This window comes from Salvelinus alpinus, chromosome 27 (assembly GCF_045679555.1).
Source record: "Salvelinus alpinus chromosome 27, SLU_Salpinus.1, whole genome shotgun sequence".
NCBI classification, from domain to species: Eukaryota; Metazoa; Chordata; class Actinopteri; order Salmoniformes; family Salmonidae; genus Salvelinus; species Salvelinus alpinus.
The window spans coordinates 8,022,868-8,167,046 of NC_092112.1; the positions used below are offsets into that span (position 1 = coordinate 8,022,868).

Consider the following 144,179-nt stretch of genomic DNA (forward strand, 5'->3'; position numbering starts at 1 on the left):
TAGGCTGGGATCCATACTATGCAGCTGTTATTCTATAGGCTGGGATCCACACTATGCAGCTGTTATTCTATAGGCTGGGATCCACACTATGCAGCTGTTATTCTATAGGCTGGGATCCAGACTATGCAGCTGTTATTCTATAGGCTGGGATCCAGACTATGCAGCTGTTATTCTATAGGCTGGGATCCAGACTATGCAGCTGTTATTCTATAGGCTGGGATCCAGACTATGCAGCTGTTATTCTATAGGCTGGGATCCAGACTATGCAGCTGTTATTCTATAGGCTGGGATCCAGACTATGCAGCTGTTATTCTATAGGCTGGGATCCAGACTATGCAGCTGTTATTCTATAGGCTGGGATCCAGACTATGCAGCTGTTATTCTATAGGCTGGGATCCAGACTATGCAGCTGTTATTCTATAGGCTGGGATCCATACTATGCAGCTGTTATTCTATAGGCTGGGATCCACACTATGCAGCTGTTATTCTATAGGCTGGGATCCACACTATGCAGCTGTTATTCTATAGGCTGGGATCCACACTATGCAGCTGTTATTCTATAGGCTGGGATCCACACTATGCAGCTGTTATTCTATAGGCTGGGATCCACACTATGCAGCTGTTATTCTATAGGCTGGGATCCACACTATGCAGCTGTTATTCTATAGGCTGGGATCCACACTATGCAGCTGTTATTCTATAGGCTGGGATCCAGACTATGCAGCTGTTATTCTATAGGCTGGGATCCAGACTATGCAGCTGTTATTCTATAGGCTGGGATCCAGACTATGCAGCTGTTATTCTATAGGCTGGGATCCAGACTATGCAGCTGTTATTCTATAGGCTGGGATCCAGACTATGCAGCTGTTATTCTATAGGCTGGGATCCATACTATGCAGCTGTTATTCTATAGGCTGGGATCCACACTATGCAGCTGTTATTCTATAGGCTGGGATCCACACTATGCAGCTGTTATTCTATAGGCTGGGATCCACACTATGCAGCTGTTATTCTATAGGCTGGGATCCAGACTATGCAGCTGTTATTCTATAGGCTGGGATCCAGACTATGCAGCTGTTATTCTATAGGCTGGGATCCAGACTATGCAGCTGTTATTCTATAGGCTGGGATCCAGACTATGCAGCTGTTATTCTATAGGCTGGGATCCAGACTATGCAGCTGTTATTCTATAGGCTGGGATCCATACTATGCAGCTGTTATTCTATAGGCTGGGATCCACACTATGCAGCTGTTATTCTATAGGCTGGGATCCACACTATGCAGCTGTTATTCTATAGGCTGGGATCCAGACTATGCAGCTGTTATTCTATAGGCTGGGATCCAGACTATGCAGCTGTTATTCTATAGGCTGGGATCCAGACTATGCAGCTGTTATTCTATAGGCTGGGATCCAGACTATGCAGCTGTTATTCTATAGGCTGGGATCCAGACTATGCAGCTGTTATTCTATAGGCTGGGATCCATACTATGCAGCTGTTATTCTATAGGCTGGGATCCACACTATGCAGCTGTTATTCTATAGGCTGGGATCCACACTATGCAGCTGTTATTCTATAGGCTGGGATCCACACTATGCAGCTGTTATTCTATAGGCTGGGATCCACACTATGCAGCTGTTATTCTATAGGCTGGGATCCAGACTATGCAGCTGTTATTCTATAGGCTGGGATCCAGACTATGCAGCTGTTATTCTATAGGCTGGGATCCATACTATGCAGCTGTTATTCTATAGGCTGGGATCCACACTATGCAGCTGTTATTCTATAGGCTGGGATCCACACTATGCAGCTGTTATTCTATAGGCTGGGATCCACACTATGCAGCTGTTATTCTATAGGCTGGGATCCACACTATGCAGCTGTTATTCTATAGGCTGGGATCCAGACTATGCAGCTGTTATTCTATAGGCTGGGATCCAGACTATGCAGCTGTTATTCTATAGGCTGGGATCCAGACTATGCAGCTGTTATTCTATAGGCTGGGATCCAGACTATGCAGCTGTTATTCTATAGGCTGGGATCCAGACTATGCAGCTGTTATTCTATAGGCTGGGATCCAGACTATGCAGCTGTTATTCTATAGGCTGGGATCCATACTATGCAGCTGTTATTCTATAGGCTGGGATCCACACTATGCAGCTGTTATTCTATAGGCTGGGATCCACACTATGCAGCTGTTATTCTATAGGCTGGGATCCACACTATGCAGCTGTTATTCTATAGGCTGGGATCCACACTATGCAGCTGTTATTCTATAGGCTGGGATCCAGACTATGCAGCTGTTATTCTATAGGCTGGGATCCAGACTATGCAGCTGTTATTCTATAGGCTGGGATCCAGACTATGCAGCTGTTATTCTATAGGCTGGGATCCAGACTATGCAGCTGTTATTCTATAGGCTGGGATCCAGACTATGCAGCTGTTATTCTATAGGCTGGGATCCATACTATGCAGCTGTTATTCTATAGGCTGGGATCCACACTATGCAGCTGTTATTCTATAGGCTGGGATCCACACTATGCAGCTGTTATTCTATAGGCTGGGATCCACACTATGCAGCTGTTATTCTATAGGCTGGGATCCACACTATGCAGCTGTTATTCTATAGGCTGGGATCCACACTATGCAGCTGTTATTCTATAGGCTGGGATCCACACTATGCAGCTGTTATTCTATAGGCTGGGATCCACACTATGCAGCTGTTATTCTATAGGCTGGGATCCAGACTATGCAGCTGTTATTCTATAGGCTGGGATCCAGACTATGCAGCTGTTATTCTATAGGCTGGGATCCAGACTATGCAGCTGTTATTCTATAGGCTGGGATCCAGACTATGCAGCTGTTATTCTATAGGCTGGGATCCAGACTATGCAGCTGTTATTCTATAGGCTGGGATCCATACTATGCAGCTGTTATTCTATAGGCTGGGATCCACACTATGCAGCTGTTATTCTATAGGCTGGGATCCACACTATGCAGCTGTTATTCTATAGGCTGGGATCCACACTATGCAGCTGTTATTCTATAGGCTGGGATCCAGACTATGCAGCTGTTATTCTATAGGCTGGGATCCAGACTATGCAGCTGTTATTCTATAGGCTGGGATCCAGACTATGCAGCTGTTATTCTATAGGCTGGGATCCAGACTATGCAGCTGTTATTCTATAGGCTGGGATCCAGACTATGCAGCTGTTATTCTATAGGCTGGGATCCATACTATGCAGCTGTTATTCTATAGGCTGGGATCCACACTATGCAGCTGTTATTCTATAGGCTGGGATCCACACTATGCAGCTGTTATTCTATAGGCTGGGATCCAGACTATGCAGCTGTTATTCTATAGGCTGGGATCCAGACTATGCAGCTGTTATTCTATAGGCTGGGATCCAGACTATGCAGCTGTTATTCTATAGGCTGGGATCCAGACTATGCAGCTGTTATTCTATAGGCTGGGATCCAGACTATGCAGCTGTTATTCTATAGGCTGGGATCCATACTATGCAGCTGTTATTCTATAGGCTGGGATCCACACTATGCAGCTGTTATTCTATAGGCTGGGATCCACACTATGCAGCTGTTATTCTATAGGCTGGGATCCACACTATGCAGCTGTTATTCTATAGGCTGGGATCCACACTATGCAGCTGTTATTCTATAGGCTGGGATCCAGACTATGCAGCTGTTATTCTATAGGCTGGGATCCAGACTATGCAGCTGTTATTCTATAGGCTGGGATCCATACTATGCAGCTGTTATTCTATAGGCTGGGATCCACACTATGCAGCTGTTATTCTATAGGCTGGGATCCACACTATGCAGCTGTTATTCTATAGGCTGGGATCCACACTATGCAGCTGTTATTCTATAGGCTGGGATCCACACTATGCAGCTGTTATTCTATAGGCTGGGATCCAGACTATGCAGCTGTTATTCTATAGGCTGGGATCCAGACTATGCAGCTGTTATTCTATAGGCTGGGATCCAGACTATGCAGCTGTTATTCTATAGGCTGGGATCCAGACTATGCAGCTGTTATTCTATAGGCTGGGATCCAGACTATGCAGCTGTTATTCTATAGGCTGGGATCCATACTATGCAGCTGTTATTCTATAGGCTGGGATCCACACTATGCAGCTGTTATTCTATAGGCTGGGATCCACACTATGCAGCTGTTATTCTATAGGCTGGGATCCACACTATGCAGCTGTTATTCTATAGGCTGGGATCCACACTATGCAGCTGTTATTCTATAGGCTGGGATCCACACTATGCAGCTGTTATTCTATAGGCTGGGATCCACACTATGCAGCTGTTATTCTATAGGCTGGGATCCACACTATGCAGCTGTTATTCTATAGGCTGGGATCCAGACTATGCAGCTGTTATTCTATAGGCTGGGATCCAGACTATGCAGCTGTTATTCTATAGGCTGGGATCCAGACTATGCAGCTGTTATTCTATAGGCTGGGATCCAGACTATGCAGCTGTTATTCTATAGGCTGGGATCCAGACTATGCAGCTGTTATTCTATAGGCTGGGATCCATACTATGCAGCTGTTATTCTATAGGCTGGGATCCACACTATGCAGCTGTTATTCTATAGGCTGGGATCCACACTATGCAGCTGTTATTCTATAGGCTGGGATCCACACTATGCAGCTGTTATTCTATAGGCTGGGATCCAGACTATGCAGCTGTTATTCTATAGGCTGGGATCCAGACTATGCAGCTGTTATTCTATAGGCTGGGATCCAGACTATGCAGCTGTTATTCTATAGGCTGGGATCCAGACTATGCAGCTGTTATTCTATAGGCTGGGATCCAGACTATGCAGCTGTTATTCTATAGGCTGGGATCCATACTATGCAGCTGTTATTCTATAGGCTGGGATCCACACTATGCAGCTGTTATTCTATAGGCTGGGATCCACACTATGCAGCTGTTATTCTATAGGCTGGGATCCACACTATGCAGCTGTTATTCTATAGGCTGGGATCCACACTATGCAGCTGTTATTCTATAGGCTGGGATCCAGACTATGCAGCTGTTATTCTATAGGCTGGGATCCAGACTATGCAGCTGTTATTCTATAGGCTGGGATCCATACTATGCAGCTGTTATTCTATAGGCTGGGATCCACACTATGCAGCTGTTATTCTATAGGCTGGGATCCACACTATGCAGCTGTTATTCTATAGGCTGGGATCCACACTATGCAGCTGTTATTCTATAGGCTGGGATCCACACTATGCAGCTGTTATTCTATAGGCTGGGATCCAGACTATGCAGCTGTTATTCTATAGGCTGGGATCCAGACTATGCAGCTGTTATTCTATAGGCTGGGATCCAGACTATGCAGCTGTTATTCTATAGGCTGGGATCCAGACTATGCAGCTGTTATTCTATAGGCTGGGATCCAGACTATGCAGCTGTTATTCTATAGGCTGGGATCCATACTATGCAGCTGTTATTCTATAGGCTGGGATCCACACTATGCAGCTGTTATTCTATAGGCTGGGATCCACACTATGCAGCTGTTATTCTATAGGCTGGGATCCACACTATGCAGCTGTTATTCTATAGGCTGGGATCCACACTATGCAGCTGTTATTCTATAGGCTGGGATCCACACTATGCAGCTGTTATTCTATAGGCTGGGATCCACACTATGCAGCTGTTATTCTATAGGCTGGGATCCACACTATGCAGCTGTTATTCTATAGGCTGGGATCCAGACTATGCAGCTGTTATTCTATAGGCTGGGATCCAGACTATGCAGCTGTTATTCTATAGGCTGGGATCCAGACTATGCAGCTGTTATTCTATAGGCTGGGATCCAGACTATGCAGCTGTTATTCTATAGGCTGGGATCCAGACTATGCAGCTGTTATTCTATAGGCTGGGATCCATACTATGCAGCTGTTATTCTATAGGCTGGGATCCACACTATGCAGCTGTTATTCTATAGGCTGGGATCCACACTATGCAGCTGTTATTCTATAGGCTGGGATCCACACTATGCAGCTGTTATTCTATAGGCTGGGATCCACACTATGCAGCTGTTATTCTATAGGCTGGGATCCATACTATGCAGCTGTTATTCTATAGGCTGGGATCCACACTATGCAGCTGTTATTCTATAGGCTGGGATCCACACTATGCAGCTGTTATTCTATAGGCTGGGATCCACACTATGCAGCTGTTATTCTATAGGCTGGGATCCACACTATGCAGCTGTTATTCTATAGGCTGGGATCCACACTATGCAGCTGTTATTCTATAGGCTGGGATCCACACTATGCAGCTGTTATTCTATAGGCTGGGATCCAGACTATGCAGCTGTTATTCTATAGGCTGGGATCCAGACTATGCAGCTGTTATTCTATAGGCTGGGATCCAGACTATGCAGCTGTTATTCTATAGGCTGGGATCCAGACTATGCAGCTGTTATTCTATAGGCTGGGATCCAGACTATGCAGCTGTTATTCTATAGGCTGGGATCCATACTATGCAGCTGTTATTCTATAGGCTGGGATCCACACTATGCAGCTGTTATTCTATAGGCTGGGATCCACACTATGCAGCTGTTATTCTATAGGCTGGGATCCACACTATGCAGCTGTTATTCTATAGGCTGGGATCCACACTATGCAGCTGTTATTCTATAGGCTGGGATCCACACTATGCAGCTGTTATTCTATAGGCTGGGATCCACACTATGCAGCTGTTATTCTATAGGCTGGGATCCTCACTATGCAGCTGTTATTCTATAGGCTGGGATCCACACTATGCAGCTGTTATTCTATAGGCTGGGATCCACACTATGCAGCTGTTATTCTATAGGCTGGGATCCACACTATGCAGCTGTTATTCTATAGGCTGGGATCCACACTATGCAGCTGTTATTCTATAGGCTGGGATCCACACTATGCAGCTGTTATTCTATAGGCTGGGATCCACACTATGCAGCTGTTATTCTATAGGCTGGGATCCACACTATGCAGCTGTTATTCTATAGGCTGGGATCCACACTATGCAGCTGTTATTCTATAGGCTGGGATCCACACTATGCAGCTGTTATTCTATAGGCTGGGATCCTCACTATGCAGCTGTTATTCTATAGGCTGGGATCCACACTATGCAGCTGTTATTCTATAGGCTGGGATCCATACTATGCAGCTGTTATTCTATAGGCTGGGATCCACACTATGCAGCTGTTATTCTATAGGCTGGGATCCTCACTATGCAGCTGTTATTCTATAGGCTGGGATCCACACTATGCAGCTGTTATTCTATAGGCTGGGATCCACACTATGCAGTTGTTATTCTATAGGCTGGGATCCACACTATGCAGCTGTTATTCTATAGGCTGGGATCCATACTATGCAGCTGTTATTCTATAGGCTGGGATCCACACTATGCAGCTGTTATTCTATAGGCTGGGATCCATACTATGCAGCTGTTATTCTATAGGCTGGGATCCACACTATGCAGCTGTTATTCTATAGGCTGGGATCCAGACTATGCAGCTGTTATTCTATAGGCTGGGATCCAGACTATGCAGCTGTTATTCTATAGGCTGGGATCCAGACTATGCAGCTGTTATTCTATAGGCTGGGATCCATACTATGCAGCTGTTATTCTATAGGCTGGGATCCACACTATGCAGCTGTTATTCTATAGGCTGGGATCCACACTATGCAGCTGTTATTCTATAGGCTGGGATCCACACTATGCAGCTGTTATTCTATAGGCTGGGATCCACACTATGCAGCTGTTATTCTATAGGCTGGGATCCATACTATGCAGCTGTTATTCTATAGGCTGGGATCCACACTATGCAGCTGTTATTCTATAGGCTGGGATCCACACTATGCAGCTGTTATTCTATAGGCTGGGATCCACACTATGCAGCTGTTATTCTATAGGCTGGGATCCACACTATGCAGCTGTTATTCTATAGGCTGGGATCCACACTATGCAGCTGTTATTCTATAGGCTGGGATCCACACTATGCAGCTGTTATTCTATAGGCTGGGATCCAGACTATGCAGCTGTTATTCTATAGGCTGGGATCCAGACTATGCAGCTGTTATTCTATAGGCTGGGATCCAGACTATGCAGCTGTTATTCTATAGGCTGGGATCCAGACTATGCAGCTGTTATTCTATAGGCTGGGATCCAGACTATGCAGCTGTTATTCTATAGGCTGGGATCCATACTATGCAGCTGTTATTCTATAGGCTGGGATCCACACTATGCAGCTGTTATTCTATAGGCTGGGATCCACACTATGCAGCTGTTATTCTATAGGCTGGGATCCACACTATGCAGCTGTTATTCTATAGGCTGGGATCCACACTATGCAGCTGTTATTCTATAGGCTGGGATCCACACTATGCAGCTGTTATTCTATAGGCTGGGATCCACACTATGCAGCTGTTATTCTATAGGCTGGGATCCTCACTATGCAGCTGTTATTCTATAGGCTGGGATCCACACTATGCAGCTGTTATTCTATAGGCTGGGATCCACACTATGCAGCTGTTATTCTATAGGCTGGGATCCACACTATGCAGCTGTTATTCTATAGGCTGGGATCCACACTATGCAGCTGTTATTCTATAGGCTGGGATCCACACTATGCAGCTGTTATTCTATAGGCTGGGATCCACACTATGCAGCTGTTATTCTATAGGCTGGGATCCACACTATGCAGCTGTTATTCTATAGGCTGGGATCCACACTATGCAGCTGTTATTCTATAGGCTGGGATCCACACTATGCAGCTGTTATTCTATAGGCTGGGATCCTCACTATGCAGCTGTTATTCTATAGGCTGGGATCCACACTATGCAGCTGTTATTCTATAGGCTGGGATCCATACTATGCAGCTGTTATTCTATAGGCTGGGATCCACACTATGCAGCTGTTATTCTATAGGCTGGGATCCTCACTATGCAGCTGTTATTCTATAGGCTGGGATCCACACTATGCAGCTGTTATTCTATAGGCTGGGATCCACACTATGCAGTTGTTATTCTATAGGCTGGGATCCACACTATGCAGCTGTTATTCTATAGGCTGGGATCCATACTATGCAGCTGTTATTCTATAGGCTGGGATCCACACTATGCAGCTGTTATTCTATAGGCTGGGATCCATACTATGCAGCTGTTATTCTATAGGCTGGGATCCACACTATGCAGCTGTTATTCTATAGGCTGGGATCCACACTATGCAGCTGTTATTCTATAGGCTGGGATCCACACTATGCAGCTGTTATTCTATAGGCTGGGATCCACACTATGCAGTTGTTATTCTATAGGCTGGGATCCACACTGTGCAGCTGTTATTCTATAGGCTGGGATCCACACTGTGCAGCTGTTATTCTATAGGCTGGGATCCACACTATGCAGCTGTTATTCTATAGGCTGGGATCCACACTATGCAGCTGTTATTCTATAGGCTGGGATCCACACTATGCAGCTGTTATTCCATAGGCTGGGATCCACACTATGCAGCTGTTATTCTATAGGCTGGGATCCACACAATGCAGCTGTTATTCTATAGGCTGGGATCCATACTATGCAGCTGTTATTCTATAGGCTGGGATCCAGACTATGCAGCTGTTATTCTATAGGCTGGGATCCAGACTATGCAGCTGTTATTCTATAGGCTGGGATCCAGACTATGCAGCTGTTATTCTATAGGCTGGGATCCATACTATGCAGCTGTTATTCTATAGGCTGGGATCCACACTATGCAGCTGTTATTCTATAGGCTGGGATCCACACTATGCAGCTGTTATTCTATAGGCTGGGATCCACACTATGCAGCTGTTATTCTATAGGCTGGGATCCACACTATGCAGCTGTTATTCTAAATGCTGGGATCCAGACTATGCAGCTGTTATTCTATAGGCTGGGATCCAGACTATGCAGCTGTTATTCTATAGGCTGGGATCCAGACTATGCAGCTGTTATTCTATAGGCTGGGATCCAGACTATGCAGCTGTTATTCTATAGGCTGGGATCCAGACTATGCAGCTGTTATTCTATAGGCTGGGATCCACACTATGCAGCTGTTATTCTATAGGCTGGGATCCACACTATGCAGCTGTTATTCTATAGGCTGGGATCCACACTATGCAGCTGTTATTCTATAGGCTGGGATCCTCACTATGCAGCTGTTATTCTATAGGCTGGGATCCACACTATGCAGCTGTTATTCTATAGGCTGGGATCCACACTATGCAGCTGTTATTCTATAGGCTGGGATCCACACTATGCAGCTGTTATTCTATAGGCTGGGATCCACACTATGCAGCTGTTATTCTATAGGCTGGGATCCACACTATGCAGCTGTTATTCTATAGGCTGGGATCCACACTATGCAGCTGTTATTCTATAGGCTGGGATCCTCACTATGCAGCTGTTATTCTATAGGCTGGGATCCACACTATGCAGCTGTTATTCTATAGGCTGGGATCCACACTATGCAGCTGTTATTCCATAGGCTGGGATCCACACTATGCAGCTGTTATTCTATAGGCTGGGATCCACACAATGCAGCTGTTATTCTATAGGCTGGGATCCATACTATGCAGCTGTTATTCTATAGGCTGGGATCCAGACTATGCAGCTGTTATTCTATAGGCTGGGATCCAGACTATGCAGCTGTTATTCTATAGGCTGGGATCCAGACTATGCAGCTGTTATTCTATAGGCTGGGATCCATACTATGCAGCTGTTATTCTATAGGCTGGGATCCACACTATGCAGCTGTTATTCTATAGGCTGGGATCCACACTATGCAGCTGTTATTCTATAGGCTGGGATCCACACTATGCAGCTGTTATTCTATAGGCTGGGATCCACACTATGCAGCTGTTATTCTATAGGCTGGGATCCAGACTATGCAGCTGTTATTCTATAGGCTGGGATCCAGACTATGCAGCTGTTATTCTATAGGCTGGGATCCAGACTATGCAGCTGTTATTCTATAGGCTGGGATCCAGACTATGCAGCTGTTATTCTTTAGGCTGGGATCCAGACTATGCAGCTGTTATTCTATAGGCTGGGATCCACACTATGCAGCTGTTATTCTATAGGCTGGGATCCACACTATGCAGCTGTTATTCTATAGGCTGGGATCCACACTATGCAGCTGTTATTCTATAGGCTGGGATCCTCACTATGCAGCTGTTATTCTATAGGCTGGGATCCACACTATGCAGCTGTTATTCTATAGGCTGGGATCCACACTATGCAGCTGTTATTCTATAGGCTGGGATCCACACTATGCAGCTGTTATTCTATAGGCTGGGATCCACACTATGCAGCTGTTATTCTATAGGCTGGGATCCACACTATGCAGCTGTTATTCTATAGGCTGGGATCCACACTATGCAGCTGTTATTCTATAGGCTGGGATCCTCACTATGCAGCTGTTATTCTATAGGCTGGGATCCACACTATGCAGCTGTTATTCTATAGGCTGGGATCCACACTATGCAGCTGTTATTCTATAGGCTGGGATCCACACTATGCAGCTGTTATTCTATAGGCTGGGATCCACACTATGCAGCTGTTATTCTATAGGCTGGGATCCATACTATGCAGCTGTTATTCTATAGGCTGGGATCCACACTATGCAGTTGTTATTCTATAGGCTGGGATCCACACTGTGCAGCTGTTATTCTATAGGCTGGGATCCACACTGTGCAGCTGTTATTCTATAGGCTGGGATCCACACTATGCAGCTGTTATTCTATAGGCTGGGATCCACACTATGCAGCTGTTATTCTATAGGCTGGGATCCACACTATGCAGCTGTTATTCCATAGGCTGGGATCCAGACTATGCAGCTGTTATTCTATAGGCTGGGATCCAGACTATGCAGCTGTTATTCTATAGGCTGGGATCCAGACTATGCAGCTGTTATTCTATAGGCTGGGATCCATACTATGCAGCTGTTATTCTATAGGCTGGGATCCACACTATGCAGCTGTTATTCTATAGGCTGGGATCCACACTATGCAGCTGTTATTCTATAGGCTGGGATCCACACTATGCAGCTGTTATTCTATAGGCTGGGATCCACACTATGCAGCTGTTATTCTATAGGCTGGGATCCAGACTATGCAGCTGTTATTCTATAGGCTGGGATCCAGACTATGCAGCTGTTATTCTATAGGCTGGGATCCAGACTATGCAGCTGTTATTCTATAGGCTGGGATCCAGACTATGCAGCTGTTATTCTATAGGCTGGGATCCAGACTATGCAGCTGTTATTCTATAGGCTGGGATCCAGACTATGCAGCTGTTATTCTATAGGCTGGGATCCACACTATGCAGCTGTTATTCTATAGGCTGGGATCCACACTATGCAGCTGTTATTCTATAGGCTGGGATCCACACTATGCAGCTGTTATTCTATAGGCTGGGATCCACACTATGCAGCTGTTATTCTATAGGCTGGGATCCACACTATGCAGCTGTTATTCTATAGGCTGGGATCCACACTATGCAGCTGTTATTCTATAGGCTGGGATCCACACTATGCAGCTGTTATTCTATAGGCTGGGATCCACACTATGCAGCTGTTATTCTATAGGCTGGGATCCTCACTATGCAGCTGTTATTCTATAGGCTGGGATCCACACTATGCAGCTGTTATTCTATAGGCTGGGATCCACACTATGCAGCTGTTATTCTATAGGCTGGGATCCACACTATGCAGCTGTTATTCTATAGGCTGGGATCCACACTATGCAGCTGTTATTCTATAGGCTGGGATCCACACTATGCAGCTGTTATTCTATAGGCTGGGATCCATACTATGCAGATGTTATTCTATAGGCTGGGATCCACACTATACAGCTGTTATTCTATAGGCTGGGATCCATACTATGCAGCTGTTATTCTATAGGCTGGGATCCACACTATGCAGCTGTTATTCTATAGGCTGGGATCCATACTATGCAGCTGTTATTCTATAGGCTGGGATCCACACTATGCAGTTGTTATTCTATAGGCTGGGATCCACACTGTGCAGCTGTTATTCTATAGGCTGGGATCCACACTGTGCAGCTGTTATTCTATAGGCTGGGATCCACACTGTGCAGCTGTTATTCTATAGGCTGGGATCCATACTATGCAGCTGTTGTTCTATAGACTGGGATCCACACTGTGCAGCTGTTATTCTATAGGCTGGGATCCACACTATGCAGCTGTTATTCTATAGGCTGGGATCCACACTATGCAGCTGTTATTCTATAGGCTGGGATCCACACTATGCAGCTGTTATTCCATAGGCTGGGATCCACACTATGCAGCTGTTATTCTATAGGCTGGGATCCACACAATGCAGCTGTTATTCTATAGGCTGGGATCCATACTATGCAGCTGTTATTCTATAGGCTGGGATCCAGACTATGCAGCTGTTATTCTATAGGCTGGGATCCAGACTATGCAGCTGTTATTCTATAGGCTGGGATCCAGACTATGCAGCTGTTATTCTATAGGCTGGGATCCATACTATGCAGCTGTTATTCTATAGGCTGGGATCCACACTATGCAGCTGTTATTCTATAGGCTGGGATCCACACTATGCAGCTGTTATTCTATAGGCTGGGATCCACACTATGCAGCTGTTATTCTATAGGCTGGGATCCACACTATGCAGCTGTTATTCTATAGGCTGGGATCCAGACTATGCAGCTGTTATTCTATAGGCTGGGATCCAGACTATGCAGCTGTTATTCTATAGGCTGGGATCCAGACTATGCAGCTGTTATTCTATAGGCTGGGATCCAGACTATGCAGCTGTTATTCTATAGGCTGGGATCCAGACTATGCAGCTGTTATTCTATAGGCTGGGATCCAGACTATGCAGCTGTTATTCTATAGGCTGGGATCCAGACTATGCAGCTGTTATTCTATAGGCTGGGATCCATACTATGCAGCTGTTATTCTATAGGCTGGGATCCACACTATGCAGCTGTTATTCTATAGGCTGGGATCCACACTATGCAGCTGTTATTCTATAGGCTGGGATCCACACTATGCAGCTGTTATTCTATAGGCTGGGATCCACACTATGCAGCTGTTATTCTATAGGCTGGGATCCACACTATGCAGCTGTTATTCTATAGGCTGGGATCCACACTATGCAGCTGTTATTCTATAGGCTGGGATCCTCACTATGCAGCTGTTATTCTATAGGCTGGGATCCACACTATGCAGCTGTTATTCTATAGGCTGGGATCCACACTATGCAGCTGTTATTCTATAGGCTGGGATCCACACTATGCAGCTGTTATTCTATAGGCTGGGATCCACACTATGCAGCTGTTATTCTATAGGCTGGGATCCACACTATGCAGCTGTTATTCTATAGGCTGGGATCCACACTATGCAGCTGTTATTCTATAGGCTGGGATCCTCACTATGCAGCTGTTATTCTATAGGCTGGGATCCACACTATGCAGCTGTTATTCTATAGGCTGGGATCCACACTATGCAGCTGTTATTCTATAGGCTGGGATCCACACTATGCAGCTGTTATTCTATAGGCTGGGATCCACACTATGCAGCTGTTATTCTATAGGCTGGGATCCTCACTATGCAGCTGTTATTCTATAGGCTGGGATCCACACTATGCAGCTGTTATTCTATAGGCTGGGATCCATACTATGCAGCTGTTATTCTATAGGCTGGGATCCACACTATGCAGCTGTTATTCTATAGGCTGGGATCCTCACTATGCAGCTGTTATTCTATAGGCTGGGATCCACACTATGCAGCTGTTATTCTATAGGCTGGGATCCACACTATGCAGCTGTTATTCTATAGGCTGGGATCCACACTATGCAGCTGTTATTCTATAGGCTGGGATCCACACTATGCAGCTGTTATTCTATAGGCTGGGATCCTCACTATGCAGCTGTTATTCCATAGGCTGGGATCCACACTATGCAGCTGTTATTCCATAGGCTGGGATCCACACCATGCAGCTGTTATTCTATAGGCTGGGATCCACACCATGCAGCTGTTATTCTATAGGCTGGGATCCACACTATGCAGCTGTTATTCTATAGGCTGGGATCCACACTATGCAGCTGTTATTCTATAGGCTGGGATCCATACTATGCAGCTGTTATTCTATAGGCTGGGATCCATACTATGCAGCTGTTATTCTATAGGCTGGGATCCACACTATGCAGCTGTTATTCTATAGGCTGGGATCCACACTATGCAGCTGTTATTCTATAGGCTGGGATCCACACTATGCAGCTGTTATTCTATAGGCTGGGATCCACACTATGCAGCTGTTATTCTATAGGCTGGGATCCTCACTATGCAGCTGTTATTCTATAGGCTGGGATCCACACTATGCAGCTGTTATTCTATAGGCTGGGATCCATACTATGCAGCTGTTATTCTATAGGCTGGGATCCACACTATGCAGCTGTTATTCTATAGGCTGGGATCCTCACTATGCAGCTGTTATTCTATAGGCTGGGATCCACACTATGCAGCTGTTATTCTATAGGCTGGGATCCACACTATGCAGCTGTTATTCTATAGGCTGGGATCCTCACTATGCAGCTGTTATTCCATAGGCTGGGATCCACACTATGCAGCTGTTATTCCATAGGCTGGGATCCACACCATGCAGCTGTTATTCTATAGGCTGGGATCCACACCATGCAGCTGTTATTCTATAGGCTGGGATCCACACTATGCAGCTGTTATTCTATAGGCTGGGATCCACACTATGCAGCTGTTATTCTATAGGCTGGGATCCATACTATGCAGCTGTTATTCTATAGGCTGGGATCCACACTATGCAGCTGTTATTCTATAGGCTGGGATCCACACTATACAGCTGTTGTTCTATAGGCTGGGATCCACACTATGCAGCTGTTATTCTATAGGCTGGGATCCACACTATGCAGCTGTTATTCTATAGGCTGGGATCCACACTATGCAGCTGTTATTCTATAGGCTGGGATCCATACTATGCAGCTGTTATTCTATAGGCTGGGATCCACACTATACAGCTGTTATTCTATAGGCTGGGATCCATACTATGCAGCTGTTATTCTATAGGCTGGGATCCACACTATGCAGCTGTTATTCTATAGGCTGGGATCCATACTATGCAGCTGTTATTCTATAGGCTGGGATCCACACTATGCAGTTGTTATTCTATAGGCTGGGATCCACACTGTGCAGCTGTTATTCTATAGGCTGGGATCCACACTGTGCAGCTGTTATTCTATAGGCTGGGATCCACACTATGCAGCTGTTATTCTATAGGCTGGGATCCACACTATGCAGCTGTTATTCTATAGGCTGGGATCCACACTATGCAGCTGTTATTCCATAGGCTGGGATCCACACTATGCAGCTGTTATTCTATAGGCTGGGATCCACACAATGCAGCTGTTATTCTATAGGCTGGGATCCATACTATGCAGCTGTTATTCTATAGGCTGGGATCCAGACTATGCAGCTGTTATTCTATAGGCTGGGATCCAGACTATGCAGCTGTTATTCTATAGGCTGGGATCCAGACTATGCAGCTGTTATTCTATAGGCTGGGATCCATACTATGCAGCTGTTATTCTATAGGCTGGGATCCACACTATGCAGCTGTTATTCTATAGGCTGGGATCCACACTATGCAGCTGTTATTCTATAGGCTGGGATCCACAGTATGCAGCTGTTATTCTATAGGCTGGGATCCACACTATGCAGCTGTTATTCTATAGGCTGGGATCCAGACTATGCAGCTGTTATTCTATAGGCTGGGATCCAGACTATGCAGCTGTTATTCTATAGGCTGGGATCCAGACTATGCAGCTGTTATTCTATAGGCTGGGATCCAGACTATGCAGCTGTTATTCTATAGGCTGGGATCCATACTATGCAGCTGTTATTCTATAGGCTGGGATCCACACTATGCAGCTGTTATTCTATAGGCTGGGATCCACACTATGCAGCTGTTATTCTATAGGCTGGGATCCACACTATGCAGCTGTTATTCTATAGGCTGGGATCCACACTATGCAGCTGTTATTCTATAGGCTGGGATCCACACTATGCAGCTGTTATTCTATAGGCTGGGATCCACACTATGCAGCTGTTATTCTATAGGCTGGGATCCTCACTATGCAGCTGTTATTCTATAGGCTGGGATCCACACTATGCAGCTGTTATTCTATAGGCTGGGATCCACACTATGCAGCTGTTATTCTATAGGCTGGGATCCACACTATGCAGCTGTTATTCTATAGGCTGGGATCCACACTATGCAGCTGTTATTCTATAGGCTGGGATCCACACTATGCAGCTGTTATTCTATAGGCTGGGATCCACACTATGCAGCTGTTATTCTATAGGCTGGGATCCTCACTATGCAGCTGTTATTCTATAGGCTGGGATCCACACTATGCAGCTGTTATTCTATAGGCTGGGATCCACACTATGCAGCTGTTATTCTATAGGCTGGGATCCACACTATGCAGCTGTTATTCTATAGGCTGGGATCCACACTATGCAGCTGTTATTCTATAGGCTGGGATCCTCACTATGCAGCTGTTATTCTATAGGCTGGGATCCACACTATGCAGCTGTTATTCTATAGGCTGGGATCCATACTATGCAGCTGTTATTCTATAGGCTGGGATCCACACTATGCAGCTGTTATTCTATAGGCTGGGATCCTCACTATGCAGCTGTTATTCTATAGGCTGGGATCCACACTATGCAGCTGTTATTCTATAGGCTGGGATCCTCACTATGCAGCTGTTATTCTATAGGCTGGGATCCACACTATGCAGCTGTTATTCTATAGGCTGGGATCCATACTATGCAGCTGTTATTCTATAGGCTGGGATCCACACTATGCAGCTGTTATTCTATAGGCTGGGATCCTCACTATGCAGCTGTTATTCTATAGGCTGGGATCCACACTATGCAGCTGTTATTCTATAGGCTGGGATCCACACTATGCAGCTGTTATTCTATAGGCTGGGATCCACACTATGCAGTTGTTATTCTATAGGCTGGGATCCACACTATGCAGCTGTTATTCTATAGGCTGGGATCCACACTATGCAGCTGTTATTCTATAGGCTGGGATCCACACTATGCAGCTGTTATTCCATAGGCTGGGATCCACACTATGCAGCTGTTATTCTATAGGCTGGGATCCACACAATGCAGCTGTTATTCTATAGGCTGGGATCCATACTATGCAGCTGTTATTCTATAGGCTGGGATCCAGACTATGCAGCTGTTATTCTATAGGCTGGGATCCAGACTATGCAGCTGTTATTCTATAGGCTGGGATCCAGACTATGCAGCTGTTATTCTATAGGCTGGGATCCATACTATGCAGCTGTTATTCTATAGGCTGGGATCCACACTATGCAGCTGTTATTCTATAGGCTGGGATCCACACTATGCAGCTGTTATTCTATAGGCTGGGATCCACACTATGCAGCTGTTATTCTATAGGCTGGGATCCACACTATGCAGCTGTTATTCTATAGGCTGGGATCCAGACTATGCAGCTGTTATTCTATAGGCTGGGATCCAGACTATGCAGCTGTTATTCTATAGGCTGGGATCCAGACTATGCAGCTGTTATTCTATAGGCTGGGATCCAGACTATGCAGCTGTTATTCTATAGGCTGGGATCCAGACTATGCAGCTGTTATTCTATAGGCTGGGATCCATACTATGCAGCTGTTATTCTATAGGCTGGGATCCACACTATGCAGCTGTTATTCTATAGGCTGGGATCCACACTATGCAGCTGTTATTCTATAGGCTGGGATCCACACTATGCAGCTGTTATTCTATAGGCTGGGATCCACACTATGCAGCTGTTATTCTATAGGCTGGGATCCACACTATGCAGCTGTTATTCTATAGGCTGGGATCCACACTATGCAGCTGTTATTCTATAGGCTGGGATCCTCACTATGCAGCTGTTATTCTATAGGCTGGGATCCACACTATGCAGCTGTTATTCTATAGGCTGGGATCCACACTATGCAGCTGTTATTCTATAGGCTGGGATCCACACTATGCAGCTGTTATTCTATAGGCTGGGATCCACACTATGCAGCTGTTATTCTATAGGCTGGGATCCACACTATGCAGCTGTTATTCTATAGGCTGGGATCCACACTATGCAGCTGTTATTCTATAGGCTGGGATCCTCACTATGCAGCTGTTATTCTATAGGCTGGGATCCACACTATGCAGCTGTTATTCTATAGGCTGGGATCCACACTATGCAGCTGTTATTCTATAGGCTGGGATCCACACTATGCAGCTGTTATTCTATAGGCTGGGATCCACACTATGCAGCTGTTATTCTATAGGCTGGGATCCTCACTATGCAGCTGTTATTCTATAGGCTGGGATCCACACTATGCAGCTGTTATTCTATAGGCTGGGATCCATACTATGCAGCTGTTATTCTATAGGCTGGGATCCACACTATGCAGCTGTTATTCTATAGGCTGGGATCCCCACTATGCAGCTGTTATTCTATAGGCTGGGATCCACACTATGCAGCTGTTATTCTATAGGCTGGGATCCACACTATGCAGCTGTTATTCTATAGGCTGGGATCCACACTATGCAGCTGTTATTCTATAGGCTGGGATCCTCACTATGCAGCTGTTATTCTATAGGCTGGGATCCACACTATGCAGCTGTTATTCTATAGGCTGGGATCCATACTATGCAGCTGTTATTCTATAGGCTGGGATCCACACTATACAGCTGTTGTTCTATAGGCTGGGATCCACACTATGCAGCTGTTATTCTATAGGCTGGGATCCACACTATGCAGCTGTTATTCTATAGACTGGGATCCACACTATGCAGCTGTTATTCTATAGGCTGGGATCCACACTATGCAGCTGTTATTCTATAGGCTGGGATCCACACTATGCAGCTGTTATTCTATAGGCTGGGATCCATACTATGCAGCTGTTATTCTATAGGCTGGGATCCACACTATGCAGCTGTTATTCTATAGGCTGGGATCCACACTATGCAGCTGTTATTCTATAGACTGGGATCCATACTATGCAGCTGTTATTCTATAGGCTGGGATCCACACTATGCAGCTGTTATTCTATAGGCTGGGATCCACACTATGCAGCTGTTATTCTATAGGCTGGGATCCTCACTATGCAGCTGTTATTCTATAGGCTGGGATCCTCACTATGCAGCTGTTATTCTATAGGCTGGGATCCTCACTATGCAGCTGTTATTCTATAGGCTGGGATCCAGACTATGCAGCTGTTATTCTATAGGCTGGGATCCACACTATGCAGCTGTTATTCTATAGGCTGGGATCCACACTATGCAGCTGTTATTCTATAGGCTGGGATCCACACTATGCAGCTGTTATTCTATAGGCTGGGATCCTCACTATGCAGCTGTTATTCTATAGGCTGGGATCCACACTATGCAGCTGTTATTCTATAGGCTGGGATCCAGACTATGCAGCTGTTATTCTATAGGCTGGGATCCAGACTATGCAGCTGTTATTCTATAGGCTGGGATCCAGACTATGCAGCTGTTATTCTATAGGCTGGGATCCACACTATGCAGCTGTTATTCTATAGACTGGGATCCACACTATGCAGCTGTTATTCTATAGGCTGGGATCCACACTATGCAGCTGTTATTCTATAGGCTGGGATCCATACTATGCAGCTGTTATTCTATAGGCTGGGATCCACACTATGCAGCTGTTATTCTATAGGCTGGGATCCACACTATGCAGCTGTTATTCTATAGACTGGGATCCATACTATGCAGCTGTTATTCTATAGGCTGGGATCCACACTATGCAGCTGTTATTCTATAGGCTGGGATCCACACTATGCAGCTGTTATTCTATAGGCTGGGATCCTCACTATGCAGCTGTTATTCTATAGGCTGGGATCCTCACTATGCAGCTGTTATTCTATAGGCTGGGATCCAGACTATGCAGCTGTTATTCTATAGGCTGGGATCCACACTATGCAGCTGTTATTCTATAGGCTGGGATCCACACTATGCAGCTGTTATTCTATAGGCTGGGATCCACACTATGCAGCTGTTATTCTATAGGCTGGGATTCTCACTATGCAGCTGTTATTCTATAGGCTGGGATCCACACTATGCAGCTGTTGCAAGAGCACATTTTTTTCACTGGCTGTCCACTGGTCACCATAGCGGGAAGTAAGGTGCTTCAATGTAGTTATCAATAATAATAGTTAAATGAGAGAGCAGCAGTGTGATTCACATCAATGTAGTTATCAATAATAATAGTTAAATGAGAGAGCAGCTGTGTGATTCACATCAATGTAGTTATCAATAATAATAGTTAAATGAGAGAGCAGCAGTGTGATTCACATCAATGTAGTTATCAATAATAATAGTTAAATGAGAGAGCAGCTGTGTGATTCACATCAATGTAGTTATCAATAATAATAGTTAAATGAGAGAGCAGCTGTGTGATTCACATCAATGTAGTTATCAGTAATAATAGTTAAATGAGAGAGCAGCAGTGTGATTCACATCAATGTAGTTATCAGTAATAATAGTTAAATGAGAGAGCAGCAGTGTGATTCACATTGACGCTCTATGTAGATATCAATAATAAGTCAAATCAAATGATGAAATCAAATAAAGATTTGATTTGTCAGCAGGTCTGGACTAACAGGGAAGTGCTTACTTACGGGCCCTTCCCAACCACGCAGAGAGAAAGAACAGAGAAATAATATAAAAGTAAAACACGTAATAATAAATACACAAAGAGTAATGATAACTTGGCTCTATACACTGGGTACCAGTACTGAGTCAATGTACGAGGTAGTGGAGGTAGATATGTACATATGACTAGGAATAAAATGACAGATAATAAACAGTAGCTGCAACGTATGTGATGAGTCAAAAGAGTGCAGAAAGGATCAATGCAGATAGTCTGGGTAGCTATTGATTAACTATTGGTCTCCCTGGTCTTCCTGTCTGGGTTGGCGCCCCCCCTTGGGTTGTGCCGTGGCGGAGATCTTTGTGGGCTATACTCAGCCTTGTCTCAGGATGGTAAGTTGGTGGTTGAAGATATCCCTCTAGTGGTGTGGGGGCTGTGCTTTGGCAAAGTGGGTGGGGTTATATCCTGCCTGTTTGGCCCTGTCCCCTAAGCATACTGCTAAAGCAACACTTGAGTGGTTAGGGTCATTGTCCTGCTGGAAGGTGAACCTCCGTCCCAGTTTCAAATCTCTGGAAGACTGAAACAGGTTTCCCTCAAGAATTTCCCTGTATTTAGCGCCATCCATTATTCCTTCAATTATGACCAGTTTCCCAGTCCCTGCCGATGAAAAACATCCCCACAGCATGATGCTGCCACCACCATGCTTCACTGTGGGAATGGTGTTCTCGGGGTGATGAGAGGTGTTGGGTTTGCACCAGACATAGCGTTTTCCTTGATGATCAAAAAGCTCAATTTTAGTTTCATCTGAAGAGAGTACCTTCTTCCATATGTTTGAGGAGTCTCCCACATGCCTTCTGGCAAACACCAAACATGTTTGCTTATTCTTTTCTTTAAGCAATGGCTTTTTTTCTGGCCACTCTTCCATAAAGCCCAGCTCCGTGGAGTGTACGGCTTAAAGTGATCCTATGGACAGACACTCCAATCTCCGCTGTGGAGCTTTGCAGCTCCTTCAGGGTTATCTTTGGTCTCTTTGTTGCCTCTCTGATTAATGTCCTCCTTGCCTGGTCCGTGAGCTTTGGTGGGCGGCCCTCTCTTGGCAGGTTTGTTGTTGTGCCATATTCTTTCAATTTTTTAATAATGGATTTAATGGTGCTCCGTGGGATGTTCAAAGTTTTGGATATTATTTTATAACCCAACCTTGACCTGTTTGCAGAGCTCCTTGGTCTTCATGGTGCCACTTGCTTGGTGGTGCCCATTGCTTAGTGGTGTTGCAGACTCTGGGTCCCTTCAGAATAGGTCTATATACTGAGATCATGTGACAGATCATGTGACACTTAGATTGCACACAGGTGGACTTTATTTAACTAATTATGTGACTTCTGAACGTAATTGGTTGCACTAGATCTTATTTGGGGGCTTCATAGCAAAGGGGGTGAATAGATATGCACGCACCACTTTTCTGTTTTTTATAATTTATTGAAACACGTTTTTTTTTCTTCATTTCACTTCACCAATTTGGACTATTTTGATTATGTCCATTACATGAAATCCAAATAAAAATCAATTTAAATTACAGGTTGTAATGCAACAAAATAGGAAAAACGCCAAGGGGGAAGAATACTTTCGCAAGGCACTGTAGCTTGGGTAAGGATGGGAGGTTGTGACAAGCTTAGTTTGGGTGGGGAAAAGGGGGTAGAAGTGGAAAGGTTTGGCTTTTGAGAGAGAGAGAGAGAGAGAGAGGTTATTATAGTATATACGTTGTTATAGTATATAAGTTAACGTGATACCATCAACAAGACCGTTAGAGATGTACTGAGAGATAAAGGTTGAACAACAGCTCCTTCCTCTTTCTGGCTGCTTTTGGAACTGTTTGTGGAGGCTTGGACCCAATGGTAATGCCATAAACTCATCATTACTAGGATCCTCCTTTTAACACGTGTATTGTGGCATAATGAAGTAGAGGGAAGTCTGATTAGATTGCTCTCATATCCCAACATCAGCAAAAATGGGCTAACTTTAATGAGGATATTGAGTTCTGACGATGGGCTACCCCCTTTTTGGTTAGGCTAATGTAGATGAAACAAATGTATTAAATGTGTTATTTAGTGTATTTTCCAAATTGTATTTAACTAGGCAAGTCCGTTAAGAACAAATTCTTATATATAATGACGGCCAAGGAACAGTGGGTTAACTGCCTTGTTCAGGGGCAGAATGACAGTTTACCTTGTCAGCTCAGGGATTCAATCCACCAATGCTCTAACCACTAGGCTACCTGCCACCCTGTTTTTATAGGGGATCCAGGTAACGGTTTTGGCATTTTCAAAATATAAACAAGCTATTAAGGACACATTTCTGTAACTTAATTTTTTTGTTGTTGACATAGTTGTTTAATTTTCAAATTCTTTCTTTGAAGCACAGAAAGTGTGTTCAATCTGTGATGTCTTTGTCTATTTCGCCCTATTTGTAAGTGTTCCCCTTTGTAAAAACAGTATTGTTTCTGTTGTTGAATAAAATTAAACAAAATAATCAATATCTTTTGCTTTTGTCACAGTTGCTTCAGCGTTGGCCCAACGCAGCCGGAGGGCACGCGAGGTAACGGTCTCCATGGCGCCCTGTTCACTAGTCCTATAGGCCCGGGTCAAAAGCAGTGCACTATAAAGGGAATATGGCGCCGTTTGGGAGATCCACAGGCCGAGACTTGACTGGCATTCCCGAGGCGTCTCCTGGCAACCTCGGTCTCCTGACTCAACTGTTTTTGGCCCTCCTCTGCTCCCCAACTAGTGACGGGCATTCCGATTATTTCTGGTGAGTCGGCTCATTTGGCTCGGTTCACGTAAAGTAGCCGGCTCATTTGGCTCCCAAACCGTTCCACGTTCAAAATGCTTAATGGACCTAGAACCATAAAAAAATTGCAAATCTCCAATGTAAAGACCAAAAGTTAGACTACCATTATGTCAGATGGCCAGCAAAATAACAATAGTTTTTTTTACGCACTGGAAAATCAGCGTGGACCAGATTGACACGCTTTCCCACTACGTATTGTTTCTACAGTGAGGAATCACCCTCTTTACATAATTATTTTGTAAATTATCTGCAGAAAAACGTTGTTTTGATTTTAAAAAGCAGTAGCAGTATGCAAATCAGGGAGCCAAATAAACGGTTCTTTCACCGATGCGATTCGGTTCCCGAAGTTCAACAAAAAGATTCATTCAAAAAGAGCCGTTCGTTCGTGAACGACCCATCACCATCCCTTACATTCACTAAACAAGTGGACTGAATTTGGACTGAAAGAACTGTTACTTATATCACTGATAGCGGGTGTACTGAAGCCTCTCTTCAACGAATTACCGTTAATCAGGGATGGACAGGATTTAATCCGATCGCGTAAATCGGTTACGGGAACGATCCAGGTAAATGTGCGCCATGCATGCGTCTGATTTTCTTTGGTAATAGCGGATTCCAACACTGCTTTAAATTATATTATAAATCAGGCCTACATAAGAGAAACATACTTGATCATGATGTATTTTAGCCGTAGAAAAGGCTATACGGCGATAGAACAGCGCAACATGTACCATCATTGGTTTATCCAATGAATTGGAATATCACATTGCGCAGTTCAATAAATGTATCGTCTTCAATCATTCAGTCATTCAAACGTCATAATATACTACTGCGTAACGCAGCACAGTGATGTAGGGCTAATCTGTGTAACGCAGCACAGTGCTGTAGGGCTAATCTGGGTAACGCAGCACAGTGATGTAGGGCTAATCTGTGTAACGCAGCACAGTGATGTAGGGCTAATCTGTGTAACGCAGCACAGTGCTGTAGGGCTAATCTGGGTAACGCAGCACAGTGCTGTAGGGCTAATCTGTGTAACGCAGCACAGTGATGTAGGGCTAATCTAAAAATATTTTTATAAAGGTTTTCCCCCGAAAAAGGAAATGCCAGAAACTGCCATGAGAATTTCGACGCGGTTGAAATATTAAGTCCGACTGCATGCGTAGCCTAATGTCTGGCCTTTTCTCACGGTAGCTCTGATGTTGGCTAAAAGCTTTGTAGATACAGTTTACATATTCTGAACATGCTTCAATCTTACTGCAATGTTATTGCAAAAAGGGGTTACAGCCTATAAATTGAGTGCACAGTATTTATTTAGCGCGTATTTATTTAGCGCACATGATTTTATCACAGTTCCTTGTTGATCAATAAAATATCTCTATAGCCTTCTGTATGATCAATAGTGATCTGTGTGTGTGTGTGTGTGTGTGTGTGTGTGTGACACAATGCCCATGTTTTCTGAACAACAGTCAAGACATTCCATGCAGCGGGTAGTCATGACTACAAGAGTGAACATTAAAAGTTCAGCAATATCTCGATTTAAGATTTTTGTCAACAAAAGAGTCAGATCTGAATAAAGATGAGAAGAAGAAGAAAAGACATGCATTCTATGGATTGAGGATGCGATCACATCACCTCTAGCGACCGTGACTGAAGAGAGGAGAGAGATTGTAACAAAGTCAAGAGGTTATGCTTGCTTCCCAAGTGGCACCCTAGTCCCTATATAGGGCATTAGGGCTCTGGCCTTAGTAGTGCACTATATAGGGACTAGGGTGCCAATTTTGGATGTACACCAAGCTCGGATCTTCCTTTAATTCACACAAGCAGACTGTATTTTTGTGATGATTTAGGGAGACACACAGTAGCCTAGCTAGCCTACAAAATGGACGTGTTTACTGTGTAGACATTGGTGATGCCCAAGTGACATACTATTTAATATAAACAGGGTGTCATTTAAAAAACATGTCCCTGATGGAAATATAACCAGACATGTTAGCTACTGGCCAGACCACAGTTTGGCATGTCATGTTACTGGACTGGACTAAATCACCATCCACTAAATGTCATGTTACTGGACTGGACTAAATCACCACCCACTAAATGTCATGTTACTGGACTGGACTAAATCACCACCCACTAAATGTCATGTTACTGGACTGGACTAAATCACCATCCACTAAATGTCATGTTACTGGACTGGACTAAATCACCACCCACTGAATGTCATGTTACTGGACTAAATCACCACCCACTAAATGTCATGTTACTAGACTGGACTAAATCACCATCCACTAAATGTCATGTTACTGGACTGGACTAAATCACCATCCACTAAATGTCATGTTACTGGACTAAATCACCACCCACTAAATGTCATGTTACTGGACTGGACTAAATCACCATCCACTAAATGTCATGTTACTGGACTGGACTAAATCACCACCCACTTAATGTCATGTTAATGGACTAAATCACCACCCACTAAATGTCATGTTACTGGACTGGACTAAATCACCACCCACTAAATGTCATGTTACTGGACTGGACTAAATAACCACCCACTAAATGTCATGTTAATGGACTAAATCACCATCCACTAAATGTCATGTTACTGGACTAAATCACCATCCACTAAATGTCATGTTACTGGACTAAATAACCACCCACTAAATGTCATGTTACTGGACTGGACTAAATCACCACCCACTAAATGTCATGTTACTGGACTGGACTAAATCACCACCCACTAAATGTCATGTTACTGGACTAAATTACCACCCACTAAATGTCATGTTACTGGACTGGACTAAATCACCACCCACTAAATGTCATGTTACTGGACTGGACTAAAACACCACCCACTAAATGTCATGTTACTGGACTAAATCACCATCCACTAAATGTCATGTTAACTGGACTGGACTAAATCACCACCCACTAAATGTCATGTTACTGGACTGGACTAAATCACCACCCACTAAATGTCATGTTACTGGACTAAATCACCACCCACTAAATGTCATGTTAATGGACTAAATCACCACCCACTAAATGTCATGTTAACTGGACTGGACTAAATCACCATCCACTAAATGTCATGTTAACTGGACTGGACTAAATCACCACCCACTAAATGTCATGTTACTGGACTGGACTAAATAACCACCCACTAAATGTCATGTTACTGGACTAAATCACCACCCACTAAATGTCATGTTACTGGACTGGACTAAATCACCACCCACTAAATGTCATGTTACTGGACTAAATCACCACCCACTAAATGTCATGTTACTGGACTAAATCACCACCCACTAAATGTCATGTTACTGGACTAAATCACCACCCACTAAATGTCATGTTACTGGACTGGACTAAATAACCACCCACTAAATGTCATGTTACTGGACTAAATCACCACCCACTAAATGTCATGTTACTGGACTGGACTAAATCACCACCCACTAAATGTTATGTTACTGGACTAAATCACCACCCACTAAATGTCATGTTACTGGACTAAATCACCATCCACTAAATGTCATGTTACTGGACTGGACTAAATAACCACCCACTAAATGTCATGTTACTGGACTGGACTAAATCACCATCCACTAAATGTCATGTTACTGGACTGGACTAAATAACCACCCACTAAATGTCATGTTATTGGACTAAATCACCATCCACTAAATGTCATGTTACTGGACTGGACTAAATCACCATCCACTAAATGTCATGTTACTGGACTGGACTAAATAACCACCCACTAAATGTCATGTTATTGGACTAAATCACCATCCACTAAATGTCATGTTACTAGACTGGACTAAATCACCACCCACTAAATGTCATGTTACTGGACTGGACTAAATCACCATCCACTAAATGTCATGTTACTGGACTGGACTAAATCACCATCCACTAAATGTCATGTTACTGGACTGGACTAAATAACCACCCACTAAATGTCATGTTACTAGACTGGACTAAATCACCATCCACTAAATGTCATGTTACTGGACTAAATCACCACCCACTAAATGTCATGTTACTGGACTAAATCACCATCCACTAAATGTCATGTTAATGGACTAATTCACCACCCACTAAATGTCATGTTAATGGACTAATTCACCACCCACTAAATGTCATGTTAATGGACTAATTCACCACCCACTAAATGTCATGTTAATGGACTAATTCACCACCCACTAAATGTCATGTTACTGGACTAATTCACCACCCACTAAATGTCATGTTACTGGACTAATTCACCACCCACTAAATGTCATGTTAATGGACTAATTCACCACCCACTAAATGTCATGTTAATGGACTGGACTAAATCACCACCCACTAAATGTCATGTTACTGGACTAAATCACCACCCACTAAATGTCATGTTAATGGACTAATTCACCACCCACTAAATGTCATGTTAATGGACTGGACTAAATCACCACCCACTAAATGTCATGTTACTGTACTAAATCACCACCCACTAAATGTCATGTTACTGGACTAAATCACCACCCACTAAATGTCATGTTACTGGACTAAATCACCACCCACTACATGTCATGTTACTGGACTGGACTAAATCACCACCCACTAAATGTCATGTTACTAGACTGGACTAAATCACCATCCACTAAATGTCATGTTACTGGACTAAATCACCACCCACTAAATGTCATGTTACTGGACTAAATCACCATCCACTAAATGTCATGTTAATGGACTAATTCACCACCCACTAAATGTCATGTTAATGGACTAATTCACCACCCACTAAATGTCATGTTAATGGACTAATTCACCACCCACTAAATGTCATGTTAATGGACTAATTCACCACCCACTAAATGTCATGTTACTGGACTAATTCACCACCCACTAAATGTCATGTTACTGGACTAATTCACCACCCACTAAATGTCATGTTAATGGACTAATTCACCACCCACTAAATGTCATGTTAATGGACTGGACTAAATCACCACCCACTAAATGTCATGTTACTGGACTAAATCACCACCCACTAAATGTAATGTTAATGGACTAATTCACCACCCACTAAATGTCATGTTAATGGACTGGACTAAATCACCACCCACTAAATGTCATGTTACTGGACTAAATCACCATCCACTAAATGTCATGTTACTGGACTGGACTAAATCACCATCCACTAAATGTCATGTTACTGGACTGGACTAAATCACCATCCACTAAATGTCATGTTACTGGACTAATTCACCACCCACTAAATGTCATGTTACTGGACTGGACTAAATCACCACCCACTAAATGTCATGTTACTGGACTAATTCACCACCCACTAAATGTCATGTTAATGGACTAATTCACCACCCACTAAATGTCATGTTACTGGACTGGACTAAATCACCATCCACTAAATGTCATGTTACTGGACTAATTCACCACCCACTAAATGTCATGTTAATGGACTAAATCACCACCCACTATATGTCATGTTACTGGACTAATTCACCACCCACTAAATGTCATGTTAATGGACTAATTCACCACCCACTAAATGTCATGTTACTGGACTGGACTAAATCACCATCCACTAAATGTCATGTTACTGGACTGGACTAAATCACCACCCACTAAATGTCATGTTACTGGACTAAATCACCATCCACTAAATGTCATGTTACTGGACTGGACTAAATCACCATCCACTAAATGTCATGTTACTGGACTGGACTAAATCACCATCCACTAAATGTCATGTTACTGGACTGGACTAAATCACCATCCACTAAATGTCATGTTACTGGACTAAATCACCACCCACTAAATGTCATGTTAATGGACTGGACTAAATCACCATCCACTAAATGTCATGTTACTGGACTGGACTAAATCACCACCCACTAAATGTCATGTTACTGGACTAAATCACCATCCACTAAATGTCATGTTACTGGACTGGACTAAATCACCATCCACTAAATGTCATGTTAATGGACTAAATCACCATCCACTAAATGTCATGTTACTGGACTAAATCACCATCCACTAAATGTCATGTTAATGGACTAAATCACCACCCACTAAATGTCATGTTAATGGACTGGACTAAATCACCACCCACTAAATGTCATGTTACTGGACTGGACTAAATCACCATCCACTAAATGTCATGTTACTGGACTAAATCACCATCCACTAAATGTCATGTTAATGGACTAAATCACCACCCACTAAATGTCATGTTAATGGACTGGACTAAATCACCACCCACTAAATGTCATGTTACTGGACTGGACTAAATCACCACCCACTAAATGTCATGTTAATGGACTGGACTAAATCACCACCCACTAAATGTCATGTTACTGGACTGGACTAAATCACCATCCACTAAATGTCATGTTACTGGACTAAATCACCACCCACTAAATGTCATGTTAATGGACTGGACTAAATCACCACCCACTAAATGTCATGTTACTGGACTAAATCACCATCCACTAAATGTCATGTTACTGGACTAAATCACCACCCACTAAATGTCATGTTACTAGACTGGACTAAATCACCACCCACTAAATGTCATGTTACTGGATTGGACTAAATCACCATCCACTAAATGTCATGTTACTGGACTAAATCACCATCCACTAAATGTCATGTTACTGGACTAAATCACCACCCACTAAATGTCATGTTAATGGACTGGACTAAATCACCACCCACTAAATGTCATGTTACTGGACTAAATCACCATCCACTAAATGTCATGTTACTGGACTAAATCACCACCCACTAAATGTCATGTTAATGGACTGGACTAAATCACCACCCACTAAATGTCATGTTACTGGACTAAATCACCATCCACTAAATGTCATGTTACTGGACTGGACTAAATCACCACCCACTAAATGTCATGTTACTGGACTAAATCACCACCCACTAAATGTCATGTTACTAGACTGGACTAAATCACCACCCACTAAATGTCATGTTACTGGACTGGACTAAATCACCATCCACTAAATGTCATGTTACTGGACTAAATCACCATCCACTAAATGTCATGTTACTGGACTAAATCACCACCCACTAAATGTCATGTTACTGGACTGGACTAAATCACCACCCACTAAATGTCATGTTACTGGACTAAATCACCATCCACTAAATGTCATGTTACTGGACTAAATCACCACCCACTAAATGTCATGTTAATGGACTGGACTAAATCACCACCCACTAAATGTCATGTTACTGGACTGGACTAAATCACCACCCACTAAATGTCATGTTACTGGACTAAATCACCACCCACTAAATGTCATGTTACTGGACTGGACTAAATCACCACCCACTAAATGTCATGTTACTGGACTAAATCACCATCCACTAAATGTCATGTTACTGGACTAAATCACCACCCACTAAATGTCATGTTAATGGACTGGACTAAATCACCACCCACTAAATGTCATGTTACTGGACTGGACTAAATCACCATCCACTAAATGTCATGTTACTGGACTAAATCACCACCCACTAAATGTCATGTTAATGGACTAAATCACCACCCACTAAATGTCATGTTAACTGGACTGGACTAAATCACCATCCACTAAATGTCATGTTACTGGACTGGACTAAATCACCACCCACTAAATGTCATGTTACTGGACTGGACTAAATCACCATCCACTAAATGTCATGTTACTGGACTAAATCACCATCCACTAAATGTCATGTTACTGGACTGGACTAAATCACCATCCACTAAATGTCATGTTACTGGACTTGACTAAATCACCATCCACTAAATGTCATGTTAATGGACTGGACTAAATCACCACCCACTAAATGTCATGTTACTGGACTGGACTAAATCACCATCCACTAAATGTCATATTACTGGACTGGACTAAATCACCACCCACTAAATGTCATGTTACTGGACTAAATCACCATCCACTAAATGTCATGTTACTGGACTGGACTAAATCACCATCCACTAAATGTCATGTTACTGGACTGGACTAAATCACCATCCACTAAATGTCATGTTACTGGACTGGACTAAATCACCATCCACTAAATGTCATGTTAATGGACTAAATCACCATCCACTAAATGTCATGTTACTGGACTAAATCACCATCCACTAAATGTCATGTTACTGGACTGGACTAAATCACCATCCACTAAATGTCATGTTAATGGACTGGACAAAAGCTGAATAATTTTAGTCAAGTCATTTCTGATTTGGTCAGTCCAGAGAAACTTCAATCTGCTTTACTCAGCAAGTGTGGGGGGGGGGGAAAGCATTATATTTGACATCATTGTTTTCTCTGTTCGTGTCTTTGATTCGTAGACACAAGAGGACGTCTCATCCTCATCTCAGACTGGAAACACCAAGGATACACAGAGGAAGCTTTGACGAGGGAGCTCTCAATGAAGGAGGCTTTTCAAAGTGCCTTAAATCCTAATCTGGATTACCTCTGTTTTTGTGCTTTCCTCATAAAGAAACCATCAGACTTAAATCCGAATCTGGATTACCTCTGTCTTTGTGCTGTCATAAAGAAACTATCAGAACCAGTCAGAATGATGATGCAAGATCTAGAACTTCCTTCTCACACCCACAGAGAAGGATCTATTACATTTAATTAAACCACAACCCAAAGGGACATAACCACCATTTTACAGCGTAGAGCTACAACAATCTAGAACACAGGTAGAACAAAGAATTGTTCTAATCTATTCTCACAAGATCTACAACCACCCGCTCACAAACACAAGTCAGAGCGACGGAGGCCCCGGTGAAGAGTACATCAGACTGCGACCAACTTCTCTTGACTACTACCGCTAGTTTGATTCTGGTAGCCAGGTGTGGTTCTTATTCCCGGGGTTGTCATGGAAGCAGGCTCCACCCCCAGGATCAAGGTGTATAGTGCCTGGGACCAGGTGGAGGAGACAGACCAGGTGAGAAACAATCTGTCCCTAATGACCACACCCGGTATACAGCCAAAAGAGAATGGGCCTCCATCTGAGCCTGTTTCCTCTCTAGGTTTCTTCCTTCTAGGGAGTTTTTCCCCAATAGCCTCGCGAGCCACACTGATCGTCTAGGGAGTTTTCCCCAATAGCCTCGCGAGCCACACCGATCTTCTAGGGAGTTTTTCCCAATAGCCTCGCGAGCCACACTGATCGTCTAGGGAGTTTTTCCCAATAGCCTCGCGAGCCACACCGATCGTCTAGGGAGTTTTTCCCAATAGCCTCGCGAGCCACACCGATCTTCTAGAGAGTTTTTCCCCAATAGCCTCGCGAGCCACACTGATCGTCTAGGGAGTTTTTCCCAATAGCCTCGCGAGCCACACTGATCGTCTAGGGAGTTTTCCCCAATAGCCTCGCGAGCCACACCGATCTTCTAGGGAGTTTTTCCCAATAGCCTCGCGAGCCACACTGATCTTCTAGGGATTTTTTCCCCAATAGCCTCGCGAGCCACACCGATTTTCTAGGGAGTTTTTCCCCAATAGCCTCGCGAGCCACACTGATCTTCTAGGGAGTTTTTCCCCAATAGCCTCGCGAGCCACACTGATCGTCTAGGGAGTTTTCCCCAATAGCCTCGCGAGCCACACCGATCTTCTAGGGAGTTTTTCCCCAATAGCCACGCGAGCCACACTGATCTTCTAGGGAGTTTTTCCCCAATAGCCTCGCGAGCCACACTGATCGTCTAGGGAGTTTTCCCCAATAGCCTCGCGAGCCACACTGATCTTCTAGGGATTTTTTCCCTAATAGCCTCGCGAGCCACACCAATCGTCTAGGGAGTTTTTCCCCAATAGCCTCGCGAGCCACACCGATCTTGCGAGCTTCATACATGTAACACATATTTATGTCAGCTCGCAACATTAGTGGCTCGCGAGGCTAGTTTTTCCACTGTGCTTCTGCTTTGGGGTTCTAGGCCGGGTTACTGTAAAGCACAATTTTCTGAATTAAAAACAGGCTTAATAAATGAATAAAACCCATTTGTTTGATTGATTGACCAGGTGGAGGAGAAGGTGGGTTCGGCTTCAGAAGACCATCTGATCACCCTCAAGGCCCTGGTGCAGAAGCTGAGGCTGGAAACACGGAGGCTGTCCTACCTCGAGTGGAAGGCCCGTTTAGAGGCCCATAGCACCAAAGTCCTGATCATACCACAGCAGAGCACCAGGGACCTAGTGGGGCCAGAAGAGCAACGGCTAGTGTCCCAGAGTGAGGGCAGGTTAGACAGTCAGAGCACCAAATGTCTGGCTGAACCACAGCTACAGCAGGAGCTCCATGCAGAGCAACAAGAGGAGCAGGAGAAGGCCAAACGACAGCCGGGGGAGCCCAGAGAGAGCCTCCTGACCTCGGGTTTGATCTGGCAGCACAGCCTGCCCTCTGGAGTGCTGAGGAGATTTAAGAACATCGATGAGGCTGTGGGGTGGCTCAGGAAAGAACTGGTGAGAACAACAGAAGTATTGGTGACTGTTTCTTGGTTTAGTGCTGCACCTCCAATACAAATGAATTCAAGTGAGATGGGCTTCCTGTCAATGCTAGGGAGAGGGGCTTCCTGTCAATGCTAGGGAGAGGGGCTTCCTGTCAACGCTAGGGAGAGGGGCTTCCTGTCAATGCTAGGGAGAGCGGCTTCCTGTCAATGCTAGGGAGAGGGGCTTCCTGTCAATGCTAGGGAGACGGGCTTCCTGTCAATGCTAGGGAGAGGGGCTTCCTGTCAATGCTAGGGAGAGCGGCTTCCTGTCAAAGCTAGGGAGAGCGGCTTCCTGTCAACGCTAGGGAGAGCGGCTTCCTGTCAACGCTAGGGAGAGGGGCTTCCTGTCAACGCTAGGGAGAGGGGCTTCCTGTCAACGCTAGGGAGAGGGGCTTCCTGTCAATGCTAGGGAGAGGGGCTTCCTGTCAACGCTAGGGAGAGGGGCTTCCTGTCAATGCTAGGGAGAGGGGCTTCCTGTCAATGCTAGGGAGATGGGCTTCCTGTCAACGCTAGGGAGAGGGGCTTCCTGTCAATGCTAGGGAGAGGGGCTTCCTGTCAACACTAGGGAGAGGGGCTTCCTGTCAATGCTAGGGAGAGGGGCTTCCTGTCAATGCTAGGGAGATGGGCTTCCTGTCAACGCTAGGGAGAGGGGCTTCCTGTCAATGAGAGATTAATATCAGGAGGTAAACATACATCATAATATATCTATATACAGTGGGGAGAACAAGTATTTGATACACTGCCGATTTTGCAGGTTTTCCTACTTACAAAGCATGTAGAGGTCTGTCATTTTTATCATAGGTACACTTCAACTGTGAGAGACGGAATCTAAAACAAAAATCCAGAAAATCACATTGTATGATTTTTAAATAATTAATTTGCATTTTATTGCATGACATAAGTGTTTGATCACCTACCAACCAGTAAGAATTCCGGCTCTCACAGACCTGTTAGTTTTTCTTTAAGAAGCCCTCCTGTTCTCCACTCATTACCTGTATTAACTGCACCTGTTTGAACTCGTTACCTGTATAAAAGACACCTGTCCACACACTCAATCAAACAGATTCCAACCTCTCCACAATGGCCAAGACCAGAGAGCTGTGTAAGGACATCAGGGATAAAATTGTAGACCTGCACAAGGCTGGGATGGGCTACAGGACAATAGGCAAGCAGCTTGGTGAGAAGGAAACAACTGTTGGCGCAATTATTAGAAAATGGAAGAAGTTCAAGATGACGGTCAATCACCCTCGGTCTGGGGCTCCATGCAAGATTTCACCTCGTGGGGCATCAATGATCATGAGGAAGGTGAGGGATCAGCCCAGAACTACACGGCAGGACCTGGTCAATGACCTGAAGAGAGCTGGGACCACAGTCTCAAAGAAAACCATTAGTAACACACTACGCCGTCATGGATTAAAATCCTGCAGCGCACGCAAGGTCCCCCTGCTTAAGCCAGTGCATGTCCAGGCCCGTCTGAAGTTTGCCAATGACCATCTGGATGATCCAGAGGAGGAATGGGAGAAGGTTATGTGGTCTGATGAGACAAAAATAGAGCTTTTTGGTCTAACTCCACTCGCCGTGTTTGGAGGAAGAAGAAGTATGAGTACAACCCCAAGAACACCATCCCAACCGTGAAGCATGGAGGTGGAAACATCATTCTTTGGGGATGCTTTTCTGCAAAGGGGACAGGACGACTGCACCGTATTGAGGGGAGGATGGATGGGGCCATGTATCGCGAGATCTTGGCCAACAACCTCCTTCCCTCAGTAAGAGCATTGAAGATGGGTCGTGGCTGGGTCTTCCAGCATGACAACGACACGAAGCACACAGCCATGGCAACTAAGGAGTGGCTCCGTAAGAAGCATCTCAAGGTCCTGGAGTGGCCTAGCCAGTCTCCAGACCTGAACCCAATAGAAAATCTTTGGAGGGAGCTGAAAGTCCGTATTGCCCAGCGACAGCCCCGAAACCTGAAGGATCTGGAGAAGATCTGTAGGGAGGAGTGGGCCAAAATCCCTGCTGCAGTGTGTGCAAACCTAGTCAAGAACTACAGGAAACGTATGATCTCTGTAATTGCAAACAAAGGTTTCTGTACCAAATATTAAGTTCTGCTTTTCTGATGTATCAAATACTTATGTCATGCAATAAAATGCAAATTAATTACTTAAAAATCATACAATGTGATTTTCTGGATTTTTGTTTTAGATTCCGTCTCTCATAGTTGAAGTGTACCTATGATAAAAATGACAGACCTCTACATGCTTTGTAAGTAGGAAAACCTGCAAAATCGGCAGTGTATCAAATACTTGTTCTCCCCACTGTATATACAATATCGGGAGGTAATAAGCAGCATGAAATCCAGAATCCTCCAACCAGGATTTCTGGAAAAGATGGGAATTTTGGGAAATTTTCCCAGAATTTGGTGACGCTATTAGAGTTCGTTGACACATCAACGTTCCGCAGCATCGTCTACTACACCCTCTGTTGTTAAGGTGAGACTACACCCTCTGTTGTTAAGGCCAGACTACACCCTCTGTTGTTAAGGTCAGACTACACCCTCTGTTGTTAAGGCCAGACTACACCCTCTGTTGTTAAGGCCAGACTACACCCTCTGTTGTTAAGGCCAGACTACACCCTCTGTTGTTAAGGCCAGACTACACCCTCTGTTGTTGAGGCCAGACCACACCCTCTGTTGTTGAGGCCAGACCACACCCTCTGTTGTTGAGGCCAGACCACACCCTCTGTTGTTGAGGCCAGACCACACCCTCTGTTGTTGAGGCCAGACCACACCCTCTGTTGTTGAGGCCAGACCACACCCTCTGTTGTTGAGGCCAGACCACACCCTCTGTTGTTGAGGCCAGACCACACCCTCTGTTGTTGAGGCCAGACCACACCCTCTGTTGTTGAGGTCAGACCACACCCTCTGTTGTTGAGGCCAGACCACACCCTCTGTTGTTGAGGCCAGACCACACCCTCTGTTGTTGAGGCCAGACCACACCCTCTGTTGTTGAGGCCAGACCACACCCTCTGTTGTTGAGGCCAGACCACACCCTCTGTTGTTGAGGCCAGACCACACCCTCTGTTGTTGAGGCCAGACCACACCCTCTGTTGTTGAGGCCAGACCACACCCTCTGTTGTTGAGGCCAGACCACACCCTCTGTTGTTGAGGCCAGACCACACCCTCTGTTGTTGAGGCCAGACCACACCCTCTGTTGTTGAGGCCAGACCACACCCTCTGTTGTTGAGGCCAGACCACACCCTCTGTTGTTGAGGCCAGACCACACCCTCTGTTGTTGAGGCCAGACCACACCCTCTGTTGTTGAGGCCAGACCACACCCTCTGTTGTTGAGGCCAGACCACACCCTCTGTTGTTGAGGCCAGACCACACCCTCTGTTGTTGAGGCCAGACCACACCCTCTGTTGTTAAGGCCAGACCACACCCTCTGTTGTTAAGGCCAGACCACACCCTCTGTTGTTAAGGCCAGACCACACCCTCTGTTGTTAAGGCCAGACCACACCCTCTGTTGTTGAGGCCAGACCACACCCCCTGTTGTTAAGGCCAGACCACACCCTCTGTTGTTAAGGCCAGACCACACCCTCTGTTGTTAAGGCCAGACCACACCCTCTGTTGTTAAGGCCAGACCACACCCCCTGTTGTTAAGGCCAGACTACACTTGTGACCATATTACCGACACACTGTTATTACCATCTACTGTCAACATTAGAAACAAACTATTCAATCCGATCACTCCTTTTAAAGGCAATGTTTCTATGTTCTCTGCCGGTAAACGGCTCAATCGGAAATTAACGTTAAATGTCATTAGCGTTACAACGCAGATCTTCCGTGGTCCGGTTTGAATCTAGGCCTAAATCTCTACCCTCCCTCCCTCCCCTCCCTCCCTCCAGAAGGAAATGCCTCTCCAGGACCAGCAGTTGGCCCATCAGCTGATGCGTCTCCATGGCGACATCAACAAACTGAAGATCGAGCAGACGTGTCACCAGCACCGCCGCATGCTCAACGATGCCACCTACGGGCTGGAGGAGAGAGATGAGTTGAGCGACCTGCTCTTTGACTTCCCCGTCACTCCCGGGTTCGGACTCTCCACCCCGCTGAGACTCATAGGGGTCACCAAGATGAACATAAACTCTCGACGCTTTTCCCTCTGCTAGCAGTAGAGAGAGAGAGAGAACTCTGCTAGCAGTAGAGAGAGAGAGAGAGCTCTGCTAGCAGTAGAGAGAGAGAGAGAACTCTGCTAGCAGTAGAGAGAGAGAGAGAACTCTGCTAGCAGTAGAGAGAGAGAGAGAGCTCTGCTAGCAGTAGAGAGAGAGAGAGCTCTGCTAGCAGTAGAGAGAGAGAGAGCTCTGCTAGCAGTAGAGAGAGAGAGAGCTCTGCTAGCAGTAGAGAGAGCGAGACCTCTGCTAGCAGTAGAGAGAGAGAGAGCTCTGCTAGCAGTAGAGAGAGAGAGAGAGCTCTGCTAGCAGTAGAGAGAGAGAGAGAGCTCTGCTAGCAGTAGAGAGAGAGCTCTGCTAGCAGTAGAGAGAGAGAGAGAGAGAGCTCTGCTAGCAGTAGAGAAAGAGAGAGAGAGAGCTCTGCTAGCAGTAGAGAAAGAGAGAGAGAGAGCTCTGCTAGCAGTAGAGAAAGAGAGAGAGAGAGCTCTGCTAGCAGTAGAGAAAGAGAGAGAGAGAGCTCAGCTAGCAGTAGAGAGAGAGAGAGAGCTCAGCTAGCAGTAGAGAGAGAGAGAGAGAGCTCTGCTAGCAGTAGAGAAAGAGAGAGAGAGCTCTGCTAGCAGTAGAGAAAGAGAGAGAGAGCTCAGCTAGCAGTAGAGAGAGAGAGAGAGCTCTGCTAGCAGTAGAGAGAGAGAGAGCTCAGCTAGCAGTAGAGAGAGAGAGAGAGAGCTCTGCTAGCAGTAGAGAAAGAGAGAGAGAGCTCTGCTAGCAGTAGAGAAAGAGAGAGAGAGCTCAGCTAGCAGTAGAGAGAGAGAGAGAGCTCTGCTAGCAGTAGAGAGAGAGAGAGCTCTGCTAGCAGTAGAGAAAGAGAGAGAGAGCTCTGCTAGCAGTAGAGAAAGAGAGAGAGAGCTCTGCTAGCAGTAGAGAAAGAGAGAGAGAGCTCAGCTAGCAGTAGAGAGAGAGAGAGAGCTCTGCTAGCAGTAGAGAGAGAGAGAGCTCTGCTAGCAGTAGAGAAAGAGAGAGAGAGAGAGCTCTGCTAGCAGTAGAGAAAGAGAGAGAGAGAGAGCTCTGCTAGCAGTAGAGAGAGAGAGAGAGAGCTCTGCTAGCAGTAGAGAGAGAGAGAGAGAGAGCTCTGCTAGCAGTAGAGAGAGAGAGAGCAAGAGAGAGAGCTCTGCTAGCAGTAGAGAGAGAGAGAGAGAGAGCTCTGCTAGCAGTAGAGAGAGAGAGAGAGAGAGCTCTGCTAGCAGTAGAGAGAGAGCGAGAGAGAGAACTCTGCTAGCAGTAGAGAGAGAGAGAGAGCTCTGCTAGCAGTAGAGAGAGAGAGAGAGAGAGAGCTCTGCTAGCAGTAGAGAGAGAGCGAGAGAGAGAGAGCTCTGCTAGCAGTAGAGAGAGAGAGAGATGTATGTATGACCAATGTATGACCATATTAGAGAGACATATTTCCCTCAGATTACACAGATCCACAAAGAATTTGAAAACAAATCCAATTTTGATAAACTCCCATATCTACTGGGTGAAATTCCACAGTGTGCCATCACAGCAGCAAGATTTGTGACCTGTTGCCACAAGAAAAGGGCAACCAGTGAAGAACAAACACCATTGTAAATACAACCCATATTTATGCTTATTTATTTTAACTTGTGTGCTTTAACCATTTGTACATTGTTACAACACTGTATATATATAATATGACATTTGTAATGTCTTTCTTGTTTTGAAACTTCTGTATGTGTAATGTTTACTGTTAATTTGTATTGTTTATTTCACTTTTGTGTATTATCTACCTCACTTGCTTTGGCAATGTTAACACATGTTTCCCATGCCAATAAAGCCCCTTGAATTGAATTGAGAGAGAGCTCTGCTAGCAGTAGAGAGAGAGAGCTCTGCTAGCAGTAGAGAGAGAGAGAGAGCGAGAGAGAGCTCTGCTAGCAGTAGAGAGAGAGAGAGAGCTCTGCTAGCAGTAGAGAGAGAGAGAGAGCTCTGCTAGCAGTAGAGAGAGAGAGAGAGCTCTGCTAGCAGTAGAGAGAGAGAGAGCGAGAGAGAGCTCTGCTAGCAGTAGAGAGAGAGAGCTCTGCTAGCAGTAGAGAGAGAGAGAGCTCTGCTAGCAGTAGAGAGAGAGAGAGCTCTGCTAGCAGTAGAGAGAGAGAGAGCTCTGCTAGCAGTAGAGAGAGAGAGAGCTCTGCTAGCAGTAGAGAGAGAGAGAGCTCTGCTAGCAGTAGAGAGAGAGAGAGCTCTGCTAGCAGTAGAGAGAGAGAGAGCTCTGCTAGCAGTAGAGAGAGAGAGAGCTCTGCTAGCAGTAGAGAGAGAGTGAGCTCTGCTAGCAGTAGAGAGAGAGAGAGCTCTGCTAGCAGTAAAGAGAGAGAGAGAGAGCTCTGCTAGCAGTAGAGAGAGAGAGAGCTCTGCTAGCAGTAGAGAGAGAGAGAGCTCTGCTAGCAGTAGAGAAAGAGAGAGCTCTGCTAGCAGTAGAGAGAGAGAGAGAGAGCTCTGCTAGCAGTCGAGAGAGAGAGAGAGAGCTCTGCTAGCAGTAGAGAGAGAGAGCTCTGCTAGCAGTGGAAAGAGAGAGAGCTCTGCTAGCAGTAGAGAAAGAGAGAGCTCTGCTAGCAGTAGAGAGAGAGAGAGAGAGCTCTGCTAGCAGTAGAGAGAGAGAGAGAGAGCTCTGCTAGCAGTAGAGAGAGAGAGAGAGAGCTCTGCTAGCAGTAGAGAGAGAGTTCTGAAACTTTCCTAACATTTTGGGAAATCCTGGCTGGAGGTTTCTCCGATTTCCTGTTTATTTTCTTCTGATACTGGGAATCTACAAACCAGGACTGTTTTCTATGTCATTGGGAGGAGCATCTAGTTTGTTTTCTATGTCAGTGGGAGGAGCATATAGTTTGTTTTCTATGTCAGTGGGAGGAGCATCTAGTTTGTTTTCTATGTCAGTGGGAGGAGCATCTAGTTTGTTTTCTATGTCAGTGGGAGGAGCATCTAGTTGCCACACAACAATGAAGCAGCTACAGATACTCCTCTTAACATCTCTGAAGGCTTTTCCTGAAACTGAACCTCACTACTCGATACGATGGCACTTTTAAAACATTCTGATCCGTTCCTAGACCGGGATTACACATTCTGATCCGTTCCTAGACCGGGATTACACATTCTGATCCGTTCCTAGACCGGGATTACACATTCTGATCCGGTCCTAGACCGGGCTTCCACATTCTGATCCGGTCCTAGACCGGGCTTCCACATTCTGATCCGGTCCTAGACCGGGCTTCCACATTCTGATCCGGTCCTAGACCGGGCTTCCACATTCTGATCCGGTCCTAGACCGGGCTTCCACATTCTGATCCGGTCCTAGACCGGGATTCCACATTCTGATCCGGTCCTGGACCGGGATTCCACATTCTGATCCGGTCCTGGACCGGGATTCCACATTCTGATCCGGTCCTAGACCGGGCTTCCACATTCTGATCCGGTCCTAGACCGGGGTTCCACATTCTGATCCGGTCCTAGACCGGGGTTCGACATTCTGATCCGGTCCTGGACCGGGATTCCACATTCTGATCCGGTCCTAGACCGGGGTTCGACATTCTGATCCAGTCCTGGGCTGGGATTCCACATTCTGATCTGGTCCTAGACCGGGGTTCGACATTCTGATCCGGTCCTAGACCAGGGTTCCACATTCTGATCCGGTCCTAGACCGGGGTTCCACATTCTGATCCGGTCCTAGACCGGGGTTCGACATTCTGATCCGGTCCTAAACCGGGATTCCACATTCTGATCAGGTTTTAGGTCGGGGTTCCACATTCTGATCCAGTCCTAGACCGGGGTTCCACATTCTGATCAGGTTTTAGACCGGGGTTCCACATTCTGATCCAGTCCTAGACCGGGGTTCCACATTCTGATCCAGTCCTAGACCGGGGTTCGACATTCTGATCCGGTAACTATACACCTCTGTCCCCGTTGTCTTCTGCTTCCAGCTCAATGACTGTAACCTTTTCCCCCTTCCTGAAGTGAAATCTACATGTCTGTTCTGTACATGTACAATAATGCCTTAATATTGTTTCTTACAAAAAAGTGTGTGTCTATTTAACATGGATAATAACTAAATAATGACAATGAATAAAAGTAGTGATGCCTTCTGTTATATTTGTTTTGTACTGTTATATTATATTTGTATTGTACTGTTATATATGGACCAGGGGTGTCAAACATACAGCCCGCGGGGGGTTTGAGTAAAAATCTTTATAAAAGTTTGAAATAAAAAATAAAAAATTGGGTGGGGGGGACTCGATACACTTTAAAATGACTAAAACCAAATCCAAACTGTGTAGAAACTATAATGGACCTACATCCAAGGTATGTCCAGCTCGCTAATAGTCACCTAAATGAAAGCTAGACAGTCGGGGAGTATCGTAAATTCCAAAAACGACGGATTGAGGAAAATGTTTTGCAAAATTTGACGGCGAGGAAATATCACCAATTTTCAGTGCGGCCCTTCAGACTCCGTTGAAGATAGAATGCAGCCTCCGTGGCAAAGTGAGTTTCACACCCCTGATATAGACTACAAATAAAATATGGTAAGCAGTGTTGTGCTTCATGTAGGTGTTTATCTCTCAGTTGTGAATGGTTAACCAAGCCGTAGCCAGGTCTAGGAGGTCCTAGTACAGAAGATAGACGAGATACTCGGGAGGTAGACGAGCTACTCGGGAGGTAGACGAGCTACTCGGAAGGTAGACGAGATACTCGGGAGGTAGACGAGCTACTCGGGAGGTAGACGAGCTACTCGGAAGGTAGACGAGATACTCGGAAGGTAGACGAGATACTCGGAAGGTAGACGAGATACTCGGAAGGTAGAAGAGACACTCAGTCTGAGGTGTAGATGACTGGACAGAACAGGCCCGATGCTCCGGCCTTTGATCAAAAGGAATGTCGGCACACAGCATAGTGTTTTATCTACCAGGTTAAAGGGGGGCTCAACCCCAAGGAATGGGAATAACTAACATGACAACAGTCCCACTGTAACAGGGTCATTCTTGGGCTGCGGTAATATATATTTTTTTAAATAAACTTTATTTAATTTTTATTTAGCTAATGTCCAAACAAATTAAATTATTATAAATATAAAATCTCAGAATTTTTGCTATATTGTGTGCGTCAGCGGGCTCATCGTTTAAATTTAAAAACAAAGCTTTCATTTCAGCATTTTAACGTAAATCTAATCTCCTTGAGACTGTCGTTAACATGTCAGACTGAGCTCAGGAAACATAACATTCATATTTATTTATTTTTCGCCATTTTAATGAACAAATATTGTCACGTGACAGGGTTGACTAGTGTAACGGAGTAGACGAGAAATATTGGCTTTCATATAAACTAGTTTACTATCAAAATCCCTCCAGGATTTACCCCAAAACATTGCATTTCATTGTATGCAACCATGTCATAAGGACATTAGATATATATTTTGAATAATCTGGGTTTTATGAACCAAACTACAGTAAATATCAAAACAAATTAAAATACACATCAGGCATTAGGTTAATTAATAACGCTCAACAGGGTTTCATGAGAAAAGTTCAACGTGTCGTCAAACTGTAGGAACATTTTTCCAAGAGCATTTAGAATGCTAGATCAGCTGTTAACTACAGCGCTAGTGTCGGCATGACGATCCTTCTTCTCAGGAGCACCATATTCATTCACGGGTTCCTTCCTGAGAGTCTGGCCCACACATCTCTCTCAACCTCTACGTGGTCGGGATGTCACACGCTGTGGGGGTTTGGAATCGTTTCAAGGACTTCATCAACTGGATACCAGGGGATGTCGTCTCCGGAAGGTTTGGTCCTACACGATGCATACATTTCACTTGTACACTCATTTCATCCGTGCCGAAGGATGATGGTCTGGATATAGGATCCGTGCCGAAGGATGATGGTCTGGATATAGGATCCGTGCCGAAGGATGATGGTCTGGATATAGGATCCGTGCTGAAGGATGATGGTCTGGATATAGGATCCGTGCTGAAGGATGATGGTCTGGATATAGGATCCGTGCCGAAGGATGATGGTCTGGATATAGGATCCGTGCTGAAGGATGATGGTCTGGATATAGGATCCGTGCTGAAGGATGATGGTCTGGATATAGGTCATCATCATATTCCACTACCCAAGAACACCTGGATTTTCCCCACTGGATTTTGTCCACAGATTGTGGATTTCTCTCAATAGCTGGCTGTTCTGGAGCAAGGCTGTAATGTAACAAAATGTGGAAAAGGTGAAGGGGTTTGAACATTTTCCAAATGCTCTGTATATGTACGCACACATACATCACAACAACATTCAACATTAGGTATTTTTAAGAAAGCGTACAGTATATTGTGACTATGTCCTGGAGCCTTGGAGCCTTGGAGCCCTGGAGCCCTGGAGCCCTGGAGCCTTGGAGCCCTGGAGCCTAGGAGCCCTGGAGCCTAGGAGCCTAGGAGCCTTGGAGCCTTGGAGCCTTGGAGCCTTGGAGCCCTGGAGTCCTGGAGCCTTGGAGTCCTGGAGTCCTGGAGCCTTGGAGCCCTGGAGCCTTGGGGCCCTGGGGCCTTGGAACCCTGGAGTCTTGGAGCCCTGGAGCCTTGGAATACACAACAAAGACCTTTCTGCCTGTCAGTCATCCTCCATCTTATTACCCTCCTATTGCAGAACACTTGAGTGTCTAACTTGTTCACAACAAGTCAGTCAGTCATACCAACAATACTCCCACAGGCAGCTCACCTCCAGTCCCAGACACCACAGAGACAAAGGAGGAAGGTAGACTATGTTCCACCTAGCCTGTCTGTGTCTAACTTCGTCCCAAATGGTGCCCTAATCCCTATGTAGTGCACTACTTCTAACCAATGCTTGGCTCTTGTCAAAAGTAGCGCATTATATAGGGAATAGGATGCAATTTTGACCAGAGGCCAGTTCTGGCCAAAAGTAGTGCACTACATAGGTTACATAGATTAGGGTGCCATTTTGGACTCAGTTACTGACTTTTGTTTGCGCTGCTCTCTGCTTTAGGATCATCGCTGTCAGTTTGATCTAGATCATATTTAATCTCCCTGTGATGGCATGGTATTGGGGCCACAGAGTTACTAACTCCTCTCTCCCCTCCTCTACCAGGGGGCCACAGAGTTACTAACTCCTCTCTCCCCTCCTCTAACAGGGGGCCACAGAGTTACTAACTCCTCTCTCCTCTCCTCTACCAGGGGGCCACAGAGTTACTAACTCCTCTCTCCCCTCTACCAGGGGGCCACAGAGTTACTAACTCCTCTACCAGGGGGCCACAGAGTTACTAACTCCTCTCTCCCCTCTACCAGGGGGCCACAGAGTTACTAACTCCTCTACCAGGGGGCCACAGAGTTACTAACTCCTTTCTCCCCTCCTGTTTCTCTCCACATCACCCCAACCCTCCGTCACGTGCCCCAGCGCCCGACCCCCACGTCACGTGCCCCAGCGCCCGACCCCCCCCCACGTACTGATCCTCACATGTTGGCTGTCCCAAATGGCACCCTATGTGGCTGGGTAAAAAACAGTGCACTACATAGGAAATAGGGAGCCAATGTTATTGAACCGCCCCTCTGTATAACCTGGGAAGACATACATGTTATGATGACCTGTGGTATGCTGGGCTGGCAAACGTGGCATGTTATGAATGACTTGTGTTTCTGCTGGGCTGTTCATGGTTGAGCAGAGGCGTTGTGTGAGTTCATCGGAGCAGAAACAAGACCTTTGATCAACAGAGAAGGAATGAAGACATCACACAGATCTCTGGAGAGAAAGTCACTGGTTTGGCCGGGAGTCAGTGACTGACTGGGTAATTCGAGATCATTTTTTTGAAGACGTTGACTAACATTCGTCACCGCCTTTCAAAGTGTGTTGCATTATGGGTATAACACTTGTCGATTGCATGAACTTTAAAAATAATAATGTGAAGAAAAGGTCATGCAGGTTCTGATGAAGTCTCCTTCAGGTCTCTGCAGTAGATACTCACCCACTGTACCATGCCGTCCTCTGCTGCATTGTGGGAGGAACTATGTATCAACCAATCATTAGGGTGTTTTTGTTTGACCCACGCAAACGTGGCCAAAGAAGTGACTGAAACAGGAACCGACTTTTCCTCAATTCTAAAGTTACAGGTGATACAATTTAAGTTGAGATTCTCTCTAACCAATTCATTGTACACATTCTACGTTTTCAGTTTGTGAGTGTGTGATACGGGGGGGGGGGTATAGAAAAGTTTAATTACCACATTTATACAGAAAACCGTTTATAGCAACAGCAGCTATATAGACACTGCCATGATGATCTGAGCTGTTGGAAAACCCCCAGTGTCCGTCTTTTGGCTGTTGCACATGCACCTCCCCCGACTTCACTTCCGACTGTGGACTACAGTCGGATTCGTTAGGCTTACCGCTCGAACACACCCACTGACACCGTTTGGACTGACTGCTTGTGAGGCGCCGACTGACTGCTTGTGAGGCGCCGACTGACTGCTTGTGAGGCGCCGACTGACTGCTTGTGAGGCGCCGTTGCCATGGGGAGGAAGGAGATTGTGAATAGTAAAATCTGGTATAAGAAAAACAACCAAGCAGTCCCTTGCTGTAGTAAACAGCTAACTGAGGGTTGGGACTGGAGAAATTCACATTCATAGATCGGAAGGACGGACAGAAGGATGGCTAGACAGCAAGCCAGTCAGAGGATATTGCGGTTATATCAACCCTCTGGATCAGATATCCATTCACAGTCGATGCTTCTTCAGCTCCATACCAGACACCAACGTACAGCAGGCTACTGCAACAGAATATAGTGTCAACATTATACTGTGTCGTGGCAATTTCCTGTATTACCAAATGAGTTACAAACCACACACCAGTCAGAGTTATACTTAAACTTCATCTTTAATAATATGGGCTTTACCATAGCCCTTGGACTTTCAACAATTCACTATCTATAATGAATTGTTGAGAGTTCCAACATAATGTCAACTGAGATCTTTTATAGCAAAGATACACCCCTCTCAACTTACATGACGAACCACAGATCTTAGGAACTCTTCACAAAGGGCCTTTTACTTGAGAAAGGAGTATCCCTTAGCCAGATTGCATTCGCTATAAATTATAGCTCAGTTTGGTCTCTAAAACGAAGTTCTAATCTCGTTCCTGGTACTTCATAGTACAAAAACATTACCTTTACTATCTGGAATACTCTTCAGGATTTATTGGCCAAAAACATCGTAAAAGACAAGCCTGACCTCTCCCCTCTCTGGGCCCCAAGTGACTGAGCCCTAGCTGAGGAGGGAAAACTGCAACTGCCAACAGTATAGTCCAAAGGGATACATTCTAATGACAAGTATATCACATCAGCATATTATATAAATAAAACATCTTATTTATCTATGTTACCCAACTAATTCTGATTCATCCGCCACAACTGTCGAGCAAACGAGTCTATTCGTCAAGCAAGCATACAGGAGGTACTCGTTAGACAGACAGTTGGTCAGTGAACTGAAACCGTGGGCAAATATAATATTATTCAGTTGTCTGAAATCAAAAATGTACAAAATGTTTGGTCCTTGTAAAGACTTGGAATATAACCTGAACTGAGTATCAGAATGGTAGCATATTCCCTATACACTGAGTATATTATATATATATATATATGAGTATATATATATATATACATTAACGACCATGTTGACTCGAACGCTTCCCGCAAGTTGGCTGGATCCTGGGAATAAATAAAAAAAAATAAAAAAAGGTGTCTTTGTACGCTGACCATTCATGTTTTCTTTTAAATCTGCAATCTGGAACCTTCCACATCCTCATAGAGGATCTAGTTAAAAATGTTTAACCTCTCTGGTTTATAACTGAATTATATGTGCACCATATTACGTATTGGCCCCAAAGAAATACAACTTTTACATTACCGTGTACTGTAGTTTAACAATAAAAATGGTCCTACTCTGTACTCATATCCTGAAAGAAATTCTCACTACAATACATGTTAATAGAAAGTTAGCAAAAACAGAGGATCCTGCTGCCATTGAAAGGACAACACCTGTCTATTTGTGGGAAAGTCACCCTGATTAACTCTTAAGTAAAATAATAATGATAATAAAAATAATAATCTAATTAAGTAAATAGACTAATGACCGTAACTACAACTAATAACTTCTATTTTCAAATTATATGAGCAAAAAATATTCCACTTTATTCTGGGATGGCAAACCAGACCAGATTAAATAGGCCTATTTACAGAGCATTCAGAAAGTATTCAGACCCCTTGACTTTTTCCACATTTTATTACGTTAAAGCCTTATTCTAAAATTGATTCAATAGTTTTTTTTCCATCATCAATTTTCCTCAAAGTCAAAGGGTCTGAATACTTTACGAATGCACTGTACATAATGAATATGAATTTGGAGGGCAGAAATTATTAAATATTAACGCATTAGACCTCTCACTAAAGGTTTCAGGAATAAAAAAAACGATACTTAAATTCAAACTGGTCCACTAGCAGATTAGTAAGCATTTCTCACCCCGTGTTGGGCTTCTTTTCCCCTTTATTCAGATTACAACCTCTAAATTTCAGTTATTTGAAAAATGTATTTAAAAAAATATCTTTTTGTTTTTTTAAAGGCATAGAAAGTTGGTTTCAATTTCAGTTTAATACACCAGAAAAGACAGAACAAATATACAGATTGATAAAAACATTTTCTGGGGGAATAAAAAAATTATACCTCTAAAAGAAAAATCTTTGTAAATATAAATAGGACTGGTGGAGTTGTCACACATATGGAAATGTCTGCTCTAAAATTACAACTTGCAGCAAAAAAATGGAGAAGACAAGTAGAAGGGGGAGAAGGTAAGGAACTTGCCCGTCGGCCCTACATTAAAAGACCAAGATTGGTTAACACATTTTTTGGGGGTGGGGATAAATAAAGTATACTGGTTACACTACTGTTCAAAAGTTTGGGGTCACTTAGAAATGTCCTTGTTTTTGAAAGAAAAGCTTTTTTTTTGTCCATTAAAATAACATCAAATTGATCAGAAATACAGTGTAGACATTGTTAATGTTGTAAATGACTATAGCTTCTTTAAATCAGAACAACAGTTTTCAGCTGTGCTAACATAATAGCAAAAGGGTTTTCTAATGATCAATTAGCCTTTTAAAATGATAAACTTGGATTAGCTAACACAACGTGCCATTGGAGCACATGAGTGGTGGTTGCTGATAATGGGCCTCTGTACGTGCTTCTACACCTGCATTGCAGGGGGGGTTTGGGGGGTTTTAGGCTGGGTTTCTGTACAGCACTTTGAGATATCAGCTGATGTAAGAAGGCCTTTATAAATACATTTGATTTGTACGCCTACGTAGATATTCCATTAAAAAATCTGCCAACTGTCTCTATTATTTTATGGGAGACCAGCTAGATCTTCTGCCTTTTTATATAATATGACAGACCAGCTAGATCTACTGTCTCTATTATATAATGACAGACCAGCTAGATCTACTGTCTCTATTATATTATGACAGACCAGCTAGATCTACTGTCTCTATTATATTATGACAGACCAGCTAGATCTACTGTCTCTATTATATTATGACAGACCAGCTAGATCTACTGTCTCTATATTACGACAGACCAGCTAGATCTAATGTCTCTATTATATTATGACAGACCAGCTAGATCTAATGTCTCTATTATATTATGCCTGACCAGCTAGATCTAGCTGGTCTGTCGTAATATATTAGAGACAGTAGATCTAGCTGGTCTGTCATATTATATAAAAAAGGCAGAAGTTTTAGCTGGTCATTTAGTCATTTACAACATTAACAATGTCTACACTGCATTTTTGATCAATTTGATGTTATTTTAAAATGGACAACATTTTTTGCTTTTCTTTCAAAAACAAGGACATTTCTAAGTGCCTCCAAACTTTTGAACGGTAGTGTACATTTAGGAATTTAAAAAAAGACAGCTGCCCCACATGGTTTAAGATACTGATACACAAAACACCTGATTCAAAAAATTTAAATTATATTTAAATTATACAAAATTCTTGCAAACAATAGAATGTTATGTATATTGGGGGATACAACCATCCCAGCGACAAAATCATTAGATCACTTGTTGTGATTTTACTGAGTTACAGTTCATTAGGAAATCAGTCAATTGGAATAAATTCATTAGACCCTAATCTATGGATTTCACATGACTGGGAGTACAGATATGCATCTGTTGGTCACAGATCATAAATAAAAAAATAGGCCTCCGAATCTCATCACGGTATTTATGTGCAATCAAATTGCCATCGATAAAATGCAATTGTGTTTGTTATCAGTATGCCTGCCTATACCATAACCCCACCGTCACCACGAGGCCCTCTGTTCACAACGTTGACATCAGCAAACCGCTCGCCCCCACATGACGCCATACACCTGGTCTGCGGTTGTGTGGCCGGTTGGACGTAAGACAACTTATGGTCGAAAAATCAACAGTCTACCCTGTGGATTTAACAAGTGACATCAATAAGGGATCATAGCTTTTCACCAGGTCAGTCATGGAAAGAGCAAGTGTTCTTAATGTTTTGTACACTCGGTTTATAGTTCTATTTTTGGGGGTAAAACATGTTTTAAAAACTCTTGTGTTTCCAACCTCATCTGCACACCTTTCTGCGTTGTTTTTTTAACGGAACTGTTTGTCTTTCACTTGTCTTGTTTATGTTAATACACCAAACTAGTGTAAGATTTTCAAGTTGTTCCCATGCCAGTCTCCAGTCCTCTGTCCCCATGCCAGTCTCCTGTCCTCTGTCCGCCATGCCAGTCTCCTGGCCTCTGTCCGCCATGCCAGTCTCCTGGCCTCTGTCCCCATGCCAGTCTCCTGGCCTCTGTCCGCCATGCCAGTCTCCTGGCCTCTGTCCCCATGCCAGTCTCCAGTCCCCTGTCCCCATGCCAGTCTCCTGTCCCCTGTCCCCATGCCAGTCTCCTGTCCCCTGTCCCCATGCCAGTCTCCTGTCCTCTGTCCCCATGCCAGTCTCCTGTCCTCTGTCCCCATGCCAGTCTCCTGTCCTCTGTCCCCATGCCAGTCTCCTGTCCTCTGTCCCCATGCCAGTCTCCTGTCCTCTGTCCCCATGCCAGTCTCCTGTCCTCTGTCCCCATGCCAGTCTCCTGTCCTCTGTCCCCATGCCAGTCTCCTGTCCTCTGTCCCCATGCCAGTCTCCTGTTCTCTGTCCCCATGCCAGTCTCCTGTCCTCTGTCCCCATGCCAGTCTCCTGTCCTCTGTCCCCATGCCAGTCTCCTGTCCTCTGTCCCCATGCCAGTCTCCTGTCCTCATGCCAGTCTCCTGTCCTCATGCCAGTCTCCTGTCCTCATGCCAGTCTCCTGTCCTCTGTCCCCATGCCAGTCTCCTGTCCTCTGTCCCCATGCCAGTCTCCTGTCCTCTGTTCCCATGCCAGTCTCCTGTCCTCTGTCCCCATAACATTATAATCTGGACCTCCAAGCCAGTCTCCTGTCCTCTGTCCCCATGCCAGTCTCCTGTCCTCTGTCCCCATGCCAGTCTCCTGTCCTCTGTCCCCATGCCAGTCTCCTGTCCTCTGTCCCCATGCCAGTCTCCTGTCCTCTGTCCCCATGCCAGTCTCCTGTCCTCTGTCCCCATGCCAGTCTCCTGTCCTCTGTCCCCATGCCAGTCTCCTGTCCTCTGTCCCCATGCCAGTCTCCTGTCCTCTGTCCCCATGCCAGTCTCCTGTCCTCTGTCCCCATGCCAGTCTCCTGTCCTCCGTCCCCATGCCAGTCTCCTGTCCTCTGTCCCCATAACATTATAATCTGAACCTCCAAGCCAGTCTCCTGTCCTCTGTCCCCATTACATTATAATCTGGACCTCCAAGCCAGGTCAATAGCTTTTTATTGAACTTGATTCTTTCCCTTTAAAATCAGTGCCTGAAAAGCAGCAGTAGTCTGGATCTCGTAGGCGTAGTGTAAGATTTAAATCCCCCTGCAATACACTGGGGGAGAATCACACTGCCTCACTGTGAATGGTAAGACCAACAGGGAGCAACTGTACAGGCCACTCAATCCTCCTGTTGGTTAGAACCTTAATATTGACAAAGTGTAGAGAGGATCACATGAGTAATAGCCAAAGCCAACTCTTGTATGTTAAAGGACATGCTATTTAATAACACAACAGCTGTACAATACAGTTCAGAATGACATCATCATAATGGGACAGAGACTGGGCAGTAGTAGCTACTGTATGTCTATGTCCCAAAATGGCACCCTATTCTCTATATAGTATACTACTTTATACCAGGGCCCATAGGGGTTGGTATATAGTTTACTACTTTAGACCAGGACCCATAGGGGTTGGTATATAGTATACTACTTTAGACCAGGACCCATAGGGGTTGGTATATAGTATACTACTTTAGACCAGGGCCCATAGTGGTTGGTATATAGTATACTACTTTAGACCATGACCCTGAGGGGTTGGTATATAGTATACTACTTTAGACCAGAACCCATAGGGGTTGGTATATAGTATACTACTTTAGACCAGGGCCCATAGTGGTTGGTATATAGTATACTACTTTAGACCAGGACCCATAGGGGTTGGTATATAGTATACTACTTTAGACCAGGACCCATAGGGGTTGGTATATAGTATACTACTTTAGACCAGGACCCTTAGGGGTTGGTATATAGTATACTACTTTAGACCAGGACCCTTAGGGGTTAGTATATAGCAGAGGTGGACAATTGCACTCGGTCTGGGTTCTATCTAGACCTCGAAACATTTCTCATTAATAATTGTTAAATTAAATACCGATGAAGCAACCCTTTTTTCCCAATGTACTCACATTGCGCTGGCTCAGCTGGGAAGGTCCCAGACAGCGTCCCATACTACTGTGTTGTCCAATCACGTGCGTTATTTAAATCACTTCACGAAACTCAGCCAATCAAAGCGAATGTTTACAATGCATGTTAGGAGACGTTGGAGACGTTAGGAGATGTTGTCAGAGAGAGAGAGACAGCGAGAGAAGAAATTATAGAATGGCGTGCCCAAAAAGTCAGGAAAGTCGATACAGAAAATCAACCTTTCAAAGAGGAGTAGGGCAGACAAATATGCATTTATCCTTCCCGCAGCGAGTGTCAAACCGGATATGTTCAGAGACCGTGGCTCTAATAAAAAAAGAGCCAACGTGAAGCGCCACTACGAGACAAAGCACAGATCTTTTGAGCAAACATATCCACATCAGTCTGAGGTGAGGACACACATATCCACATCAGTCTGAGGTGAGGACACACACATATCCACAGGAGTCTGAGGTGAGGACACACACATATCCACAGCAGTCTGAGGTGAGGACACAAACATATCCACATCAGTCTGAGGTGAGGACACACATATCCACATCAGTCTGAGGTGAGGACACACATATCCACATCAGTCTGAGGTGAGGACACACACATATCCACAGGAGTCTGAGGTGAGGACACACACATATCCACAGGAGTCTGAGGTGAGGACACACACATATCCACAGGAGTCTGAGGTGAGGACACACATATCCACATCAGTCTGAGGTGAGGACACACATATCCACATCAGTCTGAGGTGAGGACACACATATCCACATCAGTCTGAGGTGAGGACACACACATATCCACAGGAGTCTGAGGTGAGGACACACACATATCCACAGGAGTCTGAGGTGAGGACACAAACATATCCACAGGAGTCTGAGGTGAGGACACAAACATATCCACAGGAGTCTGAGGTGAGGACACAAACATATCCACAGCAGTCTGAGGTGAGGACAAACATATCCACAGCAGTCTGAGGTGAGGACACAAACATATCCACATCAGTCTGAGGTGAAGACAAACATATCCACAGGAGTCTGAGGTGAGGACACAAACATATCCACAGCAGTCTGAGGTGAGGACAAACATATCCACAGCAGTCTGAGGTGAGGACACAAACATATCCACATCAGTCTGAGGTGAAGACAAACATATCCACAGCAGTCTGAGGTGAGGACACAAACTAATCCACAGCAGTCTGAGGTGAGGACACAAACATATCCACAGCAGTCTGAGGTGAGGACACAAACATATCCACAGGAGTCTGAGGTGAGGACAAACATATCCACAGCAGTCTGAGGTGAGGACACAAACTAATCCACAGCAGTCTGAGGTGAGGACAAACATATCCACAGCAGTCTGAGGTGAGGACACACACATATCCACAGGAGTCTGAGGTGAGGACACAAACATATCCACAGCAGTCTGAGGTGAGGACACAAACATATCCACAGGAGTCTGAGGTGAGGACAAACATATCCACATCAGTCTGAGGTGAGGACAAACATATCCACATCAGTCTGAGGTGAGGACACAAACATATCCACAGCAGTCTGAGGTGAGGACACAAACATATCCACAGGAGTCTGAGGTGAGGACACAAACATATCCACAGCAGTCTGAGGTGAGGACACAAACATATCCACAGCAGTCTGAGGTGAGGACACAAACATATCCACAGCAGTCTGAGGTGAGGACACAAACATATCCACAGCAGTCTGAGGTGAGGACACACATATCCACAGCAGTCTGAGGTGAGGACACACATATCCACATCAGTCTGAGGTGAGGACACAAACTAATCCACATCAGTCTGAGGTGAGGACACGCAAAATAAACTAACTCAAAGCCCAGTATGATCGGTCCACCAGAGTCCTCTCCCATGTAATTCACTGCCCAACAACGTGCAAACGAATGTTCACTAAACATAGCTTGGATTTTTGGGTCAACACCAAAAGCCATTTTACTGACGGTGGGAGTGGGGATGGAGTGCATGAATGCTGTGGCTGAAACTTTACTGGTAAACAAAAAGACGAGCGGTGTGAAAAGATCAAGCAAATCCCAATGTCAAGTACATCAACAGCAAGAAAGAGTGAAATATTTAACACAGTGTGATGAAGCTATAGGGAGTGCACCGTGCATAGCATTATGCTGTCGATGAATCTACTGATGGGAGTGATACTGCCCAGCTATAGGGAGTGCACCGTGCATAGCATTATGCTGTCGATGAATCTACTGATGGGAGTGATACTGCCCAGCTATAGGGAGTGCACCGTGCATAGCATTATGCTGTCGATGAATCTACTGATGCGAGTGATACTGCCCAGCTTCTGGTGTATGTTAGATTTTACCACACAGAGAAGAAGGAATTCTGTGAAGACATGTTAGGGGGGTAACACCACTCGAGACACATACAAGATGAAAAGGATATATACATAGAGGAGATGCTGAGAAAGAGAGGGGATAGACCTAAAACAACAGGAAATGACATGTACATAAAGGAGATGCTGAGAAAGAGAGGGGATAGACTTAAAACAACAGGAAATGACATGTACATAAAGGAGATGCTGAGAAAGAGAGGGGATAGACTTAAAACAACAGGAAATGACATGTACATAAAGGAGATGCTGAGAAAGAGAGGGGATAGACCTAAAACAACAGGAAATGACATGTACATAAAGGAGATGCTGAGAAAGAGAGGGGATAGACCTAAAACAACAGGAAATGACATGTACATAAAGGAGATGCTGAGAAAGAGAGGGATAGACCTAAAACAACAGGAAATGACATGTACATAAAGGAGATGCTGAGAAAGAGGGGGAATAGACCTAAAACAACAGGAAATGACATGTACATAAAGGAGATGCTGAGAAAGAGGGGATAGACCTAAAACAACAGGAAATGACATGTACATAAAGGAGATGCTGAGAAAGAGAGGGATAGACCTAAAACAACAGGAAATGACATGTACATAAAGGAGATGCTGAGAAAGAGGGGGGATAGACCTGAAACAAGTGGCCTCTTATCACCTCAGACGGGGCCCCTGCCATGACAGGAAGAGAGAGAGGAGCTGTGGCACGACTGAACGAGGAAAACCCTGATCTCACAGCTTACCACTGTGATCATTCATCAGTCTGTCCTCTGCGCCAATCTGTCAGAAGAGTATGCTGAAGTGATGAATACAATGACGAAACTCATCCACTTCCTCTGGGCATCCCTCATCCTCATCCTCATCGTCCTGCTGAGAGAATTCCTGAAAGAAGTCGAGGCAAATGCAAAATGACCTACTGCTGCACAACGTGAGATTGGCTCAGCAAAGGCTTGGAACGCTTTTGGTCCATTCGAAAGGAATGAACAGCTTTCCTAGTACAGCTCAAGAGGAACAGCTTTCCTAGTACAGCTCAAGAGGAACAGCTTTCCTAGTACAGCTCAAGAGGAACAGCTTTCCTAGTACAGCTCAAGAGGAACAGCTTTCCTAGTACAGCTCAAGAGGAACAGCTTTCCTAGTACAGCTCAAGAGGAACAGCTTTCCTAGTACAGCTCAAGAGGAACAGCTTTCCTAGTACAGCTCAAGAGGAACAGCTTTCCTAGTACAGCTCAAGAGGAACAGCTTTCCTAGTACAGCTCAAGAGGAACAGCTTTCCTAGTACAGCTCAAGAGTCAGAAGGCAACAGAGGTTTACACTTTTTTTTTTTTTTTGCAAGACGAGAGCAAAATGGATATTGTTGCATTTTTGGTCGACATCACACCTTAATGAGCTCGACGTGAAACTACAGGGCAAGAACAATTCATCTGTCCGCTCCTTCCAGAGGAAACTGGAAGTGTTCAAGGAAGATCTTCAAGGAGACGGAGCACACTTCCTGAAAGCGCAGGAACAGATTCAGGGTGAGAGAGATGTTTCTCCTCGTGTTGAATTCATAGATGAGCTGATTGGAAACTTCAGAAAATCGCTTTGACAGATTCAGCCTTGGACAGATTCAGCCTTGGACAGATTCAGCCTTGGACAGATTCAGCCTTGGACAGATTCAGCCTTGGACAGACTCAGCCTTGGACAGGAGCTCCTTCTTCTAATTTGAGAATCCATTCCTCATCACAGATGTCAGAGGATTTTCTAAAAGGAGGTGACACAGACCTTCAAGTGGGGACATGGTGGATCTCTACAGATGGAACTGATTGATCTGCAAGCTAATGCTGCACTGAGAGAGCACTTTCAACTAACTGATCATGACCCTTTCTGGCTGCAGGCTGTGTCTGAGACTGTGTTCCCTGGTCTAACCAACTAACTGATCATGATCCTATCTGGCTGTGTCAGACTGTGTTCCCTGGTCTAACCAACTAACTGATCATGATCCTATCAGGCTGTGTCTGAGAATGTGTTCTCCTGGTCTAACCAAAGTAGCACTAAACACCTTGACCATGTTTGGCTCCACATACAGCTGTGAGTCTTCTCTCCACTATGAACATCATTAACAATAAGTACCGTTCTAGACTCACCAATGAGCACCTAGAGATGTGCATGAGAATGACTACAGCCAAGGTTCAAATGACTGGCAGGACAAGAAACAGCCCTTTTCTCTCACTAAAGAAGAGCGCTGGAGAAGTGGGAGAGGGAAATATTAAACATGTGGTTTCTTATTTGTTCAAAAAGCAAAGCACTTTTTTCAGAAACAGGCAACTTTTGTTATTTTTCTTTGTGACGACGCAGTCTCGTCGCGTAAAGACGCAGTAAAGACGCAGTCGCGTAAAGACGCAGTCTCGTCGCGTGACGACGCAGACTCGTCGCGTGACGTCGGAGTCTCGTCGCGTGACGACGCAGTCTCGTCGGAGTCTCGTCGCGTGACGACGCAGTCTCGCCGTGTGACGACGCAGTCTCGCCGTGTGACGACGCAGTCTCGCCGTGTGACGACGCAGTCTCGCCGTGTGACGACGCAGTCTCGACGTGTGACGACGCAGTCTCGCCGTGTGACGACGCAATCTCGCCGTGTGACGACGCAATCTCGTCGTGTGACGACGCAGTCTCGTTTTGCTTGAAATGAGAACATTTGAGACTGGCCTACTTTTACTTATGATTAGGCTGCATATTTATTATGTTTAATGTGTCTGCATTGAAAATGTGCAATACATATTGTTGAAATGTAGTACTTTGTTTATTAGCTATGCATATACAAGAACTACATATGACCCCAAATCATAGCGCACGTTAGACATTTTAATGGATTGGACCTTTGGGGGGGGGGAAAAACCTGAGCCACTGGACCTCTTTGGATTCTAACTGTGCACCCCTGATATATAGAATACTACTTTAGACCAGGACCCTTAGGGGTTGGTATATAATATACTACTTTAGACCAGGGCCCATAGGGGTTGGTATATAGTATACTACTTTAGACCAGGACCCATAGGGGTTGGTATACAGTATACTACTTTAGACAAGGACCCGTAGGGGTTGGTATATAGTATACTACTTTAGACCAGGGCCCATAAGGGTTGGTATATAGTATACTACTTTAGACCAGGACCCATAGTGGTTGGTATATAGTATACTACTTTAGACCAATACCCATAGGGGTTGGTATATAGTATACTACTTTAGACCAGGACCCGTAGGGGTTGGTATATAGTATACTACTTTAGACCAGGGCCCATAGGGGTTGGTATATAGTATACTACTTTAGACAAGGACCCATAGGGGTTGGTATACAGTATACTACTTTAGACCAGGACCCATAGGGGTTGGTATATAGTATACTACTTTAGACCAGGACCCATAGGGGTTAGTATATAGTATACTACTTTAGACCAGGACCCATAGGGGTTGGTATATAGTATACTACTTTAGACCAGGACCCTTAGGGGTTGGTATATAGTATACTACTTTAGACCAGGACCCATAGGGGTTGGTATATAGTATACTACTTTACGGTGTACTGTGCATGGCTGAAGGTAAGGTTGGTTTGTCTGCGCTATGAGAAGAGATTGGGCATTGAATTGTAAATCAGCCAGTAACTGGCTTTGTCAGATATGTTGTCCATCCAGATATTCTGAATGGGAGGTTTCAGTTTCACAAAGTCACATTTTTATCAACATATGTCGTTGACTGAGATAAGACAAAGGTAAACGTTAATAGAAAACGCTAGGCTAAGGCTAAATGCTAGGCTAAGGCTAAATGCTAGGCTAAGGCTAAACGCTAGGCTAAGGCTAAATGCTAGGCTAAATGCTAGGCTAAGGCTAAATGAGGCTAAGTGTAAAACATAAAACCACAACAAAATAGTACAAGTAAATCAGTATATAAAACACAAAGTCCAAACAACTAAAGAGCACTCTATTCCCTATTTAGTGCACTACTTTTGACCAGTGCCCATAGAGCTCTGGTCAAAAGTAGTGCACTAAATAAGGAATAGGGTGCATTTGGAAAACATCAACAAAAAAGGAAAGCAGTAAATATGCAGAGTAGGAGAAGATACTTGGTGGATTAAGTTAACCCCTCCCAGAGTGGATTTCCACAGCCCGCCAAAAATAATATTAGCATAATACAAAAATCCTCATCAACATCCTTCATTTAAACTAGAGATTTCAGTTTCCTTACATTGGATGCATCTTAATAATCCACCACATCCGTCGACGTCGAACTTCCAAATCCGTTTTGCTCTACGACCCCCCCCCCCTACAAGGTCCCAGGAACCAGTTGAAAAAAACGAATGGAAGTATATATGGAGATAATTTAGTGCCAAAAATAAGGGGTCAAATACATGTAATAAAATGTAAATTAAAATGGTTCCTGATCTTTCTTATATATCTCACATATATCGAAGACACCTCAGAACAAACTTCCTTTTGATAATTATTATTATTATTTTTTTTTTTACTATCTGTCGTTCCATGTAGTGAATCTGTTATTCAATGTGTTTGTACGGGCTAACAGCTGTAAGGTCAAATTCACTGCTTCATCAAATACTTTTTATATATTTTCGTTATACTTCCAAGGGATCTTAAAATTCCAAATCGAATAGCTAAATGTCCTTGGTATGACCTTCTTAAAACAATTCCATATGTCAGCTGAGTAGAACCCCCCCTTGCCGCCCCCCCCAGTCTTAGGACAGGGCTGAGACTGTAGAAGGTTAATGATTGACCTTAAAGAACACATATTAGTTAGAAATACAGGCTAACTACTACATACATAAGTCATTATAAAATATTCAATATTCTGTGTCCAGGCACATCTTCTGGTCTGCGTCTCAAATGGCACCCTTATTTCTGTACAACGCACCCCCAAACTCTGATTGGCCGTGTTCCAGAGCATCAAAAGCGTGCTGTATGAAGGGAAAATTGCGACTGACTTGACCTACAATCATTTTTTATGATCTAAGGTGATTTGTAGATCAGTCGGTCTCGACTCGCCTTTAAAAAGGTGGCTGCAATGTCAAAACGCACCCATTGTGAAGCGAGACACCAGACAGAGCATTGTGGGTATTCATGATGGCTGCCCTCAGGAGGGTGACTCAGCTTCATCCTGGTCACCGATGGCAGATACTGCCAATAACGATAAAACCCCCCAGAGATGTAGAAGGCTGCCATTCAGTCAGTTAGTAAAAACCACTACGAATGGATCAATGACGTTTTCCTTGAACGGCCGAGCTGATTGGCCACTGCTGGCTCACACTGAAAGCTGATTGGCCACGCTGGCTCACACTGAAAGCTGATTGGCCACAATGCACAGCATGTCATCATCAGGGGGTTGGGATCTGGGCTGGCTGGATCGTCCTCTCTGTTGGTTCAGGATGAGTAGGGACTAGGGGGTATGAGTTAGGGCATAGGGAGAAGGGGTTAGGGTCTAGGGTGTGACCCCTTCTTGGTCCATACCGCAGCACAGTCTCGATGGTAGGGAGTAGGGTCTAGGGCGTCACCCCTTCTCCCAGACTCGAGGCAAGGGGTTAGGGTCTAGGGTGTGACCCCTTCTTGGTCCATACTAACGCCCAGAGCCTCTATATCATTACTGATATCAGAGATCATGCGGTCCCACTCGTCTCCTTCGGAGGGCACCAGGCCTTCGTCAGACCCACCGCCGTCCCCTCCCGCCGCTCCGTTCCCATTGGTGGTTGAGTCGGAGGCGGAGCTGGCGGTGCGGCGGTAGCGTCCGAAGCTGTCGGTGATGATGCCGCGGCCGTCCTTAACGCCGATGGTCTCCAGGAAGTTCTCAAAGTGTTGGCTGTCCTTCTCCGGGATGAACGGCCTCAGACCTGGATGGACATGGGATCATAAAGGGGGGGGGGGGGGGGGGGGGGGACAATGCACAGACAGTCAATCACAGAACCAGGGCTTTAAGCTGACCTTTTTTTTTCTTTTTTTTTTTACAAGGAGCCAAAGAAATTTAGCAGCACAATGAAAATGATTTTAGGTATTAAAGCTAGAGTCCCTCATTTCTCTAGACTCACTGGTGCTCCTAAATTAACAATCCAGGGCACACAGCACATATTTAGGCACATATGGGATTAAAATGGTCCCACTGTAGAACCCCCGAGAGCCTTATGTGAACTGAAATAGTGCAGACTCATTTCACAGTCGAGCTGAAACAGCAAGGTCCTGTTCGATAAGGCACAACGTAGCAAAAAACAGGGATTGGGAAACACAAAATAAAGCATTCTCATCGGTCAAGCTCAGGTAAAAATCTCCGGTTCGTCTCACAACTGTTTCCTGCTGCTCGGCTTGACCTCTGAACACAGCCCAGGTTTGACCTTGACCCCCATACAGGAAGTGGTTCTCACCCAGTAGGAGGAACTTCCTGCTGTCCCCGTAGAGCTGGCGAAGGTTGATACAGAACTCATGGACGGACGCTCCGTTACGGTACTCATGAAGAAGAGTAGCAAACTGCTGGATCTCCTGAGACGACAACTTGGTACGCAACTTAAAGAGGAAAAGAGGGGGGAGGGAGAGAGAGAGAGAGGGAGGAGAGAGAGAGGGGGGAGAGAGAGAGAGAGGGGGGAGAGAGAGGGAGGGAGAGAGGGGGAGGGAGAGAGAAAAGGGGGGAGAGAGAGGGAGGAGAGAGAAAAGGGGGGAGGAGAGAGAAAAGGGGGGATGAGAGAGAAAAGGGGGGATGAGAGAGAAAGGGGGGAGAGAGAGGGAGGAGAGAGAAAAGGGGGGAGAGAGAGGGAGGAGAGAGAAAAGGGGGGAGGGAGAGAGAGAGAGGGGGGAGAGAGAGAGGGGGGAGGGAGAGAGAAAAGGGGGAGAGAGAGAGAGGGAGGAGAGAGAAAAGGGGGGAGGGAGAGAGAGGGAGGAGAGAGAGGGAGGAGAGAGAAAAGGGGGGAGAGAGAGGGATGAGAGAGAAAGGGGGGAGGGAGAGAGAGAGAGGGGGGAGAGAGAGAGGGGGGAGGGAGAGAGAAAAGGGGGGAGAGAGAGGGAGGAGAGAGAAAAGGGGGGAGGGAGAGAGAGGAGAGAGAAAAGGGGGGAGGGAGAGAGAGGGAGGAGAGAGAGGGAGGAGAGAGAAAAGGGGGGAGGGAGAGAGAGGGAGGAGAGAGAGAGAGGGAGGAGAGAGAGAGAGGGGGGAGGGAGAGAGAGGGGGGAGGGAGAGAGAGAGAGAGAAAAGGGGGGAGAGAGAGGGAGGAGAGAGAAAAGGGGGGAGAGAGAGAGAAAAGGGGGGAGGAGAGAGAAAAGGGGGGATGAGAGAGAAAGGGGGGATGAGAGAGAAAAGGGGGGATGAGAGAGAGATTAAAGGGGGATGAGAGAGAGAAAAGGGAGGAGAGAGAGAAAAGGGAGGAGAGAGAGAAAAGGGGGGAGGAGAGAGAGATAAGGGGGGAGAGGGGGAGGGAAAAATGTTAGAGAAAAATAAAATGAGAAAGTCTAATAGAGCATGCACGAAAGCAGCTGTACATATTTTATAGATCACCAAGAAAGCAGCTGTACATATTTTATAGATCACCAAGAAAGCAGCTGTACATATTTTATAGATCACCAAGAAAGCAGCTGTACATATTTTATAGATCACCAAGAAAGCAGCTGTACATATTTTATAGATCACCAAGAAAGCAGCTGTACATATTTTATAGATCACCAAAGCCACAACCTCATACATCAAATGTCACATGCGCCGAATACAGCAGATGTAAACCTTACCGTGAAATGCTGACTTTTACAAGCCCTTAACAAACAACGCAGTTCAAGAAATAAGAGTAAAGATATTTACTAAATAAATCCAATTTGTAAGTCGCTCTGGATAAGAGCGTCTGCTAAATGACTTAAATGTAAATGTAAATGTAACTAAAGTAAAAAATTAAATAACAATAACGATGGCTAGAGTGGCAAGAAAAAAGTATGTGAACCCTTTGGAATTGTTTGGATTTCTGCATAAATTGGTCCTAAAATTTGATCTGATCTTCATCTAAGTCAAATCAAATCAAATGTATTTATTTAGCCCTTCTTACATCAGCTGATATCTCAAAGTGCTGTACAGAAACCCAGCCTAAAACGACAAACAGCAAGTAAGTAACAACAATACATAAACGCAGTCTGGTTAAACTAATAAAACAAACAATTATACGTTTAATTGCCTTTATTGAACACACTGTGTAAACATTCACAGTGCATGGTGGGAAAATTATGTGAACCCTTGGATTTAATAACTGGTTGACCCTCCTTTGGCAGCAACAACCTCAACCAAACGTTTTCTGTAGTTGCAGATGGTCCTGCACAACGGTCAGGAGGAATTTTGGACCATTCTTCGTAACAAAACTGTTTCAGTTCAGCAATATTCTTGGGGTGTCTGGTGTGAACCGCTCTCTTGAGGTCGTGTCACAGCATCTCAATCGGGTTGAGGTCAGGACTAGGCGACTCCAGAAGGCGTATTTTCTTCTGTTGAAGCCATTCTGTTGTTGATTACTTCTGTCTTTTGGGTCATTGTCCTGTTGCATCATCCAACTTCTGTTGAGCTTCAATTGGCGGACAGATAGCCTTACATTCTCCTGCAAAATGTCTTGATAAACTTGGGAAATCTGTCGATGACAAGCTGTCCAGGCCCTGATGCAGCAAAGCAGCCCCAAACCATGATGCTCCCTCCACCATACTTTATAGTTGGGATGAGGTTTTGATGTTGGTGTGCTGTGCCTTTTTTTCTCCACACATAGTGTTGTGTGTTCCTTCCAAACAACTCATCTGTAGTTTCATCTGTCCACAGAATATTTTGCCAGTAGCGCTGTGGAACATCCAGGTGTTCTTTTGCAAACTTCAGACGTGCAGCAATGATTTATTTTGGACAGCAGTGGCTTCTTCCGTGGTGTCCTCCCATGAACACCATTCTTGTTTAGTGTTTTACGTATCGTAGACTCGTCAACAGAGATGTTAGCATGTTCCATATATTTCTGTAAGTCTTTAGCTGACACTCTAGGATTCTTCTTAACCTCGTTGAGCATTCTGCGCTGTGCTCTTGCAGTCATCTTTGCAGGACGGCCACTCCTAGGGAGAGTAGCAACAGTGCTGAACTTTCTCCATTTATAGACAATTTGTCTTACCGTGGACTGATGAACATCAAGGCTTTTAGAGATACTTTTGTAACCCTTTCCAGCTTTTATGCAAGTCAACAATTCTTAAATCTTAGGTCTTCTGAGATCTCTTTTGCTCGAGGCATGGTTCACATCAAGCAATGCTTCTTGTGAATAGCAAACTAACATTTTGTGATGGCAGGGCAGGGTTTTTGATCGGGCAGGGCAGCTCTAACCAACATCTCCAATCTTGCCTCATTGATTGGACTCCAGGTTAGCTGACTACTGACTCCAATGAGCTTTTGGAGAAGTCATTAGCCTAGGGGTTCACATTCTTTTTCCAACCTACACTGAATGTTTAAATGATGTATTCAATATAGACAATAAATAATTTGTGTGTTATTAGTTTAAACACACTATGTTTGTCTATTGTTGTGACTTAGATGAAGATCCGATCAAATTTGATGACCAATTTATGCACATATCCGGGTAATTCCAAAGGGTTCACATACTTTTTTTGTCACTGTATATGCAGGGGGTATATATTGTTCAGGAGTCTTATGGCTTGGGGGCAGAAGCTGTTAAGGAGCCTTTTGGACCTAGACTTGGTGCTCCGGTACCGCTTGCCGTTTGGTTGCAGAGAGAAAAGTCTATGACTTGCGTGACTGGAGTCTGACAATTTTTGGGGCTTTTCTCCGACACCGCCTAGTATATAGTTCCTGGATGGCAGGAAGCTTGGCCCCAGTGATGTACCGGGCCGTATGCACTACCCTTTGTAGCGCCTTATGGTCAGATGCGGATCAGTTGCCATACCAGGCGGTGATGCAACCGGTCAGGATGCTCTCGATGGTGCAGCTGTAGAACTTTTTGAGGATCTGGGGACCCATGCCAAATCTTTTCAGTGTCCTGAAGGGGAATAGGCTTTGTCGTGCCCTCTTCAGGACTGTCTTGGTGTGTTTGGACCATGTTAGGTTGGTGATGTGGACACCGAGGAACTTGAAACTCACGACCCGCTCCACTACAGTCCCGTCGATGAGAATGGGGGCGTGTTCAGCCCTCTTTTTCCTGTAGTCCACGATCAGCTCCTTTGTCTTGCTCATGTTGAGGGAGAGGTTGTTATCCTGAAACCACACAGCCAGGTCTCTTACCTCCTCCCTATAGGCGGTCTCATCGTTGTCGGCGATCAGGCCTACCACTGTTGTGTCTTCAGCAAACTTAATGATGATGCTGGAGTCGTGGGTGAACACAGACTACAGGAGGGGACTAAGCACGCACCCCTGAGGGGCCCTGCGTTGAGGGTCAGCGTGGCAGATGTGTTGTTGCCTACTTTTACCACCTGGGGGCGGCCCGTCAGAAAGTCCAGGATACAGTTGCAGAGGGAGGTGTTAAGTCCCCGGGTCCTTAGCTTAATGATGAGCTTTGTGGGCACTATTGATTTGAACACTGAGCTGTAAATCAATGAATAACATTCTCACATAGGTGTTCCTTTTGTCCAGGTGGGAAAGGGCACGATAGAGATTGCGTCATATGTGTATCTGTTGGTGCGGGATGCAAATTAAAGTGGGTCTAAGGTTTCCGGGAGAATGGTCTTGATGTGAGCCATGACCAGTCTTTCAAAGCACTTTAAGGCTACCGACGTGAGTCATTTAGGCAGGTTACCAACGCATTCTTGGGCACAGGGACTATGGTGGTCTGCTTGAAACATGTTGGTATTACAGACTCGGTCAGGGAGAGTTTGAAAAAGTCAGTAAGACACTTTCCAGTTGGTCCGCGCAAGCTTTGAGTACACGTCCTGGTAATCCGTCTGGCACCGCGGCCTTGTGAATGTTCACCCGTTTAAAGGTCTTGCTCACATCGGCTACGGAGAGCGTGATCACACAGTCATCCAAAACAGCTGGTGCTCTTGTGCATGCTTCAGTGTTGCTTGGCTCAAAGCGAGCATAAAAAGGCATTTAGCTCGTCTGGTAGGCTTGCGTCACTGGGCAGCTCGTAACTGGCTTTCCCTTTGTAGTCCGTAATAGTTTTCAAGCCCTGCCACATTCGATAAGCGTCAGAGCCGGTGAAGTAGGATTCAATCTTAGTCCTGTATTGATGCTTTGCCTGTTTGATGGTTCGTCTGACGGCATAGCGGGATTTATTTTCGTCATCCGGATTAGTGTCCCGCTCTTTGAAAGCGGCAGCTCTAGCCTTTAGCTCGGTGGGGATGTTGCCTGTAATCAATGGCTTCTGGTTGGGATATGTACATACGGTCACTGTGGGGACGACGTCATGTACTTATTGATGAAGTCGATGACTGAGGTGGTGTACTCCTCAATGCCATTGGATGAATCCCGGAACATATTCCAGTCTGTGCTAGCAAGACAGTCCTGTAGCGTAGCATCTGCGTCATTTGACCACTTCCGTATTGAGCGAGTCACTGGTACTTCCTGCTTTAGTTTTTGCTTGTAAGCAGGAATCAGGAGGATAGAATATTGGTCAAATTTGCCAAACGGAGGGCGAGGGAGAACTTTATGCATCTCTGTGTGTGTGTAAAGGTGGTCTAGAGTTTTTTTCCCTCTGGTTGATCATGTGACATGTTGGTAGGAATTAAGTTTGCCTGCATTAAAGTCCCCGGCCACTAGGAGCGCCGCTTCTGGATGAGCATTTTCTTGTTTGCTTATGGCCTTATAGAGTTGGTTGAGTGTGGTCTTAGTGCCAGCATCGGTTTGTGGAGGTAAATAGATGTCTACAAAAAATATAGATGAAAACTCTCTCGGGAGATAGTGTGGTCTACACCTTATCATGAGGTGCAACACCTCAATACTTCTTTAACATTAGACATCGTGCACCAGCTGTTATTGACAAATAGAAAACACCCCACCCCTCGTCTTACCGGATGTATCTGTTCTGTCCCGCCGATGCACGGAAAACCCAGCCAACTGTATATTATCCGTGTCGTCATTCAGCCACGACTTGGTGAAACAAAAGATATTACAGTTTAATATCCCGTTGGCGGGATAGTCTCGAAACGGAGATCGTCCAGTTTATTCTCCAGTGATTGCATGTTGTCCGATAGAACGGATGGTAGAGGCGAGGTTACCCACTCGCCGACGAGGCACCCTGATCTCCGCCCCCTGTATGTCTGTATTTTCTTCATGCGAATGACGGGACTCGGGGGAAGCAGTATATCCTTCGCGTCGGACTCAGTAAAGAAAATAAATCTTCATCCAGTAATCTCTGTTCTGATATCCAGAATCTCTTTTCGGCCCTAAGACACGGTAGCAGCAATATCATTTACAAAATAAGATACAAACAATGTGAGAAAAAAAACACCCACATTAAATAGCAGTTGGTTAGGAGCCCGTCAACGGCAGCCATCCCCTCAGGCGCCATTATACATCCATACATGCACAGACACACAACACACCCACCCTACCGTGGTCATGTAGTCTTGTAGCAGCTCTGTGGCGGTGGTGCTCAGCTCTCCTTCGCTGGCTGTCTTGGTCTGAGGGGAGGCTGGGGTGGAGGTGGGGGACGGAGAGTCGCCCCCTGCCTCTAGAGACCCCTGGAAGGAACTATAGAACAAACAGAACCACATCAACAGAACCCTATATAACCACTTCATTAAAACCCTACAGAACCACATCATTAAAACCCTACAGAACCACATCAACAGAACCCCACATAACCACATCATTAAAACCCTACAGAACCACATCATTAAAACCCCACAGAACCACATCATTAAAACCCCACAGAACCACATCATTAAAACCCCACAGAACCATAGCAAGCTGTCATTGTCAAAACATATAGACTCAATGGTTGCTAAAATAGGAAGAGGTATGTCCATGATAGGGCATTGCCTTCTTGACATCTCATTTGACCAGACAGGTCCTACAGGCCCTAGTTTTGTCACACCTGGACTACTGTCCAGCTATGTGGTCATGTGCAGCAAAGAAGGACATCGGTGAATTCCAGTTGGTCCAGAACAAAGCAGAACGTATCACACTTAGATGTACACAGAGGGAAAGTGTTAAGTAACAGGCATGTCATTCTCTCCTGGATCAAAGTTGGGTTCAGACACACTTAGATGTACACAGAGGGAAAGTGTCAGTAACATGCATGTCATTCTCTCCTGGATCAAAGTTGAGTTCAGACACACTTAGATGTACACAGAGGGAAAGTGTTAAGTAACAGGCATGTCATTCTCTCCTGGATCAAAGTTGAGTTCAGACACACTTAGATGTACACAGAGGGAAAGTGTTAGTAACAGGCATGTCATTCTCTCCTGGATCAAAGTTGGGTTCAGACACACTTAGATGTACACAGAGGGAAAGTGTTAAGTAACAGGCATGTCATTCTCTCCTGGATCAAAGTTGGGTTCAGACACACTTAGATGTACACAGAGGGAAAGTGTTAAGTAACAGGCATGTCATTCTCTCCTGGATCAAAGTTGGGTTCAGACACACTTAGATGTACACAGAGGGAAAGTGTTAAGTAACAGGCATGTCATTCTCTCCTGGATCAAAGTTGGGTTCAGACACACTTAGATGTACACAGAGGGAAAGTGTTAAGTAACAGGCATGTCATTCTCTCCTGGAATACCAAGAGGTATTGATGTGTCGAAGGTACCGAACTGTCTGTTCAAGCAGTAAGGCACACAGTACAGACACTCGTCGGTACAACACAAGACATGCAACCAGAGGTCTCTTCACAGTCCCCAAGTCCAGAACAGAGGCTGGGAAACACACAGTATTAAATAGAGCCATGACTACATGGAACTCTCTGGTAACCCAGGTAACATGACTACATGGAACTCTCTGGTAACCCAGGTAACATGACTACATGGAACTCTCTGGTAACCCAGGTAACATGACTACATGGAACTCTCTGGTAACCCAGGTAACATGACTACATGGAACTCTGGTAACCCAGGTAACATGACTACATGGAACTCTCTGGTAACCCAGGTAACATGACTACATGGAACTCTCTGGTAACCCAGGTAACATGACTACATGGAACTCTGGTAACCCAGGTAACATGACTACATGGAACTCTGGTAACCCAGGTAACATGACTACATGGAACTCTCTGGTAACCCAGGTAACATGACTACATGGAACTCTCTGGTAACCCAGGTAACATGACTACATGGAACTCTCTGGTAACCCAGGTAACATGACTACATGGAACTCTCTGGTAACCCAGGTAACATGACTACATGGAACTCTCTGGTAACCCAGGTAACATGACTACATGGAACTCTGGTAACCCAGGTAACATGACTACATGGAACTCTCTGGTAACCCAGGTAACATGACTACATGGAACTCTCTGGTAACCCAGGTAACATGACTACATGGAACTCTCTGGTAACCCAGGTAACATGACTACATGGAACTCTCTGGTAACCCAGGTAACATGACTACATGGAACTCTGGTAACCCAGGTAACATGACTACATGGAACACTCTGGTAACCCAGGTAACATGACTACATGGAACACTCTGGTAACCCAGGTAACATGACTACATGGAACACTCTGGTAACCCAGGTAACATGACTACATGGAACACTCTGGTAACCCAGGTAACATGACTACATGGAACACTCTGGTAACCCAGGTAACATGACTACATGGAACACTCTGGTAACCCAGGTAACATGACTACATGGAACACTCTGGTAACCCAGGTAACATGACTACATGGAACTCTGGTAACCCAGGTAACATGACTACATGGAACTCTGGTAACCCAGGTAACATGACTACATGGAACTCTGGTAACCCAGGTAACATGACTACATGGAACTCTGGTAACCCAGGTAACATGACTACATGGAACTCTGGTAACCCAGGTAACATGACTACATGGAACTCTGGTAACCCAGGTAACATGACTACATGGAACTCTGGTAACCCAGGTAACATGACTACATGGAACTCTGGTAACCCAGGTAACATGACTACATGGAACTCTGGTAACCCAGGTAACATGACTACATGGAACTCTGGTAACCCAGGTAACATGACTACATGGAACTCTGGTAACCCAGGTAACATGACTACATGGAACTCTGGTAACCCAGGTAACATGACTACATGGAACTCTGGTAACCCAGGTAACATGACTACATGGAACTCTGGTAACCCAGGTAACATGACTACATGGAACTCTGGTAACCCAGGTAACATGACTACATGGAACTCTGGTAACCCAGGTAACATGACTACATGGAACTCTGGTAACCCAGGTAACATGACTACATGGAACTCTGGTAACCCAGGTAACATGACTACATGGAACTCTGGTAACCCAGGTAACATGACTACATGGAACTCTCTGGTAACCCAGGTAACATGACTACATGGAACTCTGGTAACCCAGGTAACATGACTACATGGAACTCTGGTAACCCAGGTAACATGACTACATGGAACTCTGGTAACCCAGGTAACATGACTACATGGAACTCTGGTAACCCAGGTAACTCAAGCTAGAAATAAAAACAGTTTAAAAAACACATCAAAGAACACCTTACTGCTCAAAGGGGACTGTGAAGAGACACAGCTATTTTGTATATCTTGTATTGTAATTTGCACTGTACTATGTATTAGACCTAGATATTGTGTGTATATACTGATACGTAGGCTACAGTATGTGTGACATTTCACATTTATGTATCTCAGTCCTCAACTAATAGTGTTCTGTTATCTGTAATATCTCCTGTTTCATGTGGAACCCAGGAAGAATAGCTGATGCTTTTGCAGCGGCTAATGGGGATCCTAATAAATACCAAATAACCAATGTACCCAGAGGAGGACGGAAGCTAGCTGTCCTCCGGCTACACCATGGTGCTAGCCTACAGAGTGCTATTGAGGCTGTTGTAGACCTTCATTGCAAAAACAGTGTGTTTTAATCAATAATTTGGTGAAGTGATCTAATAAAACACCAATACCAACCGCCGCCAGAGAACCCGCAGCCCGAGAACACGCCGCCTTAGAACCGCCGCCTTAGAACCCTGGAACTGCATAACACACAGACATAGTTCTAGCTACTTACAAGGTACTGGCCTCTGCTTCAAATGATTCCTTAAGGTCCACCTTGCTTGAAGAGTCGTCTTCACAATTAGAAAACATAAAAGGATTCATATTAATAAAACATTTTTTTTTTAAAACTGGGTTTTTATTGCTGCTCTTAGTAATAACATTGAAAACATTTTGAGCTGGTCGGAGCCTCATCACTGTAGAGAGCACAGGAGGTTGGTGGTTACTTAATTGGGGAGGACGGGCTCGTGGTAATGCCTGGAGCGGAAATCAGTGGAATGGTCTCAAATACATCCAACACATAGTTTCCAGGTATTATGATGCCGTTCCATTCGCTCCGGTCCAACCATTATTACGAGTCGTCCAACCTCTCAGCAGCCTCCACTGGTAGACAGCGGCGTCAGTGTCTGTGTGGGGATCGATTGATCTGTTAAATCGATTGATGTCCTCACCACTGTAGAGAGAGAGGTGTCTGGTGGGGGTGGTGGCTCCGTCAAAGATGGCTCTGTCCAGGAAGTCTATGGTGGACTCAGTATAAACTATTTGGAACACCTGGCTGAGTAGGAGACACAGCTCCTCTGCTGCTGCCTGCAGACGACAGGAAACAGAGGTACGTTTGGGGAACATAGCCAACAGTCTGAGAAAGGTAGTTGTGTGTTTGTCGATAACCAGCAGGAGGAGGCAATGTGTGTGTGTGTGTTTGATACCTTGTTGTCTACAGCCAGTACTAGCAGACAGCAGACCTCTACCAGTACAGCCCCGCTCTCAGACAGAGAGCTGAGGGTCTGGGACTTAGACAGGTCAAGACAGGTACTGGGGCACGGAGATACACCTGCCTCCTGGGCTGGAGAACCAGAGAGAGAACGCACACCAACATTACACTCATAATAAATCAGCTTTCCTTTTGAAGATGATTCCGTACGTATCTAGATACATGGGCTCTGATACAGGAACGATACGTATCTAGATACATGGACTCCTCTGATACAGGAACGATACGTATCTAGATACATGGACTCTGATACAGGAACGATATGTATCTAGATACATGGACTCCTCTGATACAGGAACGATACGTATCTAGATACATGGACTCTGATACAGGAACGATACGTATCTAGATACATGGGCTCCTCTGATACAGGAACGATACGTATCTAGATACACGGGCTCTGATACAGGAACGATACGTATCTAGATACATGGACTCCTCTGATACAGGAACGATACGTATCTAGATACATGGACTCCTCTGATACAGGAACGATACGTATCTAGATACATGGGCTCCTCTGATACAGGAACGATACGTATCTAGATACACGGTCTCCTCTGATACAGGAACGATACGTATCTAGATACATGGACTCTGATACAGGAACGATACGTATCTAGATACATGGACTCTGATACAGGAACGATACGTATCTAGATACACGGGCTCCTCTGATACAGGAACGATACGTATCTAGATACATGGACTCTGATACAGGAACGATACGTATCTAGATACACGGTCTCCTCTGATACAGGAACGATACGTATCTAGATACATGGGCTCCTCTGATACAGGAACGATACGTATATAGATACACGGTCTCCTCTGATACAGGAACGATTCGTATCTAGATACATGGGCTCCTCTGATACAGGAACGATACGTATCTAGATACACGGTCTCCTCTGATACAGGAACGATACGTATCTAGATACATGGACTCTGATACAGGAACGATACGTATCTAGATACATGGGCTCTGATACAGGAACGATACGTATCTAGATACATGGGCTCCTCTGATACAGGAACGATACGTATCTAGATACATGGACTCTGATACAGGAACGATACGTATCTAGATACATGGGCTCCTCTGATACAGGAACGATACGTATCTAGATACATGGGCTCCTCTGATACAGGAACGATACGTATCTAGATACACGGTCTCCTCTGATACAGGAACGATACGTATCTAGATACACGGTCTCCTCTGATACAGGAACGATACGTATCTAGATACATGGACTCTGATACAGGAACGATACGTATCTAGATACACGGGCTCTGATACAGGAACGATACGTATCTAGATACACGGTCTCCTCTGATACAGGAACGATTCGTATCTAGATACACGGTCTCCTCTGATACAGGAACGATTCGTATCTAGATACACGGGCTCTGATACAGGAACGATACGTATCTAGATACATGGGCTCCTCTGATACAGGAACGATTCGTATCTAGATACACGGTCTCCTCTGATACAGGAACGATTCGTATCTAGATACATGGGCTCTGATACAGGAACGATACGTATCTAGATACATGGGCTCTGATACAGGAACGATATGTATCTAGATACATGGGCTCTGATACAGGAACGATATGTATCTAGATACATGGGCTCTGATACAGGAACGATACGTATCTAGATACACGGTCTCCTCTGATACAGGAACGATACGTATCTAGATACATGGACTCTGATACAGGAACGATACGTATCTAGATACATGGGCTCTGATACAGGAACGATACGTATCTAGATACATGGGCTCCTCTGATACAGGAACGATACGTATCTAGATACACGGTCTCTGATACAGGAACGATACGTATCTAGATACACGGTCTCCTCTGATACAGGAACGATACGTATCTAGATACATGGGCTCCTCTGATACAGGAACGATACGTATCTAGATACACGGTCTCTGATACAGGAACGATACGTATCTAGATACATGGGCTCCTCTGATACAGGAACGATACGTATCTAGATACACGGTCTCTGATACAGGAACGATACGTATCTAGATACATGGACTCTGATACAGGAACGATACGTATCTAGATACACGGTCTCTGATACAGGAACGATACGTATCTAGATACACGGTCTCCTCTGATACAGGAACGATACGTATCTAGATACATGGGCTCCTCTGATACAGGAACGATACATATCTAGATACACGGTCTCCTCTGATACAGGAACGATACGTATCTAGATACATGGGCTCCTCTGATACAGGAACGATACATATCTAGATACACGGTCTCCTCTGATACAGGAACGATACGTATCTAGATACACGGTCTCCTCTGATACAGGAACGATACGTATCTAGATACATGGGCTATTCTGATACAGGAACGATTCGTATCTAGATACATGGGCTCTGATACAGGAACGATACGTATCTAGATACATGGGCTCTGATACAGGAACGATACGTATCTAGATACATGGACTCCTCCAACACAGGAACGAAAAAAGGTAAAGCCCTCTGTGTAAAAGGGGCTTAAGATGGCTGGCTACCCGTCTTCAGCACCACCAGGTATAGTGAGGTAAGGTAGGTAAAGTGGTTAGGTACCTGTCTTGAGCACCACCAGGTATAGTGAGGTAAGGTAGGTAAAGTGGTTAGGTACCTGTCTTGAGCACCACCAGGTATAGCGAGGTAAGGGAGGTAAAGTGGTTAGGTACCTGTCTTGAGCACCACCAGGTATAGTGAGGTAAGGGAGGTAAAGTGGTTAGGTACCTGTCTTGAGCACCACCAGGTATAGTGAGGTAAGGTAGGTAAAGTGGTTAGGTACCTGTCTTGAGCACCACCAGGTATAGTGAGGTAAGGTAGGTAAAGTGGTTAGGTACCTGTCTTGAGCACCACCAGGTATAGTGAGGTAAGGTAGGTAAAGTGGTTAGGTACCTGTCTTGAGCACCACCAGGTATAGTGAGGTAAGGGAGGTAAAGTGGTTAGGTACCTGTCTTCAGCACCACCAGGTATAGTGAGGTAAGGTACCTGTCTTGAGCACCATCAGGTATAGCGAGGTAAGGTAGGTAAAGTGGTTAGGTACCTGTCTTGAGCACCACCAGGTATAGTGAGGTAAGGGAGGTAAAGTGGTTAGGTACCTGTCTTGAGCACCACCAGGTATAGTGAGGTAAGGGAGGTAAAGTGGTTAGGTACCTGTCTTCAGCACCACCAGGTATAGTGAGGTAAGGTACCTGTCTTGAGCACCATCAGGTATAGCGAGGTAAGGTAGGTAAAGTGGTTAGGTACCTGTCTTGAGCACCACCAGGTATAGTGAGGTAAGGGAGGTAAAGTGGTTAGGTACCTGTCTTGAGCACCACCAGGTATAGTGAGGTAAGGTACCTGTCTTGAGCACCACCAGGTATAGCGAGGTAAGGGAGGTAAAGTGGTTAGGTACCTGTCTTCAGCACCACCAGGTGCAGCGAGTCGTCTCGTATGTATGACACGGCAGCGATGTCGTGGATGGGAACGCGCAGTATGATGTCCTCTCCATCACGCCACACCAGCTTCACATTATAGGCCGACAGACTGACCACTGCATCCTGCTCCGAAGTAAGCTGACCCGCCAACTGGTGGGACTTCTAGGTAACCAGGAAATGACGTGACAGTTTCACTCATGTTGTTCCCGTCGCAAAACACAATATATCCCATGACTCTACCATTTATAATAATTTCAAGTCTAAAATGTAGTATTTTCTTTGTAACGTCGTGGCATAGTGAAATATCAGAGGCTTTATTCAAAATGATTTAAAAAAAAAAAGAAAGAAAGATAACACATTTTTTTACCTCCTGTGAATAAATCTCGACTTTTAAATTCTTTAGTGCACTATATATAAAGGATCCATTTGAGATGCAGCTTACCCTGGCATTGTCAATGAGCTGTAACACCTCTGTTCGACTGGAGGGGTTCAGGTATCCTGGTACTGACGTCAGCTGGCCCAAGTACTACAGAACACACAGGTACCATTGGAACAGAGGATACATATAGACACTTGATTACTAGGTTTTTTTTCAGAAGCTGTGGAGAAACCTGGGATGTGCAGCTATCACCAACACTCTTAGTTCCTAGTCAAGTCATTCCTCCCGCCCTGGGAGCCTTGACCTCCGACCTCTCACCTTGACTTCCTTCTCCACGTAGTCATTGAGCAGGATGTCAGGGTCGATGCGGTGGTCGGGGAGGGAGAGGGAGAAGGTGTGGAGGGCACGGCGTTCTGTAGTCTTCTCCTGAGCCTTCTTATCTCGACTCTTTTCTCCCTTCAGAAACACACGCTTGAAGGGAGACACGATACCCGGCTGCAGGGGGAGGTAGAGGGAGGGAGGGAGAGGTAGAGAGGGAGAGGTAGAGAGGGAGAGGTAGAGGGAGAGGGAGAGGGAGAGGTAGAGGGAGGGAGAGGTAGAGGGAGGGAGGGAGAGGTAGAGGGAGGGAGAGGTAGAGGGAGGGAGAGGTAGAGGGAGGGAGAGGGAGGGAGAGGTAGAGGGAGGGAGAGGGAGGGAGAGGGAGGGAGAGGGAGGGAGAGGGAGGGAGAGGTAGAGGGGGAGGTAGAGGGAGGGAGAGGGAGAGGTAGAGGGAGGGAGAGGGAGGGAGAGGTAGAGGGGGAGGTAGAGGGAGGGAGAGGGAGAGGTAGAGGGAGGGAGAGGGAGGGAGAGGTAGAGGGGGAGGTAGAGGGAGGGGGAGGTAGAGGGAGGGAGAGGTAGAGGGAGGGAGAGGTAGAGGGAGGGAGAGGTAGAGGGAGGGAGAGGTAGAGGGGGAGGTAGAGGGAGGGAGAGGTAGAGGGAGGGAGAGGTAGAGGGAGGGAGAGGTAGAGGGAAGGAGAGGTAGAGGGAGGGAGAGATAGTGACAGAGGGAGGGAGGGGAGAGGTATCGTATTAATTCACAGTAACAACAAAGTATCAATAATATAAAGTCACCTAGGCCAAAGTATATTTTATGTTTATCTCTAGGCGAAGCCTACACATCCGTTTCGGGCTAAGCCTACACATCCGTTTCGGGCTAAGCCTACACATCCGTTTCGGGCTAAGCCTACACATCCGTTTCAGGCTAAGCCTACACATCCGTTTCAGGCTAAGCCTACACATCCGTTTCAGGCTAAGCCTACACATCCGTTTCAGGCTAAGCCTACACATCCGTTTCAGGCTAAGCCTACACATCCGTTTCAGGCTAAGCCTACACATCCGTATCGGGCTAAGCCTACACATCCGTATCGGGCTAAGCCTACACATCCGTATCGGGCTAAGCCTACACATCCGTTTCAGGCTAAGCCTACACATCCGTATCGGGCTAAGCCTACACATCCGTATCGGGCTAAGCCTACACATCCGTTTTAGGTAAAAGGTCTCATGGTATTTATTATAGAATCCTAAATCCCTTCCAACTACACAAATGGCCTTAGTGGGACATTAATTCAGCAGTTTGTGAAGCCTGCAGAGTTACAAAGTGGACTAGGCCTAGATCTACTTCTGCTGTCAAGCCTTGTCCGTTCTGCCGCCCCTGTGTTTACTCTGGCCTCGTCCGTTCTGCTGCCCCTGTGTTTACTCTGGCCTCGTCCGTTCTGCCGCCCCTGTGTTTACTCTGGCCTCGTCCGTTCTGCTGCCCCTGTGTTTACTCTGGCCTCGTCCGTTCTGCTGCCCCTGTGTTTACTCTGGCCTTGTCCGTTCTGCTGCCCCTGCGTTTACTCTGGCCTCGTCCGTTCTGCTGCCCCTGTGTTTACTCCGGCCTCGTCCGTTCTGCCGCCCCTGTGTTTACTCTGGCCTCGTCCGTTCTGCCGCCCCCGTGTTTACTCTGGCCTCGTCCGTTCTGCCACCCCCGTGTTTACTCTGGCCTCGTCCGTTCTGCCGCCCCCGTGTTTACTCTGGCCTCGTCCGTTCTGCTGCCCCTGCGTTTACTCTGGCCTCGTCCGTTCTGCTGCCCCTGTGTTTACTCCGGCCTCGTCCGTTCTGCCGCCCCTGTGTTTACTCTGGCCTCGTCCGTTCTGCCGCCCCTGTGTTTACTCTGGCCTCGTCCGTTCTGCTGCCCCCGTGTTTACTCTGGCCTCGTCCGTTCTGCTGCCCCCGTGTTTACTCTGGCCTCGTCCGTTCTGCCGCCCCTGTGTTTACTCTGGCCTTGTCCGTTCTGCTGCCCCCGTGTTTACTCTGGCCTCGTCCGTTCTGCTGCCCCCGTGTTTACTCTGGCCTCGTCCGTTCTGCCGCCCCTGTGTTTACTCTGGCCTTGTCCGTTCTGCTGCCCCCGTGTTTACTCTGGCCTCGTCCGTTCTGCTGCCCCCGTGTTTACTCTGGCCTCGTCCGTTCTGCTGCCCCTGTGTTTACTCCGGCCTCGTCCGTTCTGCCGCCCCTGTGTTTACTCTGGCCTCGTCCGTTCTGCCGCCCCCGTGTTTACTCTGGCCTCGTCCGTTCTGCCACCCCCGTGTTTACTCTGGCCTCGTCCGTTCTGCCGCCCCCGTGTTTACTCTGGCCTCGTCCGTTCTGCTGCCCCTGCGTTTACTCTGGCCTCGTCCGTTCTGCTGCCCCTGTGTTTACTCCGGCCTCGTCCGTTCTGCCGCCCCTGTGTTTACTCTGGCCTCGTCCGTTCTGCCGCCCCTGTGTTTACTCTGGCCTCGTCCGTTCTGCTGCCCCCGTGTTTACTCTGGCCTCGTCCGTTCTGCTGCCCCCGTGTTTACTCTGGCCTCGTCCGTTCTGCCGCCCCTGTGTTTACTCTGGCCTTGTCCGTTCTGCTGCCCCCGTGTTTACTCTGGCCTCGTCCGTTCTGCTGCCCCCGTGTTTACTCTGGCCTCGTCCGTTCTGCCGCCCCTGTGTTTACTCTGGCCTTGTCCGTTCTGCTGCCCCCGTGTTTACTCTGGCCTCGTCCGTTCTGCTGCCCCCGTGTTTACTCTGGCCTTGTCCGTTCTGCTGCCCCTGTGTGTTTCCTCTGTTGGAAGCAGCGCGAGCTACTAGTTGTTAGAGTATTGGGCGAGTAACTGAAATGTTGCTGGTTTGAATACCCGAGCCGACAGAGTGAAAAATCTGTCAATGTGCCCCTTGAGCACTTAACTCTAATGTGCTCCAGGGGCGCTGTACTATAATGGCTGACCATTGTGAGAGAAAAATTACACATTTACCTGATTTGTTTGATATTAATAGTCAAATTATATACGTAACAAATAGTAAGATATTTCTGTTCTACCAATGCAGTGTTTTTGTAAAAGGATGGTCTCCACTCTAGTAGACTGGACACATGAACTATTTAACAATGCTTTCTGATAAAAACGAGTTCATTGCATCCGCCGTGGAGCGCAGTTTCATAATATTACCATATGTCCCAGCTGCTTGCCGTAGTTTTGAAGTAATCACGAAAAAAAAACAGGCCTTATTTTAGGGTATTTTTCTCCCTGCCAGCTCCTATTAGTTCTATTGAGCACCGTGGCACCAACTCGCCTTCCGAACGTTCTATTCCCAGCCTATTGTTCTATGTCACAATGCCTGCTTTACTATCGATGGCACTGAGACCTGCTCACGTTGTTGGTAGTTAAAATGTAAACAGCAAAATAACTACTCATGTAACTCTGAGGGTCGTCCCATTGTTTCCTATAGGGGAAATATAGCCATGTCTGTCTATTTCGCCAAAATGTCTCGCAATGTGTATATTTAGATATTTTGAAGTCGGACACCATTTATTTATTTATTATTATTATTATTTTTTTTTAATCAGGAGAATCTCCTCTTTCTAATTATGTAAATCTGGGCAGCGAGCTCGGTTGTCATCGATCACTAGACCAGAAATAGTCAGAAGTTACATTTTTCCCTACTTTCTCATTACGCAGCCATAAACAGTTGACAACATCGAGGTGTGGCTGTTTACTTTCTACACGAGTTGTTTTCCCCCCAGTTTTGTCTGATGAACAGATTGTAGTGGTAAAATAAAAAGGGATACATTTTTTTTGTGTCAATTAGGCAAAATGGAATTCAAAGCATCACTGAGACACAAGAAGAGGAAGTATATCAACCACCATCAGCCATTTTTCAGCCTTGGGTGAATTTTGACTCGTTCTATTGGCCAGCCTAACTCTAGCTGCCTGCCGCTAATCTGGGCGTAGGGGTCAAGTATATGTTTTTTTTTTTTTACTAGAGATAGTTTAGGAGAAGAACAATCCCTCATTGTTCCTAATCATTCTTGTAATTGGGAAACTAAGCCGAGTCCAAAACACCACCAGGTGCAGATAACGAGATGAACCCGAGGTAGCTTATGATGCCCCCTCCATCTGCATGGGAGGGGTGGAACCAACCATGACTAAGCATTCTTAGTGTCAGCTATATAAGAACCAGGACACCTCTGTAAGGGTTAGGCAAGAGTGTTTGGGTCGACCAGCCTCATTAATGCAGAGCATTCACTCCAATAACGTGTGACCTGCTCCTTATTAATAACGTCATACCCTCCTCATTATCGATTAGAGTTTCCATGACAACCTGTAAAACAACATTGCTGCACCTATCCGCTGCATGTGACAATACTACATGTGAGAACTGTGAGAGTGTAAGGGTCCTTCCAAACGGCACTCTATTCCAGATATAGTGCACTACTTTAGACCAGAGCCCTATGGAATCCTAATCCCTATATAGTGCACACTACTCCAAGCATGACATTAGCTATGTGGTTTTATACGACGCTGCTGTGAAAATTACATAAAAACTTGCTGTTGTATACACACACACACACACACACACACACACACACACACACACACACACACACACACACACACACACACACACACACTTGGCCAGAACATGGTTCTAAGTTACTAACCACAGACATTGATTAGGTATAAAACATCCACAGCTTCCTTCCTTTTCTCCAAAATGTACAAAAATAAATAAATGAGACACTAAACATTAAAAAGTAGAACCCGTGTTAACTCTCCACTTACAATGTAGACCTAATAAGTTAGTAGTTCCTGGTCAGGTTAGCTGCTGAGGAGCACTGCTAAAACACCACCAGATACAGCAGCAAGAGAAGCAGCAAAATGAACAGCTCCATTAGCGCGTTGACAACGTCACCCATGACGACAGATCAAGAAAAACTAAATAAAACAAAACTTAACTTTTCCCAGGTCAGATGTAGAGCGTTGGCATGTATTCCTACCTCAGTCTCCATTTAGCCTCAATGAAAGAGGAGCTGCTGTCTTGTGTCTCTGCCTGTTGTCTGTGTCTGAGGCAGTTACTGGGCGGTGTCTGACAGAGATAGTCTAGTCACTGAGTGGTGTCTGACAGCCTGATCACTGTTTTTTTTCTTTTAACCCCGGTGTCCTGGATAAATTCCCTATCTGACCCTCGTACCATCATGGCCACCTAATCATCCCCAGCCTCCAATTGGCTAATCATCCCCCCCTCCTCTCCCCTGTAACTATTCCCCAGGTCGTTGCTGTAAATGAGAACGTGTTCTCAGTCAACTTACCTAGTAAAATAAAACTATAGAAAAACTGGGCGGTGTCTGACTGATAGCCTGGTCCCTGGGCGGTGTCTGACTGATAGCCTGGTCCCTGGGCGGTGTCTGACTGATAGCCTGGTCCCTGGGCAGTGTCTGACTGATAGCCTGGTCCCTGGGCAGTGTCTGACTGATAGCCTGGGCGGTGTCTGACTGATAGCCTGGGCGGTGTCTGACTGATAGCCTGGGCGGTGTCTGACTGATAGCCTGGGCGGTGTCTGACTGATAGCCTGGGCGGTGTCTGACTGATAGCCTGGGCGGTGTCTGACTGATAGCCTGGGCGGTGTCTGACTGATAGCCTGGGCGGTGTCTGACTGATAGCCTGGGCGGTGTCTGACTGATAGCCTGGGCGGTGTCTGACTGATAGCCTGGGCGGTGTCTGACTGATAGCCTGGGCGGTGTCTGACTGATAGCCTGGGCGGTGTCTGACTGATAGCCTGGGCGGTGTCTGACTGATAGCCTGGGCGGTGTCTGACTGATAGCCTGGGCGGTGTCTGACTGATAGCCTGGGCGGTGTCTGACTGATAGCCTGGGCGGTGTCTGACTGATAGCCTGGGCGGTGTCTGACTGATAGCCTGGGCGGTGTCTGACTGATAGCCTGGGCGGTGTCTGACTGATAGCCTGGGCGGTGTCTGACTGATAGCCTGGGCGGTGTCTGACTGATAGCCTGGGCGGTGTCTGACTGATAGCCTGGGCGGTGTCTGACTGATAGCCTGGGCGGTGTCTGACTGATAGCCTGGGCGGTGTCTGACTGATAGCCTGGGCGGTGTCTGACTGATAGCCTGGGCGGTGTCTGACTGATAGCCTGGGCGGTGTCTGACTGATAGCCTGGGCGGTGTCTGACTGATAGCCTGGGCGGTGTCTGACTGATAGCCTGGGCGGTGTCTGACTGATAGCCTGGGCGGTGTCTGACTGATAGCCTGGGCGGTGTCTGACTGATAGCCTGGGCGGTGTCTGACTGATAGCCTGGGCGGTGTCTGACTGATAGCCTGGGCGGTGTCTGACTGATAGCCTGGGCGGTGTCTGACTGATAGCCTGGGCGGTGTCTGACTGATAGCCTGGGCGGTGTCTGACTGATAGCCTGGGCGGTGTCTGACTGATAGCCTGGGCGGTGTCTGACTGATAGCCTGGGCGGTGTCTGACTGATAGCCTGGGCGGTGTCTGACTGATAGCCTGGGCGGTGTCTGACTGATAGCCTGGGCGGTGTCTGACTGATAGCCTGGGCGGTGTCTGACTGATAGCCTGGGCGGTGTCTGACTGATAGCCTGGGCGGTGTCTGACTGATAGCCTGGGCGGTGTCTGACTGATAGCCTGGGCGGTGTCTGACTGATAGCCTGGGCGGTGTCTGACTGATAGCCTGGGCGGTGTCTGACTGATAGCCTGGTCCCTGGGTGTAAAGCCTGCTGCTTCATTCACTTAGGTGTAACAGTTGGTACGTGAAGACTGACTGACTCACACAGTATATGTGTGTGTGTGTGTGTGTGTGTGTGTGGCTTTCTCCAGAGGAAAGGGAGTGTTTCTGCCTCTCTCTGCTGAGACACAAGAAGAGGAAGTATATCAACCACCAACTTCCTGCGATGACACGTGCTGCACAAGTCGACTGTTTGAGTAACTTTTTAAAATCGTTGTGAATGCACGAGTCCTGAACTCTTTCACAACAAGTCGTTTTCTGTCAACAACAAGAGCAGTCCTATCTGACACGTGATCCTCCACTCCACTACAAGACGAGCTGGTTGTGCATTATTTAACATGTCTCTCATCTCACCAGTAAGCCTAGTAGACTAGAGGGCAGGTGCATTAACACTGCATGAGACATGTGTAATGAAACACCACACTGCCCTTACCAGGTTGCCTCATTTATCGAAGGTGTGTGCGTACAAAAAAAAAAAGACTAAACTGCTAGCCTTGACAGTATGGGTAGGCTACAGTATTGTTGTGCGATAGGATTAGGAGTAGAGGTCGACCGACTATGATTTTTCAACGCCAATACCGATTATTGGTGGAGCAAAAAAAGCCGATACCGATTAAATCGGCCGATTTATTTATTTATTTGTAATAAATGACAATTACAACAATACTGAATGAACAATTAACACGTTTATTTTAACTTAATATAATACATAAATAAAATCAATTTAGTCTCAAATAAATAATGAAACGTGTTCAATTTGGTTTAAATAATGCAAAAACAAAGTGTTGGAGAAGAAAGTAAAAGTGCAATATTTGCCATGTAAGAAAGCTAACGTTTAAGTTCCTTGCTCAGAACATGAGAACATATGAAAGCTGGTGGTTCCTTTTAACATGAGTCTTCAATATTACCAGGTAAGAAGTTTTAGGTTGTAGTTATTATAGGAATTATAGGACTATTTCTCTCTACCATTTGTATTTCATATACCTTTGACTATTGTATGATCTTATAGGCACTATATTATTGCCAGCCTAATCTCGGGAGTTGATAGGCTTGAAGTCATAAACAGCGCTGTGCATTACAGCATTGCTAAGAGCTGCTGTTTGAATGAATGCTTACGAGCCTGCTGCTGCCTACCACCGCTCAGTCAGACTGCTCTATCAAATATCAAATCATATACTTAATTATAATATAATAAACACACAGAAATACGAGCCTTTGGTCATTAATATGGTCAAATCCGGAAACTATCACTTCGAAAACAAAACGTTTATTCTTTCAGTGAAATACGGAACCGTTTCGTATTTTATCGAACGGGTGGCAACCCTACGTCTAAATATCACTGTTACATTGCACAACCTTCAATGTTATGCCATAATTATGTAAAATACTGTCAAATTAATTACGGTCTTTGTTAGGAATAAATGGCCTTTCAACAGATCGCTACGAGCCAGGCGGCCCAAACTGCTGCATATACCCTGACTCTGCTTGTTCTGAACGCAAGAGAAGTGACACAATTTCCCAAGATAATATTGACTCGGAACATGAATCTCTTTTTAACTACATATGCAGGTTTAAAAAATATACTTGTGTATTATTTTAAGAAAAGGCATTGATGTTTATGGTTAGGTACATTCGTGCAACGATTGTGCTTTTTTCCGCGAATGCGCTTTTGTTAAATCATCAAGTTGAAGTAGTCTGTGATTCGATGATACACTTGTAGTCAGAAGTTTACATACACTTAGGTTGGAGTAATTAAAACTTGTTTTTCAACCACTCCACAAATTTCTTGTTAACAAACTATAGTTTTGGCAAGTCGGTTAGGACATCTACTTTGTGCATGACAAGTAATTTTCCCAACAATTGTTTACAGATTATTTCACAATTCCAGTGAGTCAGAAGTTTACATACACTAAGTTGACTGTGCCTTTAACCAGCTTGGAAAATTCCAGAAAATGATGTCATGGCTTTAGAAGCTTCTGCTTGGCTAATTGACATCATTTGAGTCAATTGGAGGTGTACCTGTGGATGTATTTCAAGGCCTACCTTCAAACTCAGTGCTTCTTTGCTTGACGACATGGGAAAATCAAAAGAAATCAGCCAAGACCTCAGAAAAAAAATTGTAGACCTCCACAAGTCTGGATCATCCTTGGGAGCAATTTCCAAATGCCTGAAGGTACCACATTCATCTGTACAAACAATAGTACGCAAGTATAAACACCATGGGGCCACGCAGCCGTCATTCTGCTCAGGAAGGAGATGCGTTCTGTCTCCCAGAGATGAACGTACTTTGGTGCGAAAAGTGCAAATCAATCCCAGAACAGCAGCAAATGACCTTGTGAAGATGCTGGAGGAAACAGGTACGAAAATATCTATATCAGTAAAACGAGTCCGATATCGACATAACCTGAAAGGCCACTCAGCAAGGAAGAAGCCACTGCTCCAAAACCGCCATAAAAAAGCCAGACTACAGTTTGCAACTGCACATGGGGACAAAGATTGTAATTTTTTGGAGAAATGTCCTCTGGTCTGATGAAACAAAAATAGAACTGTTTGGCCATAATGACCATTGTTATGTTTGGCGGAAAAAGGGGGAGGCTTGCAAGCCGAAGAACACCATCCCAACCGTGAAGCACGAGGGGTGGCAGCATCATGTTGTGGGGGTGCATTGCTGCAGGAGGGACTGGTGCACTTCACAAAATAATGGGTCTTCCAAATGGACAAGCATACTTACAAGCATACTTACAACGTTGTGGAAAAATGGCTTAAAGACAACAAAGTCAAGGTATTGGAGCGGCCATCACAAAGCCCTGACCTCAATCCTATAGAAAATTTGTGGGCAGAACTGAAAAAGCGTGTGTGAGCAAGGAGGCCTACAAACCTGACTCAGTTACACCAGCTCTGTCAGGAGGAATGGGCCAAAATTCACCCAACTTATTGTGGGAAGCTTGTGGAAGGCTAAAAGAAACATTTCACTCAAGTTAAACAATTTAAAGGTGTGGGCTGTAGCATGAACTGTTATATTGTTTGAAAGGACAATCAATCTGGCAGAACGCGCAGCCAGTGTTCGACACTCGGCAGGATGCTTGTTTGGTCAGAGCAACATTCTGCCCACACATCTACAGAAATGTGATCATCATACAGCAAACGAGGACGTTCTTGTTACCATAGAAGGAAGGTGTTTCTGTTACCATAGAAGGAAGGTGTTTCTGTTACCATAGAAGGAAGGAGTTTCTGTTACCATAGAAGGAAGGAGTTTCTGTTACCATAGAAGGAAGGAGTTTCTGTTACCATAGAAGGAAGGAGTTTCTGTTACCATAGAAGGAAGGAGTTTCTGTTACCATAGAAGGAAGGAGTTTCTGTTACCATAGAAGGAAGGTGTTTCTGTTACCATAGAAGGAAGGTGTTTCTGTTACCATAGAAGGAAGGTGTTTCTGTTACCATAGAAGGAAGGTGTTTCTGTTACCATAGAAGGAAGGTGTTTCTGTTACCATAGAAGGAAGGTGTTTCTGTTACCATAGAAGGAAGGTGTTTCTGTTACCATAGAAGGAAGGTGTTTCTGTTACCATAGAAGGAAGGTGTTTCTGTTACCATAGAAGGAAGGTGTTTCTGTTACCATAGAAGGAAGGTGTTTCTGTTACCATAGAAGGAAGGTGTTTCTGTTACCATAGAAGGAAGGTGTTTCTGTTACCATAGAAGGAAGGTGTTTCTGTTACCATAGAAGGAAGGTGTTTCTGTTACCATAGAAGGAAGGTGTTTCTGTTACCATAGAAGGAAGGTGTTTCTGTTACCATAGAAGGAAGGTGTTTCTGTTACCATAGAAGGAAGGTGTTTCTGTTACCATAGAAGGAAGGTGTTTCTGTTACCATAGAAGGAAGGTGTTTCTGTTACCATAGAAGGAAGGTGTTTCTGTTACCATAGAAGGAAGGTGTTTCTGTTACCATAGAAGGAAGGTGTTTCTGTTACCATAGAAGGAAGGTGTTTCTGTTACCATAGAAGGAAGGTGTTTCTGTTACCATAGAAGGAAGGTGTTTCGTTTACCATAGAAGGAAGGTGTTTCTGTTACCATAGAAGGAAGGTGTTTCTGTTACCATAGAAGGAAGGTGTTTCTGTTACCATAGAAGGAAGGTGTTTCTGTTACCATAGAAGGAAGGTGTTTCTTGTTACCATAGAAGGAAGGTGTTTCTTGTTACCATAGAAGGAAGGTGTTTCTGTTACCATAGAAGGAAGGTGTTCTTGTTACCATAGAAGGAAGGTGTTCTTGTTACCATAGAAGGAAGGTGTTCCTGTTACCATAGAAGGAAGGTGTTCCTGTTACCATAGAAGGAAGGTGTTCCTGTTACCATAGAAGGAAGGTGTTTCTGTTACCATAGAAGGAAGGTGTTCTTGTTACCATAGAAGGAAGGTGTTCTTGTTACCATAGAAGGAAGGTGTTCTTGTTACCATAGAAGGAAGGTGTTTCTGTTACCATAGAAGGAAGGTGTTCTTGTTACCATAGAAGGAAGGTGTTCTTGTTACCATAGAAGGAAGGTGTTTCTGTTACAATAGAAGGAAGGTGTTTCTGTTACCATAGAAGGAAGGTGTTTCTGTTACCATAGAAGGAAGGTGTTTCTGTTACCATAGAAGGAAGGTGTTTTTGTTACCATAGAAGGAAGGTGTTTTTGTTACCATAGAAGGCAAACGGAAGGTGTTTTCACGGCGAGGTTGTAACGCTCGTTGATGACCGCTAAAATATAATATGGCTCTCATTTATCAATTAAAAAATGTATATGTTGTGTGCGACAGTTTGAAATCCTACAATTCCACATACACCAGCATTTTGTAACACACCCCCCCCCTCTGCTGGCCCGTAGTACACACACCCCATGCTACTGGCCCGGCCCGTACAAAATCCCAGCCTGCCACTGGCCCGGCCCGTAGAAACACCCAGCCTGCCACTGGCCCGTATAAACTCCCTGCTACTGGCCCGTATAAACACCCTGCCTGCCACTGGCCCGACCCGTACAAAATCCCAGGCTGCCACTGGCCCGGCCCGTAGAAACACCCAGCCTGCCACTGGCCCGGCCCGTAGAAACACCCAGCCTGCCACTGGCCCGGCCCGTAGAAACACCCAGCCTGCCACTGGCCCGGCCCGTAGAAACACCCAGCCTGCCACTGGCCCGTATCAACACCCTGCCACTGGCCCGTATCAACACCCTGCCACTGGCCCGTATAAACACCCTGCCACTGGCCCGTATAAACACCCTGCCACTGGCCCGTATAAACACCCTGCCACTGGCCCGTATAAACACCCTGCCACTGGCCCGTATAAACACCCTGCCACTGGCCCGTATAAACACCCTGCCACTGGCCCGTATAAACACCCTGCCACTGGCCCGTATAAACACCCTGCCACTGGCCCGTATAAACACCCTGCCACTGGCCCGTATAAACACCCTGCCACTGGCCCGTATAAACACCCTGCCACTGGCCCGTATAAACACCCTGCCACTGGCCCGTATAAACACCCTGCCACTGGCCCGTATAAACACCCTGCCACTGGCCCGTATAAACACCCTGCCACTGGCCCGTATAAACACCCTGCCACTGGCCCGTATAAACACCCTGCCACTGGCCCGTATAAACACCCTGCCACTGGCCCGTATAAACACCCTGCCACTGGCCCGTATAAACACCCTGCCACTGGCCCGTATAAACACCCTGCCACTGGCCCGTATAAACACCCTGCCACTGGCCCGTATAAACACCCTGCCACTGGCCCGTATAAACACCCTGCCACTGGCCCGTATAAACACCCTGCCACTGGCCCGTATAAACACCCTGCCACTGGCCCGTATAAACACCCTGCCACTGGCCCTTATAAACACCCTGCCACTGGCCCTTATAAACACCCTGCCACTGGCCCGTATAAACACCCTGCCACTGGCCCGTATAAACACCCTGCCACTGGCCCGTATAAACACCCTGCCACTGGCCCGTATAAACACCCTGCCACTGGCCCGTATAACCACCCTGCCACTGGCCCGTATAAACACCCTGCCACTGGCCCGTATAAACACCCTGCCACTGGCCCGTATAAACACCCTGCCACTGGCCCGTATAAACACCCTGCCACTGGCCCGTATAAACACCCTGCCACTGGCCCGTATAAACACCCTGCTACTACCCAGTATAAACACCCTGCTACTACCCAGTATAAACACCCTGCTACTGGCCAGTATAAACACCCCGCTACTGGCCCGTATAAACACCCCTCTACTGGCCAGTATAATCACCATGCTACTGGCCCGTATAAACACCCTGCCACTGGCCCGTATAAACACCCTGCTACTGGCCCGTATAAACAACCTGCTACTGGCCCGTATAAACACCCTGCCCGTCACAGGCCCGGCCTGTACAAAATCCCAGCCTGCCACTGGCCTGGCCCGTAGAAACCCCATGCTACTGGCCCGTATAAACACCCTGCCACTGGCCTGGCCCGTAAAAACACCCTGCTACTGGCCCGTATAAACACCCTGCTACTGGCCTGGCCCGTATAAACACCCCGCTACTGGCCCATATAAACACCCCGCTACTGGCCCTTATAAACACCCCGCTACTGGCCCGTATAAACACCCTGCTACTGGCCCTTATAAACACCCTGCTACTGGCCCTTATAAACACCCTGCTACTGGCCCTTATAAACACCCTGCTACTGGCCCTTATAAACACCCTGCTACTGGCCCTTATAAACAACCTGCTACTGGCCCTTATAAACAACCTGCTACTGGCCCTTATAAACACCCTGCTACTGGCCCGTATAAACACCCTGCTACTGGCCCGTATAAACACCCTGCTACTGGCCCGTATAAACACCCTGCTACTGGCCCGTATAAACACCCTGCTACTGGCCCGTATAAACACCCTGCTACTGGCCCTTATAAACACCCTGCTACTGGCCCTTATAAACACCCTGCTACTGGCCCTTATAAACACCCTGCTACTGGCCCGTATAAACACCCTGCTACTGGCCCGTATAAACACCCTGCTACTGGCCCTTATAAACACCCTGCTACTGGCCTGGCCCGTATAAACACCCCGCTACTGGCCCGTATAAACACCCTGCTACTGGCCCGTATAAACACCCTGCTACTGGCCCTTATAAACACCCTGCTACTGGCCCGTATCAACACCCCGCCACTGGCCCGTATCAACACCCTGCCACTGGCCCGTATAAACACCCTGCCACTGGCCCGTATAAACACCCTGCCACTGGCCCGTATAAACACCCTGCCACTGGCCCGTATAAACACCCTGCCACTGGCCCGTATAAACACCCCGCTACTGGCCCGTATAAACACCCTGCTACTGGCCCGTATAAACACCCTGCTACCGGCCCGTATAAACACCCTGCTACTGGCCCGTATAAACACCCTGCTACTGGCCCGTATAAACACCCTGTTACTGGCCTGTGAAGGCTACACTGCTTGCGTCCCAAATGGCACCCTATTCCCAATATAATACACCACTTTTGACCAGAGCCCTATGGGAAGCCCTATGGGTCCTGGTCAAAAGTAGTGCCCTTACATAGGGAATAAACACTAACCGGCATTAACATGCAGCTCACAGTTTACCAGACCGGTCGTCTGAATCTGTAGAATACAACATCACCATCTAGTGGACAGCATCAGACAGTACTGTTTGTGTCTAGTGGATTGTCGGTTTCTTCACAGGCACCCCCAAAAGGACAGTGGTTTGTGACCATGACAGGGTATACAGACTTTTGTTCCTGCCCCGCAAAGAAAAAAAAAAAGAAAAAAATACTTTATTCAGCTAACCAACTGCTCATAACTAGGCCTAATCAAGATCTGCAGGCCATCTAGAAGTTTCCCCAGGACCAGAGTCGGTGAGGTCTGGTGATGACCACTGACTTTCATGCCTGGCATAAACTAAATATATAGAGGACACTCTGTGTTCGGCAGGATCAAAAGGACATGACAGGAAATAACCCTCAAGATGACCACCACCTAACAATGCCTTCCTAGGCTCCAAAAAGTAGGCCTTAAACCTTTTCCCACCATGCTAATCTCAATACACAAAAGGACGAGAGGGTTACGGATACAGCTATAGTTTTTCTAACGAGGAAACAAGACTGGATAAAAAGATGGTTGGCAAGTTCCCAGGGTTGGAGTTCCAGTCCCCAGGGTTGGAGTGTAGTGTGGGCACACTTGAGAAAGCAGTGTAACTTCCTGTCTGGTTTATGTAAACCCTCCTCCCTTCACCCTCCAGCAGCCTGAACCAGAGGGGAAAACATGTGCACCACTCCTTCAAGAGAAATGAATACACTATCATTGTTCCACGTGAGGATCATCCAACTGATTAAATAGAAATAATAAGACTCCTCGCCTCTCCTCTCAGCGGCTTCCTTAGTCCAACGTGTTTTGCAGATTAACAGTTACAGTCAGTGTGTGACAGAGTGAAAGATTCAGAGGAAGAAACTCTGCCGAGGGACTACTGTGAGTGACACTGCAGACCACAGATGGAATGATTGACTGATTCGCATCAGTCCCGATTCAAATGTTTAAGATATGAGGAGTTCATTGGTCCACAGACCCCCAAAACCAATCAAAACGTAGCATTCATCGGTCAGAAAATCGATTTAAAAAAAAAAATATTACGGATTGCCGATTTACTATTTTTGTTGTTGCTCATTTTTTCATTCTTTCTACCTTCTGAAACTACCCCCCCCCAAAAAAATTGTGACAACTGACACTCTCATTCAGAGTTGAACTGCATGGAACAGTGTTGACAGCCATTGATCTTCAAGTCATTTTGCAGTAGCTTAGTCAAACTGGGCACCGTGCCCCAGCTTCGCACGTAAAACAGACTATGTCCTAAAAACAAAATACTAAAATATCACAGCGTAGGATTTAAAGATCAAAACTGTGTTTTTCAAAACCTACAGAGTCTCTAGTTCAAGGGAGGGTATTTTCTTGCTCCCCAGTTTTGCATATATTTTTTTAATTTAAAAAAAACTTTTGGTAATGTCATCAAGCAGAACTTTTACACTTTATATATTTTTCTTCTTCAAAAGGTATAAATGCACTGTTTTCACATACAGTATGTTGTTGGCACCTGGTGTTGTGCCGGAATATCAATACATCTGGTATTGTGCCGGAAGATCAATACAATGTTGGAAAAAGTGGCCGAAGTTCCCCTTTCAACACTACGAGTATATGATCATTTTTAAAGATATTCAATTATCACCTTTACCCTGTATAACGAGAACAGTAATCCCTTTTACGTGGTACACTGTATGGCTGAAGAGAGAAGACCGCTCCATACAACTTACAAAATAGTCAAAACAATTTGATTTTGAGATATGGGGGGGGGGGGGGGGGGGGGGGGTGAAATCCAAAGCTATGTCAAAGGTAATTTGTAAACAAATATTGATACATTACTAGCTCAAACACTTCATCTGCCAAAATTACAAGTTAACTAGAGGGTGATGAGATTTCAGAACCAAAGTGGGGGGGGGGTCAAAAGACTTAGGCTACATTGCACACCCCTACTGCCAATCCTTCTCCTCCACAGCTGACACTGTAAACACACCCCTACTGCCAATCCTTCTCTACGACAGCTGACACTAAAAACACCCCTTCCTTTCAGATGAGAGAGAGAAAGAGAATAAAATCTGTGAGTGACCTGCTCAATGACAGCTGACACCAAGAACACATCCCTTGACCCATAAAAATTCTGACTGCGATCACAGGAAACACACGCCCAGAGTCAAAGGCTTTTATCACAGTATGCTTGGGCAATATCCAGATTGTCATACCTTCATAACAACCTTGTGCCATACCCGGATAATATTAATGTGTTTATTATTATTATATATTTTTATTTAATCTTTATTTAACTAGGCAACTCAGTTAAGAACTAATTCTTATTTACAATGACGGCCTACACCGTGCCAAACCAGGACGACGCTGGGACGATTTAGCGCCGCCCTATGGGACTCCCAATCACGGCCAGTTGTGATACAGCCTGGATTCGAACCAGGGTGTCTGTAGTGACGCCTCAAGCGCTGAGATGCAGTGCCTTAGACTGCTGCGCCATTCGTGCAGTTGAGGCCACAACCAATTGGAATTCACAACATATCATACAAACTGTAATTCGTAACATATATGAAATAGATGAGGAACATCCACAAATTAATACCATACGAAATGTAACAATTCATACAAAATGGAGGAAGACAAATGTATATTGACTATTTGACGTCTACCCCCGAGTCCAGGTTGGTTGAGCATGAATGATGTTTTCAAACGCAAGTTACCAACATTCTTGAGATGTTCCTAACTTTGTGGCCAGTGTGAGATCTTAGTTAGTTAGCTGAAAGACAACGTTACCGCCCTGGCGGTATATAAACAGCGCGAAGGTGGGTTTATTTAGTATTTTGGAGAAATGACTCAAGGCGCAAGAAGATAAATATTCACCAGAATTGTAGCAACATAACGTTATATGTTTTGGTCAGTTACGAAAGTACAATGATGACAGTCACGAAACAACGACGCCCTGAAACCAAGAAAGCCTGTTTCTAACACACTTAACGAACTAGCTAGCTAATAAAGTTAAGTCACTTACCTTTTTTACTTTCTTCACATCCTCTTCCATTTCTATGTGTAGATCATCTTCATGCTCACTTCAACAGATGATTTCTTCAACAACTATATTAGGCATCTAGAGCCACCCTGACAATCTTTGACATTTCCACCCAAAGTAAAAGCTAGCATAGCTAGTGGGCCTTCGGTGCTCGTAAAATGTGTGGAATAATAACAGTTTGTAACTTCGATAACATTCAATTCTCGCGTTGTCAAAAACACGTATTTCCTTATGTCAGATTGCAGTGACTTGGTATTATTAAAACAACTACATGGAAAAGATAAGGGGAATAGAAAACAGCATCAACTTTTCTATCGTGTCGCCATTTTGAGTGTTCTTCTTTGCTGTCATGGTGTTCAGCACATTTTGTTTGTGCATGCTGCCACCTACTGTGCGGTAGTGTGTGATCAATCACCTTACATTTTGTGATACAAAAAGTTAAACCAAGAAATAGAAAATAGAAAATAGAAAAATACTACTGATGAGGCCCATAGACTGTGAGCACGGGATTCATTCATTTTATCATGTATATCCAATGCCAAATCACTGTGTCTTGTTTGCAACGAAACTGTCCCTGTTTGCAAATAATTAAATCTAAGATATTTTAAGGAATCTGAGCATGGTACTTTCAAAAGTTAGACCTACCTTTCCACTCCAGACAGAGTAGACCTACCTTTCCACCCTAGACAGAGTAGACCTACCTTTCCACCCCAGACAGAGTAGGACCTACCTTTCCACCCCAGACAGAGTAGGACCTACCTTTCCACCCTAGACAGAGTAGGCCTACCTTTCCACCCCAGACAGAGGAGGTCTACCTTTCCACCCCAGACAGAGTAGGCCTACCTTTCCACCCCAGACAGAGTAGGACCTACCTTTCCACCCCAGACAGAGGAGGTCTACCTTTCCACCCCAGACAGAGTAGACCTACCTTTCCACCCCAGACAGAGTAGACCTACCTTTCCACCCCAGACAGAGTAGACCTACCTTTCCACCCCAGACAGAGTAGGCCTACCTTTCCACCCCAGACAGAGTATACATACCTTTCCACCCCAGACAGAGTAGGCCTACCTTTCCACCTCAGACAGAGTAGACCTACCTTTCCACCCCAGACAGAGTAGACCTACCTTTCCACCCCAGACAGAGTAGACCTACCTTTCCACCCCAGACAGAGTAGACCTACCTTTCCACCCCAGACAGAGTAGACCTACCTTTCCACCCCAGACAGAGTAGACCTACCTTTCCACCCCAGACAGAGTAGACCTACCTTTCCACCCCAGACAGAGTAGGACCTACCTTTCCACCCCAGACAGAGTAGGAGCTACCTTTCCACCCCAGACAGAGTAGACCTACCTTTCCACCCCAGACAGAGTAGACCTACCTTTCCACCCCAGACAGAGTAGGCCTACCTTTCCACCCCAGACAGTAGACCTACCTTTCCGCCCCAGACAGAGTAGGACCTACCTTTCCACCCCAGACAGAGTAGGACCTACCTTTCCACCCCAGACAGAGTAGACCTACCTTTCCACCCCAGACAGAGTAGGACCTACCTTTCCACCCCAGACAGAGTAGGACCTACCTTTCCACCCCAGACAGAGTAGGACCTACCTTTCCACCCCAGACAGAGTAGACCTACCTTTCCACCCCAGACAGAGTAGGCCTACCTTTCCACCCCAGACAGAGTAGACCTACCTTTCCACCCCAGACAGAGTAGACCTTTCCACCCCAGACAGAGTAGGACCTACCTTTCCACCCCAGACAGAGTAGACCTACCTTTCCACCCCAGACAGAGTAGACCTACCTTTCCACCCCAGACAGAGTAGGCCTACCTTTCCACCCCAGACAGAGTAGACCTACCTTTCCACCCCAGACAGAGTAGACCTTTCCACCCAGACAGAGTAGGACCTACCTTTCCACCCCAGACAGAGTAGACCTACCTTTCCACCCCAGACAGAGTAGGCCTACCTTTCCACCCCAGACAGAGTAGACCTACCTTTCCACCCCAGACAGAGTAGACCTTTCCACCCCAGACAGAGTAGACCTACCTTTCCACCCCAGACAGAGTAGACCTTTCCACCCCAGACAGAGTAGACCTTTCCACCCCAGACAGAGTAGGACCTACCTTTCCACCCCAGACAGAGTAGACCTACCTTTCCACCCCAGACAGAGTAGACCTTTCCACCCCAGACAGAGTAGACCTTTCCACCCCAGACAGAGTAGACCTACCTTTCCACCCCAGACAGAGTAGACCTTTCCACCCCAGACAGAGTAGACCTTTCCACCCCAGACAGAGTAGACCTACCTTTCCACCCCAGACAGAGTAGACCTTTCCACCCCAGACAGAGTAGACCTTTCCACCCCAGACAGAGTAGACCTACCTTTCCACCCCAGACAGAGTAGACCTACCTTTCCACCCCAGACAGAGTATACATACCTTTCCACCCCAGACAGAGTAGGCCTACCTTTCCACCTCAGACAGAGTAGACCTACCTTTCCACCCCAGACAGAGTAGACCTACCTTTCCACCCCAGACAGAGTAGACCTACCTTTCCACCCCAGACAGAGTAGACCTACCTTTCCACCCCAGACAGAGTAGACCTACCTTTCCACCCCAGACAGAGTAGGACCTACCTTTCCTCCCCAGACAGAGTAGGAGCTACCTTTCCACCCCAGACAGAGTAGACCTACCTTTCCACCCCAGACAGAGTAGGCCTACCTTTCCACCCCAGACAGTAGACCTACCTTTCCGCCCCAGACAGAGTAGGACCTACCTTTCCACCCCAGACAGAGTAGGACCTACCTTTCCACCCCAGACAGAGTAGACCTACCTTTCCACCCCAGACAGAGTAGGACCTACCTTTCCACCCCAGACAGAGTAGGACCTACCTTTCCACCCCAGACAGAGTAGGACCTACCTTTCCACCCCAGACAGAGTAGGACCTACCTTTCCACCCCAGACAGAGTAGACCTACCTTTCCACCCCAGACAGAGTAGACCTACCTTTCCACCACAGACAGAGTAGACCTACCTTTCCACCTCAGACAGAGTAGACCTTTCCACCCCAGACAGAGTAGGCCTACCTTTCCACCCCAGACAGACTAGGACCTACCTTTCCACCCCAGACAGAGTAGACCTACCTTTCCACCCCAGACAGAGTTTCTACCTTTCCACCCCAGACAGAGTAGACCTACCTTTCCACCCCAGACAGAGTAGGACCTACCTTTCCAACCCAGACAGAGTAGACCTACCTTTCCACCCCAGACAGAGTAGGACCTACCTTTCCACCCCAGACAGAATAGGACCTACCTTTCCACCCCAGACAGAGTAGACCTACCTTTCCACCCCAGACAGAGTAGACCTAACTTTCCACCCCAGACAGAGTAGGACCTACCTTTCCACCCCAGACAGAGTAGACCTACCTTTCCACCCCAGACAGAGTAGGACCTACCTTTCCACCCCAGACAGAGTAGGACCTACCTTTCCACCCCAGACAGAGTAGACCTACCTTTCCACCCCAGACAGAGTAGGACCTACCTTTCCACCCCAGACAGAGTAGACCTACCTTTCCACCCCAGACAGAGTAGGACCTACCTTTCCACCCCAGACAGAGTAGACCTACCTTTCCACCCCAGACAGAGTAGGCCTACCTTTCCACCCCAGACAGAGTAGACCTACCTTTCCACCCCAGACAGAGTAGACCTTTCCACCCCAGACAGAGTAGACCTACCTTTCCACCCCAGACAGAGTAGACCTTTCCACCCCAGACAGAGTAGACCTTTCCACCCCAGACAGAGTAGGACCTACCTTTCCACCCCAGACAGAGTAGACCTACCTTTCCACCCCAGACAGAGTAGACCTTTCCACCCCAGACAGAGTAGACCTTTCCACCCCAGACAGAGTAGACCTACCTTTCCACCCCAGACAGAGTAGACCTTTCCACCCCAGACAGAGTAGACCTTTCCACCCCAGACAGAGTAGACCTACCTTTCCACCCCAGATAGAGTAGACCTACCTTTCCACCCCAGACAGAGTAGACCTACCTTTCCATCCCAGACAGAGTAGACCTACCTTTCCACCCCAGACAGAGTAGACCTATCTTTCCACCCCAGACAGAGTAGACCTACCTTTCCACCCCAGACAGAGTAGACCTATCTTTCCACCCCAGACAGAGTAGATCTCATGACGCAGCTTTAACTGCTGTCTACTCTTCTTCTGTGGTTTAACCCAACAAGAGAAGGTCACAAGTGTTTCCCTAAAAGCTGTCTGAGTTTAAACATCTTAGATTACTTCCCAAGCAAAGTCAACCTCTGATGGTCAATGACACGAAACAGTGATATATACATCCATATGCATCGGAGTCTTTCCTGGGTGTTTTACAGGTTATTTCTACCATAAAGCACTGTGGACCAAACCACACTGAGTGTTCAAAACATTAAGAACACCTTCCTAATATTCAGCTGCACCCCTCTTTTTTGTTGTTGCTCTCAGAACAACCTCAATTTGTCGGGGGAAGGAACTCTACCATGTGTTGAACGCGTTCCACAGAGATGCTGGCCCAAAACTTCCCACAGTTGTTTCAATTTGGCTGTATATCCTTTTGGGTGGTGGACCATTCTTGATAAACACGGGAAAACTGTTGAACTTGAAAAATCAAATCAAATCAAATTTATTTATATAGCCCTTCGTACATCAGCTGATATCTCAAAGTGCTGTACAGAAACCCAGCCTAAAACCCCAAACAGCAAGCAATGCAGGTGTAGAAGCACGGTGGCTAGGAAAAACACCCTAGAAAGGCCAAAACCTAAGGAAGAAACCTAGAGAGGAACCAGGCTATGAGGGGTGGCCAGTCCTCTTCTGGCTGTGCCGGGTGGAGATTATAACAGAACATGGCCAAGATGTTCAAATGTTCATAAATTACCAGCATGGTCAAATAATAATCAACACATAGCAGCATTGCAGTTGTTGACACAAACCAGTGCACCTGGGTCCTACCACCATACCCCATTCAAAGGCACTTCAAATCTTTTGTCTTGCCCATTCACCCTCTGAATGACACACACACAATCCATTTCTCAATTGTCTCAAGGCTTATAAATCCTTCTTCAACCTGTCTCTTCCCCTTCATCTACTCTGATTGAAGTGTTTAACAAGTGACATCAATAAGGGATCATATCGTTCACCTGGATTCACCTGGTCAATCTGTATCATGGAAAGAGCAGGTGTTCATAATGTTTTGTACACTCATTGTAGATAACTTTATATAATCGGATCCATTTTATTTTCTTCAAAATCTTAAAGCTAACAAGGGTTAGGCCTTTGCTTCGTGCCATTTTCTCTAATAAAAAGGTAGGCCTATGTCATACCCTCTCATACCCCCTCAATTTGAGTCTTGGTTTTTAACTTAACAGCCCTTCAGTGACACGGAGGTAGGCAATATAAAGAGTGCATGGTGAGTGGAGGAGGTGACCGACAGAATCTATGGATATATCAGCCAATAGCTTCATTCTGTCTGTCAAACAGGAAGTAGGACTACCACTTATTTCTTCAATAGAAATAAATACTTATGGTTGTCTATGACAACACAGATGGTAGCCTATAGTAAGGCTTGATGTCACTTCACTGTATTTGAAGATAGAGGAGGCCTTCTAGATCACTATGGAAGCGTACAGGCCTACCTCCTGACAACTATATTGCTGATTGCATCCCAAATGGCACCCTATTACCCTATGAACCCTGGTCAAAAGTAGTGCCCTATTCCCTATGGACCCTGGTCAAAAGTAGTGCCATATTCCCTATGGACCCTGGTCTAAAGTAGTGCCCTATTCCCTATGGACCCTGGTCAAAAGTAGTGCCCTATTCCCTATGGCCCTGGTCAAAGGTAGTGCCCTATTCCCTATGGACCCTGGTCTAAAGTAGTGCCCTATTCCCTATGGACCCTGGTCTAAAGTAGTGCCCTATTCCCTATGGACCCTGGTCAAAAGTAGTGCCCTATTCCCTATGGACCCTGGTCAAAAGTAGTGCCCTATTCCCTATGGACCCTGGTCAAAAGTAGTGCCCTATTCCCTATGGACCCTGGTCAAAAGTAGTGCCCTATTCCCTATGGACCCTGGTCTAAAGTAGTGCCCTATTCCCTATGGACCCTGGTCAAAAGTAGTGCCCTATTCCCTATGGCCCTGGTCAAAAGTAGTGCCCTATTCCTTATGGACCCTGGTCAAAAGTAGTGCCCTATTCCCTATGGACCCTGGTCAAAAGTAGTTCCCTATTCCCTATGGACCCTGGTCTAAAGTAGTGCCCTATTCCTTATGGACCCTGGTCAAAAGTAGTGCCCTATTCCCTATGGACCCTGGTCAAAAGTAGTGCCCTATTCCCTATGGACCCTGGTCAAAAGTAGTGCACTACTACCCCTATGGACCCTGGTCAAAAGTAGTGCACTACATCGGGAATAGGGTGCCATTTGGGAAACATATTCTGACTCCACCATTTCCATCATATAACCTCTAGATCATCTCCAACCACTCACATCTCTCCCTTCTATAGACAGACATGATGTCATCTATAGACAGTCAGACATGATGCATCTACTGTATAGACAGCCAGACATGATCCATCTATAGACAGTCAGACATGATGCATCTATAGACAGCCAGACATGATGCATCTATAGACAGTCAGACATGATGCATCTATAGACAGTCAGACATGATGCATCTATAGTCAGCCAGACATGATGCATCTATAGACAGTCAGACATGATGCATCTATAGACAGCCAGACATGATGCATCTATAGACAGTCAGACATGATGCATCTATAGACAGCCAGACATGATGCATCTATAGACAGCCAGACATGATGCATCTATAGACAGTCAGACATGATGCATCTATAGACAGTCAGACATGATGCATCTATAGTCAGCCAGACATGATCCATCTATTGACAGCCAGACATGATGTATCTATAGACAGTCAGACATGATGCATCTATAGACAGCCAGACATGATGCACCTATAGACAGCCAGACATGATGCATCTATAGACAGCCAGACATGATCCATCTATAGACAGCCAGACATGATCCATCTATAGACAGTCAGACATGATGCATCTATAGACAGTCAGACATGATGCATCTATAGACAGCCAGACATGATGCATCTATAGACAGTCAGACATGATGCATCTATAGACAGTCAGACATGATGCGTCTATAGACAGCCAGACATGATGCATCTATAGACAGCCAGACATGATCCATCTATAGACAGTCAGACATGATGCATCTATAGACAGTCAGACATGATGCATCTATAGACAGCCAGACATGATACATCTATAGACAGTCAGACATGATGCATCTATAGACAGACATGATGTCATCTATAGACAGACATGATGTCATCTATAGACAGACATGATGCATCTATAGACAGCCAGACATGATCCATCTATAGACAGCCAGACATGATCCATCTATAGACAGTCAGACATGATGCATCTATAGACAGTCAGACATGATGCATCTATAGACAGCCAGACATGATGCATCTATAGACAGTCAGACATGATGCATCTATAGACAGCCAGACATGATGCATCTATAGACAGTCAGACATGATGCATCTATAGACAGCCAGACATGATGCATCTATAGACAGCCAGACATGATGCATCTATAGACAGACATGATGCATCTATAGACAGTCAGACATGATGCATCTATAGACAGACAGACACGATGCATCTATAGACAGACATGATGCATCTATAGACAGACAGACATGATGCATCTATAGACAGTCAGACATGATGCATCTATAGACAGCCAGACATGATGCATCTATAGACAGACATGATGTCATCTATAGACAGACATGATGTCATCTATAGACAGACATGATGTCATCTATAGACAGACATGATGTCATCTATAGACAGACATGATGCATCTATAGACAGACAGACATGATGCATCTATAGACAGTCAGACATGATGCATCTATAGACAGCCAGACATGATGCATCTATAGACAGCCAGACATGATGCATCTATAGACAGTCATGATGCATCTATAGACAGCCAGACATGATGCATCTATAGACAGTCAGACATGATGCATCTATAGACAGCCAGACATGATGGGTCTATAGACAGTCAGACATGATGCATTTATAGACAGCCAGACATGATGCATCTATAGACAGCCAGACATGATGCATCTATAGACAGTCAGACATGATGCATCTATAGACAGCCAGACATGATGCATCTATAGACAGCCAGACATGATGCATCTATAGACAGCCAGACATGATGCATCTATAGACAGCCAGACATGATGCATCTATAGACAGACATGATGCATCTATAGACAGTCAGACATGATGCATCTATAGACAGACAGACATGATGCATCTATAGACAGACATGATGCATCTATAGACAGACAGACATGATGCATCTATAGACAGTCAGACATGATGCATCTATAGACAGCCAGACATGATGCATCTATAGACAGACATGATGTCATCTATAGACAGACATGATGTCATCTATAGACAGACATGATGTCATCTATAGACAGACATGATGTCATCTATAGACAGACATGATGTCATCTATAGACAGACATGATGCATCTATAGACAGACAGACATGATGCATCTATAGACAGTCAGACATGATGCATCTATAGACAGTCAGACATGATGCATCTATAGACAGCCAGACATGATGCATCTATAGACAGTCATGATGCATCTATAGACAGCCAGACATGATGCATCTATAGACAGTCAGACATGATGCATCTATAGACAGCCATACATGATGGGTCTATAGACAGCCAGACATGATCCATCTATAAACAGTCAGACATTATCCATCTATAGACAGTCAGACATGATGCATCTATAGACAGCCAGACATGATGGGTCTATAGACAGCCAGACATGATCCATCTATAGACAGTCAGACATGATGCATCTATAGACAGCCAGACATGATGCATCTATAGACAGTCAGACATGATGCATCTATAGACAGCCAGACATGATGCATCTATAAACAGTCAGACATTATGCATCTATAGACAGTCAGACATGATGCATCTATAGACAGCCAGACATGATGGGTCTATAGACAGCCAGACATGATGCATCTATAGACAGTCAGACATGATGCATCTATAGACAGCCATACATGATGGGTCTATAGACAGTCAGACATGATGCATTTATAGACAACCAGACATGATGCATCTATAGACAGTCAGACATGATGCATCTATAGACAGCCAGACATGATGGGTCTATAGACAGCCAGACATCATCCATCTATAGACAGTCAGACATGATGCATCTATAGACAGCCAGACATGATGCATCTATAAACAGTCAGACATTATGCATCTATAGACAGTCAGACATGATGCATCTATAGACAGCCAGACATGATGGGTCTATAGACAGCCAGACATGATCCATCTATAGACAGTCAGACATGATGCATCTATAGACAGCCAGACATGATGCATCTATAGACAGCCAGACATGATGCATCTATAGACAGTCAGACATGATGCATCTATAGACAGTCAGACATGATGCATTTATAGACAGTCAGACATTATGCATCTATAGACAGTCAGACATGATGCATTTATAGACAGCCAGGGAGTCAATAGAATACCAACAGAAACCGAAAGACAGCTTCTCTCCCAGCCCCCCACCATTTCAGCTTCCCTCCCAGCCCCCCACCATTCCAGCTTCCCTCCCAGTCCCCCACCATTTCAGCTTCCCTCCCAGCCCCCCACCATTTCAGCTTCCCTCCCAGCCCCCACCATTTCAGCTTCCCTCCCAGCCCCCACCATTTCAGCTTCTCTCCCAGCCCTCCACCATTTCAGCTTCGCTCCCAGCCCCCCACCATTTCAGCTTCTCTCCCAGCCCCCCACCATTTCAGCTTCTCTCCCAGCCCCCCACCGTTTCAGCTTCCCTCCCAGCCCCCCACCATTTCAGCTTCCCTCCCAGCCCCCCACCATTTCAGCTTCCCTCCCAGCCCCCCACCATTTCTGCTTCCCTCCCAGCCCCCCACTATTTCAGCTTCGCTCCCAGCCCTCACCATTTCAGCTTCCCTCCCAGCCCCCCACGATTTCTGCTTCCCTCCCAGCCCTCACCATTTCAGCTTCTCTCCCAGCCCCCCACCATTTCAGCTTCCCTCCCAGCCCTCACCATTTCAGCTTCCCTCCCAGCCCCCCACCATTTCAGCTTCCCTCCCAGCCCCCCACCATTTCAGCTTCCCTCCCAGCCCCCCACCATTTCAGCTTCCCTCCCAGCCCCCCACCATTTCAGCTTCCCTCCCAGCCCCCCACCATTTCAGCTTCCCTCCCAGCCCCCCACCATTTCAGCTTCCCTCCCAGCCCCTCACCATTTCAGCTTCCCTCCCAGCCCTCACCATTTCAGCTTCCCTCCCAGCCCCTCACCATTTCAGCTTCCCTCCCAGCCCTCACCATTTCAGCTTCCCTCCCAGCCCTCACCATTTCAGCTTCCCTCCCAGCCCCCCACCATTTCAGCTTCGCTCCCAGCCCCCCCCCCCCCCGACCATTTCAGCACCACTTTAGCAGTGGACAGCTCCCGTCAAAAGGCTGCATTCAGCCCGATGGACACGAGACATTCACTGGCACAACAAGAAAAAGAGTTTGTCCAATGTGACGGCTCAAGCCCGACGGCATGACCACAGCGTTCTGTCTGGAACACCGACTCACCAACCACTACCTTCCGCTAGGTTAGCATCCACTAGGTTAGCATCCACAGGGATGAACGTCACTTTCAGCCAAGTCTTTAACGCCATTGGCAGACAGATATGATGTGATCTTTAATCAAGCCTAACGGCAGAAATGTCAAAAAATAAAAAAATAAATTAATAAGTGGTGTTTCTCAACTGAAGAACGGTTCTAATATATTATTTATTCATCAAATTATTGATCAATATACATTTCTGAAATAATTACATTTGATTTCATTGATCTTAGCCTACACCTTGTGGCTCTTCTCTCATTTCAAATTATGCCATAAATATCCTGCCAAATGAACATGAACTTGTAAGCCTGTATATGCCATGCTCTTTAGTCATGTGTTCCGGTTGCCTTGTCAACCGTGGACTCTTCATAATTAGTTCTTCATAGCAATATCCCATGTATCTGCCTTGGGGGGGGGGTATCTAGAAACTCCCATCACATATCACACACACACACACACACACACACACACACACACACACACACACACACACACACACACACACACACACACACACACACACACACACACACACACACACACACACACACACACACACACACACACACACACACACAGGTAGAGATGGAGGGAGGGTGGGGGGGGGGGCAGACAGAGAGCTCATTGGACAAGGGGTTAATAAACACCCTGTACGCCCAAACGCAGCATTACATCATGCAGTCCTCTTCTTCCATATTTGGGGCTTTAAACAAAACACTAGGTGGCAACCACGTTTAGCAGAAAGATAGACAGAGGGAGAGACAGAGGGAGAGAGAGAGAGAGAGAGGGAGAGAGAGAGACAGAGGGAGAGAGAGAGGGAGAGACAGAGGGAGAGAGAGAGGGAGAGACAGAGGGAGAGAGACAGAGTGAGAGAGAGAGAGAGGGAGAGAGCGGTGGGGAGAGAGAGAGAGACAGAGAGAGAGAGAGACAGCAAACGAGAGAGAGAGGGTGGGGGGGATGAATTAGGTAGTCATGGGAAGAACGGTTATCTCGTGGCATTCAGCCCTGCAGCTGGGGGAAGGAAGGAGAGGGAGAGGGTGAGCTGCTGCAGAATAACAGAAAACACTGGATGACGAGGCTATGAAAGGCTCTAGTAGATAGATAGATTATTAGGTACAGGTATTGAATAGACCAGAGTAGTAGTAGCTCGCTAGCTGTAACCAGGCTACCCTCCTCTCCTCTTCAGCGGTACCACATTACATACCGAGAGAGAAGATGGGTTACGTCTGTGACGCTACCGCTGCCGCCTGGACACAATCTGGGAACCGACCCGGAGACGCTGCCGCACTGCCTCCCCGCTTTTTTTAGATGGCTCACACGTTTGGCGCTCGGAAAACAGGTGTCAGGGAAGTGTCGTCACGAACCCCGGAAGCCGGAGGTGTGAGACGCTTCAGCAGAGAGCAAGATGGCAGCGAAATCCGATGGTCGGGGGGTTGTCCGGGGATTCGCCCAGCTGCACAACCTGGACGAGGTGGTGGGGACCGGCGAGGGCGACCCGAGGGAAGGCAGCTCCTTCCACATCTGCCACTGCTGCAACACCTCGTCCTGTTACTGGGGCTGCCGGAGCGCCTGTCTGCATTACCTCCACGACAAGAGGAGAAGCGGGGGAGGACAAGAGGACGCACGGCCGGGGCGGCCGCAGCAGGAAGAACGCCTCTGGCTGGACTGTCTGTGGATCATCCTGGCCCTGTTCGTGTTCTTCTGGGACGTGGGGACAGACCTGGCGCTGGCCATCGACTACTACCACAAGCATGACTACCTCTGGTCCGGACTCACCCTCTTCTTGGTGCTGGTGCCCTCGGTGCTGGTCCAGATCCTGAGCTTCAGGTGGTTCGTGCAGGATTACACCGGGGGCGGTCTGGGCTCTGTGGAAGGGCTGAGCAACCGGAGAGCTGCGGCGGGGCTGAGCGCACAGGGAAGGGACAGGTGCTGCTTGCTCTCTGTGTGGCTGTGGCAGGCCCTCATACACATCTTCCAGATGGGACAAGTATGGAGGTAAGATGAACCAAAAGATTCTGTCTGTCTGTCTGTCTGTCTGTCTGTCTGTCTGTCTGTCTGTCTGTCTGTCTGTTTGTCTGTCTGTCTGTCTGTCTGTCTGTCTGTCTGTCTGTCTGTCTCGGTGTCTGGGTGCCTACTGACACACCACCTGAAACCCTTCCTCTTCCTCTTCCTCACCCACCATATGAAACCCATTCACAACCCTCATCTCCTCTCTTCTCCTCTCGTCCTCCTGTGCTCACCTGGTATAACCCTTGGTACATGATGATGATGAACACACAACCAACAGTGATCTGTCCGTCTGGTCTGATTCGTGTGTATGTGTGTCTGGTTTCACCAGTAGTCTTATCGTTTTCACACGAGGGATTGTTTGCTTGCACTTGCCCACCAATTCACAGTCCGCTCTGAGATTAAAGGTTGGGAGTTCGATCCCTGGATGAGTCAAACTCAAGACTGTAAAAATAGGACCCAATGCATCACTGCTTGGTGCTCAGAATTAAGGATGTAGATTTGGGATAAGGCCCTGTGAACTAGCTGCTTCCTGTCCAGGGGATGAACTTCTACTTCAAAAACAGTAGATTTTTTATAGAAGTAGTACTTCTATAAACTGTCCCCCCCCCCCCCCCCCCATAAAAGGAGACTCTTTACTTGACTTGCACCCCCCTCCCCCCTCTCACACTCCCACCTATACTGACAGGACAAACTGTTACCCGGTCTCACATCATTGCTGCTCAATAGCTTAGCCCTTCATGAGCACAGTTGATGTCTTCTCTGTTGTAGTGTGTCTCTCTCTCTGCACTGTACACACCATTGTGTGGGTATAGGGAGGGAAGAGGCTTTTTGGGAAGACAGAGAGAGATAGAGAGAGATGGAGACAGAGAGAGAGATGTAGACAGAGAGAGAGATGTAGAGAGAGGGAGAGAGAGAGACAGAGAGAGAGAGAGATGTAGACACAGAGAGAGATGTAGACACAGAGAGAGAGAGAGACCTCTCAGCTTCCCTATCAAATCTAAAAATCTCAAATAGAAAACCGAAGAAAATGAACAACAATGACAAATGGTTTGATAAAGAATGCAAAAATCTAAGAAATAAATTGAGGAACCTGTCCAACCAAAAACATAGAGACCCGGAAAACCTGAGTCTACGCCTTCACTATGGCGAATCACTAAAACAATACAGAAATACACTACGGAAAAAGAAGGAACAGCACGTCAGAAATCAGCTCAATGTAATTGAAGACTCCATAGACTCTAACCAATTCTGGGAAAATTGGAAAACACTAAACAAACAACAACACGAAGAATTATCTATCCAAAATGGAGATGTATGGGTAAACCACTTCTCCAATCTTTTTGGCTCTATAACAAAGAATAAAGAACAAAAACATATACATGATCAAATACAAATCCTAGAATCAACTATTAAAGACTACCAGAACCCATTGGATTCTCCAATTACCTTGAATGAGTTACAGGACAAAATAAAAACCCTCAAACCCAAAAAGGCCTGTGGTGTTGATGGTATCCTTAATGAAATGATCAAATATACAGACAACAAATTCCAATTGGCTATACTAAAACTCTTTAACATCGTCCTTAGCTCTGGCATCTTCCCCAATATTTGGAACCAAGGACTGATCACCCCAATCCACAAAAGTGGAGACAAATTTGACCCCAATAACTACCGTGGAATATGCGTCAACAGTAACCTTGGGAAAATACTCTGCATTATCATTAACAGCAGACTCGTACATTTCCTCAATGAAAACAATGTACTGAGCAAATGTCAAATTGGCTTTTTACCAAATTACCGTACAACAGACCATGTATTCACCCTACACACCCTAATTGACAACCAAACAAACCAAAACAAAGGCAAAGTCTTCTCATGCTTTGTTGATTTCAAAAAAGCCTTCGACTCAATTTGGCATGAGGGTCTGCTATACAAATTGATGGAAAGTGGTGTTGGGGGTAAAACATACGACATTATAAAATCCATGTACACAAACAACAAGTGTGCGGTTAAAATTGGCAAAAAACACACACATTTCTTCACACAGGGTCGTGGGGTGAGACAGGGATGCAGCTTAAGCCCCACCCTCTTCAACATATATATCAACGAATTGGCGCGGGCACTAGAACAGTCTGCAGCACCCGGTCTCACCCTACTAGAATCCGAAGTCAAATGTCTACTGTTTGCTGATGATCTGGTGCTTCTGTCACCAACCAAGGAGGGCCTACAGCAGCACCTAGATCTTCTGCACAGATTCTGTCAGACCTGGGCCCTGACAGTAAATCTCAGTAAGACCAAAATAATGGTGTTCCAAAAAAGGTCCAGTCACCAGGACCACAAATTCCATCTAGACACCGTTGCCCTAGAGCACACAAAAAACTATACATACCTCGGCCTAAACATCAGCACCACAGGTAACTTCCACAAAGCTGTGAACGATCTGAGAGACAAGGCAAGAAGGGCCTTCTATGCCATCAAAAGGAACATAAATTTCAACATACCAATTAGGATCTGGCTAAAAATACTTGAATCAGTCATAGAGCCCATTGCCCTTTATGGTTGTGAGGTCTGGGGTCCGCTCACCAACCAAGATTTCACAAAATGGGACAAACACCAAATTGAGACTCTGCATGCAGAATTCTGCAAAAATATCCTCCGTGTACAACGTAGAACACCAAATAATGCATGCAGAGCAGAATTAGGCCGATACCCACTAATTATCAAAATCCAGAAAAGAGCCGTTAAATTCTACAACCACCTAAAAGGAAGCGATTCCCAAACCTTCCATAACAAAGCCATCACCTACAGAGAGATGAACCTGGAGAAGAGTCCCCTAAGCAAGCTGGTCCTAGGGCTCTGTTCACAAACACAAACACACCCCACAGAGCCCCAGGACAACAGCACAATTAGACCCAACCAAATCATGAGAAAACAAAAAGATAATTACTTGACACATTGGAAAGAATTAACAAAAAAACAGAGCAAACTAGAATGCTATTTGGCCCTAAACAGAGAGTACACAGTGGCAGAATACCTGACCACTGTGACTGACCCAAACTTAAGGAAAGCTTTGACTATGTACAGACTCAGTGAGCATAGCCTTGCTATTGAGAAAGGCCGCCGTAGGCAGACATGGCTCTCAAGAGAAGACAGGCTATGTGCACACTGCCCACAAAATGAGGTGGAAACTGAGCTGCACTTCCTAACCTCCTGCCCAATGTATGACCATATTAGAGAGACATATTTCCCTCAGATTACACAGATCCACAAAGAATTCGAAAACAAATCCAATTTTGATAAACTCCCATATCTACTGGGTGAAATTCCACAGTGTGCCATCACAGCAGCAAGATTTGTGACCTGTTGCCACAAGAAAAGGGCAACCAGTGAAGAACAAACACCACTGTAAATACAACCCATATTTATGTTTATTTATTTTAACTTGTGTGCTTTAACCATTTGTACATTGTTACAACACTGCATATATATAATATGACATTTGTAATGTCTTTATTGTTTTGAAACTTCTGTATGTGTAATGTTTAATGTTCATTTTTATTGTTTATTTGACTTTTGTATATTACCTACCTCACTTGCTTTGGCAATGTTAACACATGTTTCCCATGCCAATAAAGCCCCTTGAATTGAATTGAATTGAATTGAGAGAGAGAGAGAGAGAGAGAGAGAGAGAGAGAGAGAGAGAGAGAGAGAGAGAGAGAGAGAGAGAGAGAGAGAGAGAGAGAGAGAGAGAGAGAGATGTAGACAGAGAGAGAGAGAGAGAGAGAGAGAGTGAGAGTGAGAGAGAGATATGCTTTTTGTGAGAGACAGAGAGAGAGAGAGAGAGAGAGAGAGAGAGAGAGAGAGAGAGAGAGAGAGAGAGAGAGAGAGAGAGAGAGAGAGAGAGAGAGAGAGAGAGAGATGCTTTTTGTGAGAGCTGGAATCAGGCGTGCTGTTATATTGTGAGGATTCTAGGCGCCAACGGTCCACACGCCCTCACGAAAACAGCCTACTCAACTCTGCAAACCAGCGGCAGCGAGACTAGTGTCTTTTTTCATGGCTACCGTTATGCATAAAACCCCCCCCCCCCCCCCCCTCTCTCACAGACATGACGTCATCCAGTCCTGGCTCGGACTTCGTTTACATTTCACTGCTGGGCTAATATTCAAAATGATAACGGTCGTCCGTTAGGCGAGGCTAGCCTACTCGAGGTCTAATTGATGTTCACTGACGTGACATGCAGCGGCTAGTAGTAGAATGTGACAGCGTCGCTGTAAAATGCTGGGCTGCTGGCACACTGAGCCGGAGCCAATCTATAGATTTAGACTGAGGTTCTCAGAGTAGAGAGTCGTTTTTTTTTTTTTTTTTTTTTTTGGTGCAGAGCCTGACATTTAATGGGAAATGTAGCTGTAATGCATGACGGCTGCTTCTGTGTGTGGCCAGTGCTAGTAGAGACGCTGGCAGCTCAGATGACATTAGCTGTGGTCTCAATGTGTCTTATTTTCATGTGTGTAGCCTAGTTATGCATCCAGCGAAATTCATTTGACCTTTTTTACCTGACTCATGGAATGATAAAATATCGGGTCTGTATCGTGTGTGTGTGTGTGTGTGTGTTTCTGTGTGGCTGTGTGTGTGTGTTCACACTCGACAGCTGTCTCTCTCTCATCAGACAGATGGGTTTTAAAGCTGTTTTGATGTTGTCCCCAGTCCCCACACATATTTAATTTAAAAGTGTCTTCCTTCCCTTCCAAATCTAGCAAATCCCAAAATGACCCATCTAATAAACGAAGCAACTCAAATAAAAGTCTAATCAAATCAATGTTTATTGGTCACGTACACAGATTTGCAGATGTTATCGCAGGTGCATCAATAGGATTGTGTTTCTAGCTCCAACAGATCAGTAATATCAACAGTAATACCCAGTGCAGTAATATCTAGCTAAAAGCTTGTGTTTCTAGCTCCAACAGTGCAGTAATACCTAACTAAATGCTTGTGTTTCTAGCTCCAACAGTAATACCTAGCTAAATGCTTGTGTTTCTAGCTCCAACAGTAATACCAGGCTAAATGCTTGTGTTTCTAGCTCCAACAGTAATACATAGCTAAATGCTTGTGTTTCTAGCTCCAACAGTAATACCAAGCTAAATGCTTGTGTTTCTAGCTCCAACAGTAATACCTAGCTAAATGCTTGTGTTTCTAGCTCCAACAGTAATACCTAGCTAAATGCTTGTGTTTCTAGCTCCAACAGTAATACCTAGCTAAATGCTTGTGTTTCTAGCTCCAACAGTGCAGTAATACCCAGCTAAATGCTTGTGTTTCTAGCTCCAACAGTAATACCTAGCTAAATGCTTGTGTTTCTAGCTCCAACAGTAATACCCAGCTAAATGCTTGTGTTTCTAGCTCCAACAGTAATACCTAGCTAAAAGCTTGTGTTTCTAGCTCCAACAGTACAGTAATACCTAGCTAAAAGCTTGTGTTTCTAGCTCCAACAGTAATACCTAACTAAATGCTTGTGTTTCTAGCTCCAACAGTAATACCCAGCTAAATGCTTGTGTTTCTAGCTCCAACAGTAATACTTAGCTAAATGCTTGTGTTTCTAGCTCCAACAGTATTACCCAGCTAAATGCTTGTGTTTCTAGCTCCAACAGTAATACCTAGCTAAATGCTTGTGTTTCTAGCTCCAACAGTAATACCCAGCTAAATGCTTGTGTTTCTAGCTCCAACAGTAATACCTAGCTAAATGCTTGTGTTTCTAGCTCCAACAGTAATACCCAGCTAAATGCTTGTGTTTCTAGCTCCAACAGTAATACCTAGCTAAATGCTTGTGTTTCTAGCTCCAACAGTAATACCCAGCTAAATGCTTGTGTTTCTAGCTCCAACAGTAATACCTAGCTAAATGCTTGTGTTTCTAGCTCCAACAGTAATACCTAACTAAATGCTTGTGTTTCTAGCTCCAACAGTAATACCTAGCAATATGCTTGTGTTTCTAGCTCCAACAGTGCAGTAATACCTAGCTAAATGCTTGTGTTTCTAGCTCCAACAGTAATACTAGCTAAATGCTTGTGTTTCTAGCTCCAACAGTACAGTAATACCTAACTAAATGCTTGTGTTTCTAGCTCCAACAGTAATACCTAACTAAATGCGTGTGTTTCTAGCACCAACAGTAATACCCAGCTAAATGCTTGTGTTTCTAGCTCCAACAGTACAGTAATACCTAACTAAATGCTTGTGTTTCTAGCTCCAACAGTAATACCTAACTAAATGCGTGTGTTTCTAGCTCCAACAGTAATACCCAGCTAAATGCTTGTGTTTCTAGCTCCAACAGTACAGTAATACCTAGCTAAATGCTTGTGTTTCTAGCTCCAACAGTAATACCTAGCAATATGCTTGTGTTTCTAGCTCCAACAGTAATACCTAACTAAATGCTTGTGTTTCTAGCTCCAACAGTACAGTAATACCCAGCTAAATGCTTGTGTTTCTAGCTCCAACAGTAATACCTAGCTAAATGCTTGTGTTTCTAGCTCCAACAGTAATACCTAGCTAAATGCTTGTGTTTCTAGCTCCAACAGTAATACCTAACTAAATGCTTGTGTTTCTAGCTCCAACAGTACAGTAATACCTAGCTAAATGCTTGTGTTCCTAGCTCCAACAGTGCAGTAATACCTAGCAATATGCTTGTGTTTCTAGCTCCAACAGTACAGTAATACCTAGCTAAATGCTTGTGTTTCTAGCTCCAACAGTAATACCTAGCAATATGCTTGTGTTTCTAGCTCCAACAGTAATACCTAACTAAATGCTTGTGTTTCTAGCTCCAACAGTGCAGTAATACCTAGTTAAATGCTTGTGTTCCTAGCTCCAACAGTGCAGTAGTATCTAACTAAATGCTTGTGTTCCCAGCTCCAACAGTGCAGTAATATCTAGCTAAATGCTTGTGTTTCTAGCTCCAACAGTGCAGTAATACCTAGCTAAATGCTTGTGTTTCTAGCTCCAACAGTAATACCTAGCAATATGCTTGTGTTTCTAGCTCCAACAGTACAGTAATACCTAGCTAAATGCTTGTGTTTCTAGCTCCAACAGTAATACCTAGCAATATGCTTGTGTTCCTAGCTCCAACAGTAATACCTAACTAAATGCTTGTGTTTCTAGCTCCAACAGTGCAGTAATACCTAGCTAAATGCTTGTGTTCCTAGCTCCAACAGTGCAGTAGTATCTAACTAAATGCTTGTGTTCCCAGCTCCAACAGTGCAGTAATATCTAGCTAAATGCTTGTGTTTCTAGCTCCAACAGTACAGTGATATATAACTAAATGTTTGTGTTTCTAGCTCCAACAGTGCAGTAATACCTAGCCAAATGCTTGTGTTTCTAGCTCCAACAGTGCAGTAATACCTAGCTAAATGCTTGTGTTTCTAGCTCCAACAGTGCAATAATACCTAGCTAAATGCTTGTGTTTCTAGCTCCAACAGTGCAGTAATACCTAGCTAAATGCTTGTGTTTCTAGCTCCAACAGTAATACCTAGCTAAATGTTTGTGTTTCTAGCTCCAACAATGTACTCAATGTTCACCCATGACTGAGTGGTCATGCACATTTCCATCTCAATCATTAAGTTTGCAAACGACACAACAGTGGTAGGACTGATTCCCAACAACAGATGGCACAGCCTACAGGGAAGGAGGTGATGGCCCTGGCGGGAAAGGTGCCAGGAAATTAACTTCTCCCTCATCAACGTCAACAAAATGAAGGAGCTGATCATGGACTACAGGAGACAGTACAGGGAGCGCTCCCACATCCACATCGAAGGGGCCACAGTGAAGAGGGTGAAAAGCTTCAAGTTTCTTGGCATGCACATCACTGACAACCTGAAGTGGTCCATCCACATGGACAGCGTGGTGAAGAAGGTGCAATAGCACCTCTTCAACCTCAAGAGGCTGAAGAAATTCGGCTTCAGCCCCCTAAGATCCTCACAAACTTCTACAGATGCACCATTGAGAGCATCCTGTCACCTCCTGGCACCTTTCCCGCCAGGGCCATCACCTCCTTCCCTGTAGGCTGTGCCATCTGTTGTTGGTAATCAGTCCTACCACTGTTGTGTCGTTTGCAAACTTAATGATTGAGATGGAAATGTGCATGACCACTCAGTCATGGGTGAACATTGAGTACAAGAGGAGCCTGAGTATGCACCCCTGTGGGGCCCCTGTGTGGCCCCTGTGTTGAGGAGGTGTTGTTGCCTAGCGTTTTATTCAGTTACAACCCGCTATGCTCATAAAATGAACAATGTCCCTGTGAATCAGATGGGAGTCATTAAGTTCCTGCTCATATAAACTGAACTAGAATCAGATGGGAGTCATTAAGTTCCTGCTCATATAAACTGAACTAGATTCAGATGGGAGTCATTAAGTTCCTGCTCATATAAACAGAACTAGAATCAGATGGGAGTCATTAAGTTCCTGCTCATATAAACTGAACTAGATTCAGATGGGAGTCATTAAATCCCTGCTCATATAAACTGAACTAGATTCAGATGGGAGTCATTAAGTTCCTGCTCATATAAACTGAACTAGATTCAGATGGGAGTCATTTAGTTCCTGCTCATATAAACTGAACTAGATTCAGATGGGAGTCATTAAGTCCCTGCTCATATAAACTGAACTAGATTCAGATGGGAGTCATTAAGTTCCTGCTCATATAAACTGAACTAGATTCAGATGGGAGTCATTAAGTTCCTGCTCATATAAACTGAACTAGATTCAGATGGGAGTCATTAAGTTCCTGCTCATATAAACTGAACCTGATTCAGATGGGAGTCATTAAGTTCCTGCTCATATAAACTGAACTAGATTCAGATGGGAGTTTCACCAGTGTTAGGGAAGCTACAATGAAAATATAGTTTACCAAGTTATGAATTACTTCACACTGGAAGAAGTTAAGATACAGTAAATATAGTTTACTTAACTAAAGTTACGTAGGAAAACATAGTTCACTGCTTCCAAACTACTTTTGTGAAAAAAACATATGAACTAAATCTGTAATGTCATAGACTACAAATTATAAAAACAGATCATTTGAGTTGGTCTATTAATCACAAACAGTGAGAATTAGGCACGCAAAAAGGTTTTCAAGTGTGAATTAGGCATGTCTGATGCCAAAAAAGGACGTTCTTGCATACCTCATCCATATTTTAATACATTTTTTTGCACAACAACAACAAAAAATTACTGTGTTGTTCCAATAGTTAGCTACACCACTACAAGGCAAAAAAAAAAACGGAATTAACTACTTAAAACGTTACCAAGATTGGAATTTAGTTCACTACGCCCCACCACTGAGTTTTACCTAAGGTCCTTGACTCAGACGTGATCAGACGTGAACTCAGTAACCTTGAATCGTATGGAATTTCCTCCCCCTAAAGTTCCTCAGCAACTCCTCCTTCCACCACATTTACACCCAGCAGCTTCCACCAGTCACACACACACACACACACACACACACACACACACACACACACACACACACACACACACACACACACACACACACACACACACACACACACACACACACACACACACACACACACACACACACACACACACACACACACACACACACACACACACACACACACACACACACACACAGATCGGGTACATACTTAGGTATCAACTCAAGGACAGAACTACATAGAAAATTGAGAATACACACACTTTCTACACAACATTCAAATTCATCAATAATACTTAGCTCTACTGAGGGCCCTGATATCCTACTGCACCAATCAATGTTCTTTAAACAACCTGAGAGATTCTCACAACATCTGTTAGTCAGTGAGCTGAGCAGAGTAGCATATCATACGTAGCACGACTGAAGTCCTTACTCTCCTGAGGCTTTGCTTACAATTGCTGTCTCCCAGCAGGCCATGATATCCTGATGCCAAGGGCACGTCTTATCTTCAACTTGAACCCAAACACCAGAGGTGCTCCGGAGGGAGATGCTACAAGCTATTTTAGGTCAGAGGTGTTGTGCTGTGATTTTATTAGGCGTTTTAGTAGTTTAAAAAATAATAATAAAAAAAAGCTAATGTTGACGCTTGCTTGAGTGATTTAAGATGTCAGTGAGTTCCATGCTATCACGACTCTATATATTACTGTGCGTTGCCTTGAATTCGTTATTGGCTATCGGGACTGTGAAAGGACTTCTGGTTGCATGTCTTGTGGAATATGAATGTCTGTCAGAGCAGTATGTTACTTGATTGAGTAGATCGTTTTTTGAGCTTTTAATTTAACACACTACATTTTTTCTTCCAAAAAAAACAAAAACGAGAAATGATACAAACAATGTCTTCTTTAAAGTTGAGCCAGGAAAGATCAACATGGATTTAGTTATCATTAGCTCTATGTGAACATTGCGAGACGTGCTGCTCTGTTCTGGGCCAGTTGTAGCTTCATTCGGGCCAGAACCTTACCATCACCGGGCAGTAGCCAAGATAGGATACAACTAGAGCCTGTAGGACTCTAGTTTAGTCAAGTGTGGTTTTAAGATTGCAGAGCATCTCTTTATTACAGAAAGACCTCTCCCCATCTTTACAACCATTGAATATATATATGCTTTGACTGTGACAGTTTACAATCTAAGATAACACCAAGTCATTTACTCTCCTCAATAGGCACATTTTTAATTATCAGATCCAGCTGAGGGCTAGACCTTAGGGAATGATTTGTACCAAATACCAAATCTCTTAGTTTTAGAGATGTTCAGGACCAGTTTATTACTGGCCACCAATTCTAAAACTGACTGTAACTCTTTGTTACGGGTTTCAGTGACTTCATTAGCTATGGTTGCTGACGCGTATATGGTTGAATCATCAGCATACGTGGACATACAGATTTTGATTATTGACAGTGGCAGGATATTGGTAAAAATAGAAAAGAGTAGAGGGCCTAGAGAGCTGCCCTGCGATACACCACACTTTCCATGTTTAACATTAGAGAAGGTTCCATTAAAGAATGCCTTCTGTGTTATAGGTAGCCTAGTGGTTAGAGCGCTGGGCCAGTAACCAAAAGGTTGCTGGATGGAATCCCTAAACTGACAAGGTAAATATCTGTCGTTCTGCCCCTGAGCAAGACAGTTAACCCACTGTTCCCTGGGCACTGAAGACGTGGATGTCGATTAAGGCAGCCCCCTGCACCTCTCTAACTCAGATGGGTCGGGTTAAATGCGGAATAACATTTCAGTTGAATGCATTCAGTTGTACAACTGACTAGGTATCCCCCTTTCTAATAGATAGATGGCTCACAACCCATGATATGGTAGAGGTTGAAAAGCCATAACACATTTGTTTTTCCATGAACAGATGATGGTAAATAATATCTGGTCAAACACCATTTTGTTCCCCCAAAAAAGTTTGCTAAGAGCCGGCAGCAAGCTGATTGGTAGGCTGTTAGAACCAGTAAAGGGCTCTTTAACATTCTTGGGCTGTTCAAATCTAATTTTATTGGTCACATACACATGGTTAGCAGATGTTATTGGTCACATACACATGGTTAGCAGGTGTTATTGGTCACATACACGTGGTTAGCAGATGTTATTGGTCACATACACATGGTTAGCAGATGTTATTGGTCACATACACACGGTTAGCAGATGTTATTGGTCACATACACATGGTTAGCAGATGTTATTGGTCACATACACATGGTTAGCAGATGTTATTGGTCACATACACATGGTTAGCAGATGTTATTGGTCACATACACACGGTTAGCAGATGTTATTGGTCACATACACACGGTTAGCAGATGTTATTGGTCACATACACATGGTTAGCAGATGTTATTGGTCACATACACATGGTTAGCAGATGTTATTGGTCACATACACACGGTTAGCAGATGTTATTGGTCACATACACACGGTTAGCAGATGTTATTGGTCACATACACATGGTTAGCAGATGTTATTGGTCACATACACATGGTTAGCAGATGTTATTGGTCACATGGTTAGTAGATGTTATTGGTCACATACACATGGTTAGTAGATGTTATTGGTCACATACACATGGTTAGCAGATGTTATTGGTCACATACACATGGTTAGCAGGTGTTATTGGTCACATACACATGGTTAGCAGATGTTATTGGTCACATACACATGGTTAGCAGATGTTATTGGTCACATACACATGGTTAGCAGGTGTTATTGGTCACATACACATGGTTAGCAGATGTTATTGGTCACATACACACGGTTAGCAGATGTTATTGGTCACATACACATGGTTAGCAGATGTTATTGGTCACATACACATGGTTAGCAGATGTTATTGGTCACATACACATGGTTAGCAGATGTTATTGGTCACATGGTTAGTAGATGTTATTGGTCACATACACATGGTTAGCAGATGTTATTGGTCACATACACATGGTTAGCAGATGTTATTGGTCACATACACATGGTTAGCAGATGTTATTGGTCACATACACACGGTTAGCAGATGTTATTGCGAGTGTAGCGAAATGCTTGTGCAAAGGACTAGAAGGAGAAGGACTAGAAGGACAAGGACTAGAAACACTAGTCTAGGACAAGAAGGACTAGGACTAGAAGGACAAGGGATAGGAGTAGTCTAGGACTAGAAGGACAAGGACTAGGACTAGTCTAGGACTAGAAGGACTAGGACTAAAAGGACTAGGACTAGAATGACTAGCCTAGGACTAGAAGTACTAGGACTAGAAGGACTAGGACTAGAATGACTAGGACTAGGACTAGTCTAGGACTAGAAGGACTAGGACTAGGACTAGTCTAGGACTAGAAGGACTAGGACTAGGACTAGTCTAGGACTAGAAGGACTAGGACTAGGACTAGTCTAGGACTAGAAGGACTAGGACTAGTCTAGGACTAGAAGGACTAGTCTAGGACTAGTCTAGGACTAGAAGGACTAGTCTAGGACTAGTCTAGGACTAGAAGGACTAGGACTAGTCTAGGACTAGAAGGACTAGTCTAGGACTAGTCTAGGACTAGTCTAGGACTAGAAGGACTAGGACTAGTCTAGGACTAGTCTAGGACTAGAAGGACTAGTCTAGGACTAGAAGGACTAGGACTAGAAGGACTAGAAGGACTAGTCTAGGACTAGTCTAGGACTAGAAGGACTAGGACTAGAAGGACTATTTTAGGACAAGAAGGACTAGGAGTAGGACTAGTCTAGGACTAGAAGGAGTAGGACTAGAAGGGCTAGGACTAGAAGCGAGGCAGCCCTCTCTGTCTGCGCCATCTTGCATCCATATTGTTAGGACCAGTAAAGGGCGCTTGACCATTTCAGATTGACGATACAGTATGTTTCCAACTGTAGAAGCTCTAAAAATGTTCATACTATCAACAAACAAACTATATTTTGATAAACAACTGTTTGCAAAGGTTAGGGTTAGGTTTAGGGTACGGAAAAAGGGTTCAGGTTAGAGCTAGGGTTAGAGTTAGCAGATAGTTAGTTGAAATGTTACTGACAACGTCTAAAGCATCTACAGATGGACTGTCCAACTAAAGTGTAACCCATGTTACTGATAGCCAGTAATACTTTTTTCCATCTCTTCCACACAAACTTTACAAAATTAAAATGTATATTGGTTTTCTTTCATAATTAGGTATTTTATGCATAAATATAATGGCTTCACTGTTTGTTGTTGGTATTTAATTCTCTGAGTTTGTCCACTTTGCCAATGAAGTCGTTGTTAAAGTAATTGGTCACATCAAAGGGTTTTATGACGAATGAGACATCTGATTCAATAAAGAACTGAGTTGAAATAATCTTTCTGTCACATAAAGTTTTTCAAAGCTTTTTTCCCGTCATATTTTATATAATTTATCTATACAGTCGGGGATGGGCTTTACTACTATAGCCCATAGAAAAGCACGGAATAACACATTCATAAATGGCAAAAATGACAGTAAAAAAATGTATCAAAAGGAATAAGGTTTTGAAATGTCTGTCCTATACCTAGGAGATATAACGAAAGCTCAGGAAATATTTTTTGTATTTTTGCTCACATATTTAAACCACCTCCATGCTTCCATTCGTTTGCATGGGTTCCATTGAACGAGTCCCTTGTGGGGGTTGTAGAACAAAACAGAGTACACCATCATGTTCGCGAGAGTCCCCCCCTTTTCTACAGTGGGGGCCATTCGTTTGTAGCCAAAACGGTTCGGACAAAAGTTGGCACATCAACGTTGCTGTCACGCCCTGACCTTAGTTATCTTTGTTTTCTTTATTATTTTGGTTAGATCAGGGTGTGACATGGGGGATGTATGTGTTTTGTCTTGTCTAGGGGTTTTGTATGTTTATGGGGTGTTTACTGGTCTAGGTGTTTGTATGTCTATGGTTGCCTAGATTGGTTCTCAATTAGAGGCAGCTGTTTATCGTTGTCTCTGATTGGGAACCATATTTAGGCAGCCATATTCCGTTGGGTATTTCGTGGGTTATTGTCTATGTGTAAGTTGCCTGTGTCTGCACTTTTCGTATTTAGCTTCACGTTCGTTTTGTTGTTTTGTATAGTTTGTTTAAGTGTTCTTCGTTTCGTTTAATAAATAGAAGAATGACGAACGTGACAGTTGCTGAATTCAGACCAGTCCCGGGACACTTTTGTTGGGGGTCGTAGAACACCATTGTGTTCGGGGCCAGTTTGGGGCCAAACTGTTTGGATATTACATACGTTTTTTTGTGAGAAGACCAATTTTCAGGATGTTTTCTGGTCTGACGAACACCGCTGTAGCTCTGCCACTTTCCACCGCAGCTGAGGAAGGGTGACATAGGCGGATGCGGTGGATTGAGACGCAGCCATGAAACCCCCCCAGATATCTTTAGCCCCCTGCACCTCTCTGATTCAGAGGGATCGGGTTAAATTCGGAAGACACATTTCAGTTGAAGGCATTCAGTTGCACAACTGACTAGGTATCCCCCTTTCCCTATACAACTGACTAGGTATCCCCCTTTCCCTTTCCCTTTACAACTGACTAGGTATCCCCCTTTCCCTTTCCCTAAACTGACGGATTTTGATGGGGAGTTTTGTATTATGTTACTTAGATTGACGCACCGGGGCGTCAATTGACTCGAGTGGGTTACAATTCTTCAAGCTCTGTCAAGTTGGTTGTTGATCATTGCTAGACAGCAATTTTCAAGTCTTGCCATATATTTTCAAGACGATTTAAGTCAAAACTGTAATTAGGCCACTCAGGAACATTCAATGTCATCTTGGTAAGCAACTCCAGTGTAGATTTGGCCTTGTGTTGTAGGTTATTGTCCTGCTGAAAGGTGAATTTGTCTCCCAGTGTCTGGTGGAAAGCAGACTGAACCAGGTTTTTCTCTAGGATTTCGATTGCGCTTATTCAGTTTCTTTTTATCCTAAAAATCTCCCTCGCCCTTGCCGATGACAAGCATACCCATAACATGATGCAGCCACCACCATGCTTGAAAATATGAAGAGTGGTACTCAGTGAAGTGTTTTGATGGATTTGCCCCAAACATAATGCTTTGTATTCAGGACATAAAGTTAATTTCTTTCTTATTATATATATTATTTTACCCCCTTTTCATCATATCCAATTGGTAGTTACAGTCTTGTCCCATCAGTTCAACTCCCGTACAGCCTCAGGAGAGGCAAAGGTTGAGAGCCGTGCGTCCTCCAAAACACAACCCCGCCAAGCCGCGCTGCTTCTTGACACAATGCCCGCTTAACCCGGAAGCCAGCCACACCAATGTGTCAGAGGAAACACTGTACACCTGGCGACCGTGTCAGCGTGCATGCTCCCGGCCCGCCACAGGAGTCGCTACAGCGCGATGGGACAAGGACATCCAGGCCGGCCAAACCCTCCCCCAACTCAGACGACGTTGGGCCAATTGTGCGTCGCCTCATGGGTCTCCCGGTCACGGCCGGCTGCGACACAGACGGGTATCGAACCAGCATCTGTAGCAACGCAGCTTGAACTGATATCTTAGACCACTGCACCACTCGGGAGGCATAAAGTTAATTTCTTTGCCAAATTTTTAGCAATTTTACCTTAGTGCCTTGTTGCAAACAGGATGAATGGTTTGGAATATTTTTTATTCTATACAGGTTTCCTTCTTTTCACTCTGTCAATTAGGTTAGTATTGTGGAGTAACTACAGTGTTGTTGATCCATTCTCAGTTTTCTCCTATCACAGCCATTCAACTCTGGAACTGTTTTAAAGTCACCATTGACTTCATGGTGAAATCCCAGAGCAGTTTCCTTCCTCTCCGTCAACTGAGTTAGGAAGGACGCCAGTATCTTTGTAGTGACTGGGTGTATTGATACACCATCCAAAGTGTAATTAATAACTTCACCATGCTCAAAGGGATATTCAATGTCTTCTTTTTTTATTTTTACCCATCTACTAATAGGTGCCCTTCTTTGCGAGGCATTGGAAAACCTCCCTGGTCTTTGTGGTTGAATCTGTATTTGAAATTCACTGCTCAACTGAGGGACCTTACAGATAATTTTATGTCTGTGTACAGAGACGAGGTAGTCATTCAAAAATCACTTGTTAAGCACATTTTTACTCTTGAACTTATTTAGGTTTGCCATAACAACTCAAGGAAGTTCAGCTTTTCATTTTTTATTAGTTTGTCAAAATTACAAAAAACATTTTATTCCCATTGGCATTGTGGGGCATTATGTGTAGACCAGTGAGAAAAAATCTACATTTCATATTTTTTTTTATTCAGGCCATAACACAGAAAATTAGACTGTGGCTGCTCTGTTGTTTCAAAAATAGATGCTAGTGTAGGTTTTGTGATCAACCAATTACCGTCGTCTGTGAAAGAAAAATCGGAACACATAATACTAGCAGGTAGACTAGAGGTTAAGAGAGTTGTCCCAGTAACCGAAAAGCTGCTGGTTTGAGTCCCCAAGCTGACTAGGTGAAAAGTCCCCAAGCTGACAAGGTGAAAAGTCCCCAAGCTGACTAGGTGAAAAACCCCAAGCTGACAAGGTGAAAAGTCCCCAAGCTGACAAGGTGAAAAGTCCCCGAACTGACTAGGTGAAAAGTCCCCGAGCTGACTAGGTGAAAAGTCCCCGAGCTGACTAGGTGAAAAGTCCCCAAGCTGACAAGGTGAAAAGTCCCCAAGCTGACAAGGTGAAAAGTCCCCGAGCTGACTAGGTGAAAAGTCCCCGAGCTGACTAGTTGAAAAGTCCCTGAGCTGACAAGGTGAAAAGTCCCCGAGCTGACTAGGTGAAAAGTCCCCAAGCTGACTAGGTGAAAAGTCCCTGAGCTGACAAGGTGAAAAGTCCCCAAGCTGACTAGGTGAAAAGTCCCCGAACTGACTAGGTGAAAAGTCCCTGAGCTGACAAGGTGAAAAGTCTCCGAACTGACTAGGTGAAAAGTCCCCAAGCTGACTAGGTGAAAAGTCCCTGAGCTGACTAGGTGAAAAGTCCCTGAGCTGACTAGTTGAAAAGTCCCTGAGCTGACAAGGTGAAAAGTCCCCGAGCTGACTAGGTGAAAAGTCCCCAAGCTGACTAGGTGAAAAGTCCCTGAGCTGACAAGGTGAAAAGTCCCCAAGCTGACTAGGTGAAAAGTCCCTGAGCTGACAAGGTGAAAAGTCCCTGAGCTGACTAGTTGAAAAGTCCCTGAGCTGACAAGGTGAAAAGTCCCCGAGCTGACTAGGTGGAAAGTCCCCAAGCTGACTAGGTGAAAAGTCCCTGAGCTGACAAGGTGAAAAGTCTCCGAACTGACTAGGTGAAAAGTCCCCGAGCTGACTAGGTGAAAAGTCCCCGAGCTGACAAGGTGAAAAGTCCCCGAGCTGACTAGGTGAAAAGTCCCCGAGCTGACTAGGTGAAAAGTCCCCGAACTGACTAGGTGAAAGTCCCCAAGCTGACTAGGTGAAAAGTCCCCAAGCTGACTAGGTGAAAAGTCCCCGAACTGACTAGGTGAAAAGTCCCTGAGCTGAGAAGGTGAAAAGTCTCTGAACTGACAAGGTGAAAAGTCCCCGAGTGTCACGAATACTACCGAAGGTGGCTCCCCTTCCTGTTCGGGTGGCGCTCGGCGGTCGTCGTCACCGGTCTACTAGCTGCCACCGATCCCTTTTTCCTTTTCGTTTGTTTCTGTCTAATTGTTTTCACCTGTTCCTTGTTGGGGTTTTGGGATGGGTGTTATTTATGTTCGTTTTTCCCGCTAGTGTTTGTGCGGGCTTATTAGTTGTTATGTGTGGTGATGTTTCGTGTCTGTTTTTGGGTTTTTCGCTGTCCAGTGTTTGTAACAAGGTTTGGGGTTTGTTTAGCGCCAGTGTTTTGGGCATTCACCCATGTTTGGACCTGTTACGTTTTCGAAGGACATTAAAGCGTTTTCCCGTACATTTCGCTCTCTGCAGTTGACTCCTCATTCATTTCACTCACCCGTCGTTACACCGAGCTGACTAGGTGAAAAGTCCCTGAGCTGAGAAGGTGAAAAGTCTCCGAACTGACTAGGTGAAAAGTCTCCGAACTGACAAGGTGAAAAATCTGTCTGTGCCCTTGAGCAAGGCACTTTAGCCTAATTGCACCTGTAAGTCGATCTGGATAAGACATCTGCTAAATGACTTCGATATGCTGTACATCAACATAATTACTGAAACCTTCAAAACCTTAAGCTAGTTGGTTTGTTTGCAGGAGGGTTCAGTGCGCTGGTGTCTCCTTGAACTCAGCTGTGTGTGTGTGTGTGTGTGTGTTTGTGTGTGTGTGTGATGGACAGCGTAATCAGTGGAAGTCCAAATCAGTGTCTGCCTAAACAGGCTCATCTCCCCTGAGGAAATTCATTAGAAAGTTGTGTAGGTCTTTGATTCTGTAAATATCAACTTCACATCCCCTCTCTTTTTTTACTAGCTGTCTTTGTCCTCTATCTCACTCTCACACTCTCACATAAACACACACACACACACATACACACACACTCACACATACACTCACACATACACTCTCACATACACTCTCACATACACTCTCACATACACTCACTCACACACACACACACACACACACACACACACACACACACACACACACACACACACACACACACACACACACACACACACACACACACACACACACACACACACACACACACACACACACACACACACACACACACACACACACATCCTATAGCTCCTCCCACCAGCCACCTCTAATACACAGGTGGAGACGTGTGTAAGAAAATACATAGTGAGCAGATAAGTTGAAATGGAAGAGTTTTTGTAAGGAACTGTGTATGTTTTTCCTAGTATAGGGAGCTCTGGTACAGTAGGGGATGAAATACCCTTCAGTACGTTAGCCTGGTCTATGGGCTGTGACCATCTGAGAACCATTTAATAATTCAGTCAAATCGTAGTGAACTAGTAATCGGTATAGTACATACCCCTGAGTGGGACTTCCACATCGGTACGATTGGACAATCGGGACAGAATATTTGCTCGGCAGGTGTAGTAAGTAAATCATCAGGGCAACTGAGGAATATGCTGGAGGAGGATGCTGGAGGAGGATGCTGGAGGATGATGCTGGAGGAGGATGCTGGAAGAGGATGCTGGAGGATGATGCTGGAGGGGGATGCTGGAGGATGATGCTGGAGGGGGATGCTGGAGGATGATGCTGGAGGATGATGCTGGAGGAGGATGCTGGAAGGGGATGCTGGAGGAGGATGCTGGAGGATGATGCTGGAGGAGGATGCTGGAGGGGGATGCTGGAGGAGGATGCTGGAGGATGATGCTGGAGGATGATGCTGGAGGAGGATGCTGGAAGAGGATGCTGAAAGAGGATGCTGGAAGAGGATGCTGGAAGAGGATGCTGGAAGAGGATGCTGGAGGAGGATACTGGAGGGGGATGCTGGAGGAGGATACTGGAAGAGGATGCTGGAAGAGGATGCTGGAAGAGGATGCTGGAAGAGGATGCTGGAAGAGGATGCTGGAGGAGGATGCTGGAAGAGGATGCTGGGAGAGGATGCTGGAAGAGGATGCTGGAGGAGGATACCGGAGGGGGATGCTGGAAGAGGATGCTGGAGGAGGATGCTGGAAGAGGATGCTGGAAGAGGATGCTGGAAGAGGATGCTGGAAGAGGATGCTGGAGGAGGATGCTGGAGGAGGATACTGGAAGAGGATGCTGGAAGAGGATGCTGGAAGAGGATGCTGGAGGGGGATGCTGAAAGAGGATGCTGGAAGAGGATGCTGGAAGAGGATGCTGGAGGAAGATGCTGAAGGAGGATGCTGGAGGAGGATGCTGGAAGAGGATGCTGGAAGAGGATGCTGGAAGAGGATGCTGGAGGAGGATGCTGGAAGAGGATGCTGGAGGAAGATGCTGGAGGAGGATACTGGAGGAGGATGCTGGAAGAGGATGCTGGAGGAAGATGCTGGAGGAGGATGCTGGAAGAGGATGCTGGAAGAGGATGCTGGAGGAGGATGCTGGAAGAGGATGCTGGAGGAAGATGCTGCGTTCCTTGTATGTGCGTTGGGGCTTTTTAGCGGTTATTTAAATGACTGCAGTTTGCAGCTTAGACTTTTGCAATGTGTTGTTTTAACCTGGTATGATTATTTTCTTGTCTTTAAAAAAACATAATGAATTGGTGGAGATTTCTCGGGCTGCGTGCCCCCGGAAAGCAGCCCGGGGAGTCCACACAGTATAGCCTATCCAAGGCTACCTGGCATTTCATCATCTGATTTGAAACAATCTTTCACTGTGTAATTTCTGCAGTTTTAGGCTAACGAATGATGGGTTGCATACGCCTATTTCTATCTTAGGCTACACATCTCTAGTCCTCTCAGCTACAGCTTCTCCTCTTTAGCTCACAGGAAAAGATCTATCCATCTCTTTTTTCTTGTCCTTTTTTCCCCAGGTAGGTCTAAATATTTACAGGCCTAATATTTAGCTACTGAACGACCTAAAATCTATTTAGCTTCTTATTTCAACTACACATCTCTAGCCTGCTCTTCCAGCTGTTACTGTGGGCTATAGGCTATGTCTCTAGCCTGCTCTTCCAGCTGTTACTGTGGGCTATAGGCTATGTCTCTAGCCTGCTCTTCCAGCTGTTACTGTGGGCTATAGGCTATGTCTCTAGCCTGCTCTTCCAGCTGTTACTGTGGGCTATAGGCTATAGGCTATGTCTCTAGCCTGCTCTTCCAGCTGTTACTGTGGGCTATAGGCTATGTCTCTAGCCTGCTCTTCCAGCTGTTACTGTGGGCTATAGGCTATAGGCTATGTCTCTAGCCTGCTCTTCCAGCTGTTACTGTGGGCTATAGGCTATAGGCTATGTCTCTAGCCTGCTCTTCCAGCTGTTACTGTGGGCTATAGGCTATGTCTCTAGCCTGCTCTTCCAGCTGTTACTGTGGGCTATAGGCTATGTCTCTAGCCAGCTCTTCCAGCTGTTACTGTGGGCTATAGGCTATGTCTCTAGCCTGCTCTTCCAGCTGTTACTGTGGGCTATAGGCTATGTCTCTAGCCTGCTCTTCCAGCTGTTACTGTGGGCTATAGGCTATAGGCTATGTCTCTAGCCTGCTCTTCCAGCTGTTACTGTGGGCTATAGGCTATGTCTCTAGCCTGCTCTTCCAGCTGTTACTGTGGGCTATAGGCTATGTCTCTAGCCTGCTCTTCCAGCTGTTACTGTGGGCTATAGGCTATGTCTCTAGCCTGCTCTTCCAGCTGTTACTGTGGGCTATAGGCTATGTCTCTAGCCTGCTCTTCCAGCTGTTACTGTGGGCTATAGGCTATAGGCTATGTCTCTAGCCTGCTCTTCCAGCTGTTACTGTGGGCTATAGGCTATGTCTCTAGCCTGCTCTTCCAGCTGTTACTGTGGGCTATAGGCTATGTCTCTAGCCTGCTCTTCCAGCTGTTACTGTGGGCTATAGGCTATGTCTCTAGCCTGCTCTTCCAGCTGTTACTGTGGGCTATAGGCTATGTCTCTAGCCTGCTCTTCCAGCTGTTACTGTGGGCTATAGGCTATGTCTCTAGCCTGCTCTTCCAGCTGTTACTGTGGGCTATAGGCTATAGGCTATGTCTCTAGCCTGCTCTTCCAGCTGTTACTGTGGGCTATAGGCTATGTCTCTAGCCTGCTCTTCCAGCTGTTACTGTGGGCTATAGGCTATGTCTCTAGCCTGCTCTTCCAGCTGTTACTGTGGGCTATAGGCTATGTCTCTAGCCTGCTCTTCCAGCTGTTACTGTGGGCTATAGGCTATGTCTCTAGCCTGCTCTTCCAGCTGTTACTGTGGGCTATAGGCTATAGGCTATGTCTCTAGCCTGCTCTTCCAGCTGTTACTGTGGGCTATAGGCTATGTCTCTAGCCTGCTCTTCCAGCTGTTACTGTGGGCTATAGGCTATGTCTCCAGCTTCTCCGCTATTCCTGTTCTAGCGAAATCCCAGGAAAAGCTATAGTTCACAAAAGCTTTAGCATGTTTTTATACTAGACTTATTCAAGGAGAGAAGTAGGCTTGTCTCTTGTTGATTGATTGAATTATTGAAACCATTTTTTTTTTAAATACATGTAATGGCGCTCCAGCCAGTGACGCCTCCACATACCATTGAAGAAAAGAATCAAGGATAACTGTAACGCTCGTCTTCCTCCTCGTCTGAAGAGGAGCATGGATCGGACCAAAACGCAGCGTGGGTTGAATACATATCTTTTAATTAAAGCAACGAAGACGAAAAACACACTTGACAAAATACAAAACAAATAAACGACGTGAACGAACGAAAACAGTACCGTGTGGCGCACAAACACAGACACGGCAACAATCACCCACAAACAAACAGTGAGAACAGCCTACCTTAATATGGTTCTCAATCAGAGGAAACGTAAAACACCTGCCCCTGATTGAGAACCATATCAGGCTAGTTGACAACCCAACATAGAAACACATAACATAGAATGCCCACCCAGCTCACGTCCTGACCAACTAAACACATACTAAACAAAGGAAATAAGGTCAGGAACGTGACAATAACACAATACAGCTTAGACGCTTATTTCCATTGTGGTCCTTTTGGATGGGGGGGTGGGGGGGGGGGGGGGGGGGAGCAGCAAGGTCTAGTGGCAACAGACAATGACAGATACAATTGTTGTTCATTCCCAAATTGTTTGCGTCGTCAACTTACACACAGCTCTGACACACACACTTACCCCACCAGACATGCCACCAGGGGTCTTTTCACAGTCCCCAAATCCAGAACAAATTCAAGAAAGCGTACAGTATTATATAGAGCCATTATTGCATGGAACTTCCTTCCATCTCATATTGCTCAAATAAACAGCAAACCTGGTTTCAAATAACAGATAAAGCAACACCTCACGGCACAACGCCTCTCCCCTATTTGACCTAGATAGTTTCTGTGTATGTATTGATATGTAGGCTGCGTGTGCCTTTAAAGAAAATTGTATTGATTTAGTTCTGTCCTTGAGCTGTTCTTGTCTATTAATGTTCTGCATGGGGCGGCAGGTAGTCTAATGGTTAGAGCGTTGGACTAGTAACTGAAAGGTTGCGAGATCGAATCCCCGAGCTAACAAGGGAAAATCTGTCGTTCTGCCCCTGAACAAGGCAGTTAACCCACTGTTCCTAAGCCGTCATTGAAAATAAGAATTTGTTCTTAACTGACTTGTCTAGTTAAATAAAGGTAAAATAGACAACATGAGAGAATTAGTATAGTTTAATTTCCTAATAAACATCTATGGACTGGTACATCTCCCTTGTCTCACATGCTCCTAATATATAAAACAATCAATCCCTAATATATAAAACAATCAATCCCTAATATATAAAACAATCACAGTATGATACACAGCTATCCTGGGCATATCCTTCTCAGCGACGTACTATACTCTTACGACACACTTTTGAGACATGCTACTATTTAGCTATTTTTTTTCCCAGCGAGATCTTGAAACTACCTATGGAGGTTCTAAGTTTTAAATTCTTTTGGAAGATTATTCCAAAGTATGGCAGCTGAGTACAAACACGCTTATTTCCCCCATACTACTATTACATCTAGAAGGAACAACTTCAGTTTCACTCCTTCTAGTGGAATAGTTATGGGTATCCTGGACTAAGTTAAAGTAGCTACGTAGGTATCCCGGACTAAGTTAAAGTAATTACGTAGGTATCCCGGACTAAGTTAAAGTAATTACGTAGGTATCCTGGACTAAGTTAAAGTAGCTACGTAGGTATCCCGGACTAAGTTAAAGTAATTACGTAGGTATCCCGGACTAAGTTAAAGTAATTACGTAGGTATCCTGGACTAAGTTAAAGTAATTACGTAGGTATCCCGGACTAAGTTAAAGTAATTACTTTAATTACTTTAAGTAATTACGTAGGTGTACCTAGGGACGTTCTGATGTAGAAGAGAGAGGAGGTGTCACGCCCTGACCTTAGAGATCCTTATTATTCTCTATGCTTGGTTAGGTCAGGGTGTGACTCGGGTGGGAAATTCTATGTTTTCTGTTTCTTTGTTTTTGGCCGAGTGTGGTTCCCAACCAGAGGCAGCTGTCTATCATTGTCTCTGATTGGGGATCATACTTATTAGGCAGCCCTTTTTCCCACCGTTAGGTTGTGGGATCTTGTTTTCTGTTTAGTTACTGTTGCCTGACAGAACTGTGCGTTTTCATTTTTCTATTTTGTTATTTAGTTTGAGTGTTTTTGGAATTCAAATCATGAACACTTACCACTGCGCCTTGGTCTACTCGAGAGCCGTTACAGGAGGAGAGCCTCCTCCACTTTGAGCCATCTGAAGCTTTCACAGTGGCAATGATCAAGATAAGTAAGTGCTGGAAGTTTAAGAATAATCTTGACACTTTTTTTGAGATGTCTGCAATTTATTAATTTATCTTGGGAGAACTGTTATACCAGGAAAAGCATGCATAGTCGAAGTGGCACTGAACAACAGCCCCCTGACAATGCTACAATTGCATTTCTTATCCAGATATTTGGAGGTTCTTGCCAGGAACCTAATTGCATGGTTCTCTTTGGAGATAACGTTTTGTGCCATGCTCTCCCTGTCAGATGGTTATCTAGAACACATCCAAGATACTTATTAACATCCAAGATAATTAACATCCAAGATACTTAACATCCAAGATACTTAACATCCAAGATAATTAACTGAGTCTTTTGCTGTGACTACTATGTTACCACCTTAAAATCAGAGGATTTCCCCAGTTCCACTTTGAACCCAAACAAGATGGACTCTGTTTTTCCAAGGTGAAATGACAGCTTATTGTCATATAGCCATTTACTGACATTCAGAAGTTCAGCACTGAGGGACATCTCAACCACATTTTTGTCTTTGTGAGAAACTAACAGTGGAGAATCATCTGCATATAGGAAAAGGTCACATGTAAAGGCAGATTTCAAATAATTTATATACAACAGAAAGAAAAGTGGACCCAGAACACTCCCTTGGGGTACCCCGCAGTTCAAGATTTTGGGTTTAGACAGGGTCCCATCCATATTCACCATCTGTTTTCTTCCTTACAGATAAGCGCTAACCCATTTTACTGCTAAATTGTTAAATCCCATGGCTCTTAGTTTGATTAACAGAATCTCACGATTCGCTATATCAAATGCCTTTTGGAGATCTAACATAACCATAGCACAAAATGTCCCTCCATCTACTTCCTTTTCCTTCCTTATGTGGTCAGTCAGACATAGTAGGCAAGTGTCGGTGGAATGGGATTTCCTGAAGCCAGATTGGAGCTCATGCAGTAGGTTATGTAAGGACATATAACTGTCAATCTGCTCAAACCTTGGCCTAAAATACACAGGATTGAGAGAAGCCGACAGTTTTCATGATGTAACTTATTTTCTTTTTTTAATATAGAGGAATGACCCTTACAAGTTTTTAGTTCACTGAGAAAAATCTTTGGTTCAATAGACAGATTTACAATGTGAGTTACACACGGGGTGGTAATTACCGCAGCGTCCCTTAGGAAATCTGGCAGGAATGTTATCAAGGCCAGTTGCTTTGGAACGGTCTGGATCATTCAGCTTCTTCAGCACAGTTGACTCATACACTTTTTCAAATGAAAAAGCATCTACTTGAATCCCCTGCTGTGAGTAAAAAATGCTTGTCTTCACTCTCCCCATAACAACCTGACTGACAAGGTAACTTGCTAACTAATGTATTAGCTATAGTTGTAAAATAGCTATTCAGACTGTCTGCAACCATGGTCTTGTCTGATGTAACCTTCCCTCCAATGTCCAAGCTAAGATTGAGAGCTTTGGTCTTTAATCTGTTACTGTAATCTAACAGCTTCAGACACTTCCATAATTTAATCCGATTGTTCCTATGAACTATTTTGTCATTAAATAATCTTTCTTGGCCTTATCTTTCATCCTGTTAACCTAATTTCTTATTTAAAAAAAAAATAGTTTTTAAAAACATCATCTGCCTTGGATTTACTGCCTTTAAAATGTTATTGTTCACCCATGGTTCCTTTCTTTGTAAATAAATAAATAAAATTCTGGAGCCTGCTTGTCTACTGCATCTAAAATCAAATAATAAAAATTGCCCCAGGCATTTCCCACCTCATTGCATTTCAATACCGCAGACCAGGCCAATTTGCTCAAACAATTTCAACAAAAAATATCATAGACCTACTTTTTATTTAGTTGTGACAATAAAAAAAAAAACAGTTTTATGAACATTCCTACTACAGACAATGATGGATTGATCACTGAGGCCATCGATTACAACCCCACTGTTATATATCCAACACAAGGTCAATGATGGTTTGGGTAGAAGGACAGACCCTGGTAGGCTCATTAATCAGCTGGCAAACAGATGACAAGACATCTTAAGGGCTTTAAAAGTAACATTGCCCTTTTTGAGCATGTCTGTATTACCAAAATATGTACAAGTTGGAACAAGTCTCCTCCAACAATTCATAGAACTTGTACTGGTCTGGTGGTCTGCAACAGGTTCCGACTATAACGGGTTTTGTATTTTGGTAATATAATGTCCAACCACACAGCTTCAATCTCGTCATGGCTTAAATCTGATCTATAGTTGAACTCAGAATCTGATCTTACATAAATCTTAAATCTGATCTATAGTTGAACCCAGAATCTGATCTTACATAAATTTTAAATCTGATCTATAGTGATCTGATCGTACATTAATACAAAATCCTTCTCTTATAATTACTACATAATTTTCAACTTAAATTTTTGCGTTTAAAAAAAAAATCGAACCGTCTAACTATGTTTCAGTAAAACGAAGCTCTTCCACCTTACAGTTACTAGAGAGTAGATGAAGTTCCTCAATCTGGGGAAGACGGCTTCTAACGTCGAGAGGAAGGATGTGTAGTCCTCTCGTAGAAAACACCTTTTCTAGAGTCAAGTTCTCCTCCTCTGTTGGAACTGTCAGCTGAAATGGTTCACTTGATGATGAGTGTTGACTCACTACAGTGAAGCTCCATCCAGGGTTTGCGCTGGCATCTGACCCGGGGTGTGCCTTTCCGGTCCCCTGTCCCTATCCCCGACCCGCTCCACCTCCATTCGGCGGAACAGACTGTCTAGACCGGGGCACTGAAAGTTCTCTGTTTATTATGCATACCTGAAACTCCGACCCTTTTGTCTGCTGCTGCTGCACCAATGGATTTATATATATACAGTGGGGAGAACAAGTATTTGATACACTGCCGATTTTGCAGGTTTTCCTACTTACAAAGCATGTAGAGGTCTGTAATTTTTATCATAGGTACACTTCAACTGTGAGAGACGGAATTTAAAACAAAAATCCAGAAAATCACATTGTATGATTTTTAAGTAATTAATTCGCATTTTATTGCATGACATAAGTATTTGATCACGTACCAACCAGTAATAATTCCGGCTCTCACAGACCTGTTAGTTTTTCTTTAAGAAGCCCTCCTGTTCTCCACTCATTACCTGTATTAACTGCACCTGTTTGAACTCGTTACCTGTATAAAAGACACCTGTCCACCCACTCAATCAAACAGACTCCAACCTCTCCACAATGGCCAAGACCAGAGAGCTGTGTAAGGACATCAGGGATAAAATTGTAGACCTGCACAAGGCTGGGATGGGCTACAGGACAATAGGTAAGCAGCTTGGTGAGAAGGCAACAACTGTTGGCGCAATTATTAGAAAATGGAAGAAGTTCAAGATGACGGTCAATCACCCTCGGTCTGGGGCTCCATGCAAGATCTCACCTCGTGGGGCATCAATGATCATGAGGAAGGTGAGGGATCAGCCCAGAACTACACGGCAGGACCTGGTTAATGACCTGAAGAGAGCTGGGACCACAGTCTCAAAGAAAACCATTAGTAACACACTACGCCGTCATGGATTAAAATCCTGCAGCGCACGCAAGGTCCCCCTGCTCAAGCCAGCGCATGTCCAGGCCCGTCTGAAGTTTGCCAATGACCATCTGGATGATCCAGAGGAGGAATTGAAGAAGGTCATGTGGTCTGATGAGACAAAAATAGAGCTTTTTGGTCTAAACTCCACTCGCCGTGTTTGGAGGAAGAAGAAGGATTAGTACAACCCCAAGAACACCATCCTAACCGTGAAGCTTGGAGGTGGAAACATCATTCTTTGGGGATGCTTTTCTGCAAAGGGGACAGGATGACTGCACCGTATTGAGGGGAGGATGGATGGGGCCATGCATCGCGAGATCTTGGCCAACAACCTCCTTCCCTCAGTAAGAGCATTGAAGATAGGTCGTGGCTGGGTCTTCCAGCATGACAACGACCCGAAACACACAGCCAGGGCAACTAAGGAGTGGCTCCGTAAGAAGCATCTCAAGGTCCTGGAGTGGCCTAGCCAGTCTCCAGACCTGAACCCAATAGAAAATCTTTGGAGGGAGCTGAAAGTCCGTATTGCCCAGCGACAGCCCCGAAACCTGAAGGATCTGGAGAAGGTCTGTATGGAGGAGTGGGCCAAAATCCCTGCTGCAGTGTGTGCAAACCTGGTCAAGAACTACAGGAAACGTATGATCTCTGTAATTGCAAACAAAGGTTTCTGTACCAAATATTAAGTTCTGCTTTTCTGATGTATCAAATACTTATGTCATGCAATAAAATGCGAATTAATTACTTAAAAATCATACAATGTGATTTTCTGGATTTTTGTTTTAAATTCCGTCTCTCACAGTTGAAGTGTACCTATGATAAAAATTACAGACCTCTACATGCTTTGTAAGTAGGAAAACCTGCAAAATCGGCAGTGTATCAAATACTTGTTCTCCCCACTGTATATATATATATATTATTATTATATTATATATATATATATATATATATATATATTTATTATTATTATATTATATATATATATATATATTTCTATAAAACGGGCCGGGGAACTGATGAACATCTCCAGACATTATCAGCCATAGTGTAATTATGAGGTTTCCACCATCCTTTTGGCGTTTAATTCCAACCTTAATCGCCCATTTTTGGAGGGACTGTGTCAGCTGAGATATACAAACATGTTAAATAGGGTTCATTTCCTGTGGCCAAAATGCTTAGTGCCAGTCTGGTATTTGAGCTTGATTGTATGATTAAAACCGCATACCTTGTCAAAACGACATCGACTTGACGTACGAAAAGGGCCAGTATCTATAAAGGTTAATGTAAAATCGTAAATTGAAAGGAAAAAAACGCTGCCGACACGCCAAACTTTACAGCTGCCATCTTGTTTCCTCGCTAATTTCTCGATGTAAAAAAAAGTTGAAGGCGAGAGTGTTGGTGTAATCACTTTGGCCGGTGACAATAACATTGTTGCACTGATGTATTGCAAAGGGTTGAACACGACAGACAGTGAAATGAAAACAGTGAAAAAGAAGATCCGAATGAAGTGACAATCATTAGAAAAATGGAAATCACTTGCAAACCACTTGAGCAACGAGTCATGCACTGACATGCAGTAATAGACGCAGGCTTAACATCATTTGTTGTTGAATTGCTACATTTAAATACGAGTTTCTATATTATTTTAATTAAATGTGTATTCAAGTGCTATTTGCAGTTGTCACTATGACAACGAACACACCCTGACTCAGTGAATGGTAGGTATCTTTATAGTTATGGTTATAGTTATCATTATAGTTATGGTTATAGTTATCATTATAGTTATGGTTATAGTTATCATTATAGTTATCATTATAGTTATGGTTATAGTTATCATTATAGTTATCGGTATAGTTATGGTTATAGTTATCATTATAGTTATGGTTATAGTTATAATTATAGTTATGGTTATAGTTATCATTATAGTTAGCATTGTAGTTATGGTTATAGTTATGGTTATAGTTATCATTATAGTTATCATTATAGTTATGGTTATGGTTATAGTTATCATTAGAGTTATCATTATAGTTATCATTATAGTTATCATTATAGTTATGGTTATAGTTATCATTATAGTTATAGTTATCATTATGTTATCATTATAGTTATAGTTATCATTATAGTTATGGTTATAGTTATCATTATAGTTATGGTTATAGTTATGGTTATAGTTATCATTATAGTTATAGTTATAGTAATGGTTATAGTTATCATTATAGTTATAGTTATCATTATAGTTATGGTTATAGTTATCATTATAGTTATAGTTATAGTAATGGTTATAGTTATCATTATAGTTATAGTTATAGTTATAGTAATGGTTATAGTTATCATTATAGTTATAGTTATAGTAATGGTTATAGTTATGGTTATAGTTATCATTATAGTTATGGTTATAGTTATCATTATAGTTATCATTACAGTTATGGTTATAGTTATAGTTATAGTTATCATTATAGTTGTCATTATAGTTATAGTTATAGTAATGGTTATAGTTATGGTTATAGTTATCATTATGGTTATCATTATAGTTATCATTATGGTTATCATTATGGTTATAGTTATAGTTATCATTATAGTTATAGTTATAGTTATCATTATAGTTATCATTATAGTTATCATTATAGTTATCATTATAGTTATGGTTATAGTTATCATTATAGTTATAGTTATAGTTATCGTTATAGTTATCATTATAGTTATCATTATAGTTATGGTTATAGTTATGGTTATAGTTATCATTATAGTTGTCATTATAGTTATAGTTATCATTATGTTATCATTATAGTTATAGTTATCATTATAGTTATGGTTATAGTTATCGTCGAAGACAAGCGAACACAAAATTAAGAAATAATCTAATTTGGGTGACTGGTTACAGAAAAGAGAACACTATGGATTGTCAATTTTGCAAAAAAGAGCTTGAGGTAAGAATCCGTTTTAAGGATATTAACATAAACCAGGAGACCAGCTAGCTTGAAGTAAGAACAGGTTTAAATGCAACTTGTAACATCGACCAAAACTAGCCGTCTCTTGTTGAATGACAACAGACACTTCATTAACAATCCAGTCCACCAAAACAAACACAATCCCGTTTCAGTATATATATATATATACAGTGGGGAGAACAAGTATTTGATACACTGCCGATTTTGCAGGTTTTCCTACTTACAAAGCATGTAGAGGTCTGTAATTTCTATCATGGGTACACTTCAACTATGAGAGACGGAATCTAAAACAAAAATCCAGAAAATCACATTGTATGATTTTTAAGTAATTAATTTGCATTTTATTGCATGACATAAGTATTTGATACATCAGAAAAGCAGATCTTAATATTTGGTACAGAAACCTTTGTTTGCAATTACAGAGATCATACGTTTCCTGTAGTTCTTGACCAGGTTTGCACACACTGCAGCAGGGATTTTGGCCCACTCCTCCATACAGATCTTCTCCAGATCCTTCAGGTTTCGGGGCTGTCGCGGGGCTATACGGACTTTCAGCTCCCTCCAAAGATTTTCTATTGGGTTCAGGTCTGGAGACTGGCTAGGCCACTCCAGGACCTTGAGATGCTTCTTACGGCGCCACTCCTTAGTTGCCCTGGCTGTGTGTTTCGGGTCGTTGTCATGCTGGAAGACCCAGCCACGACCCATCTTCAATGCTCTTACTGAGGGAAGGAGGTTGTTGGCCAAGATCTCGCAATACATGGCCCCATCCATCCTCCCCTCAATACGGTGCAGTCATCCTGTACTCTTTGCAGAAAAGCATCCCCAAAGAATGATGTTTCCACCTCCATGCTTCACGGTTGGGATGGTGTTCTTGGGGTTGTACTCATCCTTCTTCTTCCTCCAAACACGGCGAGTGGAGTTTAGACCAAAAAGCTCTATTTTTGTCTCATCAGACCACATGACCTGCTCCCATTCCTCCTCTGGATCATCCAGATGGTCATTGGCAAACTTCAGACGGGCCTGGACATGCGCTGGCTTGAGCAGGTGGACCTTGCGTGCGCTGCAGGATTTTAATCCATGACGGTGTAGTGTGTTACTAATGGTTTTCTTTGAGACTGTGGTCCCAGCTCTCTTCAGGTCATTGACCAGGTCCTGCCGTGTAGTTCTGGGCTGATAACTCACCTTCCTCATGATCATTGATGCCCCACGAGGTGAGATCTTGCATGGAGCCCCAGACCGAGGGTGATTGACCGTCATCTTGAACTTCTTCCATTTTCTAATAATTGCGCCAACAGTTGTTGCCTTCTCACCAAGCTGCTTGCCTATTGTCCTGTAGCCCATCCCAGCCTGTTGCATGTCTACAATTTTATCCCTGATGTCCTTATACAGCTCTCTGGTCTTGGCCATTGTGGAGAGGTTGGAGTCTGTTTGATTGAGTGTGTGGACAGGTGTTTTTTATACAGGTAACGAGTTCAAACAGGTGCAGTTAATACAGGTAATGAGTGGAGAACAGGAGGGCTTCTTAAAGAAAAACTAACAGGTCTGTGAGAGCCGGAATTCTTACTGGTTGGTAGGTGATCAAATACTTATGTCATGCAATAAAATGCAAATGAATTACTTAAAAATCATACAATGTGATTTTCTGGATTTTTGTTTTAGATTCCGTCTCTCACAGTTGAAGTGTACCTATGATAAAAATTACAGACCTCTACATGCTTCGTAAGTAGGAAAACCTGCAAAATCGGCAGTGTATCAAATACTTGTTCTCCCCACTGTATATGAGAAAATTGGCGCTTCACAATTCGCCTCGGAATCACGATGTGGCCGGGGACAATTTGTTTCTTGAAAGTCCAATATCTTGAAAACTTGACTGCTGACATGCAAAATATTTTGGGACTTTATCAACAGTGGTATAAAGAAAAAAATACAAAAAATATAGTTTTTGAATGGAGTTTCCCTTTAAGACTGATACTGAGGTGTAGTATTTAACCTTTATTTAACTAGGCAAGTCAGAACATATTCCTATTTACAATGACGGCCTACACTGGCCAAACACGGATGACGCTGGGCCAATTGTGCGCCGCCCTATGGGACTCCCAATCACGGCCGGTAGTACATGTTGGGAGCTGTCCAGTGCTGAAACAGTCCAGTAACAATGCCCAGGCTGAGGTGTAGTACATGTTGGGAGCTGTCCAGTGCTGAAACTGTCCAATAACAATGCCCAGGCTGAGGTGTAGTACATGTTGGGAGCTGTCCAGTGCTGAAACTGTCCAATAACAATGCCCAGGCTGAGGTGTAGTACATGTTGGTAGCTGTCCAGTGCTGAAACTGTCCAATAACAATGCCCAGGCTGAGGTGTAGTACATGTTGGGAGCTGTCCAGTGCTGAAACAGTCCAATAACAATGCCCAGGCTGAGGTGTAGTACATGTTGGGAGCTGTCCAGTGCTGAAACTGTCCAGTAACAATGCCCAGGCTGAGGTGTAGTACATGTTGGGAGCTGTCCAGTGCTGAAACTGTCCAATAACAATGCCCAGGCTGAGGTGTAGTACATGTTGGGAGCTGTCCAGTGCTGAAACTGTCCAATAACAATGCCCAGGCTGAGGTGTAGTACATGTTGGGAGCTGTCTAGTGCTGAAACTGTCCAGTAACAATGCCCAGGCTGAGGTGTAGTACATGTTGGGAGCTGTCCAGTGCTGAAACTGTCCAATAACAATGCTAGATCAGCTCTGTTTGTGAATGTCTACAGAACCTGTCATCCATTGAACATGTTCTTAGCCAGGACTAGGCTCAATCAGGATCCACTAAACAGACACTAACAGTACACTTTTCTCAGATGATCTGATTGGCTGTGTGAAGTGTGGGCCCATATCCACAAAGCTTCTCTGAGTTCTAATGCTGATTTAGGATCAGTGTTGCCTTTTAGATAGTAATGAATAAGATTATATGGACAGATCCTAGATCAGAACTCCTACTCTGAGATATGTTAAGTGGATACGGGCCCAGGTCTCTCTGCAGTGTGTCGGTTGTTTGTTTGATCCAAATTAACAGCCTTCATACTGTGTCTAAACAATCTGATGTTAGGATTACAGTTTAATCCAGAACAACACGGAGCTGCCACAGAGTAGCACATAGTGAAGCTGCTTGCTGTCTGACATCTGTCTGTCTGCCCCACACACACACACACACACACACACACACACACACACACACACACACACACACACACACACACACACACACACACACACACACACACACACACACACACACACACACACACAGCTCGATATCAACCCAAGCTGCGAAGAAGCAGACTAAAACTGTTATTGGCCCAGTGTTCAGGCTGTGTGTAGCTGTTTGCCAAGAAGGTTTGTACGAGCAGGGAAGCGAAGTGACGACGTAAACACTCCCGCACTGTCAGGAAACCTGGCAGCTTCTCATCCCCAGATGATGTTGTCTCTACATCCTCAGAGACACAGTGTATTCAACAATGTCTTTTTGATTTGATTTGATTAGGTTAGCTTGATTAGATGCGTCGAAGGTGACGGCTGGTCTTACTGGGGTCAGACACATAACGAGAAAGACGTTACAAACAAAAGACTTTACAATTTACAATTACAAACATTAACGTGTGTGTGTGTGTGTGTGCATCTATCAGTTACACATGTCAGTAAACACACACAACAAGTAGGTCACATGGAGGACAGGCGTTGTGCAGTAACGTTTTATTATTATTTTATTTATGCTTCATTTGTTTTTTGAGACAAGGTTTGCAGTTCAATTAAGCTTTACGATATGGAAGGGAGTTCCATGCGATCACGGCTCTGTATAATACTGTACGTTTCCTTGAATTTGTTCTCGACTTTGGGACTGTGAAAAGACCCCTGGTGATAGACTACCATTCAAAAGTTTGGGGTCACTTAGAAATGTCCTTGTTTTTGAAAGTAAAGTGAATTTTTGTCCATTAAAATAACATCAAATTGATCCGAAATACAGTGTAGACATTGTTAATGTTGTAAATGACTATTATAGCTGTAAACGACAGATTTTAAAAATGGAATATCTACATAGGCGTACAGAGGCCCATTATCAGCAACCATCACGCCTGTGTTCTAATGGCACATTGTGTTAGCTAATCCACATTTATTATTTCAAAAGGCTAATTGATCATTAGAAAACCCTTTTGCAATTATGCTAGCACAGCTGAAAACTGTCTTTTTGATTAAAGAAGCAATAAAACTGGCCTTCTTTAGACTAGTTGAGTATCTGGAGCATCAGCATTTGTGTGTTCAATTACAGGCTCAAAATGGCCAGAAACAAAGAACTTTCTTCTGAACCTCATCAGTCTATTCTTGTTCTGAGAAATGAAGGCTATTCCATGCGAGAAATTACCATGAAACTGTAGATCTCGTACAACGCTGTGTACTACTCCCTTCACAGAACAGCGCAGACTGGCTTTAACCAGAATATAAAGAGGAGTGGGAGGCCCCGGTGCATAACTGAGCAAGAGGACAAGTACATTAGTGTCTAGTTTGAGAAACAGACGCCTCACAAGTCATCAACTGGCAGCTTCATTAAATAGTACCCACAAAACACCAGTCTCAATGTCAACAGTGAAGAGGCGACTCCGGGATGCTGGCCTTCTAGGCAGAGTTCCTCTGTCCAGTGTCTGTGTTCTTTTGCCCATCTTAATCTTTTACATTAGTTATCTTGTTTTTATTAGTTTGTATTAGTCCCAACCTTCAGCTCCATTCAACCCCTCTCATCTACCTCTTAACACCGTCCATATTGGATTTCTATTTGCCATATATTTTTCAACTCTGCTGTTTCACAAAAGTACTGAACCTTTCTATTCTCATGGCTTCTACAGATTGTCAATTGAACATATTTTTTGTTGTTGCTAAAAGTATTATTATATAATAGATTGATTGACTATGACTTTTCAGATCACCCAGTAGTGCTATCTGCAGCGTTAGCTCCAGGTAAATATTTCAATTCTCCAGCCGTTCCTGAACCTGTGACCAAAAACAAGCTACATGTGGACGGTACCAAAACAAATGATCTAATGATTCTGCCTCTTCGTAGCAAAATCTGCAGAGCTGGGAAGGTTGTATCCCCCATATAAACAACATTCTA

The 144,179-nt window shown here is 44.9% G+C and overlaps 3 protein-coding genes across 5 annotated transcripts in view; 2 read left to right on the forward strand and 1 right to left on the reverse strand.

Moving 5' to 3' along the window:
- The first annotated feature begins 24,995 nt into the window (after positions 1-24,995).
- fam167ab (family with sequence similarity 167 member Ab) lies at positions 24,996-43,404 on the forward strand. Its single transcript, XM_071369326.1, has 4 exons — positions 24,996-25,171; positions 32,983-33,590; positions 34,652-35,086; positions 39,016-43,404. The coding sequence occupies exons 2-4, from the start codon at positions 33,522-33,524 to the stop codon at positions 39,277-39,279; spliced, it is 768 nt and encodes a 255-aa protein (XP_071225427.1). The 5' UTR covers positions 24,996-25,171; positions 32,983-33,521; the 3' UTR covers positions 39,280-43,404.
- Positions 43,405-61,095: 17,691 nt separating this feature from the next.
- ccm2 (CCM2 scaffold protein) lies at positions 61,096-95,306 on the reverse strand. 3 transcript variants are annotated; one of them, XM_071369327.1, is made up of 10 exons: positions 94,949-95,306; positions 77,577-77,753; positions 77,322-77,405; positions 76,858-77,041; positions 73,352-73,488; positions 73,097-73,232; positions 72,661-72,718; positions 69,027-69,165; positions 62,906-63,044; positions 61,096-62,380 (listed from the first exon to the last, which is right to left on the reverse strand). In XM_071369327.1, exons 1-10 carry the CDS (start codon positions 94,976-94,978, stop codon positions 62,082-62,084), a joined length of 1,383 nt encoding a protein of 460 aa, XP_071225428.1. In that variant the 5' UTR covers positions 94,979-95,306; the 3' UTR covers positions 61,096-62,081. The 3 variants fall into 3 exon arrangements, with proteins under 3 accessions (XP_071225428.1, XP_071225430.1, XP_071225431.1); XM_071369329.1 differs by having other exon boundaries at positions 76,858-77,038; positions 94,949-95,302; XM_071369330.1 differs by lacking the exon at positions 94,949-95,306 and adding an exon at positions 82,573-82,712.
- Positions 95,307-106,585: 11,279 nt separating this feature from the next.
- Positions 106,586-144,179, forward strand: part of LOC139555933 (XK-related protein 6-like) — a 153,363-nt gene continuing 115,769 nt past the window's right edge. The window contains exon 1 of the mRNA XM_071369331.1: positions 106,586-107,758. Within this exon, the coding sequence (XP_071225432.1) occupies positions 107,169-107,758 (590 nt within the window). The 5' untranslated portion in view covers positions 106,586-107,168. The remainder of the gene's footprint in view (positions 107,759-144,179) is intronic.

Excerpts from the sequence above, each read along its gene's own strand:
- fam167ab (XM_071369326.1), top strand. The coding sequence starts at position 33,522 with ATGGAAGCAGGCTCCACCCCCAGGATCAAGGTGTATAGTGCCTGGGAC. Across the intron at positions 33,591-34,651 it reads AGGTGGAGGAGACAGACCAG|GTGGAGGAGAAGGTGGGTTC; the intron begins GTGAGAAACAAT and ends TTGATTGACCAG. Across the intron at positions 35,087-39,015 it reads GGTGGCTCAGGAAAGAACTG|AAGGAAATGCCTCTCCAGGA; the intron begins GTGAGAACAACA and ends CCCTCCCTCCAG.
- ccm2 (XM_071369327.1), bottom strand. The coding sequence starts at position 94,978 with ATGGAAGAGGATGTGAAGAAAGTAAAAAAG. Across the intron at positions 77,042-77,321 it reads AGCTCATTGACAATGCCAGG|AAGTCCCACCAGTTGGCGGG; the intron begins GTAAGCTGCATC and ends CTGGTTACCTAG. Across the intron at positions 62,381-62,905 it reads CAGGAAGTTCCTCCTACTGG|GTCTGAGGCCGTTCATCCCG; the intron begins GTGAGAACCACT and ends ATGTCCATCCAG.